The sequence below is a fragment of the Callorhinus ursinus genome, unplaced genomic scaffold (genome assembly GCF_003265705.2).
Source record: "Callorhinus ursinus isolate GAN/ISIS: 27379988/994484 unplaced genomic scaffold, GSC_fseal_2.0 scaffold53, whole genome shotgun sequence".
Lineage (NCBI taxonomy): Eukaryota > Metazoa > Chordata > Mammalia > Carnivora > Otariidae > Callorhinus > Callorhinus ursinus.
The window spans coordinates 6,864,416-7,008,594 of record NW_027397115.1 but is presented as its reverse complement, the minus strand read 5'-3'; the positions used below and the strand labels follow the sequence as shown (position 1 = coordinate 7,008,594).

The 144,179-nt window shown below is 44.1% G+C and overlaps 2 protein-coding genes across 4 annotated transcripts; one reads left to right on the top strand and one right to left on the bottom strand.

Moving 5' to 3' along the window:
* Window positions 1-40,838: 40,838 nt before the first annotated feature.
* On the bottom strand, window positions 40,839-121,161 carry ZFP64 (ZFP64 zinc finger protein). Of its 3 annotated transcripts, XM_025853373.2 has the most exons (9): window positions 120,563-121,161; window positions 116,925-117,164; window positions 104,393-104,554; window positions 103,138-103,200; window positions 98,936-99,187; window positions 54,442-54,591; window positions 54,146-54,208; window positions 45,158-45,409; window positions 40,839-42,371 (listed from the first exon to the last, which is right to left on the bottom strand). In XM_025853373.2, the coding sequence occupies exons 1-9, from the start codon at window positions 120,606-120,608 to the stop codon at window positions 41,662-41,664; spliced, it is 1,938 nt and encodes a 645-aa protein (XP_025709158.1). In that variant the 5' UTR covers window positions 120,609-121,161; the 3' UTR covers window positions 40,839-41,661. The 3 variants fall into 3 exon arrangements, with proteins under 3 accessions (XP_025709158.1, XP_025709157.1, XP_025709156.1); XM_025853372.2 differs by lacking the exons at window positions 40,839-42,371; window positions 45,158-45,409; window positions 54,146-54,208; window positions 54,442-54,591 and adding an exon at window positions 92,564-93,993 and having other exon boundaries at window positions 116,925-117,158; window positions 120,563-121,151; XM_025853371.2 differs by lacking the exons at window positions 40,839-42,371; window positions 45,158-45,409; window positions 54,146-54,208; window positions 54,442-54,591 and adding an exon at window positions 92,564-93,993 and having other exon boundaries at window positions 120,563-121,150.
* A 9,065-nt stretch (window positions 121,162-130,226) lies between these two features.
* Window positions 130,227-131,032, top strand: LOC112809922 (protein BEX1-like). The gene has a single exon (XM_025853332.2). It carries the CDS (start codon window positions 130,396-130,398, stop codon window positions 130,780-130,782), a length of 387 nt encoding a protein of 128 aa, XP_025709117.1. The 5' UTR covers window positions 130,227-130,395; the 3' UTR covers window positions 130,783-131,032.
* The last annotated feature ends 13,147 nt before the right edge of the window (window positions 131,033-144,179 follow it).

The window sequence follows — 144,179 nt, the reverse complement described above, 5'->3', positions numbered from 1 at the left end:
CAGGACAGAAAACCAAAAGTAACAGTGGTTTAAACCAAGAGACTCAGGGCAGAGTTTCTCTCAAGCACACATAGGCAGTGGAGTGCCAGCATGGTGGTTCCATGATTATCAGGAACTAAGGCTCATTCTATCTAGCTGTTCTACTACTCTCAAACTGGTTCCTACTGTGGTCCAATATGGGACCATGAGCCCCAGATATCATGTCAACGTTTACCTAAAAGCAAAGAGGAAGAAGACAGACCACATACCTTCCCTGAGGCCATTACTGGGAAGTTGCATGTGACACTTTCATTTACATCTCATGGTCACATGACCATACTTAGCTGCAAGGGAGGCTGGGAAATGTGGTCTTTATTCTGGACAGCAGTGCAGTGTGTCTTGCCATCAATCAAGGTCTTTCTTTTTTTTTTTTTTAAGGTATTTAAATTTTTTTTTTCTGTAGGTTCCACACATAGCGTGGAGGCCAATGCGGGGCCTGAACTCCACAACCCTGAGACCAAGACCTGAGCTGAGATCGAGTCTGATGCTTAACTGACTGAGCCACCCAGGCACCCCCCGTTTTTTCATGATAAGAAACAACAAGTATTGGTGAAAATGTGGAAAAAGGAATCCTCATGCACTGTTGGTAGGAATGCAAACGGGTGCAACCATTCTGGAAGACAGTATGGAGCTTCCTTGAAAAATTAAAAATACAATCCAGTAATTGCACTACTGGGCATTTACCCAAAGAATATGAAAACACTAATTGAAAGGAAATACACACCTCTATGTGTATTGCAGCACTCTTTACAACAGCCAAATTTGAAGCAGCCCAAATGTCCACTGACCGTTGAATGGATAAAGAAGAGGTGGTGTGTGTGTGTGTGTGTGTGTGTGTGTGTATACCCCCCAACACACTGGAATATTACTCAGCCATAAAAAAAGAATACATGGATCTTGAGGGTATGATGCTAAGTGACATAAATCAGAGGAAGACAAACACCATATGATTTCAGTCACATGTAGAATTTAAGAAACAAAACAAATGAACAAAGAAAAAATAGAGACAAACCAAAAAACAGACTCTTAACTATCGAGAATACACTGATGGTCACCAGAGGGGAGGTGGGTGGGGGGGTGGGGGAAACAGGTGATGCGGATGAGGAGACACTTATCTTGATGAGCACTGAGTCACGATAGAATTGTTGAATCACTGTATTGTACATCTGAAACCAATATAACACTGCATGTTAACTATGCTGGAATTAAAATAAAAAAAACGGTTTTTGGTTTTACAGAAGAAGAGGAGAATGGCTATTTGGAAACAAGAGAAATCTCTGCCACAGAGATTTATGAAACACTAATGGCCCAGTATTGATGCATCAGCTTAATATACTTAATATACTTTCATTCATTTATATATTCATTTATTCAATGACTTATTACGTGAGGGCTATTTGTACAGCCTATGAGATACGAGACACTCTGGTGATAGAAAAACAAAGCAGAAGAAATTGTTACCCAGTGAGAGAAGTGTCCTGGTTTGGGAGAGAAGTTTATGCTCAAGAAGTAAATAAAAAGCCATCACAAACACTTTTTCCTTAAAGGAATAATTAAGGGTATGCGCAAAGTTCAAGCTATAAGGAAGTTCACTGTACTTTCCTGTATAATCCCATGAAAAATGGAAAGCAACGAAATATCCAGGTATTGTTAAAATGAGTTACGGCACGCAGTTAACACCAATGCCATGAAACAGTAATCAAAGTTAGCATTTGGTTATCATCTATGCCAGACCCTGCACCAGCTCTTTACATGTGTTAACTAAGGTAATCCTCACAACGGTCCTATGAGATGAGTATTCCCCCATTTTACAGATGAAGAAACAGGCACAGAAAAGTAACTTGCTCCAGGTCGCACAGCTGATTAGGGGCAGATCTGGGATTCACACACAGAATCCACGTCTTAATCACTACTCATTTAATCACTGATAAATGTTTTATTGAGCACCTATTATGTACCAGTGTGTTCTAGGTGCTTGGGATACCTCCTTATGAAACTTACATCATAACTGGGGGGCAGGTGTTCAGACACTGAATAATAGATATAATAATTGATAATAATCATTTATTGATAATAATTGATAACAATTGATAATAATCATATATAATCAGAAGATTATATATGCTATGGAAAAAATAGAGCAGTGTAAGGGAAATCCAGGATCTAGGGTCATGGAGGGTATTATTTAAAATAGTGGGGTTGGGGTGCCTGGGTGGCTCAGGTGGTTGGGAATCTGACTCTTGATTTCAGCTCAGATCACGATCTCATGGGTTGTGAGATCAAGTCCCACGTCTGGCTCCACACTCAATGGGAAGTCTGCTTGAGACTCTTCCTCTCTCTCAAATAAATAAATAAATAAATCTTAAAAAAAAATAAAATAAAATAGAGGGGTCAGAACTATCATTGAGGAAGTGTCATCTGAGCAAAGATGTGCAGGTGAGGCCGTACAAATGATGCCCGTAGGAAGAGCATGGGGCAGAGGGAATTGCCAGCACAAAGTCCCTGGGGCAGGACCTTGAAGATGCTGGAAGAGTAGCAAGGATGACTGTGTAGCTGGAGCAGGGGGTTTCGGGAGTGGTGGTGATAAGTGACCAGAGGTTTAAGGAGGGGCAGGGGCAGGGGGTAGGACCCATTCCTGGGGGCTTCCAGTTGACCGTGAAGACTTTGGCTTTGACCTTGAGCAAGATGGGAGCGCCTTGGGGGTTTTTAATGAAGGAGGGCTGTAATCTGCCTTAAGTTTTAACCAAATCCCTCTGGTTTCTCTGTAAAATCTAGACGGCAGGGGGCAAGTGCGGCAGCCTGACCACCAGAAACATACACGGAAAGATGTTCATGTTAGAGTAAGAATTCTTTCAAAAGTTATTGTACCACAGTCATGGGGGCTGTGAGCACTGGGGGAGGGGACCTCTGTGCTCTTTGCAATGTCTTGTCGTCTGTAATTATTTCCAAATAAAAAGTTTAAAAAAAAGTTTAGGATGACCCCTTTTCTTTAAAAATATCTATGCAGGGGCACCTGGGTGGCTCAGTCGGTTAAATGACTCAGGTCATGATCCCAGAGTCTCAGGATCAAGCCCCACGTTGGGCTCCCTGCTCGGCGAGGAGTCTGCTTCTCCCTCTAACCCTCCCCCTTCTTGTGCTCTCTCTCTCTCTCTCTCTCTCTCTCTCTCTTAGTCTCTCTCAATAAAATCTTAAAAAAAATAAAAAAACAAAAATGTCTATGCAAAAAGGACATGAAATCTTAACAGTGAGATAATAGGTACTTTCTTTTTCTTATATGTTTTTTGCAAGTTTTTATACACTTTTAACATATTTTATAAGTTGTTTGCAATGCTCACTTACTACTTTTGTAATTTAAAGAAGCCTCCATAAAACCATTTGGACTAATCCAAACCTGAGGGATCACGTACAAGACAGTAAGGAGATGAAGTCTGAGGGGAATTGAGAAAAACGACTCTTTCTACAAAGGCTGACCCGGGGCCAAGAGTAAGTGGTTTGACAGATCTGGGAGACCGCCTGACTTAGTGATGGCACATTTGAACATCATCCGATTTATGGCTAAGGCTTTAACATGCTGCATCCAGCCTCCAGTCATCACATGTCATGCTTGCTTTGGAGGAGGCTGTCACCCCCCTGGTGGTTCCATTTGTCACCGGAAACTGACATGTTTGGATAACACGCTAGCCCTCACCATGTTGTCTGGCACTCCTGGGCTCTGGGCCCAGTCCCTCCCTGACATCTAACACGAAGCTCAGGAATTACCTGTCTCTGAGTCTGACTGGCCCTCCAGCAGGTGAGCCCCTTGAGGGCAGGAAGGGGGTCTCACTGGCCTAGACTAGGAGCTGTCATGCACTCTATCAAAAGAATGACTTGAACCTTTGCTTGTACAGAAAGTGACAGCTCACTCTTGCCGATTCTGCTTGTTACAGGCAGCACCAGTTTTCAAAACTTCCCCTCAAGGTGATAAATAATAAACATACAAACCAGCAACAAATGAGAGGCAACGCTTTACAATGAACCTGAAAGGTGTCCCTCCAAACCCCAGATGAAGCCTCAATGTATTATTTAATACTTTTTCAAATAAACTACACTCTGGACATAATTTTTTTCCTTTCTCCCTCCCTCTGTCCTTTCTTCTTTAGCAAATATACACGGATCAGCTCCTGTGTTCTAGAACACATGCCAAGCAATGTGGTTATGGGGAGGAATAAGAAAAACAGGGTCCTTGCTCCCAGGAAGCTTTGCAAGGCAGGGGCAATCAGATGTGAAACAAATGTGCAGATGAAACAATGTAACTGCTTTAACCCCGGTTCCAAGGAGTATGGGGTGGGCACTGAAGGCTTCCCAGAAGTGACTTTTTGTTTTCTAGATGAAAATATTCCATATGCAAAAGCCTGGGGCTACGATGGTAGAAGATATTGGAAAGAAGTCTGACGATAACTCTCACCAATGATGGACAAGTTTGGATTTAGGAAACAGGAAAAAGAAAGAGCAAGGGCATGCCTGGACGTAATTAACAAGAATGAACAGTCCAGACGGACTTGTATCAGATACAATGCAAATTGACCTTAATCGGCATTGGGGTAGCAGGCCAAGGCAAATTACAGAGTACAGCAGAGGACAAATGAGCCTCGAGTGGTATTCTCACAGATGAGCTCCAGGGCCTACATCAACACTCCTAAGGCATCAGAACGTTGTGCAGGGCACAGGATATCTCTTTGGCAGTGTGATAGTGTCCCACATACCGAGGACATCTGTCATCCCTGGCTCTGCCCACTAAATGCCAGGGGCAATTCCTATTTGGTGTGACAGCGAAAACACCTCGCAAACCTTTAAAAGGCCCCTGCTTCCTGCCTAAAGTCCAGGGATTAGCTTAACAGTCACTTTGTTACTCCTTCAGGAGACCAGGGCCAGGTAGTGGCCCAAGGGTGGGGTAGAGAGAGAATGGGCTTAGGGGGAGGGGAATGGCTGCAAGGAGGTACAAGGCCTTGCTAAGTAAGGGGTGGTTGCATTCTGTGTGCGGGACGGCAAGCACATCGCACAGTGGGGATCCCATGGGACAAGCTCCTCCTGTAAATGCATGCCACACCCTCCCTTCCTGGGACCCCAAGTCTGCAGAGGGAGGACCTGAAGGCAGCAGTCCATGAAGGGGGAAGGGTGCACGGTCTGAAAGACTAGTCAGTAAGTCAATACAAAGAGGGAGGAGGTCCCTTCCGAAAAGGGCCTCCATTTCCTTGGGTGAGATCTCTCAGTCTTGGCACTATGGATGTTTGAGGCTGGATCATTCTCGGTTGGGGGGGGGGCACTCCTAGGCATTATAGGATGTTTAACAGCATCCCTGACTTCTACCCACTAGATGCCAGACCACCACCGAAGCATGATAATCAAAAATGTCTCCAGACATTGCCGAATGTCCCCTGGGGGGCAAAATTGCCCCAGGTGAGAGCCACCGTCCTAGAGCAAATGGCTGTAGGCTCAAAGATGAGTACGAGTCTGTCTTCCACATGGCAGAGTAGCTTAGAGGCAGTGGACCCACAAAGTGATGCCATCCTGTCCTGTCTTCAGCCCGCAGAAGACCGTTCAGGACCCAGGCTGTTCCAATCCCCATTTCACCGATCTGCAGGATGAAAAGGCTCCTGGCGCGTCTGGTGAGGGGCGGGCTGGGGGAGGGTGTCAGGAAATGGGCTTGGAGCCGCAAGCTGGGCCCAGCTCAATGGACTTTATTCAAGGGGAAGGGGTGAAGGTTTTATTCCGTGTGTGTGTGTGTGTGTGTGTGTGTGTTTAAAGATTTTTATTTATTTATTTGAGAGAGAGAGAGAGAGAGCACGAGCGGGGAGAGGGGCAGAGGGAGAAGCAGGCTCCCTGCTGAGCAGGGACACGGGGCTCCATCGGACCCTGGGATCATGACCTGAGCCGAAGGCAGACGCTCACCTGACGGAGCCACCCAGGTGCCCCTATTCTGTGTTTTATTGATGAGCATCCTTAGAGGCTGATGGGCATGGAGGAGCACGGTTCCGCATGTGGTGGAGAGTGGAGCGCGGGAATCCGCAGCAGAAGCAGAGGCTGTGAGGGGCCAGTGACAGGCAGCAGGGAGAGGACTGTGATCTGGGTGTGGGTGTAGCCGTAGTGGCAGCCGTGGAGAGAGGCAGACGGTTCAAGCCCAGGATGATGGCTGTGCTGTTGGGTCGGTTGGGGGGCAAAGGGGTAGGAGGGCGCAAGGAAAAGGGAAGAACCATTGCTAGCAGCTTGGTTTGGGCCTGGATTGGAGCTGTCTCTACATGAGATCAGGAGCTTTGAGAGGAACAGGCAAGGCTGGAGTTGGGGAGGCAGCGTGGACACCAATAGTTAGGACCATTTTTTGTCATTTATTCCTTTAAACTTTGTTCTCAGCCAGAACCTTCATCTCTCTGAGCCTCAGCTTCCTTGTCTGTGAAATGGAAATAAGAAAGCCAATCTCAGAGGGATGCTGTGACCATGAGAATCTCTTCAGTGGCACATAACCATGGTTTAAATATTAAGGATATTTCACAATCTCATGTGACAAGAGGTCTTGGTGGTAGGTGGCCTCAGGTGGGTTTGGTGGCTCAGTAAAGCCGCCAGGGTTCAGGTGCCTCCATCATGTTCCGGGTCCCAGGGAGTATGGGGTGGGCACTGAAGGCTTCCCAGGCTCTCCGTTCTCCGTGCTCTGGCTTTCCAGCCTCAGACTTGTCACCACACGGTGGCAAGGAGTGGCCACCGCCATCATACCCCCACTCTATCCAAGCTAGGAACAAAGGGAGTGGACAGAGAGGCTCTTTTCCAGTATTGAAACTCCCTGGCCACAGAGACTGGATCAAAGGTAGGCTCAGGACCCATAACAGGCCAATCAGACAAAACACAATGGAATTCTTGTTCAGAACCCCTGATGCAACCCTTAGAAAAGATACATAATCTTGGTGTTGGATTATAAACTGGGGGGACATAAGCCTGGCACTCCTGAGGATCCTGCACAAAGAGGCTGCCTAAGAAAAAGCAGGACCCGTGGGACAGTATCTGTGTTCCTAGATGCAGCCATGCCTGAAGCCAGGCCAGATACCAGTTGCCTTCTTGGTTATATAATCCGGTACATTTCCTGTTTTAAGTGTATGTGAGCTGGGTTTCTTCTGAGTTGAAGAAGTGTTGATGGATGTGGCTTGCAATAAAAGTGTTTCCTCCAATACCATGACCTCTAGAGATAAATCTATGACTCTCTTAGTCAACTCAGGCTGCTACAACAAAAATACTATAGTCTGGGTGGCTAGCACAGCAAACATGTATTTCTCACAGTTCTAGAGACTGGAAGTCCAAGATGCAGGTGCCAACAGATGTGGTGAGGCCAGCTTTCTGGCTTGCATGGCTCACGGTCTTCTCTGTATCCTCCCGTGCTCTCTCTGGAGTAGAGGGAGAGGAAGCAAGCTCTCTCCAAGTCTCTTCTTCTAAACCCATCATGAGGCTTCCACTCTGGGGCCATAATCACCTCCCCCAAAGCCCTTCTTCCTAATGCCATCACACGGGGGGAGGGCGGGTAGGATTTCAACATATAAATTTTGGGAAGACATAAATATTCAGTAAGTCACAATGACTTATCTTAGGAAATCCCAAGCCTTTTGGTTGAAATTTTTATTTTATTTTATTTTATTTGTTTTTAAGTTAGCTCCATGGCCAATGTAGAGTCCAACACAGGGCTTGAACTCACCACCCTGAGATCGAGACCTGAGCTGAAATCAAAAGTCTCATGGTCAACTGACTGAGCTACCCAGGTGCCCCAGAAAGATTAGCTAAGAATTTTGCTCAGACTTTAGTCACGCTAGGGAATCAGGCCTTCCTAATTCCTAAGAATCACTTACAGGTTATAACATCTTCTACAGATTTGGTGTTGGCCTTAATGTTCCTGGATCAATTCTGAGCTCTGTTCTGAGTTCTCCTTATAAAGACATGCAGTAGATGGGCACATTGCAATGTCTCCGTGGTGTTCCCTGCAAGTGTTGATGCTCATAATGATTCGTTTGGATTCTCTGTACCTTTTATTTTAATTTTCAAAGATTTTTACGCTGCGTAGATGTTTGGTAATCATGGTTGGAAAAATGAACCTTATTTAACATTAATGTGATGACCACTAGATCTCCCTAAGAAAACACACACGAAAGTCTTTAAAAAGATCTTCTGTCTGGGGGTTGAGAATGTAAGGTGTCTTTTCTCTCTTAGAAATATTAAGCTCCCAACAAGTAGATTAAAAACTTTACCCTCCATTAAATCCTGAAACAGTGAAAGTGAATGATCCATCTCCCCAGTGTCATATTTCCAGAGCGGACAATGATTATGACTGTCTCTTGGATCTGTACGCTCCATTAAGCACCGTTAGGAGGAATACTTTCAAGCTCCAAGAGACAATTAATATCTTACTGGCAATAACATTCCTGAAGGGACGAGGATTTTGACTACACTGGAGCAGAAAGTGATACTTTCTGGGGCTTGGTAAAAACATACTTCGGGAGTAAAGTTGGGAGGGTCATAAAGACTGGGGATTACTTGGGCTGGGCATTTGTAACAGGTAAATGGTTGTATTTTAACTTCCCAGAGTGAAGACCCAAGAAGCAGAAGGGGATAGTTTAGGATGGTCCACTTGAGGGCAGGGAAAGTCTTCATGAATTTTTCCAGGGTTCTGATTCATAAATAACAACAGTATTAGTATAAAGAGGGCACAACTTCAGAATTAACCTTTCTATGAATTTGTAAGTAGCTGTCACATGTTGCTTACTCAGTGCACTGTGACTCCAGGAAATGCCAACAACTCTCCAAATGTTGGAAGGAAAAACTGGAAGACGGTCACCAAATCCTCAGGTGACTTGCATGTTCTTGTCCAGAGGTTTGTTTGTAAGCAGCAGGGATTTTTCTCCCACTTGGGACATTCGGCACCGTCCACAGACATTTTTGGTTTTCACAACTGGGGATGCTGCTAAATATCCTTCAACGCGCAGAACAACCCCCATGACAACGAATTATCCAGCTCAAAATGCCAGTAGTGCTGAGTGGTGTACGGGAGGGGCTCTTCTCTCACGATTCAGTGTAACATAAAGTCAGGGCCCTAATTCCTTTTTAGGATGGTGTCTAGCCCAGGACACATCATTTTATTTGGGGAATTATTCAGATCCCGGGAGGCCTTGCCAGGAACCACAGACACAGCGTGTGTCACCTGGAGAGCAAGGCTACATCATTTTCCTCAAAACAACATCAGAAGAAATAACTTAAGAAGTAACTAAAAAGGTAAGACATTCAGTTCTATCCTTTGGTAGAGAGGTGTAGGGAAAATCAGAACACGAGCTGAAAGAAGAGATTCGGCTGTGTGGTTATCTAATTGGAGTAGTGTTCTTTAAAAGACTCACTTTGCACAGACCCCCTTGAAATTAAATGCAGAATATAGTTTGTATGTGTGAGGGGCTGCAGATTTCATCAGATTCTTGGTGGGATTCATAACCGCCAAAAGATTAAGAACCGCAATGGCAAAGGGTTCCAAATACCACTTATGGCTCCCCCCCCCCATTTTTTACTATAAACCATACTTGTGTGCAGGGAAAATCAAATTAAACAGTACAAAAGGTAGCCACAGTGGAGGCTACGGTGAGGACATCTTCATTCATTCATCCTGGGCACAAAATTTAAAGAGGGTGTCCCAAACCTCAGTAATCGAGATAAATATTATTTTAATGCACTTCAAAAAACCTCAAAATTAATGGAAATGAAAAAATGGAAAAAATCCATGATGAACAAAATATGAAAATTTTGAATTAAAATAAGGTCAGTGTTACTGATTTTTCTTTTTGCCTCAAGCTCTACTATGACTCAGAAGGCCACTGTTACCCATCACGGCTGTTGTAAGTTTATTGTTTCTTCCAGAGATTCTATGCAAATGCAAGCAAGTATGTATAGATCTGCCACCTATATGCATACTTTCTGTTACATTACATATACCACTCTATATCTTGCTTTTTAAAAAAATAATTTAAAAAAATTTATTTATTTGACAGAGAGAGAGAGAGAGAGAGAGAACAAGCAGGGGGAGGAGCAGAGAGAGGAGGAGGTTCCCCACTGAGCAAGGAGCCCAACTGGGATCTGACCCGAACTGCAGGCAGACGCTTAACCAACTGAGCCACCCAGGTACCTCTCTATATTTTGCTTTCTTCATTTATTATATCTTCAAGATTGTTCCATATCAGAATGGAACAAAATATATTACATATATATTTCATATATTAAAATTATGCAAGAAAACTCACTTATTGTCTTATTTATTTTTATTTTTTAAGATTTATTTATTCATTTTAGAGAAAGACAGCGTGGGGGGGAGGGGCACAGAGAGAGAGAAAGAGAGACTCTTAAGCTGCCTCTATGCCCAGCACAAGCCTGATGCGGGGCTCGATCTCATGACCCCAAGATCACTACCTGAGTTGGAACCAAGAGTCGGATGCTCAACCCACTGAGCCACCCAGGTGCCCCATCTTCTCATTTTAAAAGTGTTTGTTTTTTGTTTTTTTTTAATTTTTAAAGACTTTATTTTTAAGTAATCTCTATACCCAGTGTGGGGCTCGAACCTACAACCCCGAGATCAAGAGTCACCCGCTCTACTGATGGAGCCAGCCAGGTACGCCTGATTTATATAATTAAACTTCCTTCTGCAAAGCATAATCTTTTCCTTTAAAATCCATTTCTCTAATACAGGATGCTACATTTGTTTGCCAAGTCACATTACACACACACACACACACACACACACACACACACACACAATCTCTAGAGAACAATACTTAATTAGTTCTCTATTTTAAAAAAAAATGCATGCCTCCATTCCTCTCTTATTGGGGTGGGTAAAGTTCTAGAAGTGGCTGGATTGACTTGGCAAGACTCCCAGGTAAATGGAGTGTCCTGGAGGGCACGTTGGCCTCCTCAAGTTACTGGTCACTGCTAATTAGTTTAGAGAGTATAAACCTTTCATATTCTCAGATTCCGTTTTCAAAGAAACAGGAGGTTTAAGTCGCCACAGATGTGAGTGATGTCACCAAGAGGGACCTCGTGAGCTGTAGCTGAAAATCATCTGAAACTGGCAAGGCAACATAAACCCATCCCATGCTGCCGAACTCCGCTAATATAATTCAGCCAACTCAGGACCCACAACAGCTCATCCCTTCAGGAGCTCCGTGGCCTCTGACAAATTCCAAAGAATATACGCTTCTTGTTGTTTCAGTTCATGATTAAGAAAGAAGAAAGTAAATAATAAAGTTGGGACTCCGTCTTTGTTGGAAATTTGACCGGCATATTGTCCCAGGGTAGCTTCCTTATGCCAATAAGGACAGTGATTTAGTAAAACTTCCTTTATGTAATTCCCTTTATTGCTTTTCTGGTTACACATTTACTATGCACAATAATTCAACAAATATTTATGGAGGGTCTACTTTGTGCCTGGTATTGCTTCTGGGACTGGTGATAGAGGACAAAGAAGGCAAAAATGAACCAAAAAATAGAATGTTACAGAATCTAGTCCACAGGAAGGAGACTCTGGGTCCACCCACTCCAGGGACAATGGATTTCTCCCAACTTTTTTCCTTCCATGCACATGCTAACATATAATATTTTACAACAATGGGGATTTCTTGTGAGTATATGCACACATTTCTACAGGTACATAGATATGCTCAGTAACATCTGTGAGGGGACTAAGAATCTCTCAAGTGACTTAAAAAATATCTCTTCTTTAAAAAATATTTGTTTATCTTTAATCTTTACACAGAATTGTCTTTAAAATTGCTGCGACTTTGAACCATATTCTGTATTTAAAAGAATTTTCTGCCTTTGATCATGGGTCCAATGTTCTCACATTTGTGTAAATAACAATGGCAGCATTGACAATAATCATAGAAACAAAAATATTCCATTGCTGAGATCTGGCTGTTGGACAGATAACCTACAAAGCATGTTGCTTAGGCTGGCTTGTGAAATCACATAGCAACCCTGGGGGTGGGGTGGTACCCCCCCCTCCCCGCCCCCATTGGAGAAGAGCAAGGGAGGCTCAGAGCAAGTACTTAGCAGCTTCTGTTATAGATCTGCTTGGCTCCCAAGTACAGCATTTTCCACAATAATTCCATTTAAGCAAAGAAAAGCATTCACAAAAGCTATAAATCTAGAAATCCAGGTGTCATTTGTAAGCTGCTGTTATTTATTTGATGGGACAAGCGCCACTAGAGAAACGTGGTCAAGATCAGGATTTCTAAGTCTCTAGTCCTACATTGTCACTAGAGGGTGGTGGATGAGTCGGGCCAGTCTTGGCACTACAAAATGAGTATTCAAAATATGGACCCCGAAGAGGTCCTATCTTACAAGGATTAAGTCATATAGTGTATGCTGAAAAAAAAAAAAGGTTTGTAAATTTTATTTATTTATTTTAAAGCTTTTATTTTAAGTTATTTCTATAACCAATGTGGGGCTCGAACCCACAACCTCAAGATCAACAGTTGCATGCTCCACCGACTGAGCCAGCCAGGTGCTCCTGTAAATTTTTTAAAATATAAAATTATCTTATTGTCTTACTGGTGTTTGTATTATTTTATCTTATTATTTTAAGATCGTTTCTTTTTTTTTTTTTGAAGTGAAATTCACATAACATAGAATTAAGCATTTTGAACTGTACCATTAAGAAGCTCTTAGTTGCATTCATGATGTCGTGCAACCACCAAAGTGTATTATCTTTATGAACATATATATACTGCCTGTGACAACTCTGGGCATGAGAGGCTTCGTTATTATTATGTCTTTTAGTAATTTAGTGCCCCTCAAGGACACTAGGCTCCTGCAAGAATCTTCCAGCCCTTAGGACTCTAGCTCACACAGGGATTCCTGCTACTTCTCCAATCTTCTCATTGAATTTCAAAGCCTTACAACTGCACCCAACAAATTGCTATGGGTATTTGTGGTGTGTGGCTGTTTTACAAAGCAAATGAACGTCTGGGTCTCTGATTGGCTACAAAGCCAAAAATAATCCAGGTTGACAAGAGGAAATTTTAATTATAACCATACTTGGCTTTACAGACACTCAAATACTTGATATTTGTACACAAACCGAACCCCCCCCCCCCCACCACCCAGTTTGTCAGGTTGCTTGGTTTAGGATTGACTCAATGTTTACTGTTGGAAATTTCTGAAAATAAAAGGCTCAACAACATTTACGACTTTAAAATGCCCTTAAATGAGGAAGCCAGCCCGACGTCTTTTCCGTATCTGATAGCTGGAGCTATCATTTCTTTTTAAATGCAAATAAGGTCTTCTGAGTATTAGAAAAAAAAAATTAAGCTAGATTTCTTGTGGCACTGGGCAGGATTTTACTTTTGGAAATAATGAATGTTTCCACAGGGACCAGTCCTGTTTTAATTCTAGACAGGTAGTTTTATAGATTCACACATAAAGAGAGACCCTGGCTTTTTCTCTGAAGCCACAAAGAAGCTCTGCCTTTCTATTGGGTTCTTAGGATATGTTCTGGGTCAGGCAGTTTGCTTGTGGTCACACCAGTAGCAGCATCCAGTTCAAAGGAGGGGAAAAACAATCTTAACAATGCAAGAATTTCCAAAAGTCCAAACATCCTTGGCCACGGCGCTCCCACAAATGGAAATGGTGTCAGATCTGCATCATAATTGATCCTCCAGATTTCCATCCGCAAAAGAAGGATGTGGTCAATGAGAACAAACAACACCAGGGGCAACAGAGAAGCCTTTTTGCAAACTTTCCCCTGCCTCCGCCCACAAGAGTTTAGCAACTGACATCAATTTCAGCATAATCGCTCAAGATACAATCACCCTGAGGTTTACGAAATGTTACCAAAGAAGAGCAGTGGACAAGCACATCTGCGCGATTTTTCCTCTGGGAGATGTGAACTGCTGATAAATATCCACGGTCGTGTTTTCTTTTTTCCTGTAATTTTTTGATTTTTCAAAAAAAGCCAAACCATTTGAGGAGTCACAGCTTTTTGCCCCTCCCCTCCACAAACACAAGTGGGGGGGGTGGGGCGGAGGGGGGAAGGAGAAAAAGAGAGTGAAAATGAAAGAGAAGAAAGAAAAAAATTTGATACAGATAAAAGAAATTAAGGGAGCCATAAAGTCTGCTTTATTTTAACTGGGTTGGTGGGTCCCTGCTGTGCTGCGTAAAATCCAGCTGGAAGAGGGGTTCCTGCTGGGTGGCTAATTAAAACAATTATAAATACAAAGAAGGTATCAATGGCATTCCAAGACTCAAACAAAGAGATAAAGCATTGAAGATTTAAGTTGTCAATGGCCAGTCCCTCTTTAAGGAGGTTGTGAAGGAGCGTCAGTGTCCCTGAGACTCCATTCTGGACTGACTTATGTTTGGTTACGTGGGAGGCTTCCTTCTAGTAGGTTTATAGACATCAAAAGATATAAATGATGGAATTAGGGGAAATAAATTCATAGGCTGGAAAAAAATGAGTTGTCCTGGCATGTCAGGATAGATCTGAATTTACAAATACAATCCTGTGTGGGGGGGAGGGGAAGGGGAAGGCCCCTTGACCCTCCTTTTGCAATCGATATTTTCAAAAACAAAACAGAAAAGTTCTTGAGACCTTTTTACCCCAATTCAAAGTGATAAAAAGAGTCAGTGTAAAGTGTGATCAGTGTTTTAAAAGCGTTTTAAAAGGACAGTTTAAGGATTTGTTAACCACGTAGCAAGGGTGCTCGGATCCTTCCTGAATGTGTTTTAGAAAAGTGATTTGAAGAATTAAATTTATTCCTCAACAAAAATGGAAATCTTTCTCAATGTATTCGCCCGTTCCCTCCCCAAGCCCTGGCTTTTGTAGATTGAACCTTTAAAGGAACACGCACAACTATGATAATCTGGCACTACGTAAATTTGTTCCTCGATTATGGTCAAGATTCTCAAAAGGCATGAAACAGAGAGGCGCAGGCAAGGCTGTACCTAGGCAAAACCAATGCACATTCTAGAAACCATCCAGCATACTCCCTAAGGAATGGGATTCCAGATAGTGTTCTGCACTTGCCTCGCAACTTCTTTTCAACCTGTCCTTGCTTAGAGCTTGCTGTCGTTTCAGGAACGTCTCAGAACCGCAATCAAGAGTGGGCACAATGGATCACAGTCGTTTCCAGGTGAGTCTCTGGGGAAGCGTGGTCCGTCTGCTCTCAGGAGGGGGATGGGACCAGCGTGCCCCCCCCAACCCCCCGCCCCAAGACTGGGGCCTGTCAGCTGGGCTTCAGGACTAACAGCCCAAAAGCTCCAAGGCACCAAGGCTGACCCTTAAAAGGAGCAACTCTTGTCTGCACCCAGAAAGTAACTGGTGTCACAGGTGAAAGCCGAGCGGGAGGAAGGTGGTGGAGGTGGAGGAGGCTGGGCGGGAGCCCCAGAAGCATTCCTTCCTTCCCGTCCTCCTTTCCATCTGCTTTCTCAGCTCCCCCCCCCCCGCTCCCTCTCCATCCTCTCCCCCACCCCCTGCTCCCCCTTGTCCCTCATTTTGTTTCCAGTTGCAAAGGGATTGAGTCTCTCTTCTTTGGGAGTATCAAGGGCTTCCCACTCTTTGCTTCTGGGTTATTTTCCCCACCAAGTCACTAGAAGCTAGGTCTTATTCCTGGTGGCGAAATGGTATGACAATTATCCTTAACAAGGTCGAAAGGACCTTGGCCCTCTACCTTTGCAACACGGGATGGTGATTAGTAAAAAGAAAGATACGATTTGACCAGATGACTTTTTTGGGGGAGGGGTTGGGGATTTAAAAAATGTCTCCTAAAGCACCTTTGTTGCTTTACGTGTTTTTAAATGATTATGTAACCAGAGCAGTAATACACAGCACAGAAACTCCTCTAGTTATGAAGGTTCAGTTCAGACCTTTTCTTGATTTGAACAAATTCCAAAGCCGGAGCAAAAGTGTGACAACTCTACCTGACGCCAACAGAGGGCGATACATTCAGGCTCTGTCTCTTGAGTCTGGTCAAAATTTTTAGGTGAAGGCAACACTGAACCTCAAATGCACTCAAGGATTAGAGCCCAACAGACCAGCAAGATCTCAGCCATGGCCGACAAGATCATAAATCAACCTAGACAAATTTTAAATAAATCATCGAATCCTCCGACGTTGACAAGTATGTTCCTAAGGACAAAGATAAAGCCTGTGTAAAGCTACTGAGAGTCAGAAAACTATCAACAATGAGAATTTCCTTATGACTGCACATGACTGGGTGTTCTGTGGTTGGGCCTGTGATATTATTCAAATGAGTAACAAACATAACTCATGGGTGCCTGGGTGGCTCAGTCTTTAAGCGTCTGCCTTCAGCTCAGGTCATGATCCCGGGGTCCTGGGATCGAGTACCACATCGGGCTCCCAGTTCCGCAGGACACCTGCTTCTCCCTCTCCCACTCCCCCTGCTTGTGTTCCTGCTCTCGCTATCTCTCTCTGTCAAATAAATACATAAAATCTTAAAAAAAAACCAAAAAAAAATAACTGATAATTATTTATCCGAGGATAGTGTCTGATGATTATTATATATGCCATTTCTTTTTGTTGCTTCCATTTCGGTAAAATTATGAAATATGTAGTTACAGCCAAGGGTTCTTTTTTTTAAAAATTTTTTTTAAAGATTTATTTATTTATTTGAGAGAGAGAGAGAGAGAGCACGAGAGGGAGGGGCAGAAGGAGAGAGACTCTCAAGCCGACTCCTTGTTGAGTGCAGAGCTCAGGACCCTGAGATCACGACCTGAGCTGAAACCAAAAGTTGGATGCTTTACTGCCTGAGCCACCCACGCACACCCTTTTTAAACATTTTTAAGTAATCTCTCCACCCAATGTGGGGCTTGAACTCACAACCCTGAGATCAAGAGTCACATGCTCTTCGGACTGAGCCAGCCAGGAGCCCCTGTAGTCAAGGTTTTACATAATTTATATTCTATTGACCAAGGGTTGGCAAAATGTTTGTAAAGAGCCAGAGAGTGTTTTGTTTTGTTTATTTATTTATAAAGATCTTATTTATTTGAGAGAGAGAGCAAGCGAGTGAGCCAGCACAAGCAGGGAGAGTGGCCGAGGGAGAGGGAGAAGCAGACTCCCCACTGAGCAGGGAGCCCCACGTGGGGCTTGATCCCACGACCCCGAGATCATGACCTGAGCCAAAGGCAGACACTTAACCGACTGAGCCACCCAGGCACCCCTGAGAGTGTTTTAAGCTTTGTGGTCTATACAAGGTCTCTCTCATATATATTTTTAAAATTTTATTTAAATTCAATTAATTAACATATAGTGTATTATTAGTTTCAGAGGTAGAGTTCACTGGTTCATCAGTTGCATATAACACCCAGTGCTCATCACATCACGTGCCCTCCTCAATGCCCATCACCCAATTACCCCATCCCTCTACCCACCTCCCCTCCAGCAACCCTCAGTTTATTTCCTAGAGTTAAGCGTCTCTTATGGTTTGTCTCCCTCTCTGATTTCATCTTATTTTATTTTTCCCTCCCTTCCCCTATGTTCCTCTGTTTTGTTTCGTAAGTTCTACACATGAGTGAAATCATAGAATTGTCTTTCTCTGATTAACTTATTTCGCTTAGCGTAATACCCTCTAGTTCCATCCACGTCCTTGCAAATGGTATCATATATTCTTTTTTGTTTGCAAATCTTTAACATATTGTTTTTAGCTGTTATGGACAGAATATAGGTAAATAGAGCCGTTAGGCTTTTAGAAGTAAAATCCTGTCATTTGGGGCGCCTGGGGGGCTTAGTTGGTTAAGCGTCTGCCTTTGGCTCAGGTCATGATCCTGGGGTCCTGGGATCGAGCCCCACATCAGGCTCCCTGCTCAGCGGGGAGCCTGCTTCTCCCTCTCCCTCTGCCTGCTCCCCTGCTTGTGCTTGGTCTCTCTCTGTCAAATAAAATCTTTAAAAAAAAAAAAAAATCCTGTCATTTGTTGACTCCTGCTATTGACAATAATGATCTAAAAGATGAAAAAAATCAAATACAACTATATTTAAAGGATAAAAAATTTGAGCATATGTTCATGGAAACATTAAATGTTAAAAAATAAATACTTCATAAATATTTAAAAATACTTTTTGCCTAAGATATCCAAAATTATTGAAAGACGGAAAGGTAAAATACAAATGATAATTGGTATCAAGCTTCACATCAAAATTACTTAAACAAAACTGAAATGTACATATATAAAAGTTTTAGCTAAATCCCCTTAAATACGTTATAAAAATAAAACTTTCAAGTCCAGCATTCACTTTTCATCTAGATGCCAATATCAAGAAACTAAGGGGCACCTGGGTGGCTCAGTATGTTAAGCATCTGCCTTTGGCTCAGGTCATGATCCCAGGGTCCTGGGCTCAAGCCCCACGTCTGGCTCCCTGCTCAGCGGGGAGCCTGCTTCTCCCTCTCACTCTGCCTGCTGCTCCCCCTGCTTGTGCTCTCCCTCTCTCTGTGGCAAATAAATAAATAAAACCTTTAAAAAAAAAAAAGAATCTAAGCATGTTCATCAAGACCAATATCTAAGCAAACTGAAGAGTGATATGAATTGTTTAATATTGTGGAATGCTCCTTACCCAGTCCCGTGCCCTGGGGAAGCCCATGGCACCATGTCTTGAGACCATGAGAAGTTGGAAAGGGATGCCCTGGGGCTGCTGGGGAGACCGGCTTCCCCTGTATCCGCGGTGTTTATGGAGACGCCATAGTTAGTTCTCTTTTTTCTTTCCTCGTCGCTCCTGGTGCTCAGGTCCCCCCTGCACTACGGGGCAGGGTCGGTCGGTCTTACGTCGGCGGCCGCGCAAGGACGTGTCTTCAAGCGTGCAGCAGCAAGTGCCTTTTGTTTTGCAGACATGGGACCAAAGATGTGCAGAAGTGCTTCCCTGAGGTCTGAAGAGTGTTAGCCACAAGAGTGGATGTGTGGTGCCACCCCTGGGGACCGATGCTGGGGGGCAGATTGGCCCATGAGGTTTAACAAATGTTTTGCGTGTGTAGTTTATAGTCAGAGCCACCACGGCAAGGCATCCAGGGCAGGGGCCCCTCTTGCTCAAGTCTAACGGGAGACCAAAGGCTGGATTCAACATACAATGCAAGTGGGAAGACATAGGGCTGCTGACACTTGGTGGCAGAATCCAGGTGATGACAGGAAGTGGACTGTGGCCATCTGGGAAGCCCACGCCCTGTCTTGAGAGAACTGCCGACATTCTGCCCCTTCCAATTACTGACCTGGGGGAAAGGGGACCTGGGGTTGCTGGGCTGTCCGATTTCTCAAGAGAATGCCAAATTTGGGGTTTTCATGTGAAAGAACTGATATTGATAAGTAATCCAAAAAAAAAGAACAAAAAAGAATTGATGGGGAGGGGGGGGGCGGGGGGAAGCACACCTTTGAGCTGGATTTGTTCCCGAAGCCACAGTGATCAGCCCTCTGGTCTATTGTACTTTGCTATGGTTTGTGCTTATTTTCGAAGCATTGATGGTCATTAATTCCTCATTTTGGATAAATACTAAAGCAATGACAGAGTCAAAAGCGTGGAGGAAGAGAAGAGACAGGATGAGGTCAGGAAAGAATGTGATGGGCAGGGCGCCTGGGTGGCTCAGTTGGTTGGGCGACTGCCTTCGGCTCCGGTCAGGATCCTGGAGTCCCGGGATCGAGTCCCGCATCGGGCTCCCTGCTCGGCGGGGAGTCTGCTTCTCCCTCTGACCCTCCTCGCTCTCATTCTCTCTCTGTCATTCTCTCTCTCTCTCAAAAATAAAAAAAAAAAAAAATTAAAAAAAAAAAAAGAACGTGATGGGCACATGCGGTCGAATGTGTTTTGTCACTTAGACTCGGCAGCACATGGACCCAGCAATACCCTGCTTCTAAGTAGAGAAGCCGCCACAACCCAAAGAGTTCATCTGTTTTTGGCTCTAACACTAAGTTCAGAGAACTTTTTTTAAAGAGAGCTTCACTATACTTCCAACGTATTTTCAGTAATAGGAGAGTGGTGCCAAATGTGAGCCTGGAGTGTGGAAGAGAAGTCAGAGATCTGAGAAGAGTATTTTCAGGAGGTGTGAAGATTCAGGACATGGGGTTGCATCCTGGGGCTCTGGAAGGGCAAACAGAAGACACCCGGCATGGGAGTTGGGGAGGGAGAGGGGAAAGGGGAAGGTAGCAAATTATGTTTCAGGCATTTTGGAGCACAGGTGAGATGCTTAGCATGGTGATTAAGAGGTCAGACTGTCCCAAGTTCAAACCCCAGCTTTAGTACTTGTAAGATGAAAAAGTTGCTTTTCCCTCTGAGCTTCTCTTTCATCGTTGGTAAGAGGGTGATAATGATGACCTACCTCAAAGGTCTCTGGGCAATAAATGAGTGAATCAAAGTCAAGGTCTAGCACACATTCCACAGCAAGTACTCAATACGTGCTGGTTGTTGCTCATGGGCGAATGGTCAGGGTTAGTGATGAGAATTCGGGAGTTAGCTGCAGAAAGGTGGAGGGTTGACATCTGAAGAGGACACCTTGGAAGAGACAGGACATATGCATTTGGGGAGCGTATTTGGTGGAGTAGAGGAAGGATGTGGAGCCCTCAGGGGTCAGAGAAGGAACAGTCAGGTAGGACAAAGGCCAAGAGAGGGTTAAGGGCAGGTCCCTGTGTGAAAATAAACTAGAGACCTTATTTCACATCAGTGCTGAGTGAGAATACCGTTGGGTTAGAAGCGCCATAAGCTTTAGGTTGCCTAAGAATCACCTGCGACAGGGGACATGTTTTGAATGCAGATTCCCAGAAAGACTGGCTCAGTAGTTTTGGGCCGGGGCCCAGGGACCTACAGGGATTGCAACTGCAGACAGGCGGCTGTAAGGGTACGATGTGAAGACTAAGCATGCAGCCAGGGAAAGGAGCAGAGTGGCCACCATCCTTTCGAGGCAGTTAGGGCACACGTGAGTCTCACCCTCCTCCACTCATGCATTGAACAAAGTACAACCTCCAAGGAAAAATGGGTTGCTTTCAACAGGTTACTTGGCGAGTAAAGGAAGGGATGGTGGCTGGCAGTGTTTATTTCTCCTGTACATGTATAATGGCCAAGGGGACTTGAACATCTGTGGCCCTGGGTTGTCGCGGGTGAATTAAATTGGTTGATCTTCATGTATTAAACCAACCTTGCATTCCTGGAATGATCCAGCTCAGTCATAAGGGATGGGGGGGAAAGAGACGCATCAATCAGACCTCAGGCTCAGGTTCCATGCTCCCTTTCCTCTCTCCAGACTTCAGGCACACAGGACCTTTTAGCCAAACAACCCAACAGCTCCCTAAGACTTGGAAATAAATACCAGGTCTTCTGGAACAGGGATCTTCAAATTATTTTTCTCTTACACCATCTAGAATAATTTTTAAAAAGTACATACTCCCATAAATGTTGTAAAGTTGATCTCTAAAATGTTTTCACATATTTAAGTAGCTTAAAAGGATTCTGGGGCATTGTAATTATTTGTTACATGATTTATTTAAATATATTTAAAGTAGTCTGAATTTCATGTATCCTGGATCTCCATGGTCCATCCATTTAAATAGTATACGAGTAAGCTGTCTTTAAAAGTTGAGATTTTATGTCATTACTGAAGGAGTTTTTCTCCTAAAACTTATATTTCAATTCTACTTCCCTATGGGATTTTATAGTCATGCAATAATTATTTTTTGGCTTAGAAGTCTTGTATTGATCATCCCGTCAATCTTCTTAGCAAGAAAATTTATACATAAATTTAAAAAACCTTTTTAACTTCCTTTGATCAGATCTGAGTTACTATTACAATGACTGTTTCAATGTAATTGATGAAAACAAGGTGATGGTATTATAAATCAGAACGACAGAAGGTTGCTAATTGTGAAAGCTGGGTCATGGGTAAAGAGAGGAGCATTATGATCCTCACTCCTCTGTATATGTTTGAAATTTTTCATAATAAAATGTTTAAAAACATGTTGGAGAGTAAGTATGTCATAAATTCTTAAAGCTTTTTGGCAATAGTATTTTAACAGGATGGCTATCGCTTGAATGGTTTCTTTGGTTCCAGTCTAGTAGCAATTGCTATTACGAGGTTTTTGTGTATCTTTCCAGTGATACTGGATGAACACATGAATAAATACTCACATATACTCCTTTGATACGTAAATGGTAGCATAGTGTATGCAGTTATGTGCTTTATTTTTTTTCTACTTATGTATCTTTGCATATGACCATGTCATAGCAATATATAAGGATACACACACATTCTTGCTCTCTATTTTTAAACGTCTTCAGAGAATTCCATGGCATGGATGAACCGTAGTTACTTAGCGAGACTCCCTATGTGGGGGCATTGAACTGGTTTCCAATCTTTTGCCTTTACAATCAGTGCTGCCATGAATAACCTCCACAAAATGTTGTTCTGCTCATCTCTGAGTTTATCTTAGAAAAAAAAAAACACACAAGTTTTTAAGACTAGTCTTAACTGAAAAATGCCTCCTTTTGATAGCCTTCAAAATACCTTTCATAGATTTAAAAACAGATCAAAAGTGATTCTCTTGGCTTTCAGATGAGATCCTTTTTTTTAAAGATTTTATTTATTTATTTGAGAGAGAGAGAGAGAGAGAGAGAGAGAGAGAGAGAGAGAGAGCACATGAGAGGGGGGAGGGCCAGAGGGAGAAGCAGACTCCCCGCTGAGCAGGGAGCCCGATCGATGTGGGACTCGATCCTGGGACTCCAGGATCATGACCTGAACCGAAGGCAGTCGCTTAACCAACTGAGCCACCCAGGCGCGCCCCAGATGAGATCCTTATACCCCCTTCCTGCTTTTCTAATTCAAGTGAGCCAACTTCAGTGACCTAAAACAAATCTCACTTCTCATTATTTATTTGCCAAATATAAAAGTACAGCTGATTGCTCCTTTTTCTGAAATGACAGAGAAAGGGAAGATAGCATTTATTGAGCATTTACGATGCGCGGGTACCATGCTAGGAGATGTGTTACATGAGATACATCATGGAGCCTTCACAACAACCCCACGATGGGGACACTGTTTAAATATAAGAAAACTGGGGCGCCTGGGTGACTCAGTCAGTTAAGCCTCTGACTCTTGGTTTCAGCTCAGGTCATGGTCTCAGGGTCATGAGATAGAGCCCTGCGCCCATCCAGAGCTCTGTGCTCAGCAGGGAGTCTGCTTAAGATTCTCTGTCTCGATGGACTCTGAAAAACAAACTGAGGGTTCTAGAGGGGAGGAGGGCGGGGGGATGGGTTAGCCTGGTGATGGGTATTAAAGAGGGCACGTTCTGCGTGGAGCACTGGGTGTTATGCACAAACAATGAATCATGGAACACTACATCAAGAACTAATGATGTAATGTATGGTGATTAACATAACAAAAAATTAAAAAAAAGATTCTGTCTCCCTCTGCCTCCTGCCCAGCCCCACCCCCACCTCCCAGGCTCTCTCAAAAAAAGAAAAAGAAAAATAAGGCTCTGAGAGGTTAAGTCACTTGCCCAAGGTCACACAGCTGATAAATTGGTGAGGGGAGGGGAAGGGAGAAAGAGATTCATTCTGGGTATATGTGATTTCAGGAATTCCTCTGCTGCCTCGGGAGTCCTACAAAATATATATCCATGCCATCCAAGCCAACACTTACACACTTTTTTTCTTTTGAAGTGTAGTTGGCGTTATATTAATTTCAGGGGTGCAACATAGTGATTCAATGCTTATATACATTATGAGGTCATCTCATCTTATCTGCCATGTGTTGCCACACAAGGTTATTACAATATTATTTATTTTTTAAAGATATTTGAGAGGGATCATGAGCAGTGTGGGGGGGAGGGGCAGAGGGAGAAGCAGACTCCCTGCTGAGCAGGGAGCCCCACGTGGGGCTCGATCCCAGGACCCCAGGATCATGACCTGAGCCAAAGGCAGATGCTTAACCGACTGAGCCACCCAGATGCCCCTACACTGTTAGCTATGTTCCCTATGCTATACATTGCATTCTTGTGTCTTATAACTGGAAGTCTGTACCTTTTAATTGTCTTACACACTTAAAAAAAAAAAACTACTTTTAGATTTACGGGAAATTGCAAAGATAGTACTGAGAGTTGTATGTCTGGTTCACCTAGCTTCTCCTAGTTAACAAACCAAGAAATTAACATTGCTATGACCCTACTAACTAAACTAGATATTTTATTTGTATCTTACCAGTTTTCCTACTAATATCCCCTTTCTTGTTTTGGGATCTAGAACACAACACCGCCTATAGGATTTTCTGTTACTTGGAGTTGCGTTCTTGTATGTCTCAGCTCCTCCAGTACTTCTTAAGAAGAGACATATTACTGAACATTTAAGTCCATCCCAGTGGACTCACAACATGGAGTCGATCACGACGTGACATGATTTATCGGGTTCGGACTGATTTATTAAGGTTCTGGCTGTAGAAGAAAACAGATTCCAGGGCTCCAGAATATCAGGTGTGCTAATGAACATCCTCTAATGCTGGGGGAGCACATCAGTACCTTGTCACCTTGTCTGCCGGGCACTGGCGGAAGTGGGAGATTTGTTTATAACACCAGGTCATTTCCTCCCTTCCAGTTCTGACCTGCCGGCACTTCCCACACCAGCTCCACAGACGCCATGAGCCAAGTCACTTAGTGACATCTTAAGGTGAGGCAAAGAACTGACAGGGTGTGCTGTCCTTAAACTCAGACGGGAACGCTCCAAATCCAAAGACCGCTTCCTTGGATGGCTTGCCATGTGGAAATATGACGAGTCCAGATGTTAAATGGATACACTTAATAAAGAAAAAAATTTGCTATGCAATTTTACCTGATCCCCATGATTATCTAGTACTTACTATCCATAATAAGGTTTTATAAATGTGTGGGGTTCATTCATTTATTCATTTAACAAATGTTTACTGAATACCTACTATGTTCTGTGCACTATTTTAGGGGTTAGGTATAAGGAATAAATGATAGAGTCCTAACCCCTTCCCTGAAAGCGTGTATATGGATATAGGAAGATCAATAATCAATCAACAGTCAATAGGCAAGTGAGATGTTTGTCAATTGTGCTAAGTGCAGTATTTGAGCACCTTTGTGTGATAGGCACAGTTCTAAATCCTGAAGATGTGACAGGGAAAAAGAGAGCCCCATAGCTTTGAGAAGACAGATTCTAATAAAAGCAGAGGGGACTTTAAAGAAAGGGATTGGGGAAGGCATCTCTAAGAGCGTGCCCTTTAATCTAGGATCCAATAGATAGAAAGAGCTAGACTTGGGCAAAGCGGGGAAAGAGCATTCCAAGCAAATGGGGCAGCATGTGCAAAGGTCCTGAGGTAGAAAAGAAGGTTGGCAGATTTGAAGAACTGACAGAAACATAGTGGAGTGTGTAGTGAGCAAGGGGAGGAGAAGGCAGCCATGGTTGTGGAGTGAATTTTAGCCCATAGGATATTGGAAGCCACTAGGCTAAACTGTCTGTTGCCCTTTGGATATTTCCCAGAATCCTCTTCCCTGCGGGTTCCAGGTTAGAGACTGCCAGTGCAAGGCATTGTAAGCAACCTGGCCTGCAGAGGAAGGCAGGCCAGCTGGAGGCAGCTGCATGCATGGGGTTGGGGTGAGGGTGGGGTGGGGAGGTTGAGGCAGCTTCCTGGAGAATTTTGTATTAACTGTGGTACTACCTACTGAGAGCTTTCTAAGAGTTCATAGTACCTTTGGATAAGGTTTTGAACCTACCTGCTAATGCAGGCTAAATCCAGCTCATTACCCATTTTGCAAATAAAGTTTTATTGGAACACAGCCATGTTCATTTATTTGTACTGTTTATGTCTGCTTTTGTGCTATAATGGCAGGATAGAATGGTCTGCAAAATAAAAAATATTGACCTTCTGGTCCTTTACAAAAAAAGTCCATCAACCCTGCACCAAGATGTGGCAGGCCAATATTGCTGGTGGCTGGCCGTGGGCAAGGCTTCAGTTCCCCATGCTCAAACATGTAGTGATTTCTGTTATCTCAACCTAACCTTGACACCCATCAAGGTTTTATGCAAAGGGATGATACGGTCCAAATAATGTTCAAAGATTATGCTCAGTACCCCGTGGAGGGTAAATGGGAGGAAGGCAAGGCTGTAAGTAAGGGACCCAGAAAGAGGGGGTTATCCAGATGAAATGTGATGGCTTACCAGGGAGATAGCAGTGGGGGAGGGGGGGCAGGGTAAGTGGTGGGAGGGATGGAGGGAAGATGCATGATACAGTTTGGAGACACCCAGCAGCAATAGGCACACCTAGTGCCCAGACTGATTTCAAATACACTTCTCCTAAAAGAAACCTGCGTTCCTTTGACAAATGTCTGATTCCACAGCTGGGGCAGGAAATGTACAAGATGAGCCCGGAACACCTTGTGAGGCCAGGAAGTAAGTGCTTAAAAAATGATGGGGGCCTTTTGAAAGGACACAGGAGCCAACATGAAGACCTCCCAATGGCCAAATCTAGACCAAATGAGCAACCAAATAAGTCATGAAAGTAGTAACTGATTCAAGTCAACAACTGAATAAATAAATGGGGGAGAAAGGACAGTGCTTCCTTACAGAAATTCCATATAATAAATGTGAAAGTAATGACAGAATTTGAAAAATTGTCATTTGGCAAACAACACAGAGCATCGATGGATGCTAAAGTGTGGGGCAGGTTGGTGGCGGGGTTGGGGGGGATGAGGAGAAACTGGATGGTGGCAAAGAATCTCGCCACAAGGTATTTATTAAGGACAAAGGGGAAGAAGGGAACCTTAGAGTGGACAAACCCTACAGACACAGCCTTGAGACTGCAACGTAGCAAGTTTGTAGATTATGGGGCTTGGATCCTCAAATCTCATATACTTTAGCCCTTGTCAACACGTAGTATCACCAGCTGTAAAAGGTTTGCCAGTCTGATGGTTATAAACTGTCTCACCATTCCATTTTCCTGAGTCAGGCTCCGTCCAGCCTCTTGCCTATAGTACTGACCACACGTCTGTTCCCGTTGGTCGTCCGTCCACAGCCTTTGCCACATTTTTCCCTATTGGGTTGCCTTTTTCTTACTGATTTGAATCCTGGTGGGAAATATTTCACCCAGGATCCAGCTTGTCTTTTAACTTTGCTATGTGCCCTATTATTACTACTACTTGGTATTTCAAATCTGGAGATGTCCAATGGCTCTGATGGCTTTTGTGTCTTTTAAATATAAATATATTTTTTAGGCTTTGTTATGTAATTAATATTTTTAGGAGAGGGGAGGGGCGGAGGAAGAAGGAGAGCGAGAATCTTAAGCAAGCTCCACACTCTGCACGGAGACGAACGGGGGGTGGGGGGTTCGATCTCACAACCCTGAGATCATGACCTGAGTTGAAGGCAAGAGTCAGATGTTTAACTGACTGAGCCACCCAGGCGCCCCTCTTCATGCCCTCCTATGTCCTTTTTCACTGATGGATTATTCATAAAACACATTTTCAGCTATTCTTAAACTAAGCTACTTTGCAACGATCTTGACTCTTTCCCCAAATAATTAAATGAAGTTATAGAAATGACTGCATGAATCAAAAACTGATGATGTGATATATGGTGATTAACATAACAATAAAAAAATTAAAAAAAAAAAGAAATGACTGCATGAGTAGCCCCTAAGAGATACTAGATAAGTATTTCTCCTTCCTTCTTTTTAAAGATGCTGACTTGAAGGACTCACTGAGGGTAGAGTCCCTCCTCCTCCTTGAAGGCTCCCATTCATTTTCTGATGTAAGGAGCTTTGTCAACTGCTGCACATTTCCAATTTTTAAGTTGCCCTCAGAGTTACTGAAAATCCGGCAAAGCTGTACGTTTATTTTATTGTGGCCCCCACCCTCACCCCCTTTCCTTGATCAGTGCTTTGTTCAGCTATCAAGAGTTGCATTTAAATATAGGAGTAGAAACCGCCTTTGAGGCTATTAGCAATGAGAGATAATCAATTGGAAATGGCTCCCTGCTGGACAATTTTCGAGCCGAGTCATCACCAAAACCCAACTGTGCTGGCAGCTTTTGGTCATCATGGACATCACTGTCCAATTAGAAGTTACAGTCCTATGACTTATATACAAGCAATATTTCATATTGATTAAGCAAATCAAGACACATGGGATAAATTCCCAACATGGGGGCAAAGAGTCTGGATTCTTAATAATTTCCCTTTTTGCTGGTGACTAGAATCATTATGTGCTAAATAAAGTGGTGAAATTGCAAATGATTTTATGTCTCTACAGTGCTTATTCTGCTGTTGGATTAAGGGATTGATAAATTTTCTATTTGTGTATTGATACCTGGTCATCAAGATACTCAGAATCCTTGATTTTTTTTTTTTGCCATTTATTTACTATATATACTACATATCACTTAAACTACGTGAAGATATGACCATGTATGGATTTTTACAAAATCCTCTATTAATGCCATTAAGAGTTACTAATGCAATAATGATAATCGGCGTATATAAATTAGTCTGGCACTTAGCAAAATAATATCCAATTTTGGAGCAGGGGAAGTAAACGTGGCCTCTCGGTATTGCTGATGAGTATAAACTGGTCCAACCTTTGTGGAAAGCAATTTGGCAACATGTAGCAAGCGTCTTAAAATGTTAATAACCTTTGACCCAGTAATTCAATTTCTGGGAACCTATCTGAAGAAAATAATCCTATATCGGAAAGAGCTTTATGCGTTAAGATGATAAATACGGTATTATTTTCAATTATAAAAAACTGGAAGAAGCCTGAATTGTTCACTAAGGAAGTAATGGAAAGTAACTTATATTTATAAGCAGTATATGATAACATGGGGAAATGTCTTGTTAGTTTTAAAGAAGGGAAAAGAAACATTTCAAATTGTGGATATGGTAATACGATAGACGATGATGTAAAAACGTACCAAGCACAGCGAAAGACTAGAGCAAAAATGTTAGGAACTGTTGCCTGTGAATTTAGGACTAGAGTAAAGGTAATTTTACTTTGCTGTATTATTTTGCATTTTCTGCATTTTCTACGAGCATGCATTTAACCTAGATAATGAAAATGATCATACTGCAAGAGGTTAAAAATTAACACTTTAAAATTTAAATATTTAAAATTTAACATTTAAATATTTAAATTTAACATTTCCTTCTAGTGTGAAATATCAGTAATAAATCGTGTTGTTCCCTAGTACAATATTCCCTGTTCTTAAGAGATGGGTAACATTCTTGAGAAGTATTTGATCAGAGGAAAGCACAAGACTGGGAGGTAAGTTATAGACAGAATCAGTGAACAGACCCACTCTGTGACTGAAAATCTTTCTTTGCTTTTTTTTTTTTTTCTTTTTGGACAGAATCAAGGCCAGCTGCTGAAATGACCACTGTACGGAATAAACTCCTATTTTATCCTAAAATCAGACTCTCAGAGAATAACAAAGAAACCCACGAAGGTGATCGATTCTTCCAGGCTCATATGTGGAGAGATGAGATTCTGTGCCATTCACAAACTGCCTTATAAAGAACTTAGTTTCTGTTTGTTGTCCAAGATTTTTCTAGAGACTGGCAGGAAAGGAGGTTAAAAATGTCCAAAAGTGGGTGGCGAGCGGTGGGGAACATAGGTGCAGAGACACCGCAGAAAAGCAAAATACAAGAAGGGAGATGTTCATAGAACTTTTAAATTCCAAAGGATTTTTACGTGTTTAAAATAATGTATCGTATATATTTACAACGTGGACATCAAAGTGAACAAGTGAAAATGTGGGAGATAAACTTAAAAGCTATTTTTATTATTTATGTAGTCCTTGCTTGTTGTAAAAAGCCTAACAGAAGGCTATTAAAGTAATAAAAGCTCCTCTCTCCTCACACCTGCTTCACTTACCAGAGACAACCACCATTAAAGTTATTTCGTATCCTTTGAGACAATAGGCATGCACATAACTTCTTTTTTGAAGGCCAATGGGGACTATATTTCCCAGAGAGCTCTGCAACTTGCTTCTTGTTCACTTAATAATCGACCTTTAACCATTATCCACATCAACACGCATGAGTCAACCACACCTTTTAAAAAGGAAAAAAACCCACAAAGGTTTGTGTGGTCATTCACTGTATGACTGTATTATAATTTTGCCTGTGCTCATGGAAATTTGGGCTGTATCCTGCTAACTGGGGCCCACGGACAATGTTGCTCTGAACACCTTCATACACGTTGACTTGCATATGTAATCAAATTCACTCCATGGGAGAAACTCCTTCAAGGAGCATCGCTGGGTGAAGGACAGTCGCATTTTCTATTTGGATAAATATGGCTAAATTCCTCTTCCGGTGAGTCTCCCCCTCACAGAGCACAAGAATCTCTTTCCCCATCTTTGGCTGTGGAATTAAGTTTTGTCTGTAATAAATAGATGATTTCTATTCAGTTGTGTCCACGTATTTGCAAGGCATGGGCATTTTTTATTTGGCCAAAGAGAAGATGATAAAGGGCAAGATGTGCATAGGTTTATTAAAGTATGAGCACTGGAAATTACTACTAACAAAATAAATCCAATACAAATGTTATAGAATTAATTCCAAAGTCACACATAAATGATTTGATTAAGGAAACTCTTGCACAGCCCTAGTAGACATGGGCAAAGAGCTATCTGCAGTTATTAACGACTCATTTACAAATACAAATTATAATTAGCTAGCTCACGATCTGGTGCTTATTATTATATGCCAGACACTATTCCAGCTCTTTACACAAATTTATTTAATCTTTGTGACATTTCTGTGAGGTCGGCACTACGATTATCTTCACTTCATAGATTAAAAAAAGGAGGTACAGAGGTCTCAAGTGATATGACCAAGGTCATGCAACTAATACAATGACAGAGCCAGAATCCAAAGGAGGCATCCTGACTACTGCCTCTGGGCTCTTAACCACCATGTTATATTTGAAGCTCACGTTCAGGAAATAAGGATGCACTTTACAGTTCTCCACAAAGCTTTTCATCGTAGCATTTCCAACAGGGAAAGTTCCTTACCTGCCTTTGGGATGCAGGTGCCCCAATATCAAGATACAGCAATGGCTGGACTATAGGTTTTTCATTTTTGTTTTGCTTTTCAACATTTTCTCTGATGACCACATATGGCTTGGGTCATAAGAAAATGAAGTTGCTTAAAAATATCGACAGTTCTTGAGGACAGAACACTTTCCGTATCAGAAAGTGGCTCATCTTTCGAATGCCTCATCCACCCTCCCTACCAATGGCCACTCGGCATCAGGAGGGTTTCATGACACCAAACCACAAAACCTCAGAGGCACCAGAGGCAGAGTTTCAAAATTCCTCATTATAACATGTCACGTTGGTGTTTCCCATACTTGGCATACAAATCTGGAAGATACTGTGCACCCAGAGAATTTAGTATTGACTGGAGTACCCTAGTGTCTGTATCCCCGGTTGAGGAGTATGACGTGGGCAAAACAACCTTACACACAAACCCTAAAAGCAGAATCTGACAAGCCCTATTGTCTGCTTTGGGAAGGGAAAAGGAGGAGAAAGTCCTTTCAGTCGGGCAGGATTAGGGGGTGGCATTTGAAACAGGATTCAAAGGATGGAAAGAATTCCAATAGAGAACGTGAAGACCCTGCTAAGTGCTGCTCAGGGGTTGCTGGTACTCTCCTCGGATGCTTTTTTTGTTTTCATTCATCTGCTCAGCAGGACAGAGCACCTAAAATCCATCCTTCCCACTGCCACTGGGATGGAGCAGGAAGACCCGGAACAGCTGGGTGGTTCATGCTGCGGGACTGCAGGTTGGGTTGTGTGGGGTTGAATGCCGGCTCTGCCACTCAGAACCTATGTGTCCTCAGGCAAGTTCTGCAGCTCCAATTGACTCATGTGTAAAATGGGGATAAAAGGTCTTCTCTCCCACCCCCATACAGTTCTTGTGCTGATTCCATGACATCAGGTAGGCAAAGCTTATGAGAACACCGGGCACATAGGAATCCCAAAACAAAGGCAGGCTACTGCCAGTACAGTGAGTACCTACTGCTTTGGGCTAGGGCAGGGTGGTAAGCCCTTTGTGTAAAGACCACAGTCTTAGTTTAGGCTTTGCAGGACACCCGGTCCCTGCTTCTACTGGGCCACTGGAGCTCAAAAGCAGCCATAGACAAGGTAAATGAACAGATGTGCTGTGTTCTTTACAGACACACATTTGAATTTCATGTAGTTTTCCCATATCACAATTCCTTTTTTCTTTCAACCATTAAAAAAAAAAAAATCTGAAAACCATTTCTTAGCTCAAGGGTTGTACAAAAAACAAGTGGTGGGTTGCCATTGGGGGAAACTGGGTGAATTGTCCAAGGACTTGCTCTGTATTCTTTCTCACAATGGCAGGTGAATCTATAATGATCTCACCCGTACACTGAGATTCCAGTAAAACTATTTACAAAAATAGGTGGCTGGCCAGATTTAGCCCATGGACTGGAGAATGCTGATCCCTGGATTAGCTTCTAGGTCCCCTACTCATCTCTAACAGGATTATACACTCACATCCTCGGCCAGAGAATGCTGCAGTCCCCCCAGTGCATGGGAAATGTATCTCCCCACCCCTCCGGTATTGGGCTTGCCATAACCAATGGGATATTAGCCGACGTGATGTGAGCAATGGCTTTATCCAGTCCTGCCACTTTTGCTTTGCCTTGCGCCTTGCTCCTGTGATCGGCCATGAGAAGATGAGGACCATCACTGACCTAAGGAGAATGTGGAGATTCACGGAATAGACCAGAACCCAGCCTGAAACCTGGAGCCTGGTCCAGTTAACCTAAAATTGAGCTGCCAAGAAAACCATAGGTGAGAAAGTAAGTCTGCTGAAAGCCTCTGTGTTTTGGGGGTGGTAGTTTGTTATGCAACATTATCTCAGCAATGGTTAATACACCACCTAATGCTCTGAGCTAAAGCACCAGGGCATTGCTTTCTGGTTGGAGTGGCCCTTGTCAGGGTGTAGGTTTTGTCCACTTCACTGTAGTCTCTGTTTTCCAGATGAAGGACTACGGATTTGTAGCTTAGTCTGACTAAACACACGTGGGCTTCTTTTAATGGTTGACCATGCCCACTGGATATAAATATGCAAGAAAGGTCAGCAGGGGATGTGTGTCCTGTTAGTCTTTGCCTATTCAAGACTAATTTTTTAAAACTTGAATACTTGTAGAGAAGAGGAGCTGACGTTTGGTCCATAGATCCTTATTGGAATGGTCACAGGTAATGTGCCATGACTTGCAGGGAATGCATCTCCAAGGTGACCAGATGGCCCTTTGCAGTAGCCTAGTAGTGCATATCTGTCGCAGAGGAGGCCCCCACGTAGATGGGGGAAGTAGAAAAGGAAAAGAGAATGGCAAGAGGTCATTCACAAGGTGGGAGGCAAGGATCACCACGGCTCAGTGTGTGAGGGTAGACAGAGGGCCTTTGGTGCCATGCCCAGGCGCTTCCTGTGCAGGCAATGGGGAGAATCAGAAGGAAAATGTCTGGGACCACTATGTGCTAGTGATTGAGGACTTTTCCAGGGGCTCGATCTGTGAAGTGGGGCCAGTAAAAAGTTGCTGTATGGAGGAGAGGTGTTTGAGGTTCAGAGCACCAGTTGGCTCTGGTAGCTACTAGAATTACCATTGGCAGCTAACCCAACACAAAAACAGCATGATGACAAGTCTGAAATCAAAACTTTCATGGATATGAAGACACGGCTAATGATGACCGCCTCTTGGAAGGGTCGAAGAGGGACCTAGATGAGAGACTTCTCACAGCACATCCTGATAAAGTCCCCCCTCCAACCAATCATGCATATGTATTACTATTTTAAAATATAAACAAGACATTAAGAATGCCAAGACTTTTTTTTTTATAAATGACTTTCCTAATTAGAAAACTCGACACATCATCTTTCCTAAATAAGTGAACACTTGACAACATAAACGCACTTCATCTATCCCTTAAATGCTTGAGAAACACTAGTGTCTTTAATTACACTGACCCCTATACGGCAAAGGCTTTTGTATTTGAATTGTAATATAAAGGCAATGTTTGGGAACAGGATACATCAGAAGAAATCATATTCAAGCATGCTTTTTGTGTAAAAAACAATCTAAGAAATGAGAGTTTGACATCAAATACTGTATTTTTATAAGTGTTTCTGACTGGCAGGGGTTGTAAACTACAGCTCAGGGGCCAAATCCAGCCATCTACTGGTTATTTCATAAAAAACAAACAAACAAAAACCATTTCTATTGAGAATTGTAGGTCCATATGCAGTTGTACAAAGTAACAGAGAGATCTCTTGTATACTCTGCTCAGGCTTTTCCATGGTAACCCCCCACCTGTTTTGCACAATCCATGAGCTAAGAGTAGTTTTTTAGATTTTTAAATGCTTGGAAAAAAAAATCAAAGTATTTTGTGACATGAAAAATTACATGAAACTCATTTCACTGTCCATTAAGATTAACTGGAACACAACTATGCATTCCTTTATGTATTGTCTACAGCTGCCTTTCTGCTTTGAGGTCAGAGTTGAGTTGTTGCAACAGAGACGGAATGGCCCACAAAGCCGAAGATACTTACTACCTGCTTTACAAAAAAGTTTACCGACCCCTGGGCTAGAGACTGGGCTACGGGCAGGGAAGAAATGAGTACCTGGAATAAAGATTTTTCTTTCAAAGGCTAAACATTTCTAAAGGACATCTGCACCATGGCTGCCCTCAGATACTGGTATTAGAAAGGTCTTCTTCAACTGGGGATGGGCTGACAATTGAAGAGGCAAATGTACCTAGTTTTTCTCAAAATCCAGAGATGTCTTTTTTTTAAATATTTTATTTATTTGAGAGACAGAGTGAGAGAGAGAGTGCACGAGGGGGGTGAGGGGCAGAGGCAACAGACTCCCTGCTGAGCAGCGAGCCCGATGCAGGACTCGATCCCAGGACCCCAGGATCATGACCTGAGCTGAAGGCAGATGCTTAACTGGCTGAGCCACCCAGGCGCCCCCAGAGATATGTTTTAAAAGAACTCTACACAGGGAATCAATTTCTCTTACCCATAAAGGGATCATTTATCAAAACTAAAAGAAACAAAGGTAGGTTGTTTCAAATCCATAAGTAACCACCAATACAAATGAGACACCATTCCCCTCCCGGGGCTCTTATAACTAACAAGTGCAAAGGACACTAGGCTGAACACTAGAATTAACTGCTGTTATTCACCTGTTACCCGCCTGGCAATGGGCAAAAGCCTACCCTTAGCGAAAAGGCTGAAGCCAGTCTTTTGCAAACTTTCAAGAAATATATGGTACAATATTAGTGGGGACAGTGGCTTGAGAACTTCAGGATTGTTGGCCAAACCTTCAATGTCTGCTTTCTGTGGGTCAAAGTTCAGGATTGAGCCATCTGAAAGAGCAGCTCATCGGAGAAAGATTGTACACCATGCTACAAAGAGCTCATTTGGTGAAGCCCTCCTACTGCAAGGTGTTTTGGGCAGGGCTGGTGGGGGTAAGTTTTTTTTTTTTTTTTAAGATTTATTTTATAGAGAGAGAGCACTAGCAGGAGGGGGGGAGGGAGAGAGAGAGAATCTCAGTCCCCTCGCAGAGCCTGATGTGGGGCTTCACCCCAGGACCCTGAGATCATGACCTGCACTGAAACCAAGAGTGAGACGTCCAACCAACTGCGCCACCCAGGCGCCCCGGGGGTTAAGTTTTCAAATGTTGGTGCCACTAGATCTGTGTTATGATGGAAGCAAGTGCAAATTCAAAGTTTGCCACAGACACCAGATCCCAGAAACTCCATTAGCACTGAAGGTTTTCATATAGGGTCAAGGGGGCCATAGATGGAATTGAGAGGGTCCAAGGACTTAGGAAAGAAGAGGAACTTCCTGCACTAGCCTTCAACTGAAATTGAACATTCCTGTCAATTCTGGATATAGGTACCAAACCACAGTGGCATGAGCAAGCCAAAGGAAATCAGGTATGTGCATAGGACATGTGAAATACAATTCAGGCTCTAGTTATCTTGAAATATCATCACTGTTTCAAAATAAGAGTTACTAGATCTGCTGCTAGAACATATTTAATGCACTATTAAGTGTATATAATTCAAAAAATATTTTGATAACTATTTCAATATAACTGTTTCCCTTGCAAACAGATGCATTGTTTTCTTCTTTTACACATCACTCAGGGCGCCTGGGTGGCTCGGTCAGTTAAGCGTCTGCCTTCGGCTCAGGTCATGGTCCCAGGGTCCTGGGATTGAGCCCCGCATCGGGCTCCCTGCTCGGCGGGGAGCCTGCTTCTCCCTCTCCCTGCTCTTGTGTTCTCGCTTGCTCTATTCCCCCCCCTCAAATAAATACAATCTTTAAACATCACTCAGAAGGGAATCATAGATTTCATTGGACTGAAAGAGGTCCAGGCCTCAAAAAAATGAGCTCAGGCCTTAGGCAGATCGCCCAAGCAGGCAGTATTGGGTATTAGAAGGACTTCCACCTGCAAGCCTCAGACATGGGTTCAAATCCTAACACTCTCGACTTCAGTCAGACACTACAATTATGCAGTGTATGTTGGGAGAAAGTCACGTCGGTCATTCCTGCAATACTTAAGTCACGTCGGTCATTCCTGCAGTACTCGCCCCAGCATGTGGTCGGACAGCCTAGGGACATTTCTGCAACCATCCGCTACCCACAACTGCAGTTTTTTTTCTTTTTCCAATCCCACCATAGACCTTGCCATTCTTGCAGAAAGAGCTTATCCTTTTTTCTGCCTTAACATTTGGAACGCAAATGGTTCCACCCGATTCCCTCACCTCTGCCAGGGGAAGACACCCTATACGTGAGTGGAGAACCGGACTGCAGATCCCATGTGGGAATGTGAGCCCGGTACACCGGGGCTTGCCTATCCTGCACCAGCTGTATTAACCTTTCTGAAGATTGGTTCCCTCATTAGGACAAATGCAAATGCCATTCCTCATGAGGTCTGAATGGAATCGTGCAGAGGAACGCTCGAACATCATGGTTCCCCGTGCTCATTCCTCCCATGCGGAGCCCTGGCCGGCCAACCATGGTTATGACAGCTTCTGGACCAGCAACACAGGCAGGTTTCCTTCTTAGGCAGATTCTTTTTCTTCCTTCACAGGACCGGCTACATAATTTGCAGGGTCTGATGCCAAATGAAAACACAGGGCTCTTTGTTTAAAAATCAATTTCAGGATGGCAAGAGCAGAGCACGCAATTAAGTGTAGGGCCCTTTGTGACAGCACAGGTGGCAGGTCGAGGACAGCCCTGCTCCTTCAATGGGAGCATCTGTCCCCCTGTTGCACATTAGAATCACCTGCAGAATTCCAGAAAATACCAGTCCACCCCCCGCCCCGGGAGGTCCCCCAAGATAGATTCCATATACCTAAGAGCTTCCCAGGCGGCTGGGGCCACTGTTGAGCCCACTGGACTAGAGGGGCAGAAAACCTTAGACAAATGCCATGGACCAACATCCATCAAGCACAGGCAAAGACAGCCCCAGTAAAGCCCTGATAAAAGCAAAGTGTTCGTGTATAGAACACCCCGGGTGTTCAGGATCTGAGCCAGGTGTTTCCTAGGGAAGTCATCTCCCAACTTTTAGGAGGCTGCATTGCTGCTCAGGGGCAGAGAACACTCATGACCTAGCATCTCCTTCCAGGTTTTAACTTGGCACAGGCTACTCCAGAGCCACCATCTCCCAGCCCCCTTCACAATAGCAATGCTGTGGGACCAGCCAGGTAGCCAGGGGAGGTGAGCAAGAGTTTACATACAACTTCCTGGCAGTGTTAAGGGGAAGGGGCATGGTCTTTTCCACCTGGTTGGAGCTTAAGGTGGCACTATCTTGGACCACATGTGGAAGATCTAGAGTTGGGGAGAAGACAGAAGCCATGTTCCCCAACATCAGAAGGTCACAGTACTAGTTCTTGGTTATTTTCCAATCTGCCCCCCCCCCCCCCAAAGAAACAAGAAACGGGCAAACAGGTAAGCCAACCTTAGTTTCGTTTTACACCAGTTGATTTTAGCATTAAGCCAAATGCCTGAAGCGGCACATTTAGAGGAGCAAACGGAGAATCCGAGTCTCTGGTTGGATGCCAGCCAGATAGTACTGCCAGAGGCTGGGGCTTCCTCACACCCTCCTCCTCAACCCCATTAACTTTCATCAAAAGGCTTCTTCGGGATTGTCCACATCACCCTGCTCAATTTACTACTCTAATAAAATTCTTCTCTGAGACCCAGCCTAGCATTTTGTTAACATGGACTCTGGAGCTACCCTGTCAGGAGCTGAAACCTAAATCTGTTCTAGAATTTCTTCACCTCTACGCTTCCGGTTTTTGCATTTGGACCAGAGGCAAGGATCAGGGTGGGGAGGGTGAGGCCGTCCCCTCAGGTGCCAAAAGAAAGTGGTACACAAGTCTCACTGATCAAGGTCAATATTTTAATGCAATTTTACGTGAAACTAGGATCCAACTCTGCCCCTGCATAGCTGGCCTCAATTCCCAGGTTGACTTCTAATGCTACTTCACAACAACAAAGTGGCTGACCTGGGGGCCATAGTTTGCCAATTAAAATATTTCTTGGTTATGGAGTTTTTGGTGCCCTAGACAAAGGGCTCCCTTCCCTTGCCCTAGTCCCAGCTCCGGACGGCACTGGGAGAAATCAGTGAACACAGATAAAGTTCTTAGCACAATGTCTGGCTCAGAGTATGGACTCATGTTGCCATGGCAACAGAAACAGGTTCATCCTTTTTTTTTTTTTTTTTTAATTTATTTGACAGACACAGTGAGAGAGGGAACACAAGCCGGGGGAGGGGGGCGCGAGAGGGAGAAGCAGGCTTCCCGCGGAGCAGGGAGCCCGATGCGGGGCTTGATCCCAGGATCCTGGGATCATGACCCGAGCTGAAGGCAGACGCCCAACGACTGAGCCACCCAGGCGCCCCGGGTTCATCCTTTTTAAGAAAAACTAAATGGGACAAAAAAATTCATGTACTGTAGTGCTTAGAAGGCAGCAAGAAACCATACGCAGAAAAGAACATGAGGTCATCTTGATTTCCGGACTCTTTCCTGGAGATTTTATAGCCAATCTGAATAAGGATCAGAAGGACCCCGTTTTTCCCAATGCCTAAACTTGAACTCATCTGTTGCATGAAGTAGCCCCCTCCTTGAAAGGACCCCAGGACATTTAGCATTCTCAGTATCTCTTTCCCATGTTTTTAACCCATGATCATTTACCCCGTTGCTTGTACTCATCAATAGTCCAGCTCAGGGGTCAGCAAACTAGGCCTTCCAAATCATGGCCTTTTTTTGTCAATAAAGTTTTATCGGCACATGGCTATGCCCATATGCTTACCTATTATTTCCGGCTACTTTAGTTACAGTGGCAGAGTTGAGTAATTGTGCTAAAACAGCAGAGATGAACAGTTGAATAGACAAAGGCCAGCAAAGCCCAGAATATCATCTTGCCCTTGCCTGAAAAAGTCCACCAACTCCTGGTCTGGGTGAAGTCAGACCGCAAACATACTCAGTTTCCCCTTTCAGACCCATATTGACCTTGCAAACAGAGGCACAGAAATTTGGCCTTTCTGGTCTGCACCAGGTCAGCAGCCCCTTAGCCATCATGGCTCTTTCCCACAGTTCTGTCCTTATCTATATATTTGAAGTCTCATCCCAGAAGGGTTTACTCTTGTACTTCCTGAATTGTTTTATAAAGTTTTATTGGAACACAGACATGTTCTTTCTCTTAGCCTATGGCCGCTTTTGTGCTAAAGCCAGAGTTTCCTCACAAGAGAGACCTTATGGCCCTACAATGCCTCCAATATTTACAATGTGGTCTGGCACTCTTCTTGAACCTCTGCTCTATGGGGAATCCAAATTCACGGGTTATACCCAGGGTGGACCTCAGACCCCCGAAGACCATACAACTGGGGGAAAAAAAAAAAACCTTCTAAAAAGACTTTCCTGTTTATCTGAAGAGCTGTGATACGAAAAGTTCAAGGAACGTTTATATGATTTCGATCTATGGGTTCCCACTTGAAAGGTCAACAGCCCTCTTGCTACTAGAACAGAAACACAGATAAGACTCAAGACAAACAGAGGTGACAACGGAATCTGCACAATGCATGGGCATTCAGTCGCCACTCTCCCGGACAATCGAAAAGCAAAGCAATCTAAAGCAAAGCAAAGATTAATTCTCTCGCGGGTCTCAGACATCATTTTCTCCTTAAAACAAAGAGATCCAACAGTGTATCATCATCCACCTGCGGCCGCACTTAAATCAGGTATGTTCGAACAACAGAATTTATAATGAAATAAGCTACATACCTTCCATAAGTGAACTATTTATTCCCTCGTGTACAACCTATAAAAGCTTTCACGTCCCTTTTCTCCCAGTTTACCAAAAACAATGGATCTATTTAATCGGTTTTAAAAGCACAGATGTTTAACTTGATGAGGGTACATAAGAATTTGTATTAAACAAAAACTGTACTTGAAGAAAAGATGCCAAACAACGAAACAACTCTGGATAAGTTATAGATCCATTGGCATTCCAGAGCCTCCTAAGATTTGGCCAAAGTAAAATGTCCATCTGCAAGAAGTTTGGATTTTCATTCGTTGGTTCGGCGAACACCAAGTACTTATTGGGATGAAAGACCCTAAGCTCCGCCTGCCGCATGCATCACATGTCCCAGAACCAAGCCCGGGACCCAAGTCTTGTTTTTTTTTTTTTAATTTTTATTGTTATGTTAATCACCATACATTACATCATTAGTTTTTGATGTAGTGCCCCAAGTCTTTTCTATATGAAGTCTGTAAATGCAGTTTCACAATGCACACGTGCGGGCTAAGCTAGTGTTAGCTTGATCTCTGGCGCCACCTAGAGGTCAAGCTGCATTTCACGTCTCTGCAGCACTCATAACCTGGAGAAATCTGTGTGCGCCGCGAACGCATTACTGAATGGGGCGGGGATGGAGAACCCCACACCCTAGTCTAATGGAAGCATGTAAAGAAAAACGGAGCGTTCCTCTTATGTCATTCTACAGCTGAGTCTGCCTTTTTATTATAAGACAATGATAAAAGGAACCACACGAATGCATAAGGCAAACACTCATAACCACCACCCAGGTTAAGAAACAGAACTTTCCCAGATGTCCCCAGGTCCTCCACGGAACGCACCCCCGCCATCTTAGCCTTCCCCACTATACACATCAGTTTAGTTCTCCACGTGGTCTAAATAGTTTCATAATTCCATCGGAGGTGGATCAGTTTTAGGATTGGAATCCATCACAAAACTATCCCTGTGGGATAGAGCAGTGCGCAGTGGACACCCCCCCCCCCCCACCTTGGAGCGACTGGGTCGACTTGCGGAGCCGATGTTTGGAGGGAAGACAGCAACGTGGAGGGGTGTCTCCACGGTGTTGCTTTGGCGTCGGTTCTCACGCCAGTAACCCGCAGCCATGGCCTTGAGGGCCTATAAAGTTGGAGCATCCGTCCCCAGAGCTGGTGACAAGTCTGGTTCGGCGGCCTCCACTCAGAGGGCTGGACCGCAGCATCTGTCTGGCGTTCGGACAGCGACCGCCGTCTGTGGCTCAACTAGAGGCACTGGCTGGGTTCCAGGGACGTCTCCAGCTGCCCCGCGGAGACCAGGGTGCCCAGCTGCCCCGGGGCACTGCTTTCGGGCGGGAAGGTGACCAAGTCTGAGTTCTTGTTCTCGCTCTGGTCGTTGTGCTGCTTCTTGTGGCATCTCAGAGAGTCGTCCCTGACGAAGGAGGCACCGCAGGTGTCGCAGCGGAAGGCCCGCTGGGTCACTATTTTGGCCACGTGCTGGGAGCTGCTCCCTCGGGGCCCTTCCTTGCCATGCGGGGCCTGGTTCTCCGTTTTGGCCTCGTCCCTGTGCACCTTGTCAATGTGCTTGGCCAGGCTGCTGGGCCGCTTGGTGTCGAAGCTGCAGAAGTCACACTTGAACGGGCGGTCGGTGCAGTGCACTCGGCTGTGCACGCGCAGGGCCGCCGTGCTGGAGCAGGAGTAGCTACACTCGGGACACTTCTCGGGGTGGTCGGCCTGGTGCAGCCGGCTGTGCTCCAGGAGGTCGGCCCGGTCCCGGCCCTGGAAGGAGCAGTGCAGGCACTTGAACGTGTGCTTGATGCGGATGTGCGACTTGAGGTTCGCCTTCATGGTGCAGCGGACATCACAAAACTCGCACTTGAAAGGCTTCTCCCCCGAGTGCACGATCATGTGCCTTTTCAAGTCCGAGCTGATTTTGAACTTGGCGCTACAGAGCCAGCACTGGAAGGGGGTGTCCCCTAACAACGGAAGGTGTTTCCATTAGAGCAAGCAGGCAAAAGAATTCCCTCCTCCCCGCTCCGAACATGCATCAGAACACGTGGTGCAGAGAGAGTTGGGTCTTTGAACTCCAACAGACAGGTAACTCCCTGACACCACCACTTACCATGTACCTTAACTTCTTTTATCCTCACAACAATCTTATGAGTGGGTACTATTGCCCCCATTGAACAGATGGGATAATGGAGGCTTCGAGGTCAAATAGCAGGGATTTGAACTAAGGCACCAGGGCGTGCAAGTCCACACTCTTCATGAGGCCACTTTACTTTCCAATCTAGCTCTTCATTTAATCTAACACCCCAAAACTGGGCATGGGAGAGGTGCAATTTATGTTACAACTGCTCCAAATCAAACTGACTTATTGCTGACTCTCATGTTTAAGCTGTATTACATCAATCGATTGGCTTGTATTACTTAAAGTCTCATAGTTACACAATGAGACTGAATTTTATTTATAAAATTAATACAGGAATATGGCAGCAGGGGACAAATTCCTGAAAATCCATAGCCTCCTTTGTACTCTGGAGGCACTGCTAAGGATTTTTAGTGCTTCTGGAGGTTGCTACTTTAACGGTTATCATCAGTTGAACATAAGCAGAGATGAGGATCTCACTTACCCTACACGTCCATCCTTCCCCCCCAGCCTCTCCTCCATTGTTGGGTGTGTATTTTACCCCTCTGGCATTATCTTCTACATTGGGTAATAGCATCCTAACTTTTAGTCCATCAGCTTGAGAGGTTTCTTGAGGATTCCCCTGTCTTCACCATACTACCTCTTCCTACTTGTCAGGATTTTCACATTTAAGTTCAAGAACATTTGCATTCTGGCCAGTGAAGTCCCATGCTTTAACTAGTCGTTTTCAGTGTTCGAATCAAACTGTAATTTATGACTGGGTATATATCATTCACCGGAGCCAAATACTGCACCAGAATTCCGCTCACCTCCTTAGAGGGTCACTGTCACACCTGGGCCATTTGACAGTGTTGTTAGCATTAAGGTCACACTGACTCTCTTTTCTTACATGCTCATTTTGGGTCACAGTTTAGCTTAATCCTGGACTGGACTATGCATTCAGGAAAAAAGAATCTTGCCATAATCTCAAAAGTCACCCGGTCCTTTAATTATGGAACATTTTTGATAAAATTTCTTGTGGATTTTGAGTTTGATTTATTGAATTTTCTTTTAAACACTCAACAGAGGAATCATCCTAATATTTCCCTTTACTGCAACCTCTGTTAGCTATGTTCAAATATACATCAAATATGCCAAATTTTGTTTTCTACCTGGAGAAAAGTTTATCTTCCAGTAACTTCCACCAGCATGATGGCTGGAAGTTTGATTTCTTGCCTAATTTTGTCTACTTTCTACTTGTATACTTCAGATAGTTTAGCTGGGTATAGAATTCTTCATTCAAAATCACTTCCCAACTTTCAGGGCATTATTCCACTATCCCCCTAGAAGCTAATACTACTGAGAAGTCTTTCTAGGTTTGACTCTGCCCATCCACTCTGTACTGCTTGGCATCCTGTGAATCCTTTCCATGCTCATGGCTCCTTAGAATTGGGAAATTCTTTCTCATTTGATTTTCTCACTTCTATTTTTTTTTCCTAGACCTAGTCAGTAACCAAACTTCCAATTTCTTATTCTTTCTCAGTTATCCAAACCAGGTTTTTTTTTTTTTCTTCTTCTAATGTCTGGGGAATTTCTTTGCCCCTGCAGCCAACAATTCCAGTTTTAATTCTTACTTTGTTCTCACCACATTTTCATAGAACTCTTCTTGGATGCAACATTTCTGCTAGTGGGTAGATACCAATTAGAATTGAAGAATTCTTGTCTGTGACCCAAGTACTCTGTTAACTCCAGGATTTGTTAGATTTGGGGCATTTTAGATCACTCATCTCCTGCCAATGATTCCTAATCCATAGTTGACATTTAGTTTAGGAAGAACAGATTGGTTTAAGGATTAGATATAGGTGGCCATTGGTTTTACCTGCTACTGGGCAGTATGGACCATGTTGCCAATAGTCTTTAGCTTCTCCTCTGAGCTCTGTGGCCTTGGCAGTCTACATGCCAGTTCCAAGTCCAGAGCGCTCAGGGCAGTAAAACACTGGTTAGAAAGACTGGGAGGCAGACATAGTGTTGGGAGCCATTTGTCTGCTGGAAGATTTTTTTTTTAAACTTAGTTTCAGTTGTCAGCATATTCTATCTGCTTGCCATCTTCCATGAATTCATTGAAAAGCCTCATTTTCTGAGCCTTCTTATGAGCCCCCCAGTCCCCCCCTTTTCTGTGCCATGATGAACTGGTTGATTCTATTGTTATTCAATGGGGTCTCACAAAGGGAAGATAAAGCTCTTTGCCAAGTCAAATTTCCAGCACTAGAAGTCTGTGATTTGCAGTTCCAGTCAATGAATTTTGTGACGCTTCTGAATTCAGCCATGCGATCGGTTTATGTGAAATGACTGAAAACACCTAGTTTATACGCCAGACTTTTGAGAGACATCCCTTGCTTCCCTGCTGTAGTGGGTACTCATTCCCAGCTGTGGCCTCTGTAATGGAGTTAGAAAAAACCCAGCTGTCAGACTTCCACGTTTTACTGAAAATTGCCGTCTGGGTGGAAAAACCACAGAAATTCCAATTCCTCTACTTTTGACCACCAAGTCCTCTTGGTTGCTTGTGTTTTGGTGAGATGAAGCTTAAGAAACTGGACAACAGGTAAGGCACAGGTCTCCGGGCCAGGCACCTACCTGTGTGGGACCGCAGGTGGACGGTGAGCTGGCTCGAGTTGCGGCTGGCGTACGGGCAGAGCTGACATTTGTAGGGCCGCTCGTCCGAGTGGATCCGCAGGTGCTTCTTGAGGCTGCTGCTGTCCACGGCGGCGTAGTCACACAGGTGACACTTGTGGGGCTTTACACTGGTGTGGCAGCGCATGTGCATGGTCAGGTTGTCCTTCCGGCTGAAGCACTTGTCACAGAACTCACACTTGTGGGGTTTGTCTCCTTCAAACACATAAGGAAGATTTGAGGGTTTAAGGGTTTCTCTATTAAGGTGACTGCAAAGAGATCTGACCAAGATGGTAGCCTGGGCCTAGGAGTCTGCCTCTTCCTTCTGTCCCAGTGCTCAGACAGGAAGACAATGAAGTATGTAGTTCAGCATGCTGGGAAACGAGAAGGTGTGCTAGGCATGGGTGGCTCACAAATTTTAAAGAACCCTAACAAGAGGTAAGATCAGATTGAAGGAGAAAAATCATAGACCAAACTCTGTTTGGGAAAAAGGGAGTGGTCATAGAAGTATTCAAGATCAGGTGTAGGGACCTTGGAACAGCTGTCATGGCTCATATCGAATGGTCGGCTTGCCTCCTCCATTACTTGTGCCAAACCACAGCAGCAATGGTGTCTACCCCAGGCTGTTAGAAAATGAGGGCGCTTACACCACAGAAACAGTGCAAAGGCCTCAAGTAGTTAGAGATAATCTGGAGAACAGAACCCCATGGCCAGAGCGTTTCCTCCAGTGTTCCATCCCTCCCCTGCAACCACTCCAGACTGATCATTTACAAATAAAAAAATCTACCCAATAACCAAATGCTTGGGGGAAAGCCAGAACCCAGGAAGACACACCCAACTCAAGAAGTTGAGGTTCTAAAAGCAAATAGGTTTCATTTCCATAATAATTCTGATTCTCCTAGATCTCTCAAGACTCCAAGTTCACGAGTGGAAAAGATGTTAAAAAAAAAAAAAAAAGGGACTTCGAAGATGGAGCTCAAGAAATCTCCCAGAAGGCTGCCCGAAAGGACAAGAGGAAAAGTACAAGACATGAAAGCCAGTTCTAGATGGTCCAGGACAAAACAAATAGTTATTTCTCAACACTAATGACAGTCCCAGGTCTTAAGATGGCTTATCTGGAGGCAGGGTGATAGTTGCAGAAGCCCAAGGAGCTCTTACAGCTTTCAGAAAGAAATGCTCAGACCAGCATGTAACTCCTCAGACAATGGGAGCAGTGTCTGCAAAGTTCTAGGGAAATTGTTTAAATAGAGTCCTACACTTGAACTAGCATTCAGGAGGAAGAGAAGATAAAGCCAGCTGATGACTCAGAGCATCACACTTGAACTGTGCACATAAGAAAAAAGGAAGTGGATAAGATGTGGGATATAATAAAATGGAAAGTATTGCTTCCAAACCACAAGGGAACCATACAAAAAGGCAACAGAACACAAGTCAAACTACGTGTAAGTAAAAACAGGTTAAGTTCCCCTGTTAAAAGTTTTAACACATTTTAAAAATCAGCTTAATGCTCCTAAGGTACATAAGTATCTTAGGAAAATGCTAGAAGATAGGAGTATCAAATATTGGGCAAAACAGAAATCTGGGTGAAAGCCGCTAAAAAAAATTCATACTGAAAAGATAAAACCAAATAGATGTGACTCAAACTTATGAACCTGATATGGTTTCCCAGAAGGTTTTTCAAAAGTCAGGGCATATTTTAAAATAATTTTTAAGAATCAAAATCAGATTACAAAGTCCCTAGAGACAGGCAGGGAGAGCTCTGTCAAAACCTATAGCCTAGCCCTGTTTTCAGAAGGATGTTTATAGACTTAAGTTCATTTTTAACAAAGAGCTGGAAGTGAACCATGCAATTTGATGAACTAGAAGAAATCAAGATATACAGCAGTTAATCCATATAAACAAAATGGTCAAGAAGGGAGGTCTGCTCAAGATACCAACACCCCAGGGTCTTCAAGCTCAGCATTATTGTCTTTTTGGCCAAGTAATCCTTTGTAGCATCTCTCACCACTTCCCACTAGATGCCAGTAGCACCTCCATCCCTAGTTTTAAGAGTCAAAAAGGTCTTCCGATTGTCCAATGTCCCCAGGGCTGGAGGGCGGGCGAGACTACCTGGTTGAGAACTATTCCAACAGACGCGGGAAGAGAGAAAGGGGACTGCAGATCAGGTCCATCATGGCTTACGTAGAACTTTACCCTAATAAGTTAAGACTTGATAAAACAGATGATGATTTAGGAATATATCAAATTACAAAGTCTGAACCAGGGGAAAACTGATCAACGACAGGGTTGTTAGGTCAGAGATGAACCCCAAGGTGAACTATGTACTGTTTGACTATTCACTAGTGGTCCCTTGCCCAGGAGAATTCCACCTCCTAGTTCGTGATCACAGGCTTGGGCCTGTGACTCGTTCTGCCCGGAGAGAGAGGGATCGAAATGGTGGGATCACTCTCAGGCAAATGCTTTTAAGAGCCAGTGTGGTTCACCACGTTTCTCTTGCTCAGATGACCTGTAACGTTACAGATCAGGGTTTTTTTTTTTTTTTTTTTTTTTAAAGATTTATTTTTATTTGACAGAGTGAGTGTGTGGGTGCAAAAGCAGGGGGGAGTGGCAGGCAGGAAAGGGAGAAGCAGGCTCCCAACTGAGCAGGGAGCCCAATGTGGGGTTCGATCTCAGGACCCTAGGATCATGACCTGAGCCCAAGGAAGACGCTTAACAGTTGAACCACCCAGGCACACCCACCCTTTTTTATAAAAGATTTTGAGAGTGTGTGATCATGGGGGGTGGTGGGGGAGAAGGGCAGAGGGAGAAGCAGGCTCCTGGGTGAGCAGGATCCTTGATGCTGGCCCGATCCCAGGACCCTAAGATCATGACCTGAGCCAAAGGCACAGATGCTTAACCGACTGAGCCACCCAAGCACCAGCCGCCGCCAGATTAGGGGGTTAATTTAGGGCTTGTGGATAAGATTTAGGAGGTCCAAGACCTTGTATGAGAAACTATTACATTTTTATTTCTACTACCTGTAACTGGAATTTAGCATTTCTACCCATTATGCAATCAACAAACCCAATAATGGTACCAGAGACCCTGGTCAATAGACAGGAGCCATGCTCATACTGTATTATATTTGTTGCATTTCTGAAGGATTATTTATGCTCATCACTACTTCACAATTAAGATAGGATCTGGTAGCTGGTCTGCTAACAAACTCAGGGTTTTCTTAGTGTTCCTGCACATACTAATCATCTGGGGGCTGAGGAGGGGCTCATTAAAGTGGGTTTTCCCCCCAGCTTTGGGATGTAACTGATGTGACATTAAGGTATACAGTGTGATGATTTAATACAAGTGTATATTGAAAAAGGAACACCACCATAAGGTTAACACCTTCACCTCAGAAAATTACCGTTTCTTTGTGGCAAGAACATTTAAAGTCTACTCTTAATAGACTTAAAAGTTGCTAACTGAACAGTCACCACGCTGTACGTTAGCTTCCTAGAACTCCATCTTAGAACTGGAAGTTGGTACCCTTTAACCAGCATTTCCCATTTCTCAAGTTAAACTCACAGAAACAGAGTAAAATGTAGTTTGTGTCAGTGTGCCTGGGTTGGTCCAGAGATTCGGGGTTTCTAACAAGCTCCCAGGTGAGGCTGACACACCTGGTCTTTACCACACGTAAGAGGGGGGCTATGTATTAAAACACCACACTTTTAACACTGATCGAACTTGTACAGAAATAGTGAAATTTAATTTAAAAACCTTCTGGGAAGGGTCCATAAGCTTCACAAAATTGCGAGGTGTCCATGGCAGAAAAAAAGGTCAAGACTGCCTTTATCTGGCATGTTCCAGACAGAGGCCAGGCAGCTCCACAGGCCGGGTCCCAGACAAGACAGCACAAGGCACAGAGGGGTGACTGACTCTGGGGGACACTGGGAGGGACTGAGTGGTCTTCATTTGTCCTGGAGATGGACACTGTCCTCACAACCTAATCTACACTCTCTCCATCCGCTGAGAAAGTCAGAAGCAGAGAGCACTGGGGGCATGTTCTATCAAGTCTTCCAGGAACAGTGTTTCCACGGTCTATAGCACAGGGAAAGAAAACGCCCCCACTCATTTCATGACCAATTAACCCTGATTCCAGTACTAAACGAGGAAATAGGATAAAAAAATAGAAATACTATAAGTCAATCTCCTTTACTAAGCTAAATGCTGCATGAGCATCTTAAAACATTTACAATTCAACTATTATTTCTGATTAAAAATTTTTATCCAGGATAAACTGGCATTTGGGGTATAAAGAGGAAATGTAACTTTAGAATGAAGTTGAAAAAAAAAAACCCCAAGTCAAGGCCTTGTTCTCCAGGAGGTCTCTAATGTGAGCACACCCAGCTTTCTAGTTCACTCTCCCCGGGATAAGCCTGCAGCAAGCCCCCGTTCCAGGCACAGAGGCCCTGCTCTGAGCCGCTCCTCTGTCCGCCGTGTCTCCCTCCCCTGCATTAGCCTGTCCTGTCAAACTCTACCTCCACGGTTCTCAGAGTGCAGTGCCTGGGGGTCCCCGAGTCTCTTCTAGTCGAATCTGTAGCCAGAAGTATCTTCATCCTACTATGAAGACGGGACTTTTCCTTTTTCATGGTTGACATTCACTCCGCTGTGGGAGCACCTGGGCAGAACTGCAGGTGCCTGAGCGTGGACTGCAGGCCGCCGCACCCCCCCGCAGCAGGAAGGTGATTCCTCCCAGCCGTGCCCTCCCAGGGAACCCAATGCCAGTTTCACTTAGGAATAGCTTTCCCAGCAGCAAAACCCATTATATTAAATCTCTCCCTGCTGACGACTTTTTAACACCATGTAATGAAATGGGAAGTATGCAGACCAAAGTACACGGTCTTGAGAACATGCTCCTGTTGGGGGGGTAGGAGGGGGCTGCATTGTGAGGTGCAGACATCAGTTTCACTTGAAAGAACAGACCCACTGTGGCTTTTTCAAATTTGGGATCTGACGAATATGTTCTTCAGAATGAACTATGTGAGCCTGTCATTTCAAGGAAGATTATCAACAATGCTGCAGTGGTAACATCCCAGTTCTAAACTCAAAGTTAGGATTTCGGAACGTCTATCCCCTACCCTGGGCATGCAGCTTCCTGGTTCTTAGATTTTTCTGAGATTGGGAATATTAACAAGTGATTTTTTTTCTATTATAAAATGGGTCAACGTTTGGAAGGATTATGAAAGTTGATAAACCAGTATTTTCCAAGTGGCCAATGCAGGATAGGTCAAAAAAAAAACAAACAAAAAAACCCAAGCACGAGTAAGAGATATTCAAAAAGTAAATAGAACAATGGATTTTATCAGTTTGAGAAGTTTATGGATATGGCTCCAGGTTCTATACAGCAACTGATCCTTAAGAAACCCTTGGGGCACCTGGGTGGCTCAGTTTGTGAAGAATCCGATTCTTGGTTTCAGCTCAGGTTGTTTCCTCATGGTTCATGGAAAGGAGTCCTGCATCCGGCTCTGCGCTCAGTGGGGTGTCTGCCTGAAGATTCTCTCCCTCTGCCCCTCCCCCTACTTGCACACTCAATCTAAAATAAACCTTTAAAAAACAGTTAAGGAAACTTCCCTCTGATGTGTTTTGGTAGAATATTAAAGATTATCGGAAAAGGCTATCAACAAAATATTCCATTTCCAACCACATGTGAGGCACCAGATTTTCTTCAGATACTTCAAAACACGGCAATAGACTACATGCAGGTGTGAGAATCCAGCTGACTTGAGATTTATGAAGGTATAGATAATACCACTGGTCACATTTTTGGGGGAAAATAGTTATTTCTCATAAAAGTGTCACTATAAGGAGCTTAGTTTTGTTTTTTAATTTTAAGTAATCTCTCCACCCAATGTGGGGCTCAAACTCACAATCCCGAGATTAAGAGCGGCACACTCTACCACCCAAGCCTGCCGGCCACCCTGGCTTACTTTTAAGTGGATAAATATTTTAAAGTTTGGTTTTAATTTTTAGAGCAGTAACTATAAAAACACAAACTTGGGGTGGGGGAAAGCTTCAATTCTTAGATGTAAAAAGATCACAACAGTGTTTTGAGAACCACTGTTGAATCCATTTGGCAAAGGTCCAGCCTAAGCCTTTAAAAGATCACCTGCACATAGCACCCTCCCCGCCTCTCACAGCTTGGTCAGGGATGCCCTTCAGCGCACACGTCCGTTTTAAGTAGAACCTTTGCTCTGTAAGCTGGGCATGTGGCCAGAGTCAAGACTTTTCTCCCAGCCTTCATTTCCACAGCCTGGAGTGACCCATGTGACTACGTTCTAGCCCAACAGGAATGAACCCAAGTGACTGGAAGCTTCTAATATATACCTTAAATGGGTATGTTTCGGGGGGGGGGGTGTCAGCCAGCTCAGACCATGCCAACATGGGCTACACACTCGGGATGTTAAAGCAACAACCTAAGAGCCTGAGTCCCCGAAACCATGGAGCTGTCTACCATACTTAACTTGGACTGTTGTAAGACAGAAATAGCTTGGTTTTAAGCCACCATTAATTGGGTCTCGCTATTAATCACAAGGGATCCTACTTCTGGGTCATGCCCTGAGAGATGCTGTAAGTCCCCCAGACTCCTCTCTTTTTCACCAAGATATTCAGAGAACTAGAGCATTTGCTTTGAACACAGAAATAGCCTAAGAATCTGCTAGAGAAGCCATCTATATTGCTCCCACTTCTGTTATCAAGGAGTCTGTCTGAACCCCACCAAGGACAGGGCCTTGCCTACTTTCTGTATCCCCATCATGCTCTGTATTATTCCAATAAAACATTATTAATCCACCCCCTGTCTTTCTAGGTCTACCTTGGCACACTGTTCACATTTGGGGGCCTGACCTGTGGTCCTAGGAATTTGGGGGCACTTCTGGCCCCGCCCACTAGGTGGCAGTAGCACTGCCCCAGCTGTGAGCGACCAACCAGCTTTGAAGTTGCCTTAGCCAGTCATGTTGGTGGGGTCTCCTTTGTTCAGATGGCGTCCGCACTCTGCATGCTCCTGACCTCATCCTGGCAGCCTGGTCTTTCAAGGAGGATCAACATTCCCTTCACTAACAGGCCTTTCATGACCTACCCTTTCCTGGCAAAAAGGACCCTTCGTTTTCTTATTTGCACAGCACGATGCCCATTTCTAGCTGAGACTACTAATTGTCCAGAAAGTGGTCCTATTAGAGCTCCTGAGTTTAGTGGTTTCTGGAAACGACTTCCCAGCCCCCCTTGATGCCGGAGGTGGGTCATACCCCACCAGTCACCAGGGATGTTGCTGGGGGGTGGGGCAGGGCACGGCCCAAGGGAAGGATGCTGTGAGCCCCTCCCCCGCTTCTGCTTGCCACTAGTTAGCAGAGCAGTTGCCTTGTACCTGGAAATGAAGCTATAGGTTAAGGATGACAGAGCCATTCAACCAGCTGTGGAGTACTCCTTTAGTTGTACTTGAGAGAAACTTGATTACGTTTAAGCCACTTGGTTTGGTTTCTGTAAGAGCTAACAGACCAATATCTTAATTTTTAATTATTTTTTTTTAAAGATTTTATTTGACAGAGCATAAGCAGAGGGAGCTGCAAGAAGAGGGAGAAGCAGGCTCCTGCTGAGCAGAGAGCCTGACGTGGGGCTCGATCCCAGGACCCTGGGATCATGACCTGAGCCGAAGGCAGAGGCTTAACCAACTGAGCCACCCAGGCACCCCCCCCTTTTTTTTTTTTTTTTTTCACAGATTTTTATTTTAGAGAGGAAGAGCATGTGCGCCTGAGGTGGGGGGGGGGAGGGAGAGGGAGAAGCAGACTCCCTGCTGAGCACAGGGTTCCACGCAAGGCTCTATCCCAGGACCCCAACATCACAACCTGAGCCGAAGGCAGACACTTAACCAACTGAGCTACCCAGGTGCCCCTTAATTTCTTTTTAAATTTGTAGTCCTCTTTAACACCCAATGTAGGGCCCAAACTCAACCCCAAGATCAAGAGTCGCACCCTCTCCTGACTAAACCAGCCAGGCGCCCCACAGACCACTATCTTAACTTCCAGAGGCTCATATAGGGTCTACACCAGAGACCAAAAGGTGGGTAAAGTTTTTGTAAACAGCCAGATAGTAAATGCCTTCAGCTTTGTGCGTCATGCAGTTTTTCTGGCAACGACTCAATAATGCCACTGTAGGGGCCAAAGCAGCCACAGCCAGCTTCACAGGCTGGATTTGGCCCATAGGACATAGTGTGCTGACCCTCATTATAGAGCATGGAAGTTCCTTTGCTCCAGCATATCTTATTTCTCTATTCTCAGTAGCTGGCTGCTCTCAAGAAGGAACCATTAAGAAGCAACCTTAATTTGTGTGTGTGTGTGTGTGTGTGTGTGTGTGTGTGCGCGCGCGCTAGCGAGCAAACACGCACAAATGGGGGTAGGGAGCTAAGGGAGAGGGAGAACCAGACTCCCCAATGAGCAGGGAGCCCAACTCACAGCTTGATCCCAGGACCCTGGGATCATGACCTGAGTCAAGGCAGACGCTTAACCAACGGAGCCACCCAGGCGGCCACGACCTTATCTGAGGTTTACTAGGGCCACAAGGCCTCTTTGTAGCCCGTCCTCACCAACCTCTCCAACTAGCTCACCTCTTCCAAGCCTTTGCACCTGCACCTGCTGTTCCCTCTGCTGGAATGTTCCTGGGCTTGTCTGGTTACTTAGCCACTTTTTATAGTTTAAGGCAAGAGTCTCCTTCAGAAAGCCTTTCAGAAATAGCCTTGATCCCATCTACGACCGGTTCTCCCAGGACAGCCCCGCTCCCATGCCTTTTTAGGTCCCAGCCCGCCCCACCAGACCATTTCATGAGGCAGAGACCGTTTCTGTCCTGCCCACCACTACGTGTCGGCACTTAAATTCTTATCCATTTCCTTCTTTTCAACATTAAAGTTTCGCACAAACGGACACCTACCCGTGTGGATTCTCAGATGGCGGTCCAAATCTTTCATGCCGTGAACAGTTTTGAAGTGGCAACCTAGAAGAAAAAAATCCAGCTTTTCTTAAAATAGCTCCTCAAAAAGGTAGCTCCTATAAACCTGAAGTTCTGGGAAGATCGGCCGAGCTCTGACGCCACAGGATGCTTAGAACGCACGGAATGCGCCTGCGCGGTGACTGCGCGGAGCGGGGCCAGGACTCAGCAGGTGAAGAGCTTGCCCGCCAGCGCCCGGTACAGAGAAGGGGCTCCGCGCGATCAAGTTCATGTTTCACCTGGATAGCAACAGTTGAAGGTCCTTTCTCCCAGCGTCACCGTTTGTTCCTTGGACGCTGAGGGAAGCGCCAAGGCAGGGGCTTTCTGGGCATCACTGCTGTCCGTGGAGGGACACGTTGGTTTGGGAACATTATCTTCTAATCCTGAAGCTGAAATGGAGGCAAAAAGAAGTGTTAATTTCTCAAAAACCACCACCATGGTAAGTCTTACAATATAAGCAGGATTGTTTTATCTCCATCACCTCTCCAAAAAAAACAACAAAAAAACAACCCCACACACAAAAAACAAAAACATTAAAAATGGAAAGCCACATACACTCTGGCCTTACAGAAGTCCTTTCTTGAACTACCAACTTCCAGAAAATACAGGGTACAAGGGACATGGAAACAGGACAGACTCAACTGGCAAGATCCAGGCTGCAAAACTTTGCAACTGGGGCTTCTCAAATGACCTACTGAAAACTTAGTTTGTAAAAGATGTTCCGATCCATCACAGGCTGCTATTTTTATAAAATATAATGCAAATTACAAATGAAATACAGGGAAAAAAAAAAAAAAGACCCAACATTAGAGATGAAAGAAGGCTGGCCCAGCAATGTCAAGCTCTTTTTCAAAGCTTACTCGATTTCTGAATTTGTTTTGTCTCCATTCAGTAGGTCACAGACCACACTTCAAGCACCACTGGTCTCCTGGACAAAATGCCACTGTTTCAGCAAATCACTTAAAGATGAAGAGGGGAAAAAAACAGACTCAAAGATACGACTTGTGGTATCAGGAGGTTACTTGGATCCCGATTTAAACATATCATAAGCCATTTAAGACCATGACAAGCATGAACACTAAAGTGTTTTTTTTTGGGGGGGTGTGTGTGTGAAGATGAAATTAAGAGTTTTTAAAGAGCATTCTCATAGTTTAGGGATGGATATTTACAAGTTGTATAGATATCGGATGCTTCAAAATACCTCAGGGCAGGGGAATAGCTGGAAGAAGAAACAAGCCTGGCCCCAGGTACATGGGAGTTCGTGGCTCATGTTCTATTACTAGGGTAGAATCATGTGAAACTGATGTTTTTGTGGGCCAAAATGGTCAGATAGTTTCATGTGGTCCAATCTAATGTGGAGGTTTAAACATTTCTGTAACAAAACCAAAGCATTCCCGAAAATTATAAAGTGATTTCTCTCCAAACAGATTTAAATCCAAGGAATAAAGAGGTGCTGTCAATGCCTGAAGTCTTAAAAAGATACTGATAAATTATGGGCCAAAGGCTGGGACTGTTTTCGCTCCAGGTAGAGAAGGTGGATTCCGTTTTCAGTGAGAGGTTTGTCAGGGTAAACCTCTTACCATGAGCAGCTAGTGAACACATTGGTGTGGGCTTTAGCTCTTAGGCACAGGGCTTGCTTAGCTACTTGCTAACTGAAACTTAACCTTTCTGAGCCTCAGTTTACTCCTCTGAAAAAGGATAATGGACCTGCCGCAGAGCTGCAGGGTTAAGAGAACAATGTAAATTCTCAGTGCATCACCCAGCCTGTGCTTGTAAACACAATTCAGGAATAAAGGATTGCAGAGGTCCCATCTGAATAGTGGTGGTGCTCAAAGCCCCTTAACAGGGTCTGAACAAGTGACTGAATCTTGTGGCTCTCCCCTAAGGGTCATTTTGCCCCCAGGGGTTATCTGGGAATGCTTGGGGATATTTTTGGTGGTCATATATGCACACACATAGGCGACTGTGGCATCTAGCAGGTAGAGGCCAGGGATGTTGCTAAACATCCTACAACGTACAGGAGAGCCCTCACGCCTGTATCCGAGTCACATGAATTGTGGGTTTTAAATGTAGCTTCCCAGGGCTCACCCCAGATAACTTGGGGTGAGGGTGGTTACAGGTAAATCCCAGGAACCTGCACTTTTGAAGCCCTGCCCAGTGATTCCATCATATACTTCAAGCCCTTGCTACTTGAAGGGTGGTCCCCAGAGCTAACATCAGCATAACATGGAAGCTTGTTAGAAATGCAGAACCTCAGGTACCAGCCAACAGAATCAATCTGCACTTTAACAAGATCCCCAGGTGATTCCTGTGCACATTAAAAATAGGAGTAGCCCACCACTAAGGCACTGCTTCTCAAACAGGTGCATCAGCATTACCTGGAGGGCTTGTTAAGGCTCAGGTGGCTTGGGCTCCACCTTTAGAAATCCTGATTCAGTGGATCTGGGGTAGAGCTGGTCATTTTTCATTTCTAACAAGTTCCAGCTGATGATGATCTGGCAACCACACTTTTGAAAACTTCTCTGTGAGAAGGGAAACTGGTTCAGAGATGCTGAAGGTTGCAGGGCTAGAAGTGTTCAGCTGACCAGAACCCACACTGGCCAGATGTGAATGAAGCCCATCATTATGCTCCTCAGAGAAAAACCCAAAACCTTGCACTACTTAGCAATTCGTATTAAAGAAAACCATCAAACTCTTAAGGATTTTTAATCCCAGAGAAACCAAGAAAGATTGAAAAGTGAAATCTAAGTGAGAAGTTGTAAGGCACAGTGGTTTAGAGAGCTGACTGGAAAGCCAGGGCTAAGTTTCAAATTTCAGTTCTATCATTTATTAGCTGTGTGACCCTGGAGAAGTTACTCAACTTCCCTGTTCCTCAATTTCCACATCTAAAATGGGGATCATGGCTCTTCTCTCCTAGGTTAGGTGAAGATTAAATCCTTTAGTATATGTAAGAGGACCTGGTACATAAGTTAACACCATATAAACATTGATTTTGTTCATTGATGGGTAGACGTGAGCCACCAGATTCTGCAAGGGAGGGAAATGTATTGTGCCATGAAAACTTGGGAACAGGCAGAAGAAATTGATGTGTTAAAGCCAAAAAAAAAAAAAAAAAAAAAAGGCTATCCAGGGGCACCTGGGTGACTCAGTTGGTTAAGCATCTGCCTTCAGCTCAGGTCATGATCTCCCTGCTCAGGGGGGAATCTGCTTCTTCCTCTCCCTCTGCCCCCCACTGTCGCTCTCAAAGTCTTAAAACAAAACTAATGCTAGAAAGGGTCACCCAGGTAGAATGTGGAGTGGCATGAAGGGCCTCCCAAGGAGACTTCCTTCCTTTTAAACATCCAGGAAACCAAGCCAGTCTGGAAGCCCACTCTCTCCTGAAAATGGTACAGCTGGGACAGAGACCCTCTAGTCTGAAAGTGGGGGTGAGCCACATGATAGAACCCAGTTTAGTACAGTGGGCGTTTTTTAATCTTATGAAAAACCACTTCCTTTCATAAGGTTACCCTCAGGTGGTTTTTTTTTTAACTGGTCATGACTGAAGTCTACCAATTGACTGGTTCCATTTTATTTCTTCCAAAACCTATTTGAGTAGCAAAGCCATTTGCAAATTAATGGTGGCCCACCCCTGCTAACTGTGGGGTGGGGGAAGCCTAAACAAACCTCAAAAAGAAGGTGGGCCTTTGTTCAGCTGGACAGACCCAAAATGCAGGAGGAAAAACCACATCAGTTGGAACGTTGCTTTTTCTCTACAGAGTGGCTGGAGCTTAATTCTGATTGTGCCCTGCTCCCACAGGGGGCACCCCGAGTACCTCACAATGCAGAACACCCTAAGCCTTCTAAACAGAGGGCGTCTCCAAAGGAGCCATCTTCACAGCAGCTATGCGAGAACAAAAGGAGCCCAGGGCCCCCACACAACAGCCAGGGGTCATTCAGGTTATTGTCTTTTATAATTGCTTCCCCCCAAGATTCAACACTCCCAATAACACTCTCCAGTTCCTCCTTTATGGAGGATCAGCGGGGGACCACCCTCCAGGGAGACCCTCCCTTTGCAACCTGTGTCCATTATAGTCTTTGGGCACAAAGGTAGTTATGGTCTTTTGGTTAAAAGGTAGTTCCATCCAGCCCAATTTTAGTTTTATGTACTATTATTTCCAAAGTAGCTTCATTACACTTCTCCCCTCCACTACTCTCCTTGGGCCTGTGGTCACCAAAGCCCTGCAGACTGACTTGGCACTGCTGGAAGTCTGAGGCTTATCCTTAGAAGAGACCTGAGATCCCCCAGCTTCCTTTCTGGGCCGAAGGAACGCAAGGGAGAGGGAGAAAAAAGTTCACTCGGAACTAGGAGGTTATCAGTTAACCGCGGGGGTGGAGAGGAGATCGAGTGGGAATTTAAGTTATCTGAGGGCAAGATAATCAGAAGGGAAGCGCCTTAGAGATGCAGATTCCCCAACCCCACCTCGCCCCAGAGATTCCAATGGGGGCGGTGCCTAAGGGTAGACTGAGGAATTTAGCGAGTTAGCAAAGCTGCCCACCTGCAGGCTCTTCAGAAACAGAGGCTCCACTGACCACAAGGTGAGAAATACTGCCCTGAGGACTTAGGGTAGTCCGGGGCCTCTGCGCGTCACCCGGACCCCCTCCACCAGCCACTTGGCGGCCAAGTCAGTCCGCAAAGTCCGACCATGGCAGTGGTTTGCTCGACACAACCGTCCCTCCAAAGCCTCATTTAAAGTAAAAGGGTCCTAAAGTAAAAGGCAAAGTCCTTGCTGGAGTGCCTAGGGCACCCATCATCTGTCCGACCCCATGTGCCTCCCCCCAACCCCCCGCCAATGCTGCAACCTTGCTGACGTCCTCGACCTCCGCACTTGCTGTTCGCTCTGCTTGGAACGCTCTCCCCCCAGACATCTCCAAGCCTCTCACAACCTTCGGGTTTTTTTTTTACTCGATGATACCCACCTCCGCGAGGCCCTCCCTGGACAACGCATGTGAAATGCCCCCTCGCCCTCACATCTCTCCCTTCCCAGCTCCGTGAGGTCTGCTTCCGCCGCTCACCCCTAACGCACCTTACGCCTCCCCATTCTGTCTCGAGGGCCGTCTTTCTCGAGCCCACTCGGCCATAAACTCGAGAAGGACTGGAATCCTGTATGCTTGTTCATCGCCGTTGCCCTCGACAGCACCTAGCTCCAGGGCCGGGCGGAAACTCAGACATCCCCCCCTAGTCCCGGACGCGGGTCTCAGAACGCCCACCTTCCAGGCGCGCCACCGCAGGCCAGCACCAAGGAGGTCAGGGACCCGGGCGCCGGCGCGCCCCGAAGAGGGCCCCCCGAAGGGGTCTCGGAGCATCTTCCCAGCGTGTTTGGGAGAGGAACCGCGATTTACTAGCGCTCGGGGCAGCCGCATAGCTTACCCGCAGAGAGGGAATTTACAAGGAGGTGTAACTTACAAAGGCGCAGGGCTGGGGCGCCGAGGTCCCAGCCCCAGCCCTAGAGTTGGAGGCTTCACCCCGCCCTTCCACGCCCGGAGCCCCGCACCCGCGCAGGTCCCGGGACCGTTCGAGAAACTGCCGGCAGCCCCCAGACTGTGCGTCCGCAGCGCTACTCACCCGGGCCCCCCGCCGCCCCCGGGCCAGCCTCCGCGAACTCGCGGCGCCCGGGCGGCGGCTCCTTGGAGTTGAGGTGCTGAGGTTTAGCCTGCTTGCGCCGCGACATGGCGAGAGGAGCGCGGGCCCCGACGAATCGCGGCGAGTGGCCTGCCTCCCACAACCGCTTCCCGGAGTTCAGAAATTACCCCTCCGCTTCCCCGGCTGGAGCGCGCATGTCCTGGCAATTCTGCTCCTCAGCCGAGCAGGACGATTTATCAAGAACCCTGACGGCTGATTGGCCCGGAGCCAAGACCTCGGGGGTCGGGGGGAAGCGTAGTCAGCGCCCCTGCAGCCCACACCACCTGAGAGCTCGTTAGAAATGCAGACTCTCGGGCTCCACCCCAGACCCGCTGAATCAGAATCTGCATTTTAACAAGCTCCCCAGGTGATTCGCATGCACATTAAAGTTTGAGAAACGGTGTCTGCATTTTAACGAGATCCCCAGGTGATTCGTTTGCCCATTAAAATTTCAGAAGCACAGCTCTCCTCCAACTTTCATGTAAGCTCGAATCACTGGGGATCTCGTTAAAATGCAGATTCTGACTCAGTGGGTCTGGGGTGGGGCCTGAGCTTCGGTATTTCTAACGAGCTCCCAGGTGATTCCGCTGCTGCCGCACAAGCCGTGTTTTTAGAATCTGACTTAATTAGTCTGGGCGGAAACCTGGGCATTGGTTTTTTTTTTAAGCTCCCCAGGTTATTCTGATGTGCAGCCAAAGTTGAGAAGCACGACCTCCAGCATCTTCGCATTTAAAATTTAAATGAGCCCAGAGAGTCTCCAACTGCAGATGAACCACTTTACTGAGGAGCCCATTAAAAATGCAGATTCCGAAAGTTTTGGCTTCAGGCGGCAGAGCCCAGTAATCTGTATTTCTATACGGCTCCCCCAAGCCCCACCCCATCCCTCGCGCGGTGACTCGAGCGCTCCAGGTCTAAGACCACACGCGCGAGAAGCCTCAGGGCCAACAGGGGCGTGGGCCCGCCCAGCAGGTGACTGGGGCGTGGTGTGTGGGGGGGTTAGCTAATTGGCTTTCATGCTCAGACTGGCTGGAACCTTGATGAGACCCAAGGCGGGGGGAAAACCCCTCCTTGCACCAGGTGAACGACATCCAACAGGGAGCAAGGAAGCCACCTACATCCCTCTGGTGTTTACTTTCTACAAATTGGGGAGTTGCTTAAGGCGGGGCTATGCCCAAAGCTTGCCCAAACCTGCGAATCACGTGGGGGCCCTTGCTAGAAAAGACCCAGGTTCGGCTCTGAATCCTTGGGGACAGAGGCCTGGGAGTCGGTGTATTTAACAGCGCCCCCTGCTGACAGTTGGCGCTGTGGCTTGGGCCGCCCCTTGGGGTTCAACAGCCGCCTGTAACTCGCCTTTTGTGGGGTTACCGTTAGCAAATCCTAGGGCAGGGCCTGCAAGAAGACGATTTTTACATTTCTCAAAAACTGAGTTGTTTTTCTCCAACTTCCCGCTGATTTTCACATGGTGAATGGATTTTAGGGATGGCTGTGTAATGCCAGGTGATGTCACTCAAGGTTAAATTATTTATTTATATATTTATGTATTTACTTACAACTTTTTAGAAAAGTAATTCCTACCCCCAACGTGGGGCTTGAACTCACCGCCCGGGGATCAAGAGTTGCAGGCTCTACCCACTGAACCAGCCAAGCGATCCAAGGTTAAAGCTTAGAGCCTCCCCCCCCTTTTTTAAAGCAACTTTTAAACTTTTCTCCAGGAGGTAGCTACACACATACAGTGGTTGCCTCGGGAAGCAAACCCAGCCAGAAGGATGGGAGATATCTGATACCCCTTTATACTGCGTGAGGTGTGTACAGGTGTTTATATAATTAATATTTAGACAACATTTTGTCAGCTCAGGTGCACACAATTGGATTAATCCTTGGTACATGACACCTGGTCATTACTGATCCTTTGCTGGCTTATGTTTGTTTGGCTGCTTGTTTGTTCCCAGGCTTCTTAGGATATAATAAATACCAGGGAACCCACCACCCAAAACTGGGAGCATAACCATAACCTACATCTCTCTGATACAGCCATCAACCTAAACCCCACATACTTCATTCCTTTGCTTTATCTTTGCAGCAAGCTCTTTTGCATCTACGTGTAATCTTAAAAAACACAATTTTAATTTTTAAAGAACTTAAAAAGGGTATGTAATTTTCTAGGAATCTCCCCTCATTTACTATATTGCTAAAATCATCCAAATCGCTGTCACTTGTCATTCACCTGACTGATGTGTAATATTCTATGGTGTGCAAATAGCACAGTTTATACATCTGCCCTCCTGTTGATGGGCACTTGGGTTGTATCCCAGTCTTTCTGAATTGTGTGGGTATGATCTATGACCCTTCTAAAAAGTGTCAGAGGTTAAGTGAATGTACACATTTTTGGATTGTAGGTGACTGTTTAAGAGATTACGCCAAAGTGGTAGCACCAATTGACACTTCCGCCAACAAAGTAAGAAATACTGTGGAGCCACATCCTTTCCTATACTCAGTATTACCAGATGTCGAATTAATATACAATGATATTTCACTATGGTCTTGATTTGCATTTTCCCTGCATGTATGGTTTCAACAAAAAACAAAGCAAAATTTGTTTTTCACAAAAGGACAGCAACTGATTAAATTTGTTTCATTTTTCGAAGGCATTGTTGTAATACTTTTTAATGTATCTATTCAAAGTTATGGCTGTAAATTAAATTCATTACCATGTTTGGTTTTAATGGCTTGACTTCAAGGGTCATAACTGAAAAATTGAAAAAAAAATATAGGGGCGCCTGGCTGGCTCCGTCGATAGAGCATGCACCTCTTGATCTAGGGGCTGTCAGTTCAAGCCCCACGTTGGGCATAGAGCTTACTTAAAAAAAAAATCACATATATAACTCTTAGATTAGAGATCTAAGTGAAAGCAGGGTATCATTCATTGGCTATGATAAGTCACAATTCTCCTCCAATCCCATTCACCAATTATACAAGTTGACTATTTGTTTTTTGAAATCCAGCTTGTAAATTTTCATCTTCCCTGATAATCAACTTGGGGCTTTTGCCAATTAAACTGAAGAGGGCGCATCACTACATCTTTACCAGATGGATTTCAAACCCACCGTTTGAACAAGGTTTAAACAGATCAGAAAATTCTGTTGCTAAGTTTAAACACGCAGAATGAGGTTTTTCCAGGTGACACCTTTTCATCTTCCTTCAGCAACAAAATCACAGAACAAGGAAACCGTGGCCAAACATGCATTTCAAAATATTTTCACCACAGGATGTTTCTCTAGAAATGAGCTACTTTCTCATTCTTTATATATCATCTTCATCCTGATTTTTTTTTTTTTAATGATTGTTAGGTAGTCCCCTTCAAGAGAAAGTCAAATTTTCAACGCTTGTCACTTTTTAAAGGAAAGATGGAAAATCTCTGTAATTTTGATAACTTAAGTCTTTTGCCAAGAGATAAACAGTGCACCTCTAAATTATACAAGATTCTCCTCATCCCTCTAGATCTCTTTATAAAGCATTATAAAGATTTAGAAGCAGTAAAATGTAAATAACATTACTCTAGAGCCAATGTGAGTTGGAATCCTGGCTTTGTGACCGTGTGGCCTTGGGAAAGCTGCTGTGCACTCCAGTTTTCTCATCAATAAAATGGCAATGCTAATATAACTGGGCCGGTTACAGGGATGAATAGATTTCTCTATGCAAAGGACAAAGAATAATGTCTAGTGGCGAGCCGTACTCCCTACGTGTTAACCATGACTATAATAACAGAGTAAATGTATTAGTTTACTACAATAGTTATCATGTATAATAATAGCTCACACTAATCCAGAATTGGTGGTTCCAATTAACTAGGCACAGATATTGTTGTCCATGGAAATAAACTGGAAGCAAACACATCTGTGTTGACTTCACCCAACCCTTCTGAGTTGCAGATTTTCTATGCTTTCATACCAGTTTCAATGTATGTGTATTATTTTTTTAGAGAGAGAGAGAGAGAGCACGAGGTGGGGGGGTTGGGGAGGGGCGAGGTAGAGCAAGAATCTTAGGCAGGCTCCACGCTCAGCACAGAGCCCAACATGGGGCTCGGTCTCACAACCCTGAGCTCATGACCTGAGCAGAACTCAAGAGTTGGATCCTTAACTGATTGAGCCACCCAGGCACCCCAATATATGAATATTAAATGAGGAATTCAAAGGGACTCATTTAATACTGCTCAAGTAATTGCTTTCCTAAGAGAAAAAGGCATTGCTCATCTGACTTCTGTCCTTTCCACTACCTTTCTCCACTATGGATATAGGAATGAATGAATGAATAAATGTTTATCCAAGTATAAATGATTCCCAAAGAGGGTGTAAAGGCAGACAGGAGCAAATCTGACTTCTTTCTCTGCCAGGAATTTATTTGTTCAACCGGTAATTTTTTGAGCTCACACTATTGCCTGGCTCTGTTCCAGGTGTGGGGTACAGAGTGATATGCAAGACAAACAAGACCCAGCAGGGCAGCCAGAGAATGAATGAATGAATGAGTGCATGAGGTCATTTCAGATAAGGATGAGCGCCATGATCAAGATGACGTGGGGTGGCATGAACCAAGAGTGACTGAGTGGTACGGGGGAGGGTAGCTGAGTTTGGCTAGAAGTGACCTTTGGGCTAAAACCTGATGTAATAGGCAGCCATGGAAAGAACCAGAGAGAGAGCATTTCTGAGGGAGGTAACAAGCAAAGGCTCTGAGAAGATCAGCTTTGGCGTGTTTGAAGCAAAGTAAGAAGCATCAGTGACTAGTTGGTTCCCAGAAAAAAAAATATGTCTTGTAAAAAGTTGAAAAAAAAAGTCCAAGCTCACTTATGATGAAAGAAATGCAAGTTAAAATAAATTGAAATACCATTTTTATCTTGTCTGAACAGGGAAGATTAAATGCACACATATTAGCAAAGGTGCACACATGTTATGATCCAGCTATTCCTCCCCCACGCTGCACTTCTCACACTTACTGCTCATGAGAATCACTTGGGGACCTTGTTAAATGCAGATTCTGACTCCAGTGTGTCTCAAAATCTAACATGAGTGCAGATCACCTGGGGACCTTGTTAAGGAGCAGATTGTGATTTCAGTGCTTCTCAGACCTTAATGTGCAGAAGAATGATCTGGTGATGTTGTTAAAAGCAGATTCTGGGCAACCAACCTATGAAGAGGTATTCAGCCTCACTAATTATGATGGGATGAATATTAAATAACCATAAATTCCTCTCTTTTTTCTCCCTATCAGATCAATAAAAATTAAGAATGCTGGTAACATCTACCGTTAGCAAGAGCACAGGGAGTTTGGTCTTCTAATGCATTGCTGGTGGGAGCGTGAATGTTTATCGCTGCTTCAGAGAGCAATTTGGCAATACCTTTTTAAAGTGCCAGTGATCTATCAATTCTGCTTTCCATCTATTCTCCAGAGAAATGTCTGCTCATGCACACAAGGGAGCGTGTCCAAGGATGTTTGTGGCAACACCACCGTCATAGTAAAAAAAAAAAAAAAAAAAAAGCCATTGAGAAATAACCTAACTGCCCAACAACAGGGGACTGGCTAGGTTAAACTAAGGTTTAGCCATACCATGGACTACCAGGCAGCAAATAAAAGTAATCACCAGATTTATGAACACACGCATGGCTAGAGTTCCAGATACACTGCACTGAAGAAAAAGCAAGTTCCACAGAGATAGAATTAAACATCTATTCAAATCCATATATGCTTTCAATGGAAAGTAAAAGGTACTGGAAGGCTACACACTGGCTATGTGTTAAGCAAGATGGTGGCCGGGTAGTAGCTTGAGGGAGGAAGGACTGGAGAGCCTGTGTTCCGTGTCTGTTTAAGAAGACATGATCCTTAGTATTATCTCCTTTTAAAAAAAATAGGGAATGGATTCCCACACTGCTTGACCGTTAAAAAGTTAAATAGTTAAAAAGCAATAGTTAAAATAATTAACTAAATTATGGTTCTGTCATACAATGGAATACATTCTGTATGACCATAATGGAGAATGATGTATTTCCTTGTGCACTGATATGGAATATTCTTCAACATATGTTAAGTGAAATATTCAAAGGACAGAACAGTATACAAATTATGCTACTGTGTGTGTATATATGTGTTTTACATACATACATACATATATACATACACACAATTGCATAGTAAAAACATAAGATATAGCAGCATCTCTCAATTAACTTTAACACACGGACATACAGACACACGTGAGTGCAGATGAGACGGGAACTGGTAACATGAATTATTCCTGGAGACAGAACAGCAGTTGTCTGAATGACATAGTGATATACACTTTTTGGCAATCTCTTAAGTTAAAAATCTCAAGTTAAAAAATTTTAAATCATAAAATCTGGCACACCCACAAGAGTGTATAAAACACAAATGTACAATTTATGGACTAAAACAAACACCCTTGTAGCCACCAGCAACTTAAGGTCTAGAACATTCCTAGTACCAAAGCAACTCTTTACATGTTCCCATCCATTAGCTTCTCCTGCCTTCTGCCACCTTCTTCCACTAGCTCCAATTTTGTGTAATTCTTATTTAAAAATAGTTTTGTCACTGTGCATCAATGATACTTCAATAAAAAAAAAAACAGTAGTTTTGTCACCTAAATAATGTTGTTTAGTTTTCAGGCTTTTGGAACTGCATGGCTAATATTTCTTCCATTGCTTCTTTAAGTTTGTCAGATGCGACATGGTGTTGCAGGCAGCTGCACTGGATTTTCTTTTCTTTTTTTTTTAAAGGTCCAACTTCTATTTATTTATTTATTTATTTATTTATTTATTTATTTAAGACTTTGTCAGAGAGAGAGCGTGCACACACGTGCGTAGGAGTTGGGGGGAGGGGCAGAGGGAGAAGCAGGCTCCACACTGAGCAAAGAGCCTGACGTGGGACTCGATCCCAGGACTCTGGGATCATGACCTGAGCCGAAGGCAGAGGCTTAACTGACTGAGCCACCCAGGTGTCCCTGCACCGGATTTTCACTCTCACATAAGCTCCACATGAATTTACCACATTTTACACCTTCGCTGCCAAAGGGTGGTTTCCGCTTTGGTAATTATGAGCAACGTCGCTGGGAACATTCTTACACAGCTTTCGTGGTTCTTGTGTGTAAGCTGCTCCACGCCCAGAATCTGCATTTTTAACAAGATCCCCCGGGACCCTCATGTGCGGTAAGGGTGAGACGTGCAGCGTGGGGGAGGACTAGCTGGATGGTATCACAGGTTCACCCTCAACATTCTGAGGAGCTGCCGAACTTTTTCCGACGTGACCGTATCAATTTACATTCCCGTCAGCATATGTGACTTTTAAAATGAAAATGAAAAAAAAAAAAGGGGGAACTCGTTAAAAAGTCACTAGGGCACGGTTTTCGTTGAAGATGTTAATAACCACTACCCCGATCCTCACTTCCTCTTCTTTCCTTTCTGCTCCCACACCCAGCCCCTCCCCTTCACGGATTAGAATATGAACCAATGAGATGAATTCCTGGAGGAGGGTACCCTGTGGGTGACACAGTGGATCAGGGCCCTTTATTTATAGAGAAAACAGCCTCCAGTCCACCTGCTGGCTCCTACAGGTTTGGTAGTTCCCGAACTCTAAAGGAATGTGGTCCCAGACGAAGAATCTAAGCTTTTAGACCTGGGGCAGGGTGTGGCAGACCAGGGCTTGTCAGTTGCCTTACCTGCTCCTGAAAAACGTGAATTTCCGATCCCTTTCTGGCAACACTGGAATCACCCGGACCAAGGGTCACCCGCAGATCCTTTGAGTGTTTCCGTGTCTTGGACCGCAGTCTCCCTGACTCTGACACTGTCTACTAGGGCTCTTGCTCCGGAGCCATTCATCTGTTTAGCAAACATTAATTGGGTTCCACCTGGTTGTGAGGTTGCTCACCTCGAGGAATGCAACGGCAAGCCTAGAAGGAAGTCGCAGGGTAATGAGGAGGGAATCTAAGTCAACAGGCAGGTACAATACGCCGTGTGAGAAAGGTTCGCACGGTGGTCGGGGAAAGCCTGCAACAGGCGGGTTCGTAACCCCGGGTGTATAGGATGAGTCAGTCTTGGGCAGGTGGAGAAGTGAGGTGGAGAGGCTTAAGAGGCTTTCAGGCAGAAGGAACAGCTTGTGCCAAGACCAGGAGGTAAAGGGATGGCCCTTTTGAGGAACCTCCGTCTGGCTGGAGGTGGGCAGAATACTGGCAGGGAGGCAGAGGAGGAGGGTGGGAAGGAGACGCAAGGGCCGCGTATGGCAGCAAGGACACATTCAGAGGCAGATTCCAGGCTCCGTTTGACGAAGGTGAGGGTTACTTACTGCACCTCTCCTCACCTGAGAGGCAGCAATGCTGGAAAGGTACTGACTCTGACAACGATAACAGTGAACACTCACAGACGCTCACTGCGTGCTAGGTAGGGGCTGGGTTCGGGCACATTCCACATGGAGTATCTCACCCGAGTCCAGCTCTCCGCAGATGTGTGCTTTGAGCAAGTCTCTTAACCTCTTGAGCCTCAGACTCATCTGTAAAATGAGGATAATAAATCTACCGACCTCAAATGGTTTTCCTGAGTATTAAAAGGGACTGTGGGGCACCTGGGTGGCTCAGTTGGTTAAGTGACCGACTCTTGGTTTTGGCTCAGGTCTTGATCTCAGGGTTGTGAGATCGAGCCCTGTGTGGGACTCTGTGCTGAGTGTGGAGCCTGATTAAGATTCTCCCTCCCTCACCCGAAGGGGTACGTGCACCCCAATGTTTATAGCAGCAATGTCCACAATAGCCAAACTGTGGAAAGAGCCAAGATGTCCATCGACAGATGAATGGATAAAGAAGAAGTGGTATATATACACAATGGAATATTATGCAGCCATCAAAAGGAATGAGATCTTGCCATTTGCAACGACGTGGATGGAACTGGAGGGTGTTATGCTGAGTGAAATAAGTCAATCAGAGAAAGACATGTATCCTATGACCTCACTGATATGAGGAATTCTTAATCTCAGGAAACAAACTGAGGGTTGCTGGAGTGGTGGGGGGTGGGAGGGATGGGGTGGCTGGGTGATAGACATTGGGGAGGGTATGAGCTATGGTGAGCACTGTGAGTTGTGCAAGACTGTTGAATCACAGATCTGTACCTCTGAAACAAATAACGCAACATATTTTAAGAAAAAAGAAAAAGAAGAAGATAGCAGGAGAGGAAGAATGAAGGGGAGTAAGTCAGAGGTGGAGACGAACCAGGAGCAATGATGGACTCTGAAAAACAAACTGAGGGTTCTAGAGGGGAGGGGGTAGGGGGATGGGTTGGCCTGGTGATGGGTATTAAAGAGGGCACATTCTGCATGGAGCACTGGGTGTTATGCACAAACAATGAATCATGGAACACTACACCAAAACAAATGATGTAATATATGGTGATTAACATAACAATAAAAAATTAAAAAAAAACTAATGACGTATTGTAAAAAAAAAAAAAGATTCTCCCTCCCTCTCCCTCTGCCCCTCCACCCACTGCTCGCAAGCAACTTCTCTCGATAAAATAAAAATAAAATAAAATGAAATGAAATAAAATAAAATAAAATAAAATAAAACGACCGGCCTACAAGTCTATTCACTGCAGCACTCTCTGACGTGTTTGTCTACAGGTCACTTGCTGAATAAACTGTGGTAAAGCCACACAATGGTATACTTCGCCTCCGTTAAAAAAAAAAAAAGAATGAGGAATCTATGTACTCATTTGGTAAGATTTTCTGAATATATTAAATGAAAAAAGCAAGGGAAGCAAAAGGGAAGGGGAAAATGGAAGAGTATATTCGTATTTGCTTATGCTTATATAAAGAGACACTGGAAGCCTATAGAGTGTGGCAGTTGCTGTGGGCGCCCACCCATATCCCCTCGCCCTTGTCACCTTGGTGCACGCCGGACTGACTTCCAGCGGTCAGTACTTGCGCTATTTTACCTGAGGGTTTTCTCTGTTTGCCAGCGTCCCCTTTGCCCACCTGTGCAGCAGTCTGAAAGACGTGGGCTATTCATCTCTTCTTGCCACCTCAGGAGTGGCTCTCAATCAGCAAGTGCTGGGAGTTGGTGGATAAATACCTCAGCGCCCTTGCCCCACAAATGGGTAACTCTGAGGCGTCAGTTCCTTCCTGCCTCCCAGGGGTTCCCAGCAGGAGTAAGTGCCCGATGCCCGAAGTGGCAACCCTGCTGGTAACACACTCTGTTTCAGCTCCTTCCCTCCTCTGGCTCACTTCTCCACCCATCCCGCTGTCGGTGTTTCCTGGGATCACCTGCAAATAAGCTACTTGTTCTCTAATCCTTGTCTCGGGGCCTGCTTTTGGGGAAACCCTAATAAGACCAAAAGAAAACAAAAAAGAAAGAAGAAAAAGAAAGAAAGAAAGAAAGAAGAAAGAAAGAAAGAAAGAAAGAAAGAAAGAAAGAAAGAAAGAAAGAAAGAAAGAAAGAAAGGAAGAAAGGAAGGAAGAAAGGAAAAAAGAAAGAAAGAAAGAAAAAGAAAGAAAGAAAGAAAAGCAGTTATCCGTACGGACCAGGAAGGGAACACAGGCTGGGAAAGAGACATCTCAGTGTATAGCATCCTATATTGTTTTGTTTTGCTATGTGGACATTGTGAATGTATGAATTATTCATGAAAGAGCTCACAAAAACACCGGTGATTCTAGTCCTAAAAAGAACACATTGGCTGTTGGGGTACAGTGAACAGTTTTTGACAGAGCCCTATTCCTGCTATGCTCATTTCTGCTTGATGCCAAACCAATTGCCATATGGCAAAGGTGTGAGTCCCCCCAACTCCTCTCTCCCTGTTCTGTTAGGGGCATAAGTCCTAGGCTGCAAATGGAATGGGGAAGTTGAATGTGATGGTGAATCTTGGCATCACCTGTCTGGCAGTGTGCATTGTGGATTGGGGGTGAATCCACAACTTTTGGGCCTCAGTTTTATCACCTGAGAAGTGGACACAATAAATATCCATGCTACCTTTCTCTCAAAGTTGTAAGGAAAGTCCTGGACCTACAAGAAGTGTGCATGCCTGACAAGCTTACGGACTGCTAAATCAATCAATCAATCAATCAAGCAATCAGTATGGTAAATGTATTTAATTTGAGGTGCTGGGCTTATAAAGAATCTACAAGAAACTAAAATGTATGATCTTTTCACCAGAGACACTCATGAGGAATGATGTAGCCTAAAGAATATTCAAAAATATAAACTTCTATATAAGACAGAACTGGCCAAGTCATAGCTCTATAGCTTGGAACAAATGGCTTAATATATATTTACATATTTTTGTTTTTTGGAATTTTTTTTAGATTTTATTTATATGAGAGAGAGAGAGAGCATGTACACAAGTCGGGGGAGGGGCAGAGGGACAAGCAGACTCCCCACTGAGTGGGGAGCCCCACACGAGGCTTGATTCCAGGACCCCAAGATCATCACCTGAGCTGAAGTCAGATGCTTAACTGATTGAGCCACTGAGGTGCCCCCAAGTGATTTAATGTTTCTGGGCCTTGGTTTTCTTAAAAGAGCATTATTGCATTGTCTACTGTTTAGGCTGCCATAAGGGTTGACAAGACATTAGTTGTAGCATGCTCAGGGCATTACTTGGCAGAGTGGGAGCAGTCGATGAAAAATGACTTTTTCTATCAATTACTAGAGATACCCAAGGCTTCCTTTGACTCAGTTTCTGTAATGGAGGGTCTATTCATCAGGACTGTATGCTTGCAAGTAAGAAAACACCCTTCCTTTTTTTTCCTTAGGAAAAAAACAATAATTTGTGCCAAAGAACTGAAGGTTGGGAGTACATTTTTATTTCAGCTCTGGCTTCATCCAGGGGCTCAAATATCATGCCGGCTTGGTCTTCCTCTGCTCCTCTCAGCACATCTTTGCTGTGTGCTGGTTTGCTCTCAGGCACTTCTCTCATGGGCTTCTGACATGGCTCCTAAAAAGTCCCACCTCCCAGTGTGCTTGCTCTTGGCTAATCCCCTCCCCTTGGCTGGACCTGGAGACTCACTTCTGCCCTGGTTAGGTGTGGTTGGCTTGTCTTGGATCATACGCCCATCTTTTCCACCAGGAGGTGACAAACTATGGTCTACGGGCCAAATCGGGCCACTGCCTGTTTCTGTAAATAGGATTTGTGGGAACACAGGTTCATTTGTTGATGTTTATAAGTCTAGGGCTGTTTTTGTGCTAGAACTATAACAGACACTGGATGACCCCCTACATCTGAAATATTTACTCTCAAAGATTTCTGTTGAAATTAACAACCATTTCTGTTGCTTTAGAAAGAATTTGCTGACCCTTGCTTTAGCCCAGTCTCTTTGACCAAGGTCATGGAGTACTTTGATTGGCCAAGCATGGGACCGTGCTCTCCCCTATGAAGGGAGTGTGTCAGCCCCATTTGGAGCATATGGGCTGGAGTGGATCCCCAAGGATCATCTAGAAAATGCTCAGGGAAGGAGGTAGTTAGCAGAGGGAGCAGTGAACCTTCATGGTTTTGTATAACCACACTACCCTCCTTCCTTTGGGGAGCTAGTTGTGGTGGGACTGGCAGTGTTGGGGGAGGTCATTGAGAGGATGTGACCACTGGTTGACCTGTGAGCTGGACCCCAGCAATTGGAAGCTCCTCGCTCTCTCCCCAACCCTTAAAATATGGGTTCTGCTTGCCTTTCCGGCTCCCAGAAGCTGCCCCAAGGACATAGTCTTGAGATAGTGATCTGGTGCTTAGACCATCTGGATGGTACATGACTGAACCAGTTAAGGCCTCCATGTAGATGTTTAAGGGGCACTCGGATGGTGCAGTTGGTTAAGTGTCTGATTCTTGGTTTCATCTCAGGTTGTGATCTCGGGGTCAGGAGATCAAGTCCCGCGGCAGGCTCCATGCTAAGTTCGGAGTCGGCTTAAGACTGTCCTCTCCCTCTGCCCCTCCCCACCTCTAATAAATAAATAAATCTTTAAAAAAATTTAAAAATTAAGCTTTTAAGATTTGGTGGGAGGGTGCGGAGATCTATTCATCTTGTAGCTGCCCAAGACAAGTGTCATGTGTAAGTTCCCTTGCTTATGAAACCTACCACCTACCAATCTGGAGTGGCCTGACTCTTTCTTCCAGTATGGAGCCGGTTTCAGATGACTCCCAGGAAGTTCCCCAAGAGGTCTTGAACTGACAGCTAGTTCTAGAAAGCTACCGATGGCCAGTGGGCAGGATGGACTCGTCCTAGCTCACTGTACCCCCCAGACCACAGAGCTGCTCTAGCACTGGGCATGTGCCTCGGTGGAGAACCATTCCTGGGCTATTTATACAAAGCAAAGAGAAGGACTGCCCTCTGGGTTGGCTGAATTGGGATGGCGTTAAGCTGGAGTTGCCTGTGACCATATCCTTCTGCCATGTACAGAAAACCCATCTGCAGGAGGAAAGAATAAAGCCAAGCAAAGGCCTGCCGTGATGGGCATGATTGTGGAAGAAGACACACACACAAGACCACATCCCTGGTGTAGGTCCCCAGGTCCCCAGGTCCCCAGGTCCCTGGAGCGGCTCTGACCCCTGTGTTTCTTTCTCAGATTCTGGAAACTACCTAGTGTCTGTTCAGGAAGTGTTCTTACTTCTGCTAGTTTTTATGTGTTTCCTATTACTTGTAACCAAAAGAGTGTTGACAATATCTGATTGAGCTGTAGAGAAAGACCAGAGAGGGGTTCCCCTCACCTGAAATCAGGAAAAAGCAAAAACCCTAGGTAGACGCCATGGTGTATGTGAAACATATAGAATAGAGGGCGAGGTGCAGAGTCTCGAAAAGACAGTGAAACAAACAGATAAATGTGGAATATCTGAGTCTCGTCTATGGCAGAGAAAATACCTAAGAATTCCCAGACCTAATAAACTGCAGTTCCAGCTTCTGATCTCCTGATGTCTGGTGACCTAGCTTTCACTGCACATACCTTCCCACATTTTTGTTGTCACCTGGGTCTTACAAGCATTTAAGCCTTGGATTAAAAGTCCCTCTAAGAAGGAACTAGTTTTGGGGTGCCTGGGTGGCTCAGTTAGTTAAGCGTCTGCCTTCGGCTCAGGTCATGATCTCAGGGTCCTGGGATCGAGCCCTGTGTCAGGCTCGGTGCAGAGTCTGCTTGAGATTCTCTCTCTCTCCCTCTCTCTCTGCGCCTTCCCCTACTTGCAAAAAAAAAAAAAAATTATTGGGACATGTTTACTTTAAAAAGTTCCCCTTCTATGATGAAATCAAGGGCCAGCCCTGAAGCTGGTTCCCCTGCAGCTCTCAGAAGGGAGGAGAGTTCCCATGGCAATGGTGGGGGGGGGCCTCTTTCTGCATAAAAGTGCCAGGGTTTACACTGTTAGAGTGAAAACATCTGAGCTGGCTTAGTGTAAGACTTCTATGTTGGTATGGCCTCAAATTCTGTCCACTGGAGCCCTTAGTTTTGGTCAGTGATAAGGGATCCAATCAAAGCTTCTCTCTTTGGGAATGTATCAATTGGGGTTTGTTGATGATACGTAAGAGAAACTGTTGGCCATTTGAATCAGGACAGAAACTTATGGGCATCATGTGAGTCAGCCAAGTGCCTTGGGGGCTCGGAGAGCCCGGCTCAGGTGACGGGCAGAGAGGGAGGCCGGCCAGACAGGTGTAACCATGAAGGACATACCCTGTGGGGGACTATCTGCTTTGGATGCTGCAGGGAGACAACTCTGGTACTGATGCTGGGAACCCCTAAGCTGCAGCCCACTGCCCCCAGAGTGAGCCCCTGCTGCAACCATCATGCACTGTTCAGGCCTCTGCTGAAATGCTGTCACTGTGAATGAACTTGGATCCGTCCCTGTGGTTTGTGCTCCTTGTCCGGTCTTGGGCCGGAGCATCTGACTGGCCAAGCCTAGGTCACGTGCTTGTCCTCCAGCTGCAAGGAAGTGGTGAAGTGGTGGGAGTAGCTGATGTTCACCAGCTAGTAAAATGGCAGGTAGGGCACTGCCTTCCACTCAGGAGAGCACAATGACATGCCCTCCGCCCAGGAAGGAGTTGGCTGCTGAGCAGCCCTACTAATGATGAGTGCGAGCTCTTGATGGCTTCACCAAGGTTACAGACGCACTGAGAGAGCAGATCATTGGTGTTGCCATTGGATACGGCTACATCAATTGACTGCCTACTATGTGCCAGGTACTTCCCATGTATTATTTTATCTAATCCTACTTTATAAGACTCTAGGTTAGGTACTGTTATTGTTCTCACTATACAGAAAAAGAAACAGGTTCAGAGAGGTGAGGTCAACCTGTTGGGTCTTATCTCTGAGAAGATGCGGAACTGGGATTTGAACCCAATTCTTTCTGACTCCAGGGCCCTTGTTCTTAACCAGTACCCTCTACTGCCAACTGCTGCAGTGCTCCATGGGCCTGCTGTGCAAGCCAGGCAGGAGAGGTCTCTGTATGACTTCCTGACTCACTTATAGGTAATTTGCTTATAGGTAATTTGGGTGTGTCCATGCTTTTCACACCGGATTAGGTAGAAAGGCACTCTCTGTGAAGATGATTGCAGGTTTGCTAACTTGTAAGAAATTTAATACTAAAAAAAATTTAAATTCTCATTGAGCCTCCAACATACCCATCTTTTAAATTAATCTGAACTCTGTCTTTCTGAAGACACTGGTAATTGAGAGTTAGCTCAAAATGAATAGATGTTCTGTGGGAAGGTCTAAAGTCTCATAAAAGTGGAGACCACTCCAGCATTCATTCCTTTCGTGTATCTTCTCCTGGGAGGCGCCGAGTCTCAGAGCCACCTGGGAAAGTGCTGCCTCTAACAAAAGATGTCCTATGGAGATCAACAGATGCTATGTAGATTGGGTGGGGAGTCCTATGGGCAGGTTGTCTTTTCCCATGAAAGGAAACTGACCAGAAATTAAAAAAAAAAAAAAAAAAAGGAAGGAAGGGAGGGAGGGAGGAAAAAAGAGGCAAGACAAGATGGGAGGAGAGACCTGCTGTATTTGCATCCGAATTGTACTTTCTCATCACACTTGTGTTGAAAGTGATTTTTAAGTAGTATTGTAGGGAAAACATCATTTCATTCATTCAAATAGACACCGAATACTGGATATGGCAATTCCATAGGCAATCGCAAGCTGAAGGTTTCCCTCATAGTCTCCTGTGTTAGTCAGCTTTTGCTGTGTAACAAGCAACCTCAAAATCTCAGTGGCTTTCTACAAGGAATATTTATTTTCTTTTTTATAGGTCTGTGAGTTCATTGGGGCTCTGCTGGGTTTGGCTCTAGGCTGAGGGTTGGCTTGAGGTCAGTTCCATTGGTCTGCTCATTTCTCCTTGGGCCATCAGCCACATGGGGCATTGTTCTTCTCATGACAGGTCCCTTGAGAACAAGAGCATAAGCTACATCATACAGGCACACTGAAAGCCCCTTTTCCCATCAGGTCCATGAGTATTCAATTAGCCAAAGCAATCACATGGCTTTGCCCAGAATCAGTGGGGTAGGGAAGCACATTCCACCCACCATGACGCCAATGGGCAAGGGTGGGTACCTACAATTCTGTTAACGTTGAAAACAGGAATACAGTCACAAGGTGAAGTATAAGCAGACTGATAAAGACTGTTTCTTGGAAAACTAACGGGTGGAATGTGGCCCTCTCTCATCTTTGCCTTGGGTTGTAACGCTGCATTCCACCGCTAGGGTGAAGCTCTAGTCATTATTTTACAGCTTCTGGCTCCCATCCATCAGTAATCACAGCAGGTTGGAAGCTGATTCACACCTGCTCTCCCAGCATTATTATCACTAGTGCCTCTTTACTCCCAGAGGTGTCCCAGTTTGGATGAGGAACAAGATGATCATATCTATATCTATATAGATATAGATATAGATATAGATATATAGATAGATAGTATAAATGGGGCACTTTTTTCTCCCGAAATAAACAACCTTCCCAGGAGCCTTACATACCATGAGGAACACCAATCTTTTTTCTCTTTTTTCCCCCCTTTTTCCTTCTGGAAAAATGCTCCAATTACAAATGACCTCTCTCTTTCCAGACCTTTATATGTTCCTGTCCACCTTAGAACACTCACCCCCATTTCTTGGTTCCTGCTTTTCAGCTGTGATGCCTATTCATCACTTTGACTTTCCACAGGCAGCCTCACCTGGCGGTCCAAATCTGGGTCACACGGCTTCCTTGTCGTGCTTCCATGTCCCCTGCTAGAGCACTGATGTGCTGTGGCAAATGTGTATTTGCTTATCTGCCTTACTAGACCGTGAACTCCCAGAGGGCAAGGATCCTGCCTGCATCGCGACACCAACATCTTATGTATGCCCCTGTGGCAACTGGTATTTGCTGAATGAATGCAACTGCTACTATTGTTTTAATGAGTATTAAAATATACATCAGATATGCATAAAACATAGAGAATAATTCTCTCATCAACCTCATGGTCTACCTGCTCCTCTTTCCTGCTCTCTCTTCTCCAGCCACATCAACCTCAAAAACCAAAGGCACATTTCTCATTTAGGGTTTTTCCACTGGCTTTTCCCTTTGGAATTCTCTTCCTCTTAATATCCACATGGCTCCCTCCCTCCCTCATTCCAGTCTTTGTTCAATCTTAACTTCTCGGGAGGCTTTCCCTGATCATCTATTTAAAACCTCAAGCTCTGGTATCTAAGATCTATAAAGAACTTATCAAACTCAACACCCAAAAACCAAAAAATCCAGTCAAGAAATGGGCAGAAGACATGAATAGACATTTCTCCCAAGAAGACATACAAATGGCCAACAGACACATGGAAAAATGTTCAACATCACTCAGCGTCAGGGAAATACAAGTGAAAACCACAATGAGAGACCACCTGACACCAGTCAGGATGGCTAAAATTAGCAACTCAGGAAACAACAGATGTTGCCAGGATGCGGAGAAAGGGGAACCCCCTTACACTGTTGGTGGGAATGCAAGCTGGTGCAGCCACTCTGTAAAACAGTATGGAGGTTTCTCAAAAAGTTAAAAATAGAGCTACCATATGACCCAGCAACTGCACTACTAGGTATTTATCTAAAAGATACAAACATAGTGATTTGAAGGGGCACCTGCACCCCAATGTTTATAGCAGCAATGTCCACAGTAGCCAAACTATGGAAAGAGCCCAGATGTCCACCAACAGATGAATGGATAAAAAAGAAGTAAAATGGAATATTATTATATATATTATATATAAGAAGTGATATATATATAATGGAATATTACTCAGCCATCAAAAAGAATGAAATCTTGCCATTTGCAAGGATGTGGATGGAACTAGAGGGTATCATGCCAAGTAAAATAAGTCAGTCAGAGAAAGACAAATACCATATGATTTCACTCGTATGTGGAATTTAAGAAACAAAACAGACGGATATAGGTAAAGGGAAGGAAAAATAAAATAAGATGAAATCAGAGAGGGAGACAAAGCATAAGAGGCTCCTAAGTGTAGGAAACAAACTGAGGGTTGCTGGAGGGGATGTAGGTGGGGGGAGGGGTAGCTGGGTGATGGGCATTGAGGAGGGCACTTGATATAATGAGCACTGGGTGTTTTATACAACTGACGAATTACTGAATTCTACCTCTGAAGCTAATAATACAGTATATGTTAACTAAATTTAATTAATTTATTTTTATTTACTTATTTATTTGTTTAAAAGATTTTATTTATTTATTTGAAAGAGAGAGAGAGTGAGCATGAGCAGTGGGGAGGGAGGGGCAGAGGGAGAGGGAGAAGCAGGCTCCCCGCTGAGTAGGGAGTCCAAAGCAGGGCTTGACCCTAGGACTTTGGGATCATGACCTGAGCTGAAGGCAGAGGCCTAATCGACTGAGCCACCCAGGTGCCCTAAACTGAATTTAAATAAAGAATAAAAAAATAAAAAAAGGAAAGTTTTTGGAAAAAAATAAACTAGGGCAAAACAAAGATAAGTAAATATCTGTCTGCCCAACCTATCTCTTCTCCCTGTAGAATGAATCTTCTCTTGCACATCTCATGTTGATTATAATCTCCCAGCCCCATTTTCCATTAGGCTCAGTGGGCATCATGCTCAGAGTCCAGGAAAGTGCTTTCATTTCTTTTGAAATCAAAAGAAAAAAAATTTAATATGATCCAGCCTGGATTACCCATCTTTGTACCCACATGGTTGTAAAATATAATTTTAAGTGTGTGTATGTGTGTGTGTGTGTGTGTGTGTGTGTGTGTGTAGGAAGGGGGGCTTATGCAGGGAAAAGTACCCACAGCCCAGGACAACAGCAATGTGACCCTGTTGGCTCCCAATAATTTAATATTAAACTGTAACCTTCCTTGAAGCTTATGTTCTCTCATTTGGGGACTTATTGGGGGGGCCCTGTTTTGCTTTCATGACAGGATGAAGTCAGAGGCACCAAGCAAAATTAGAAAGCTAAACCAGAGTGCAAAAGGTATTCTTGCCTCTGTGCGTTACCCACTAGTGAGACACTCAATGCTGGGGAAGGAAGTAACAAGGTATGGACGGAGCTGGCTGGGCTCAAGTGCCAGTCACCAGCAGAGTGACCGTGCATAGGTCCCATGACCCCTGTCTCTCCAGCCTGCTGAAAGCACAGAACTAGGTAGTGAAGGAGCATTTTAAAGAGTGAAGGGTCAGTTTAAACAAGAGTCCACCCTCTGCAGCCTGAGCTCCTTGAACCTGCAGTTCACGTGTAAGATCAGGAAGTCCCCTGGTGGACAGATCCAGGGGGCTGAATCTGGTTCATCAGACTGCCTCAGATAACCTCTGACCTAGAGAAAGGTGAAAGAACCAGGAGTGGTGGAGGAGAAAATGACTATAGTTTTTATTGCAGTTTTTATTCTCTACTGAAATCTTTCCAGAAGATCCAATGCCGGCTAATGAATCGAAGAGAAATTTCAGTTGCAAGTATTTCGTTTTATGGCTCAGAGGAGAATTCTTCTGAAGCCCAAACAAAAAAGGATGAATTAAAAAAAAAAAAAGCATTAGTAGCTAGGATTCCGGCAGTGACCATGTTTCAGGACACAACCCCTGGGTTCTTGGGTCTTCTCAAAAGAACCCATGTAAAAGTAAATGCTAACCGCCTTGTGCACACCAGCTCTGCTGGATTGAGCATGGCGGAATAATGGTGAACACAAAACGGAAGCATTTTGGGGTGCCCAGGCTCATAAAAAGATACTTTGAATTCCCAAGGTTATACCGTAAGCTAAGGTGCCACAAAATTAGATCTGTCATTCACATGTGGGGGTGGGTTCGGCAGGCACCCCAGGAAAGCCTACCCAGTCCCGCTTAGTAGCCCACAAAGATTCGTGGGCAGAAGGGAAATGAATTCCTGCAAACAAGCCCTTTATCAAGTTGGCCGAAAGTCACGACTCATGAAAACATGCTGGTTAGAACAAGGTGGCTCAGTTGGTTAAGCATCTGCCTTTGGTTCAGGTCATGATCCCAGGGTCTTGGGATCAAGTCCCTTATCGGGCTCCCTGTTCTGCGGGGAGTCTGCTTCTCCCTCTCCCTCCCCCCTCTTCCCTCCTTCTCCCCCCTCGTGCTCTCTGTCTCTATCAAATAAATAAATAAACTCTTAAAAAAAAAAAGAACAAGGGCAGGTGATTTGATGCTGGCTGTAGGTTTAAACCTCTTATGGCTAACAGCTGTGTGACCTTGGGCAGGTCTCTTACCTTCTCTGAGCCTCTGGTTCTATACCTTGGTATTTCTTAACTTACTAGGGCACCTGGGTGGCTCAGTCGGTTAAGCATCTGCCTTGGGCTGAGGTCATGATCCTGGAGTTCTGGGATCGATTCCTGCATCGGGCTCTCTGCTCGGTGGGGAGTCTGCTTCTCCCTCTGACCCTCCCCCGTCTTGTGCTTTCTCTCTCTCAGTCTCCCTCTCAAATAAATAAATAAATAAATAAATAAATAAATAAATAAATAAAATCTTTAAAAAAAAATTTCTTAACTGACTGGATCAGAAAAATCCCCAGAGGTGTTAGATTTCAAATACAAATTATCAGGCCCCCGCCCAGATGCACTGTATTGGAATTTCTAGAGCTGAGCTGTGGCTGTGGGCATTTTAACACATTTTCAAGGTGATTCTTACACCAGGCAAGTTGGGAAACACATCCTTCTCAGCACAATGTGAGTGATAATAGTACCTCCCTCATGGGCTGTTGGGGGCATTAAATGAGATTACTGTAGTGTACATGGTACATAGTACTGTACATTCAGCACTATGTTGGCACATTGCGAGTCAATAAATATCAGCTTTTATCACTGAAAATCATTACTGCCATTTATTTAGTAAATACTTATTGTGCACCTACTATGTGCAGGGTCCAGATCAAGTGTTGGCAAACTATGGCCCAGCAGCTGTTTTTATACGATCTGTGAGCTAAGAATGGTTTTCCCATTTTTTTTTTGAATGGTTGAAAAAAAAAAAGAAAAATAATATTTCCTGACATGTGAACATTTTATGAGATGCAGATTTTGATGCCCATAAATAAAGTTTTATTGGAACACAGCCACACCCACTCCTTTACATACTCTCTAGGGCTTCCATGCTCCATAGTAGAGTGGCGTAGTTGCAACAAAGACCATGTGGCCCGCAGAGCTGAACGAATTTACTATCTGGCTCTTTACACTGAAAGCTTAACCACTGCTCTAAGGCAAGGGTCTTCAATTAGAGTTCTTGTATTTTGGCCATATACAAAGATTTTTCAAGCGCATGATTAAAGAATCAGTTCTCAGATTTTCAATTTTTGTGTGTACCTTTTCCTAAAATCGATCATTTAAGAACACACCAGAAGGTGCGTCCCCTTGAATAATCTGCACCGAATCAATGCATGGAGCTATACAATCTCTGGGACACCAAAAGAAAAAAAAAAAAGGACAAAATGTTGGAAATCATGGCATCAATACTGAGAAAGCATTCCCTGCCTGGGAGAGAAATCCCAGGCAGTTTTCGGTTCTTTGCTTTTAACAAAATTGACCCACTTAGTTATGATTGATCATTACATGATTTTCTAGCATATAATTGAGAAGGAATTAATATAATTGAGAAGCATCATTAAAACCACACTAATTTCTCTTTCCATATCCTTATTTATATGAAAGACACGTCTCAGAGTTTATATCAATAAAAAAATAACTGAAAATTACCTGTATCTTATTCTAGCAGTTGGTAAAAAAAATTTGTTTTTAGAAAGGTAATATCTATCAAGGATATATAAGCTGACTAAAAAGTAGGCCTGTCTATCTCATCAAGATATATATTGCCAGTAGAATTTTCCTTATATTTAATAATTATCAAAATGCATAATATATTTATGTTACTTATAGCATACCAACAAAAAATTTTGTTTCCTTTTTGTTGTTTTGGTTTTTTTATTATTATTTTATTTTATTTTGTTTTGTTTCCTTCTTTTTTAAAAAGTTTATTTATTTAACCAATCTCTACACCCAACGTGGGGCTCAAACTCATGATCCTGAGATCAAGAGTCACATGCTTCTCTGACTGAGCCAGCCAGGCGCCCCTAGAAAAAGTGTTTAAAGTTTGGAGCTCTATATAAATTCTTGCAGCCACTATGGAAAACACTGCGGAGTTTCCTTAAAAAAAACTGAAAACAGAACTACCATATGATCTAGCAATTCCACTTCTGGGTATTTACCCAAAGAAAATGAACACACTAGTTCAAAAAGACATTGGCATCCCTGTGTTCACTACAGCATTATTTACAACAGCCAAGATACAGAAGCAACCTAAGTGTCCATCAATAGATGAATGGATAAAGATCTGGTATAATATATATGTAATATATATATATTACTCAGCCATAAAAAAATGAAATCTTGCTTTTTGTGACAACATGGATGGACCTAGAGGGTATTATGCTAAATGAAATGAATCAGAGAGGGAAAGGCAAATATCATATGATCTCACTTACATATGAAGTCTGAAAATTTCAGCAAAACAAATGAACAAACAAAATAGACTCATAAATACAGACAACAAACTGATGGTTTCCAGATGGGAGCGGCATGAGGGGCTGGACAAACTAGGTGGAGGGGATTAAGAGGTACCCCCTTCTGGTGTACCTTCTGGTTATAAAATAACTAAGACATGGGGAATCTAATGTGCAGCACAGAGAATATAGTCAATAATATTGTAAAAGCTTTGTACAGTGACAGATGGTAATTAAACTTATGGTGGTAACCGTTTTGTAATATATATACGTAATGAATCACTATGTTGTACACCTGAAACTAATATAATATTCTATGTCAATTATACTTTAATTAGAAAAAAAAAAGTTTGGAGCTTTTTAAGGAATAAAAAATGTAAATTTCAAATTACAGAACCATAATTTTTTGCTGAGAAGTAGGAGGAGATGAGCAACAAAAAATTTTCTATATTAAAACATTTAAGCCCCACATTCCAGACCCTCCCCCTATTCTGGAAGCTTCAGAGTCTGGTTCTCTCAATCTGGCTGAGGTGAGGTGAGTCCCCGCCTATTTTCTAGCAACACTGACATTTTGTCTCAACTTGGCTGGTCACTGGATCTAAGGCATCTGAGAATTGGATGAGATTATTTTTTTTTAAAAGATTTTATTTATTTATTTGACAGAGAAAGACACAGCGAGAGAGGGAACTCAAGCAGGGGGAATGGGAGAGGGAGAAGCAGGCTCCTCCCTGAGCAAGGAGCCTGACGTGGGACTCGATCCCAGGACCCTGGGATCATGACCTGAGCCAAAGGCAGATGCTTAACGACTGAGCCACCCAGGCATCCCTGGATGAGATTATGTTTTACACCTTTCATCTCCACTAGAACAGAATTTGAAGATTACTGAAGAGAAAAGGATCCTATGTCCAAAGGTATCATTCATCTGCCAGGACAAAAGAAATGCCAACCGAGGTGCCCATTCTAAGGGGGTATACTCAAGAACACAGTCTAACGGAATAAAGGTCAGACCAGAGTAAAGATGTGAACTAGGGAAGAAGACGAATATATAAGAAACAATGGCAAAAATGACCATTGTCATCTTTGGCCAGATCTAAGTGGGTGAAGGTAACACAGGAATTATGAGACCAACCACAGGGCAAAACTTAGCAAAAGCTTGGAAATAAGCTCGTGAACTGTCTCAGCAAAATTTGGGATTTGGGGAGGGGGAGTTGCAGGAAGAGATGAAGTCCAAAGGCCTCCTGCCATGGGGGAGGAGATTATTAGTGGGAGGTGGGGGCAAGGTTAATATTTATATTCGAGACAACAATAGAGAAATGTAAATTTAAAAATAATTGGTAAAGCTTTGAAAGTAACTGTTAGCAGAATGGAGACATAGGCAAGAACTTTCAAGAGAAGAGGGAAAAGCTAGAAAGGAAAAGGGAGAAAAAAATCACAAAGTTTAATAAACAGTAAATATTCAATAAGACAGAAGTGACCGTACGAAGTCTATGTGACTATGATAAATGCAAACAGTGTGAATTCTCCTATCAGAGACAAAGGGAAGCTGCTAAAAGAAAGATCTTAAATTACAGAGTAGGCAAAGGTAAGCCAGGCACATGTAAATAAATATTAAATAGGGCTTAAAATATTATTGAGATAAAGTATAATTTAAGGTCAAAAGCTACTGAATGGAAAGAACAGGTGGAGACAAAAGGAAAAAAGGTAAAATAGATGAAGAACATATAACAACCACGAACTCTTATGCCTCAAACAACATAGGGCAAGGTATAATAAAATAAAACACCCTAGTAGTTATAAGAAAAGCTTAGTTAAAAAAATAATCATGCTGAGAGGTTTACAAATACTTCTTTCAGTTTATCAAATAGACAAAAACAGAGAAGATTAGAAGAACTGAATAATTAAGTCAATGTGCTGCTTCTTTTTTTTTTTTTTAAGATTTTATTTATTTATTTGAGAGAGAGAGAGTACATGCACATGAGTGGTGGGGGGAAAGAACAGAGGGAGAAGGAGAAGCAGACTCCCCACAGAGCAGGGAGACCGATGGGTGATGGATGATGCTAATGCTGGGCTCAGTCCCAGAACCCTGAGATCATGACCTAAGCTGAAGATGGACGCTTAACTGACTGAGCCACCCAGGCGCCCCTGTAATTTATTAGTTCTTTTTATGGCCATGCATGTTACCAGTTTTTGCTATGATTGGCAGGTATCTATGAAATAAGTATGTTGAAAAAGAAATTAACATCCTAAATAAAATCTTGAAGGGCACCTGAGTGGCTCAGTCGGTTAAGCTCAGGTCATGATCCCAGGGTCCTGGGATGGAGCCCCACATTGGACTTCCCTGCTCAGTGGGAGTCTGCTTCTCCCTCTCCCTCTGCCCCTCCTCTGCTCGTTCTCTCTCTCTCAAATAGATAAATAAAATCTTTTTAAAAAACTAATAAATTACAAAAAGCATGTATCTTCACAGATCACGTTCTCAGGCCCATGAATATCAGAAACTATAATCCCAAATACAGTTTCCCAAATTCTAACTACTTGAAAAACAAGAAACGTTCCTTTCTATAACCCTTGGATTCTGTCCTGACAACCCACCAAACCAAGCAACCCACCCTGAAACTGAAATAACAAAGCATCTAGAAACTTATAAAATAAGGATACTTCATATAAAAATCTACAGGGATATGGATATCACGAACATTTTTGAAAGACCCCAAAACAGGCAAAAAAGATAAACTGGGTGTCCTGTCTCTGCTCTGGGCTATCCAATTCTCTGGACGTTCGTGCCTTTCATTGTTTTTGAGATATTTTACAACCTTGTGAGGCACAGAAACATATAATAATGGAAACAACTCATCCACAGGAATGTGAACGCACTTTATCTGGCAGAGGGCAGCGGATGTTGCCATAGAGACACTGAGCCATTCTGCATGTGTGTGAATTCAGTGTAGCATTTCTGATTACCTGTGTAACTTATACATGCACTGAATTCTGCTTTGAGCTTGTTGGAGCCTGTTGAAACCAATGCCCTCACTAATATTTTCATTACAGTTTACCCATTGATATTTTACATTTGTATGTCAGTCATGATTTTAACTTTAAAAAAAAATGATCTTTTAACATGGGTGAGGTTGCAATGGAAAATACACAGCTTCAAATGCTTTCATTATGAAAGGCTGAAAATAAGTGAACTTACAGGAAATTAAAATAACAAAACAAACAGAAAGAAAAGCAGGAAAAATAATTAATAAAAAGAGAAAAGCCGAAATGAATCAAATGGAGGAGGGCAAAGAAAGTAACTAACAGCAAAAGCTTTCACACTAATATTTTTACTTTTACTTTAATACAAATGAAAAATAGATAAACTCTTTGGCAGACAAAGGAGAAGACTGAAAATACAAAAAAACAAAAGCAGAAACCCTCCCCTCCTCTAAAACCAACAGCAATAGGAAAGCTGAGAAACTCCCCAAGATGCCAAAGATTTAAAAATCATTTTAAGAGGATGGTAAATGGAATGTGAAATCCAGAGCAAAGTGAATAATTTTTTATTCTGCAAAACATAAATGACCAAAACTGAGCCACACGGGCTGTAAAACCCATACTTGTCACTGTGGAAAAAGCAGGGAAGTTTTGTTAAGGATGTGCCACGAGAAAGGGCAGCAGCCTACGTCATTAGCGGATCACTCCCGACATAGCAAAGCTATTGCTAAATCGCTGAAAAAGAAGGAAAGAGCCCCAATTTATTTCCAGAGTAGCATCACCTACAACAAACAAGCAAAAATCAGACAGACCACAAAAAAGAATCCCAGAGATCAACTACACTTATGGATAGAGTTGGACAACTTTCAAGCTAAATGACATAATTGCAACCCAAGCAATGTGTTTGTTAGAAGAATAAGCCAACATGACCCAGGGCTTATTCAGGAATACCAGGCTATACGAATTCACTACATCAACAGACCTTAGTGCAAAACCCAAGGAATTATGTCAAAAAACGGTGAAAAGATATTTGCTAAAATTCAGCAATCTACCCTGATAACAAACTCTAAGTGAAAACTGCAGTAGAAGAAAATGACCCAAGTACTAGAAAAACCACCCCTCAGAGGAACAGAGTATATTATATTAACCGGGAAAATTCTGAAGCCATTCACATTAAAACTGGAGACACAAAAGGATGTCAGCTGTTTCAGCTTTGTTTGGAGGCTGAGGCTAATTGCAATGGGACAAGGAAACAAATAAAGCAGTATACCAGGGTGGCTCAGTTGTTGAGCGTCTGCCTTCGGCTCAGGTCATGATCCCGGGGTCCTGGGATCGAGCCCCGCATCGGGCTCCCTGCTCCACGGGAAGCCTGCTTCTCCCTCTCCCACTCCCCCTGCTTGTGTTCCCTCTCTTGCTATGCCTCTGTCAAATAAATAAATAAAATCTTTAAAAAAAAATAAAGTAGTATAAATATTACAAGATAAAACCACCTGGAAATGAGATGACTGTGTTATAACCATTATAAGTTATATTTATCAGAGACCAAGACTTTCTAATAAATACTTATCGTCAATTAATAAGAATTGTTTTAAAAGATTTTGTTTTTATTTTATATTATTTTTTAAAAAAATATTTTATTTTTCAACAGAGAGAGATACAGCAAGAGAGGGAACACAAGCAGGGGGAGTGGGAGAGGGAGAAGCAGGCTTCCCGCTGAGCAGGGAGCCCGATGTGGGACTCGATCCCAGGACCCTGGGATCATGACCCGAGCCGAAGGCAGACGCTTAACGACTGAGCCACCCAGGCGCCCAAAAGATTTTGTTTTTAAATAATCGCTCCACCTGACATGGGGCTCGAACTTAAAACCGCAAGATCAAGGGTCTCACGCTCTACCAACTGAGCCAGCCAGGTGCCCCAATTAGTAAGAATTTTTGCTAAGGGAGCTCAATATAGACAAATATACCAAATGTAGCTATTCTTTATATGTTTGCAACAGTTATTTTAGCAAGGAAAAATCCTATTTATAATTATAATAAAATTATACAATAATAAGGAAATATAGGCCTCGTATCATAAGAACTGATTGTATATGAAGAAAACCATATGAATAATGGTTAACCCAGGAGCTGAATAAAGGTTTTTGGGTGTAAGATTTAACATATTTTAATAAGTCATTCTTTGTATAAGTTCAACATCACATGGATCCATTTCTAATAAAAATTCTCAAAAGGATTTTTTTGGGGGGGGCTTGAGAAGTACTGGATAAAATGATAGTTCATTTGGAAGAATGAATATCTAGGAATTGCTAAGAAAATTTTGGAAAAGAATAGCTAGAGGGAGGCTTTGTGATCCTAAAAGACAGTAAGGCTCACCTTAATGCTACTATAATAAAATGTGTGTTGCTGGCAAACCAGAGAAGATATAAAGATCAGTGAGACAAAGCAGAGCTTCCAGAAACAGATCCAAGTGTATTCGAGAACTTCCATTTTACAGGTGAAATTAGGATTTCAGTAGCAAGGAAAATAATATTGTATTTAACAAATGGTCCTGGCATATGTGGGCTGCCAAATTTCCATGTCAAATGTGTATAAATAGGAATTTTTGCTGCAGTAAGTTGCTAACTAAAAACAAACAACAAATATATTAAAGGAAAAAACAAACCAATCAACCCTTTTCTCATCTCAGGGGAAGAGATGACGGTCCTAGAAAAAACAGAAGCCCCAAGTGAAGCAATAGAAGGCTGACTATAGGAAAAGAGAGTTCTTTTTGTAAGGTGTCAGAAGACAAAGGACAGGAGGGGAGAAAATGTGACAGACATGGGGTTCGTGTCCCCAGTGCCCAACAACTCAAGGAGAAACATGAGGGAGAATGTGTTTTAGGTTCACAGACAAGAAAAAGGCCAATGATCAACAAGTCTATATAGAGATGTCACAGAAATGCAGATCAAAACACCAGCTGGGGAGGGGCGCCTGGGTGGTTCAGTCATTAAGTGTCTGCCTTCGGCTCAGGTCATGATCCCGGGGTTCTGGGATCGAGCCCCACATCGGGCTCTCTGCTCAGCGGGAAGCCTGCTTCTTCCTCTCCCACTCCCCTGCTTGTGTTCCTTCTCTTGCTGCCTGTCTCTCTGTCAGACAAATAAAAATCTTAAAAACAAAAAAACAAAAAAACACCAGCTGGGGAAACGCAGAGTCCAGATGGCTCATTTCACTCATCAGACTGACAAAACTTTGAAAGATTGCTAATAGCCAGGATTGGTGATCATTGGGGCCTTCACCACGGATGAGGCTACCATTTCGAAAAAAGCAATCTGAATCTATATGCAAGTACAAACTACAGACACTCGTTGTAACTCCAAAAGCACAACCAAATGTGAGCAATTGTGCAGGAGGTTGATTGCTACTGTTTTTAATGGCAAATGAAAACAAAACAACCAGAATATCCATGAGTAGGGAGATGGCTGAATAATGCATGGTATGTTCACACTACCTTTTGCTTAAAAAAAAACAGTAGAGATAGCCGTATTCACCTGCAGTCCTGTTCATACATGGAATAGTACGAGCAAATGCAGAGAAATATACATAGTATGATACAATTACTAGAAAAATAGGAGAAAACCTTTCCTACATTGTTTTGAGTCTGTGTATGTCAGTATGAACACAGAGAAAACATTACTAACCTTCATAGGAGGAGAATAGGAAGGGCGCTGGAGATGATTGGCTTGGTTTTTGTACAATTCTGTATATAGTTTATTACAAGGAACAAGTTTTGCTGTTGTGGTTTGTTAAAAGAAAATCCAATTATGCGTGTGTGTGTGTGTGTGTGTGTATGCATGTATAGGTGTGTATGGGGGAAGCAGATAGCTGGAGATATAAATATATAAAAGGAAATATATAAACAGAAAATAGTATGCTTGATTCAAACCCAACTCTATAACTAGAGTGGAAACCATACATACATAAACATAGAAACAAAGGAAGTCCATCAAAAAAGGAAGTCCATCAAAATGGCCACAGTTTTTATGTCTGGGTAGAAGATTACCAGTAACTTTGATTTTAATTTTTTTAAATTTTTATTTTTAAAAAAAATTTATTTATTTATTTTGAGTGTGCACAAGCAGGGGGTGGGGGCAAAGGGCGAGGGGGAGAGAGAATCTCAAGCAGACTCGACGCTGAGTGCAGAGCCTGAGGTTGGCTTGATTGCATGACCCTAAGATCCTGACCTGAGCAGAAACCAAGAGTCAGATGCTTAACCGACTAAGCACCCAAGTGCCCCAACGTTAATTTTTAAAAATAATATAATGTGGGGCGCCTGGGTGGCTCAGTCGTTAAGCGTCTGCCTTCGGCTCGGGTCGTGATCCCGGGGTCCTGGGATCGGGCCCCGCGTCGGGCTCCCTGCTCTGCGGGAAGCCTGCTTCGCTTCTCCCTCTCCCACTCCTCCTGCTTGTGTTCCCTCTCTCACTGTGTCTCTCTCTGTCAAATAAATAAATTAAAAAAAAATAAAAATAATATAATGTGTTTTGTATCTTTTCTACCTTGAATGCACATTACATGTCTAATCAGGGGAAAAAATACTTTAAAAGTTGAAGAGAGGGGCATTCTGGGAAAGAAAGATGTGGAAAACAGGTTCATGACAAAAGGAATTTGCCGGCTAAAACTGAATAGTTAAATAGTTTCTTAAAGAGCTGTAGGCGGGACACCTGGGTGGCGCAGTCAGTTAAGCATCTGACTCTTGATTTAGGCTCAGGTCATGATCTCAGGGTCCTGAAATAGAGCCTCGAGTCAGGCTCTGCGCTGGTGGTGGAGCCTGCTTAAGCTTCTCTCTCCCCCTCACCCTCTGCCCCTCCATACCTCCCCCACCTAGTGCTCTCCCTCTCAGTTAAGAAAAAAAAAAAAAGCTATAAGCAGTAATTCTAAAGCAGTGAAATCATTAAAATATTAACAGAGTGCGCTGCAAGCTTTTTCATTTCCTTGCCAAACCACAGTTAATGACTCATTACCACCATTGCTTATATGAAAATAAATTGTGGCACTCCCCCCCCCCCCCGAATTTTCAGAATTGTGTTCAAATATTAAGGATCAAAGAAAGGAGACAACTCAAACTTTATAGCTATTTCCTAAGGGAAGTTGATTTTCCTATTCCAACAGGCAAACCCCGAAGTTTCTGCATCACCATTTTGTGTATTTCCTTAGTTTATTACCAAAGAAAAAGGGAGGGGGGGATGGGTAATATCTTTATGTAAAAGTGAGCTGATCTGCGTGAGAATTTTAATAAGTTTGTGTGCTACGAAAGTGAAAGTGATGAGGGCTCTGGTAAAAATGTAAGGGTTCTTGGGGTTCCTGGATGGTTCAATCAGTTAAGCGACTGCCTTCGGCTCAGGTCATGATCCCAGGGTACTGGGATCAAGCCCCACACTGGGGCTCCTGGCTCATTGGGAGTCTGCTTTTCCCTCTCCCCCTGCCTGCCGCTCCCTCTGCTTGTGCTCTCTCCTCCTGTGTCAAATAAATAAAATCTTTTAAAAAATGTAAGGGTTCTCGTAACATTTTAAATACTTTCCTCACCAATCCTTGCTGACACTCTGTGAGAGCATGTTTCAGTCATTCAACATGTATTAAGAACCCATGAGGAGGGTGCCTGGGTGGCTCCGTCGTTAAGCGTCTGCCTTCGGCCCAGGTCATGATCCCAGGGTCCTAGGATCGAGCCCCCACATCGGGCTCCCCGCTCGGCGGGAAGCCTGCTTCTCCCTCTCCCACTCCCCCTGCTTGTGCTCCCTCTCTCGCTGTGTCTGTCTCTGTCAAATAAATAAATAAAATCTTAAAAAAAAAAAAAAAAGAACCCATGATGAGTTGAAGATAGCCCTCGAGGCTGGAAATTACGGCCTTGGTTACAAGCATGGGTAATTCTAGCTTGCTCTCTGGCGCCACCTACTGATAAAACAGCATTTTAATTCTAAAACAGTAACATTTGAATTTCCCTTTCCTCAATAGAGCCTACCCTTCTGAAAAATGTAGGTGCTTTTCCAATCCCACTCGTCTGGTCCCCGAGATTGCACAATAGTGATATTTTCAAACAATGGTACCTAGAAAACCATTCTAAATGTTAGTAGGAACTCACATCATATTTGCATTTAAACAGAAATGTCAGGTTTGTCAACCTCGTTCCAAAATGGAAATGGTATCATTGGGTCATTTTAGGCATCAGTAATACTTAAGTTGACTGTGAAGGTTGTAAGACATCTGTATAATATTGATCGGAGGACTAAAATCCTTTGCTTCTTCAAATTCTCTTTAGTTATAGGATAATTCACACCCCATTATGCCCCAGTCATACTGTGACTCTAAAGAATCATTAACATTCAGTATATTTTACTCACGTATCAATTTATTAGGAAACCATTTCTTTTTTCTCATTAGCACTAAACATTTTTTTGGGGGGGTCAAGTATCCATGTAACATTATGTAGAAAATGGTCCTCATGCCAATAGATTTGTATCCATGTACTAAAACAGTAATAGCCCAGGGTTGGAGGGGGGGGGTATTTCAGAATGGTGACTTCAGAGAGGTTGGGAAGTCTCCCATCTCCCACACAAATTTAATAAGATTGGAAAAAAACCCTAATCAGAATCGGGAAATCAAGCTGGACAAAACAAAATGTATTCACTACTCACTGCATTGAATTCCAAGCCCTAATTGGAATCATCTTGGCAACATTCTACAACAGTTAGAACACGGCGATTCTGAGGTGGTCACAAGCATTAAAAAATTATAGTAAGCAGTATAAAATTACGATTTATTACGAGGGGAGGGGTTTCACAACAATCCTTAAAAACATTAAGAGCAAACCTCTTACAGAAATCTTTTTAGGATTTCTTGTTTTTGTTACTCCTTTTCCCCCCTTTCTTTTGGTTTTTAGGTACTAATCTGGTATGGAATCCGCGGGACAGAGCAAGGCTGGGTGGGCTCCCCCTTGAATGATGGAGTAAGTCTGCTTGGGCAATTCTTGTTGGGAGGAGGAGGAGAATATAGGCGGGGCCGTGGTGGCCACAGCGATGTTCTGACCTCCGTCGCTCACCACTGTGACTTCAGCTGTCCCCTCCTGAATCAAAGCATTAAGGCCTTCAAAGTCCGTGCATGTAATACCCGAACTGGTGATGAAAGTCTGGTTGCCGGAGCCTTCCTGGGGGCTGCCGGGCGTCGTGGGGATGAGAGTCTGGTGCAGAGTGGCCCCATCGGCCTGGTCGTGAGTGGTCAGCAGGACAGCGGGCTGGGTCATCGCGCCCGCCTCGCTCGGACACCCTGAGGGCTGAGGGGGGGCGATCAGATTGACCTGGCGCAAAATCTGCAGCCGGCTGTTCCCAGGGAGTTCCTCTGGGTTCTGCGCCACCAAGGCGGGGGGTACGATGTTCACGGCGGCGGCCGCCGCCTGGATGATGGTGTTGGCCTGTGGCACTTGATGCCCAACGATGATTTTGACTCGCCCCTCGCTGAACTGGGGCACTTGGCTGGGCTGGAGGGGCACCTGCAGGTGGCCCACGGTGAGGGGCGCGGCCGGCTGCTTGCTGGGGTCTATCTGGAACTGCAGGACCGTCACATCCGAGTTCTTACTCTCACTGTACTCACTGTGCTGCCTTTTGTGGCTGCGGAGCGAGTCCTCGCGCATGAACGAGGCGTCGCATGTATCACAGTGGAAAGTCTTCTTGGCGTCCAGCTTGGCCACCTGCCGGCTGCTCTGTCGGCCTGCGTCTTTCCTCTCCAAGGCCTCGGTCTTCACCATGTCCCCGTGGAACTTCTTCATGTGCTTGCTTAGGTTGCTGGGCTGCTTGGTGTCGAAGCTGCAGTAATGACACTTGAAGGGGCGGTCGGTGCAGTGGATGCGCTCGTGGATGCGCAGCGCCGCCTTGCTGGAGCACGAGTAGCTGCACTCGGAGCACTTCTCCGGGTGCTCCGACTGGTGCACCCGGCTGTGCTTACGGAGGGTGGCTTTGCTGTCACCCAGGAAGTCGCAATGCGGACACTTGAAGTTATTCCCGCTGTGCTTGATGCGGATGTGCGACTTGAGGTTGCCCTTCATGGTGCAGCGGACATTGCAGAACTCACACTTGAAAGGCTTCTCCCCCGAGTGCACGCGCATGTGCCTTTTCAAGTCCGAGCTGATTTTGAACTTGGCGCTACAGAGCCAGCACTGGAAGGGGGCGTCCCCTGTCAACACAAGGTGAGTTTCGATAAGAACAGGCAGGCAACAACCACAGCGGATCCCCCCGAAGCACACACCAGAAAATCGCTTATACCAAGGCAGGCGGATGGAGACCTTCCTACGGCAGCTGCTAGCAGCCCCTGGGTGGGGGTTGGGGGGGGGGAGAAAGGGAATGGGGGTGGGGGGCTTCTTTTCTTTCCCCAAACCTAAACCACCAGCACCGTTAAAAAAAAAAAAAAAAACCCACAAAAAAACGGGAGACTGAAAAGAGCTATTCAATTGTCCCAAATAAAATCGAATTTGTGAATATACTTATGTTCTTTAAAACGATCAAGCTATGGTTCATTTTGCTCATGTGCCCACTCTGCTAGTTAATGGTTCACAGTTGTGTAAATTTTGCATAATCCGTTGATTTTGATTGAGTTACGTGTCGTAACAGATTCGAGGACACATTTTGGAATCAGTCAGCTCCATGCTCACTCATCAGAATAGTCTTTATAAAGCGATTGAAATGCCCAGCTTACGCTTCATGCAGATTTTTATTAATAAAGACGTGTTTATTGCGCAAAATTTATTTATCCCACATTGCCAGCTGCGTTCTTTACTCGTGAAGTTACGAAATCCAGCTGCTTGTTTTTTTTTTTTTTAAATTCATGGTCGCTGAAAGATGAGCGGGGAAAGTGAAATTGCAAACATCTGAATGCACATGGTACTCCAAATTTGTTTCCTCAATGAATGGCAAGTCCGAATTATCTAAGGCACAGATAGTTCAAGCAAATTGGTGACCCCGCCCATTTCAATATTGTTGAAGCAAGCCAAGTAGCAGCTAACATTCTTCGGTTGCTTCCAAGATGGCAGGCACTCTGCTGAGCACTCCACAAGAATGGTCTCATTTGATGCTCCCAACATTCCCACGAGGTGGGTACTATTATCAATATTATTCTTAACACTACTGTACAAATGAGGCCTAGATAGACTAAAATAACTTGTTCACGGTCACCCAGTAGTACGTAGCAGGCTTGGATTCCAACCCAGGCTGGCTCCAAAGCTGGTATTCTTAGATGCTGGGTAATTATCTGTGCATGGGGCTCGAACTCATGACCCCAAGATCAAGAGTTGTATGCTCCATCAACTGAGCCAGCCAGGTGCCCCATGTGTGCTTTATTAATGCATTAAATAAGAAGATCTAGTGGCGGATCTGTAACTATAATTTCTAAATAGAAAAGAGCATAAATGATAGATTGATCGAGCTCCAACAACTGTTATGAAAAGATCTGTGATTTCCACTGGCGGCAATATGCACTATTCTCAGATCAGCTGCCAATTTTCAAATGGAAGGACACGCCCAATTTCAATACAGTTTGGTTAGTGAAAATGAAGATGTAATTTTTTTTCCATCCAAATTCATGGACCATCTAAAGTCTATTCATGGATCTCTGAGTGGAGGTATCTGTGGATCCAGAAGGAAGAATCCCTGCTCCAGAATTTTCTACTAGGTTTTCCTGTTACATCCCTCCTCAAATTAGTTAGTCTTTTTGCCTTTTTTTTTTTTTAAAGCTGTCAGCAGACGTGAAACCCAGAAATACCAGATAACCAAATCTCACAGCTGAGTTGCAGAGTTAACAACACTTTTTGATCTGAAAGCAAAGGTTTCCAATCCCTTTGTCATTTTTTTTTTTTTTTTAACCATAGATTTCTCAACTGAGGCGTACTGGTCAGTCATAGTTCCATGGGGCCATGAGCTCTCCAAAGCTAATGACTACGTTTGTTCTTGCCCCCCACGTGATCCTCACAGCGTCTAGCACCTCGCGGGGACTTAATGAATGTTGTTGAATGAACAAGCAGCTGATATATTTAAGCTGACAGATCTTTCTTGAGTTTAGCTTGCTATGAAAACCACTGATGATGAATGAAGTCAATCTAAGCGATGAAAGGATACAAACAAAATCCTATTAGTTTTACAATTTGTAAAATCTTCTAAATGCCACGGATTTATAAAAGGGAAATGAACAGTCCATGGAGACATTGCATAAACAGCACACATTTACAGTTTTAGAAAATTCACCTTTCCTAGACCAACTTGAAGATGCTACTATCAATGGTAAGTTTATCCTTATAAGTCAAAATGATTCAGAACCACTTTCATAAACGAGTCCTTCAGGTCCTCTAACATAGGTGTGGGAGATTTCTGAAGAAAATCAGTTGGCCATTGGTTATGCCTATGTCTGGAACTTGCTTTAGTAGATCACAAAAACGTTCTCAAATCTTACCACCTCTCCTCCCTTCCCGTAGCCATGGCCTCTGCCATGTGTGCAATTATGCATGGTCTCCAGACAGGGGCAGGATGACCTGCCATGTCCCTCGACAATCATGTGACTAGATTTGGCTGATGGTATCTTCAGTAGACTTGATATAAGGAATGGCTTGAAATGGGCTTGTACACTGGGGTTTGCTTGCTTGCACCTCTGTCAGCCATCGCCATGAGATGATCAAGGCTGGCTTGGCGTGCTGGTCCCAGGAGGAGGGTGACAGAAATGTGGAGAAGCGCTGGATTCCCACCGCCAAGACCAGTGGACAGACAGCTCACAGCCAGCAGATTCTCAGACATGTGAGTCCAGCCAAGATCGGAACTGCCGAGGTGACCCCCAGCTGATCCCCACCATGCCACCAGAAAAGGTATGTTGTTGTGTCCAATGAGGTTTTGTGGGAGTATTTGTTACACTGCATTAAGTGTGACGACAGATAACCAATACAGAGATTGATATCTGGAAACAAGAAAATTAATTAATTAATTAATTAATTAATACCAGAAAATTAAAATATGTAGCATTGGCTTTGGGGACTGGATGGCAAGAAAAGACTGGAGAAGTGGCAGGGCACACTATTTAATGGCAAACATTTGGTCCAACTGTCACCTGCAGTAAGTTAGAAGACAGAGAATATAATATACCTGTTGGATTTGGGACTTGAGCAAAGAGATTAATTCTGGGCAGAAAGTGAAAGTGCCTTACGGGCTGCATATGATGAGGTCCTATAAGGAAGAGACAAACTCACACAAGAACTGGCCATTTTCTAAATGGAACTTCGAGAGAATAGAGCAAACCAAAGATGTGCTGGGTTAGATAACATTTCTCACCTCCAACCAGCAAAGGGTTTTCAAAGTAAGACAGAAGCCGGGGGACAAAGGTCATATCCAGGGATGCGATCTCAGGGGGAGGGCTGAATGAGAAATGAGGGGTGTGAATGTAGGGCTCTTCGTTAAAATCTCCAAAAGAATTGTTGGCGCCACGTAGGTTCTCCAGCGGGACAAGGATTCCTAGGGACGTCAAGGGATTCAGCCACAGAAGGTTATATGCCAAAAGTGCCTACAATGGGGTTCAGAGGAAAGGAGAGTCTCTGAAAGAATTGTGGGTGTGGCTTTCGGCACACAGACACAAAATTTTGCACACGGCTCTACCAGCAAACCTGTCATCCCCCTCGGCTAAAAGGAGCCCTGCTTTTGGTAGGCAGGAAGCAGGCTGAGAAAGTTTTGCAAAGGTACTTTTTCCACTACTTTTTGGAAGGGGCTCAGGCAGCTGATGGGAAGGATGCTGCAGCGGGCAGAGTCAGGAACCAGGAAGCTGAGCCGAGCCCTCATCAGGGAACGTTCTCTGTCCCCAGAGTGAAGGGACCTGGGGACATGTGCCCAGAGGGATTCTGGAAACCCGTGGAGCTGTGAATGCCAAGTGCCTCCCATTCTCCTCTTTTCAAACAGCAGGATGACTGGAAATACCCTGGCTCCATGTCACTGCTGTACATTGGGAATGTAGGAACAGACGACTTGTCTTTTTACTTCAAAGGAACTCCAGGTCAAGAGAAGCCATATCCAGACCCGGGGGAGATCACGGGATCCTGGTGTTTGAGCCTGATCCTATGATAGGGTGTGACTTATGTGGGTCTTAGGAAGGCATGATTAAATCCTTGTGCACTGACAGCGTGGTGGACTGTGGTGGTTTGCAAAAATGGTCCCAATTCTTTCCCCTTCCTCCTATCTCTGGCCTTTGTCTTGTAACCTCGTGGTGACCTCCCACCGTGGGTGAGCCCAGCCCCATCCCTGATGCCAGGCCCCACCACATAGCCTGCTTCAACCAAAGGGATGCAAGCAAAGGCTTGAAATGGGCTTACGCACTGGGATGTGCTTGCTTGTACCCCGGCCACTGTCACGAGAAGGACAAACCTGGGGTAGCCCACTGGTCCAAAAGGAGGATGAGAGGCACGTGGAGCAGAGCCAGACCAGCCCCAGCTAAGGCAAGTGGACAGCCAGCTAACCCCCCCAGGCAGCCGATCCCCAGCCAAGGTCAGTGGACACCCAGCCTTTCCCCGCCACAGGTGATTGAGCCCAGTCAAGATCAACAGAGTGTCTAGCCAACTGGCTAGTCCTTAAGTATGTGAGCAGTAATCGATTATAATCTGCCACTGAGCTTTTGTAGGGCTTGTTACACAGCATCACTGCATCCACAGCTAACTGATACACTTGCCAAAAGGAAACGTCCATGCTTTGTTAAGTGACCTACCCTGCCGAGTTTTTCCATGAAGCTATCCCATGCTGACCTAATCTGAGTATACTTTAAAAATGACCAGAATGCAGAAACTATGCGGACATTTATTAAAAACACATTGTTTATATTTATATCTCGATTTCATTTAGCTCACCTCCTCATTCAACACTTTACTAGTGACTAAGTTATAAAGTTGCATACAGATAGAGATGAGGTTATAAGCGCCATGTTTTTTTTCTCCCTCATTGACCGAGAAAGGCTCTTCTGGGTGGACGCAAAGCAAACCTGCCCACCGTGCGATGAGCAGACGTCCCCTGTTCGTTTACTTGGATTGTGACTCAGTGCCTTAAGGTGCTTCTCAGTAGCTGGTGGTGAGGAGCCCAGTGCGAGGGCAGCAGGAGGGACCTACCTGTGTGGGACCGCAGGTGGACGGTGAGCTGGCTCGAGTTGCGGCTGGCGTACGGGCAGATCTGACATTTGAAGGGCCGCTCGTCCGAGTGGATCCGCAGGTGCTTGTTAAGGCTGCTGCTGTCGGCCGCGGCATAGTCACACGTCTTACACTTGTACGGCTTCACGCCCGTGTGGCAGCGCATGTGCGTCTTCAGCTTATCCTTCCGGCTGAAGCACTTGCCACAGACCTCACACTTGTGGGGCTTGTCTCCTTCAAACACACACACAGATGGCATCAGAAAACAACCCTGAAGGAGAAAGAGGCTTACTCCCCACCGCCCCCACACCTTGCCTTATGATAAGAGGAATACTGGTCACCCAAGGATATGCAGGAAACCCCGAAAGCTAGATAGAAAAATCTGCCAAGAGCTAAGCTCTTGGGGGAGGGGGGAGTTTCTTCTATTCTGCCTCTTGCCATTTTCTAGTTTTTCCTACATCGAATGGGAATTCCTTATTAATTAAAAATAGAAGGCGACTCAAATGTCTCAAGGAGAACCGAGGAAAATAAGGAACTGTTCATTGTCTCCTTCCGTTCTCTCCTTTTCCCGTTTTTTTTTTTTCCCACAGACACACCCTAAAGCTCAGAGGCTCTAAGTTTTCGGAGAGCTCTCGGCCGAGCAGCTCAAAGCTTCCTTCCCCAGCCCGGCCTGCAGCCAAGAGTCATCCTGTGGCAGCGCGGTCCCCGCCAATGAAATGGCAGAGAGGGTCAGTGTGTCCCTTTTGCAAAGTGACATTGCTTGCCTTTTACTTTCCTCTTTCCACCCTTCCTGCCAGCCGTCTCCAAGACATGGGGTGTTCGAACTGGCAGGTGAGGGCAGCTTGCCTGCAGATGGGGGAGCCCGTGCCATGATGCGCTTTAAGGACACAGAAGGAACTTAAGTCCCTGGCTGATCTCGTAGGACAGAGCCGCCGACCTGCTCTAGACCACCTGCTTAGCTCCGGACAGTTATGTGAGAGACATAAACCCCTACCGCGTGTGAGCTGGGCTGGGGGGTCTCTTTGTCACAGCAGCTTCATCTATATTCACTCGTGTACTTACTGCCCGCAAATGACTGCTGAGTTTTTGATGGATATCTCTCCAATTATTTGTGCACGTGTATTTTTGGTACAAAAAAACTTCTTGGCTAACATCAATTTAAATACTTTCTGAAAGGCACTGTGCCTCTCAATGATTCTCCTTAATCCCCTCAACAACTGGGATTAGAACCCACGACTGTCTTGCTTTCTGAGCCAAATGCAACAATGCCTCCCCATTGACCACTTTCTTGCACATAAAATAATTCCAATCGTCTTGTCACATCATTAAATCTCTACAGCATGGTTTTTTTTTTTTTAAATTTTTTTATTGTTATGTTAATCACCATATATTACATCATTAGTTTTTGATGCAGTGTTCCATGATTCATTGTTTGTTCATAACACCCAGTGCTCCATGCAGAACGTGCCCTCCTCAATACCCATCACCAGGCTAACCCATCCCCCCACCCCCCTACCCTCTAGAACCCTCAGTTTTTCAGAGTCCATCATCTCTCATGGTTCGTCTCCCCCTCTGACATACTCCCCTTTTCTTCCTCTCCTGTTATCTTCTTCTTTTCCTTTTTTCTTAAAATATGTTGCGTTATTTGTTTCAGAAGTACAGATCTGTGATTCAACAGTCTTGCACAATTCACAGCACTCACCATAGCACATACCCTCCCCAATGTCTATCACCCAGCCATCCCATCCCTCCCACCCCCAACCACTCCAGTAACACTCAGTTTGTTTCCTGAGATTAAGAATTCCTCGTATCAGTGAGGTCATGTGATACATGTCTTTCTGTGATTGACTTATTTCACTCAGCATAACACCCTCCAGTTCCATCCACGTCGTTGCAAATGGCAAGATCTCATTCCTTTTGATGGCTGCATAATATTCCATTGTCTACAGCATGGTTTTTAAAGCTGAAGTATTTCACTGGATAAATAATTGAACCAGTTCCCTACTGGGCCACAGAAAAGAATGAAGCAGACATGTACTACTGATGTGGAAAGATGACCAATATTAAGTGGAAAGCAGCAATTTGCAGTGACAGTATATATAATATTAATTTAGTAAGAGATGGAAAAAGTAGATTCTGTGTGTTTTTCGGCCCAGGATAGGTATGCTGAAATTTCAGAATGAGACACAGTAGACTATTAGGACTGGTGACTTTGGGCTTATATTGAATAAGGAAGGGGGCTCTGAATCAGGATTTCCCCTTTTTACTTTATATATTAAATATGTCCTTTGGCTAAATCCTAAACAGCCAAGTGCTAAAATCAATTGTCAGCCAAAGCTGATCACTACCGTTGTAGAGCAAACGTCTGGGATTTAGGAATACACCTAAAAGTGTATGAAAGATTATGATTTTATTAATAAAAAAAATGTTAGTCAAATTTAAAAATCCACGAACAAGAATTTCTCCTGACTGTCAGTGGCTGATTAGCTCCTGTGGTTGCCGGGCTGTGTATCTGCCCCCCCCCGGGAAGCCACTGGATGCTGGGGAAGAAGGATGGTTTCTGGCTAGCTCTGCGGGTGAAGAGCCCCCTAGGGCTCCTCCTGGCCATGGCCTCCTCTCCGAAGGTAACTAAGGTGAGGACACCTTATCAACTCTCCACCTTGACATTATTGGAGTTGCTGCAGTCACGTAGAAACTACCCTACGACCCTAAGCTGGGACACCAGCATGTATAAGGTGCTTCCTGAAGATTTGCAGAAACGGACTTAAGGTCACTGCTTCACTTATGTATTTAGAGTGTTTCCTTAATCCTCGTGAATAATGACAGCACTTTACTCTGGCAAGGATGAATATGCTGTGCTTGACTCAAATGACGGGATTCATGTTGAACCCCATTGGAGAGATTCACTCTTACGTCGAGAATGCTTACCAATACTTGAAACTTAATATTCTGATAATTGGAATAAATCCAAATGACGTGACACGGTGAGGTTGGTTAGAACAGGATGGTGACCCCAGTACGGCAAGGCAATCACTAGCCATGGCCAACAAATTTCAGAAATCACTGCTGGAGATTTCATCTTCCAAAGGTGGAGGCAGACTTTGGGCAATTAGTCACACCCCCGCCAAATGTCAGTGGACCCCTAACCCCTACCTTGTACACATTTATACACTCTGCAGTCACTCTCTCTCATTTGAATTATGGGTATCTAACACTTTGTTAAAAATAATCTAAATGCACTTCCTTCTCCATTCAGAAAATCTGGGACACATAGAAATAATATAATAAAGAAAATTAAAATCACCAGAAATAAGTACATTTTTCTTTTCCATGCATCAATCTTTTCCTCTCCTTTTACTTTTTTTTTTTTAAGTAATCTCTACACCCCACCTGGGGCTTGAACCTATGACCCCAAGATCAAGAGTCACACGCTCCACCACCTGAGCCACCCAGGCGCCTCATCAATCTTTCCCTCCCCTTTTAGTATTTATTTATTTATTTTTAAAGGCTTTATTTATTTATTTGAGAGAGAGAGAGAGCAGGAGCAGGGGGGAAGGGAAGAGGGAGAGGGAGAAGCAGCCTCCCCGCTGAGCAGGGAGCCCGACGTGGGGCTCATTCCCAGGACCCTGAGATCATGACCTGAGCTGAAGGCCGACGCTTAACTGACTGAGCCACCCCGGCGCCCCTTTCCCTCTCCTTTAAAAAAAATATTTATTTACTAAATTTCACCTTCAAAATGGCAAAAATAACACACACACACACACTCTGTATCCAGTGATACAGTACAGATACATAAAAAAAATTTACTATTCTTCACCCTTATTCCTTTCTTTATCAATCATTACAAACATACACATTTATAGGACCATTGCTTCAAAATAAGAATATGTACATTTAAATGTTAATTAATTCTGGCAGATTAATTGTCAAAACGGTTGGAGTCATTCACACTTCCACTAGCTAAATTTGCTCATATCTGCTCCAGCACTGGATTTTATTGCTTTACACAGTTTCTGCCAAAATCATGTACGGAAACAGCATCTTATTTTTATTGAATTTGTGTTTGTATTCCTGTGACAACCAGCGAGATTCCATGTCCTATCACATGTCTGACTTGTCCAGATCCTTGGCTCCTAGCACAGAGCACATGCTCTGGGCTTATATGCCACAGAAATGTCACTTACCAGTGTGAATTTTTAAATGACGTTCCATGTCCTTCATGCCATAGGCAGTCTTGAATTGGCAACCTTAAAAAGGCAAGAAAAGATCAATTACAAAGGGAAACATAGTAACCTAAGGGTGGAGAAACCTGGCAGAAACTTCCTTAACCAAGTGATGAGCGTAAACCCCACGGTAAGCAGGACAAATGGGTATCACGTGCCTCCTGATATGATGCACCAAGAAGGACATACATCACGTCTGTGCTTCCTGCCCAAACTGCAGAGCCTAAATCTCATCGTGAGGAAACATGAGACAAATCCAAACTGAGGAACATTTTACAAAGTAACTGGCCTGTACTTTGCAAAAATGTCTAGGTCATGAAAGACAAAAGTTGGATTCAAGGAAACTAAAGAGATTGGAAAAGTCAAAGCAAATGTGTGATCATGAATTGGATCCCAAACCAGGGGAAAATGTTCTTCTTTTGATATTGAGAACATGAGTGAGAAGTTAATAAAATCTTAATAAGGTCAGTGGTTTGATAATAGTGTGTATAAATGCAAATTTCCCCTTTTTTTTTTTAAAGTAAACTCTCTGCCCAACGTGGGGCTCGAACTCACGACCCCGAGACTAAGTCACATGCTCCTCCAACTGAGCCAGCCAGGCGCCCCTAAATGTTAATTTCCTGATTTTGATGATTGTGCTGTGGTTTATAAAAGAATTTCCTTGGTTCTAGGAAATATACATTGAGGTATTTAGGGGTAAAGGGACATCAGGTCTGCAACTTACTCTAAAATGGCTTTGGGGGAAAGGGATGTATATATAGAAAGAATGATAAAGCAAATACAGTATGTTAACTTTTGGGAAATCTAGAAGAAGGGCATACATAAATTTCTGTGCTATTTTCACAGCTTTTCTGTGAGTCTGAAATTATTTCCAAATAAAAAGTTATTACTATTTTTTAAAGGAAACAACAATCTTTCTGGATGTCTTCCTAAGCTATAGCACAGAAAGAAAAATTCACAGTAACCTGGATCCTCATGAATCCCATTTCAAAGGCCTGCGTCTGTAAAAGTCTTAGAGTCCACGTGCACGGTGACCAGGGACAGCGAGAGACAGGTCATATGTAATGATGTAAATGCTGGGGGGGGAGGCTCTGCTTTTTAAGCCAGGCAGTTTAGAACACGTCTATATCCAGTTGTCAGGAATTCACGAGCTAGAGCCCTGGAATCTGTTACATGTCACACCCTCTATATAAGCAGGACATAATGCTGCCTTTACCTGGATAGCAACAGTTCAGCCTTTTCTGAGCAGGTGGTGCTGTGGGCTTTTTGGCACGGGACTTGGCAGAGAGAGAGATGACAGTGGCTGTCTGGTTTTCATTGCTTTCCGTGGGCAGATAAGTTTGATAGCCATGTTCAAAAACAAATTCTGGAGCTGAAACTAGAAGACAGGATGATTATTAGATTTCATAATATGAATACCCAATAGCTATTCCCTTTGCCTACCTTCCTTTCTAGAGAACGAAGAGGCTAAACTGCTTCCCCAGTCTCCTTTGCTGCTTAAGGGTAATCCTGTGACCCTATTCTAGTCAGTGAGACACTAGAGAACATCTTGGGCGGCTTCTGGAAAAGATTTTCTCCCTGATTAAAAAAAAAAAAAAAAAGAGGCAGTTGAAGAAAAGCTCATTCTTGCTGTCCTGGTTGCCCAATTTCCTATCTTTGCTGGAGTGATGACATGATGCTTAGATCTGTGGCAGCCATTCTGTAACCCTAAGGGGAGAGAAAGAAACTCTGATGTTGAGCCAGAGTTCTGAAACTATCCAAATCTAGACTTATTAAATAAACAAGAAAGGCCCCTGTCATTTATACCAGGCAAGCTTTCTACTACTCCAGCCAAATGCATTTGGTACTTTCATAAGCTTTATCACAAAATCCTAACAAACAGCTGGAAAAAAACTGATCAAAGGAATTCTGGCCCAAACTACAAGCACTCTCTAAAAACACAAATATTCCCAAAAGAAATCCTTGTATTCTTACTGAAGTTTTCAGAGGGACAAAAAGACCAACATCTTTATCATCTTTATCTTTATATTTATCATCATAAGAGATAAAAGAGGCAGTCTCAAATTTCTTTTTCTGCTTATAGATTTTTGTGACCAGTTTGTTAACTAAATTTATGGTTTTGGGTTTGGAAATGTTTTCTTCCTTTATTATATATAATTTGTCCCATGAAGATCTGGTTTCACAGGAGGAGTCAATATGACCGGGGGGGTTCTGTCTGTTGGGTGAGTTTGTCAGGCTGAGAGGCCCTAACGATGACTTTGAAAGCCACTGTCATATTCTGTTTCCCAAACTTCAGGCACTGAGTCTCCAGCTACGGCATCCCTGCCACTTTATTTACAGAATATCCTTATTGAAATCGGCACAGGCTTAATATCATTACCTATTTCGACTTTGCCTCGAGCAGTAATATCCATGTCACAGGTCTGCGGTATTAGTTATATTTTCTCTTAAGACAAACATCACCTTTCTTTGAATCTTAGATCGTATAGATTGTAAGATGCACCATTATTTTATGTACAATAAATTAAAAAGCTGATTATTATGAAGCAATGCTTTCATATTCCTTATTTTATATTTAATGAAATTCCTTAGAAATTGTGTGTTTATGCAACAAATTATTTTCAATTTCTTTGGGCATCTGTCAGGAAACCCAGGTTCCTTATCTCCCCCTCTTGAGGACCTCCGGCCATGATAGCATCACTGATGTGGGTCCAAGAGCACCTGGGTTCTACCAGCATTTTCTATTGGAGTAAATGGTTTCAGGGTTGCAACTGCAATGTGCACGGGGAAGTTAAGTGGCTTTTGTTTAAAGTTGGCCAGAAGATTCTGACAAAGGGATGTTCTGTCTTCACGCCAAGTCCCTTGGATGCCTGGATGAACCACACCTCCCTCTTGTTGAAATGTTTCATCTACTCTGTGGGGTTTGGCTTTTGTTCCTGCTTCCACTGCTCTGCTCAGTTCTCAGAATGGGGTTCCTAGCCAGCAGCACTGGACCTATGGAGGAACCTGCTACAAAGGCAGATCCTCAGGCCCCGCCCCAGCGCACTGAATCGGAACCTCTGGGGTGGATCCAGCCCAGCAACCCTGTGTTCTAACAAGCCACGCAGGTTGATCTGACATGTAATCAAGTTTGAGAACCACCGGTGTACACCGTCCTTTTCCATGTACCTCATCGGTGAAACTTAACCCAACTTTGTCTAATGGAGGGAATCCTTCTTTCCCAGTTGCTGCTTTGCAAGAAGTGCAGCTGTTTCTCCAACAACCACCATTTGCTTCATTAATATCAAGTGGACCCCCCGCTACTGTTTGCAAGTATTTCTAGGTACACGGTTACTTCCCATCCGTAACCACAATCATCACCCAATGTCTTAGAAGCTGTTTCAACGATGAAGCTCAATATACAGAGTTCTAAAAAATGCACACCGCTCTGCTGAAGTGACAACGTGTTCAATTATGTTCAAGTTTGTTCAGGGGCTCCCAAAGACATGTTTCCTTTTTTCTTTTGGTCACTGCCTCTTGGTTGACAGCAATCTCATTGATTCTGATGTGCACTTCCATTTCAGATATGCTAAAATCTATCTTTGAATTGATATGAGTCCAGGTCTGGCCACTTACTGGGTGTGTGACCTTAGGCCAGGTACATACCTCTCTCTTTAAAAAAAAAAAAAAAAGAGAGAGAGAGAGAGAGAGAGAGATTTATTTATTTATTTTAGAAAGAGAGCAAGAGAGAAGGCACTAGTGGGCAGGGGAGGAAAGGGGGGAGAGAGAGAGAGAGAGAGAAAATCTCAAGCAGATTCTGAACTGTGCAGGGAGCCCAACGCGGGGCTTGATCTCACGACCCTGAGACCACGACCTGAGCCGAAACCAAGAGTCAGATGCCTAACAGACTGAGCCACTAAGGTGTCCCTACATAATCTTTTTGAGCCTCACTTTCCTCGCCTGGGGAATGGGGACAATTTCTATCCCTACCTCTTAGGGCTGTTGTGAAGATTAAAAATCAGGCACATAACACTGCTGGTGCTGTTGTCATTGTTCACAGACTTATCCAGCAAATGTTGATGAAGCACCTGCTGTGTGCCAGGCACTGTTCTAGGTACTAGAAACACACCAGTGAGCCAAAGGGACAACAATCTCTGCCTTCATGGAGTTGACGCTCTAGCTGGGAGTGGTGCAAGCAATAGATAATTTAAACATTCGCTATATAGCTTATATGGATATAGAGCTAAATGCTATGGAGATAAATAAAGCAGAGAAGGGGTACAGGGAGTGCTGGGGGGCATGCAATTTTAAGTAGGGTGATCCATGAAGGCCTCAGTGAGAAGGTGACATTTTGGAATGTGGAAGCACCTAATTACTAATCATTTCTGTTGCAGGTGGCTGGAGATCAACAGCCAACAAAGGGGCCTTGGGGCATCTGGTTACCAAGTCTTGCTGGAGCCTCTTGGCTGGCTTTGTAGAGGGTCATCCCCTCCCATATATCTCCCACACTTGGCTTCTTTCCAGGATGCCCTGGGAACAGCAGAGCCTACAGATACCCCAGGGAAAGGCTTTAAGTGGCCTTGGTCACTAGGGGGCTGCCTCAGGCCCTTTAGGTGTGATCTGAGGTTAGAGTCCCACTCACTCCCAGATGTGTACAGTCCCACTGACCTGAGGCCAATTCTTTGCAAGAGCTCAGAGCCTCATCTCCTCTGGCTTGGCTATTAAAGTCAAGTCCAACGTTTACTGAGATCAGCCCCCCATGCCCTCCATTAGCTCACGGCCTCACACATCTGCTGCGGGCTTTCGCTTTGTTCTTTTTGCCTCCCGGGGATTTCCCTTGCTGTGCTGTGTGTCCGGGTATGCACCCGAGAGCCTGTTTTTGCAGTTAGTCCTGGTCTGTAGCAGGAGCCCCTAAGGTGTCCAGTGATGCAGTTATGATGCTGCTTAAAATGTAAGACTGTTAGGGGCGCCTGGGTGGCTCAGACGTTAAGCGTCTGCCTTCGGCTCAGGCCATGATCCCAGGGTCCTGGGATCGAGCCCCACATCAGGCTCCCTGCTCAGCGGGAAGCCTGCCTCTCCCTCTCCCACTCCCCCTGCTTGTGTTCCCTCTCTCGCTGCCTCTCTCTCTGTCAAATAAAATAAATAAAATCTCTGAGCTCTTGCAAATAAATAAATAAAATCTTACAAAAAAAACCAAAATGTAAGACTGTTATATGAATGTCACAGAGAACCAAAATCTTTCTCTCTGAGGTCATACCCACTGGTGTCTGAACCCGCTGGGCTCATGTGGACCAGTGGTATGGCTCCTTTTCCAAAAAGCTGCCCTTCAGATAGTTGAAGACAGTTTTCACATCTTTCAGCCCATTTTGCTTCTACCTTCTCTTCTTCAATTTAAAAAACTCCACTTTTTCTTTTCTTTTTAAATTAAAAACTGTATATATACTTTTTAAGATTTTATCTTTAGGTCATCTCTACACCCAACGTGGGGCTTGAAATTACAACCCCGAGATCAAGAATCGCATGCTCTATCGACTGAGTCAGCCAGGCACCCCTGTATTTTTTTTTTTTAATAAAAGTAAACACTAACTGTAGAAAATCTAGGGAGTACAGAATAAGTGTAGAGAAGAAAATAAAAGCTGCCCAAAGCAGCCATGGCAATATATCACATGACTATATACACCGCTTCACTGTACGCTCATTATATACTGTACTTTTTCTCTAAAGCACTTATCTCTCCTGTGATTAAATAATTACTTGGGAAATTATTTAATGGCCACCCTCCTCCCTTTGGTTGGATGAACCACTTGAGGACATGCCTGTCCTCTCCATCACTGTTTCCGGGCACCCAACGCAGAACTTGACAAAGGACAGGGGCTTAAAGGACATTTGTGAATTAATGACCAACCTAATGGCTAAGACATTCTTTGTATAGAGACTTTAAAAGTATAAAACTGGCATCATGGCTTAAATCATTTATAGTCTCCTTTTTTGTTAAAAAATTTTGCCATGTGAAGCTGTTTGGCACGCTATCGTCCATCCAAAACACGATTTCAAATGGCTACATACTATTCCTTCATTTTGGTTGTGGCATGGCTACATGATCTATTCCCCTGTCTTTGACACTGAGTTGGTTTCTAGGTATTATTTTTATAAATAACACCTGCCCCTAATTTTTAATTGACCTCCAGATTCTTTGGCTACATTCCTCTAAAAGTTGAAGAATTGGTCAGAATGGTATGGTCATTTAATTGCTTGCTGACACTTAATTAAATTAAGATCCTTCCCAAAAATCTAAATCAATTTACATTCTCCCTTTACTTTCACTAGCTCTCGCCGGCTATTTGATAGGACAAAATGAGATCAGTTTAGTGTCATGCGCATTTCCTTTATAATTGGTGAGGATGAATCCCTTTCAACATTTTTTATCCATCCTCATACCTTCTATACTGAACTCCCTGTTTATGCTATTAGCTTTTTTTTCCTATTGAATTTCACTTTTTTTCTCATTGACTTGTACATGAACATTACAGATGAAGGATATTACTACATTGTCATCTATTCAAATCTATTGCTCTTTTCTTCCTATGTTGTCCGGGCCTACGATTCACATTTAGGGTTCTGGATCCAACTGCAAACTCAGAATTTATCTCCTGAGGGAAAAGGGTTTTCACCCACGGGGTGCACAGAGACCCCACCAGCTAAGAGCCCCCAGGTGAGCCCTCCTTCAGCTCCCATCCCTGATTCCACCCCCTCTCTCTGCCGCAGCTGATTGGTCCAGCAGCAGATACCTGACAGGAGCCGAGCCAATCAGATCCACTTGCTCGGAAGGAAGGAATGTGGACCAAGATACGGTGGTTTGGTGTGAACTTTCTTCTGGGGCGGGGGGTGGGGGTGGGAGACGGCCTTAAGCTTGGGGACAATCAGGCAGACGAGCTTCTTGGGATCTGGGGATCTGTTTATAACGCAGATTCGATTCAGTTCTGTAAACCAAGCCCTCACTGGCCTGTTTAAATTCCAGACCCTGCTCAGAGCCACGGACATGTTACCCCGAGGGGCGGGGGGTGTGAGTATCTGCACGGTTCACCAGAGCTTCGGGGGGTTCTGAGGCACGAACAAGTCTGAGAAACACTGTCATGAGGACTCTTCCACGGCGTGGTCAAGAGCGCAGATTCTGCAGCCAGTTAGCTTGGATTTGCCACTTTCTGGCTCTGTCATCTTGGACAAGCTTTTCACCCTTTTGTGCCCGAGTTGGTTATTGGTAAAATGGGGATAATAATTCTTAGTACCTGATTTGTGGTTCATATGGAGTGCTTAGAAAAGAGACAGCAAATAAGCACTACATCAGAATCGGCTGTTATTATTGTCAGATCCTCCTAGCAAATCATTAGTTTGTTTTACTAAATTGCTCACCTGCTCAACAACTTTCAGTGGCTCCCCAGCTCCTTCAGAACGAAGGCCAGAGCTGAAGCATGGCTCCTACCACATACACTCTTTGTCATTTTTGTCATCTCTAGCCACTGTTACCAGATCTTGCCTTGAGCTTCCCCACTTCTCAATCACCATTAGGAAATGTCCCCTTCCCACCGTCTTCCTCCCAAAGGCCAGGGAGTCTTTCAAGGCCTATTATACCTTTAATCTCACAATTTTCCCTCTGGTTTTCCCCACTGGGGCCAATCTACTCCACTAACTCTCTGCACAAGACTATGCTTGTCACAGACGGCTGGGCTTGTATGTTACGACTAAATTCTCCCCCATGCGCTTGGAATTCTCCAAGGGCAAGCATCTCCACTATCTTGGCTCCAGCATCTGGCACACAACAGTCTCAATGCTGCCCTCGCTGGACCCTCCCGAGGGGTCAGACACCATGCCACAGGCCACATGCACGCTCATTTAATGCTCACAGCTGCCCTTTCCTGTGCTCATTCCATTAACTGGTCTACTGAATGCCTACGGTGTCCCAGGCCTGGTGCTGGGGGGGCAGGAAAACAAGAACGGATTAGGTCCCTCCTGGCAGGGAGATTTACAGTCCAGTAGACTAGAAATTAAACCATTCATTTGGGGCCCACAGGCCAAACTAAGCCTTCAGATTCTCTTTCAAGGTTTTCAAAAATCAACTAGGTGGGCTGGGTGTTCCCCATGTCAATGTCCTCTGACCAGAGACCACCAGGGACACGGCTGTGGTTGAAGTTTGTCATTCAGTGCGCAAGGGAAACCTCAAACCATGGAAGTCATGGGGTACCTCAGCAACAGGGCTGCTACGAAGGACTCATTCCTGGTTGGGGGCTCACGTTAGGTGAGCTGCGGGGAGGCTGGAGGAAGCCTACCTGGGAGCTGTCAGGAAGTGGGGGAAAGCCTAGGGTTGGGTATCAAGAATCCTGAGCAGAGAAGGCTCATCTGGCATAGGCAAAGAAGCAACCGCCCCTCAGATTAGTAGGGAGGGGATGTTTGGTATCTTGTGCCTTAGACAGGGAAGGGAGGGGTCTCGTTTGGTCTTGTTCCACCATAGTCCCAGAGTGGCCCAGCTCATGCTGATGTTCTGTGAACTGTTCGTGTTCACCAGGAGAACAGCACGGCCTAAGCTGCGAGACCCAGCCCAGCTCCTAGTCCCACCAAGACGTAGCTGCTGATGGTTCCTGGCTGTCGGGCTGCTTTCCTTTCCCAGCTGGTTGTCCACAGGTCCTCCCACTCCCTATCGCGGCATATCTGTTGCTGCCTGGCCTCTGACAGCACCTGAATCCACTTCTCTAGCGAACTAAAGATTTCGTGTCACCAAATTACTAGTTAGTTACAACTGAGGTAAATAAGTGCTGGGTGGGGAAACAGTGAAACACCTAACCTGGGGGGGCGGCGCAGAGAAATCATGGCTAGCTTCTAGGTGGAGGTGACTTCTAGCCTGGGACCAAAAGAGTGGGAATTAGCCAGAAGGGGAGAGAAAGACCCTTCTAGGTCAAGAGAGCAATTCACCTACTATTGGTTGGGGGCTTGTCATGAGCCAGGTTCTGCACCAACATTTTCCATGTGCTGTCTCCTTTCATTTACACAGCCCTCTGATTTGGTAAGTCAGGAGAGCTAACCCTGACAGCTCTAAGTGTCTTGCATTTAGGAGCCCTGGCTAGAACCCTCTGAGGTGAGTACTGTCATGTTACAGTTGGGGCAACAGACACTGAGATCCTGTTATGTGCCCAAGGTTACCTGGTCAGCAAGTGCTGTCGCTGGGAACTGAGCTCAGGCAACCTGGCCCAGACCCTTTAACTACCAAGCCCTGTGGTCTCTCTCTTTATTCTTGTCCCCACTTGAAAAACGAGACTCCAGGAGCTCTTGTAACTGGCCACAGTCATGAGGCTCCTAAGTCCCTATGTGGCCAAGACGCCAACTCAGGGGCCTAACTCCTAAACCCCAAGATTTTCAGAACTTAGAAAATGCAAGTGGGATGCTGATTGTTTCCACCAGCATCAACATTGAATGTTACCGCACCTGTAGGAAAGTTCTTAAACCAAATGCCAAACAAAAGGCAGCTTTCAAAGCTAGCAGGCAGAGAATACATTTTACTTTACATCCAACTGTTACTGGACAGAGAAGGGACAGAGATGGGACAGAGATGAGCTGAGTGAGGAAGGGTCTGGCTTTAGTCACGGCCTGAGAGGCACAAACGAGTTTGGGCAATGTCTGGGTGAGAATATCTGGAGAAATCTGCCCAAGTCGGGGGTCAGACTCTGGCCTTGGGCAGTGAGTGACTCTCCACAGTGGCTGGGACCTGGAATCCCCCAGGAGCTTGTTAGAAATACAGATGCCGGAGCCTCAGCCCCCGAGCTTCGAATTCAGGAGGCGAAGCCCGGGCACCAGTATCTTTAATAAGCTCCCCGGGGATTCGGGTCCATAGGCAGCTGGGGAACAGCCACTAAGTGGAGCATGGAAGCCTGTGCAGGTGGGGAGTTGGGCCCAGAAAACCAAATGGAACAGTGTGAAAGGAGGGGAAAAAAGCAGGCTTCTGCTTGTTTTGTGGCAGAGAAGCCAGAACGATGAGGAAGAGCCGCTGAGTCAGCCAGAGACAGAACATACTGCAAATCTTGCCACCTGTTCATTAATCTCGACGTTAATAAAAGCAGTTGTTTACTGAGCCCAATTATTCTATCCCAGACCGTTTATGTGGATTATTACAGAGTCCTCCAATAACACAATGATTACTAGGTAATAGGCACCTAATTCTATTACCTAATAGTATTAGGTGCCACTCGAACCCCTTTTTACAGATGAGAACTATTAAGGAGAGCAGAGGGCGACTTGCCCGCAGTCTCAGGCTGGTGGGTGGCAGACAGGGTTGCAAGCCCAGCCGTCTGTCTCTGAAACGTGCAGCTCCCCGCAGCACCGTGCGGTGGGTGCCACGGTGAGCTGGGCGCACCGAGGTCTCCAGGCTCGGCCCGAGTGTACAGGGCGGCCAGCAAGCCCCAGGCATGCCCCCCAGTGAGTGGTCCCAGGGCAGTGGAAATGCCAAGGGGAGGGTGAACATCTTTGAGCAAAGACCTAGGACAGAAGAAGGAGCAGGTATGTGGGTGTGGGGTCAGCTTTACTGATGGATGGGAGATTGGGGCAGCCGCTCATTCCCTCAACAAAGACCGGTGCTGGGGATCCAGTGGTGGACAGGAGGAGTGCAGCCCCTGGCCTCCTGGTGCTTACAGCTCAGGGATGGTTTAATGACAGGGACCTGACCTGGGCCGGGCGAACAGTGTGTGCGTGGTGTCAGGGAAGGGGTCTCTGAGGAGATGCTTTTAAGCTCAGCTCGGATGTACGCCTAGAAGTCAGGTCCAGGCAGATGGTACAAACTCAGGCTCTGAGGCAAAGAAACGTGGCTCATTTGGAAGAGAGAGGACTTCATCTTGGCTGTTGCCATACAGAGTGAAGGGGAGTGTCCTGAGATGAAACAAGGTCCTCTGCTGGGAAAAGTATTTCAGGCAGAGGGAACAGCACAAGCAGAGCCTCAGAACCCGGAAAGGTGCCATGGCCAAAAATAAAGTGCGGGCCTTGAAGCCTCCTGACGTTTTACAGGTTTCACACCCAGTGTGCGGGGTTACTGGGAGCTTGATTTTGAGGATGGTGAACAGGGAGAAGACCACTAGGGTAAAGGCCAAAATGCCTAAGTCCCAGGACTGTCTTGAACTCGTGGTGGCCCGTTGGCTGTGTCTTCCCCCCACTTGCAGCTCCCCTTTGTCCAGTGGGAAAGTGGGGAGGTTGTACCCAGGCCCACTGCTAAGGTGGTTTTTAGTTTTAACACTTTCTTGGTGACTTCCTCTGGGACGATTATTAAGATAAACTCAGAAGAAAGTGGGAGAACCTCCAGGTGCTTTTTTTTAAGGCTTGTGAGGTGATCAGGTAATTATATTTCAGTGTTTTAAGAACTCAGCAGATATTATTTGGGACACATTAAGGAGACAATCCCAAAACTTTGCTTACTGCCAAAAAAATTCGAACACCACACCAATACAAAATCAAGGAGGTGAAAGTCGGTGCCCCCCTTTAGAGGTTCTTTCCATCCCTCAGCTCCAGGTTAACTATCTGCTACACACTGTCGGAGAAAAGTCTAGAAAAAGCCTGTGGGCTCAGTCAGGCTTATCAATGTATTTCATTTGGCTGACAAAGTTTTAAAATTTGGGAAATTTTACATTTTTCAGCTTCTCTGAAAAACCTAAACATCTAACTGATCGGATCCAAAGGGCAGCTGTCCCTTCGGACGGGTCACGTATACTTACTCTACTTAACCAAGTCCCCACGAGTCCCCATTACCCTCCGCATAGCTTGCTTCTTTCATTAACATCACCTGCCTCATTCCTGTTCTAGAAGCTTGCCTTGAATATAATACTATGTAAGCATGCACATGTGTGTTTTTTTACACTTCCCCTGAGAACCTTTCTGTATCTCTACAAAGCTGTAGCTCCCCTTTTCAAGGTTAAGTCATATTTCATTGTCTGAATCTCTGATGCTTATCTAATTTGTTTTCTTGATGTATATGTACAAAGGTTCCACTTTCTTTATAGCATATACTGTAAATGAATACTCTTATACATCTGTTTATAAAATTTTACGGATAAAAGGGTAAGTGGACTTGCTAGGTCAATGTGTTTATGTACATTTTAAAATTTGAAAGATTTTAAATTTAAGATGTTAAATTTAAAAGATATCACGAAATTGCCCAGGTTATATGAATTTACATCCCCAGAAAATGAAAGCAGTAGACCGTCCCAGGCCTTCTTCTGACTGGCATTAATTTAATTACTAAGGTGATGGAGCAGCCTTCTATGTTCAGTGGTCTCTTGTACATCATCTGTTGCCCTTTGCTGACTTTTTCATTGGTTCTTTTTCTCTACCTTTATTGATTTTTAGGAGTTCTTTTTTTAAAGATTTTATTTATTTATTTGAGAGAGAGAATGAGAGAGAGAGCACATGAGAGGGGGGAGGGTCCGAGGGAGAAGCAGACTCCCCACTGAGCGGGGAGCCCGACGCAGGACTCGATCCTGGGACCCCGGGATCATGACCTGAGCTGAAGGCAGTCGCTTAACCGACTGAGCCACCCAGGCGCCCTAGGAGTTCTTTATATATGAAGGACATTAAGCCTTGGTCATCTGTGTTGCAGTTTTTTTTTTTCCCCCAGCTGTTGGTCTTCAGTTTTATACATTGTTTTTACTTTGGGAAATTTGTAACTTTATTTGTAGCCACATACACGATGGTTTTTCTTTTGCCAGAGGGGGCCAGCCTGTCTTCTTTGGTAGGCATAGTATTGGTATATCTATTATATATATTTTATTATCATATTTATAATGACATATATATTATATATATGTAATTATTTTTTTAAAGACTTTATTTTTAAATAATTTCTACACCCAATGTGGGGCTCAAACTCACAACCCCAAGATCAAGAGTCACATATTCCACCAAATGAGTCAGCCAGGAGCCCCATATATTTTAATTTTAAAAATCTGAATGCCTTTAGCTAAGGAATACACTGTCTGTTTCTCCACAGGACCCAGAAGTGCCTGCACTATCTATTTCATAAATGGGTGACTTCACATTTTTAAAGTTGTCTGTCTAGTCCCTTGAGACAGATCATAGAAGTGTAAGTAAAGGTACATGTTAGTGTGAGTGTGTGTCTGTGTGTGTATATTTACTCTAGAACTTTTATGGTTTCACTGTGCACATTTAAATTCTGGATCCATCTGCAATTTATTTTTGGTGGAGTAAGTGAACACAACCAAGAACTAGGATGAACTTTTCTATTTTCCTAGCTGGCAACATGGGGGTGGGGTGGGGTGGTGGGGAGGCATCAAAGCCCATTGGTAAATTAAAACAAAAACAAAAACAACTCCCCCCCCCATGTTTTTGGTCCCTTTATAAAAATAATGCAAATTCTGGGATCATACCCATACCCATACTCCCACCACCCAAAATAACTACTTTCTTTTTTCATGCAATGTATTTCCTGCAAGTCTTTTTTTCCCTTAGTGTATACAGGTTTTTGTTTTAGAAATCTGCTTTTTGTCTGTTTTAACATGTGACAACACCTATAACAGCTAACAGTTAATGTTTCCACCCAGCAGTTCTCAAACCTGGCTGGGAAGCTGGCTTCCCAGTGGAGCTTGTTAAAAATAATGAATCAGCAACTCTACAGGGTGGACCCTGGGAATCTATATTTTTAATAAGTTCCACGGAGGTGTTTGGGACATAACCAGGCCAACTCTAACAGTCCCCCCCGGCCCCCCCGCCCCCCCCGGCTGTACCTGTGATCGTCTGGGTCTCGGAAGTGATGGTTCTGGTGGTGGTCTGAGTTTGGGTGGCAGGCACTGTTTCTTCAGATACAAACTGGACCGTGCTGGGGGCTGCCCCGGACGTGCTGGTCAGCTGGCAGCCACTTTGCTTGTGAGCCACAAAGGCGTCCAGGTTGTTAAACTGCTGCTTGCAGATGCCACAGATGTGGATGTCCGGAGTGAGCTCAACCAGCACCGTTGTGCCACCTGGAACTCCACGGGACAAAGGGAAAGCCACAGGTTAATTAATTGATTTCAAACAGCTTGAAATTAGAGCACAAACCCAGATTCATGGTAGAAAAAAGGACACAGTGGCAGAGATGGCTAGTGGCTGGCCTGATGTCCATTCTACTCCCCTCTTCTCCCTTAGCAGCAATGTTCCCAAACCCCAGGGATTGCTGCCTGCAGGGGCACTAGTGGCATTTTATGCAAGAAAGTTCTTTGAGGGACGCCTGGGTGGCTCAGTCAGTTAAGCAACTACCTTCGGCTCAGGTCATGATCCCAGGGTCCTGGGATCGAGTCCGACATCGGGCTCCTTGCTCAGCGGGGAGCCTGCTTTCCCCTCTGCCTGCTGCTCCCCCTGCCTGTGCGTGCGTGCTCTCTCTCTCTGACAAATAAATAAAATCTTAAAAAAAAAAAAAAAGTTCTTTGATGTGCAGGGCTGCTTGCACTTTGAAGGACCAGTAGCCATGTCCTAGCCCAGTGAAAGGTAGTTTTACTCCCCAATCATTATGAAAACCAATCCCTCCACTTTTATACCCCCCTCCCCCGACCCTGCCATGAGAACTACTAAATAATCTTGGTTCCTTACATGCATGAGAACTTCTGGGAAGTTTGGCTTTCATAATAAAAAGGGATAAGACATGAATGGCACTGGTTCCCTCTTTTGGCCTTGAACACAGATGTGATGCCAGGAGCTTCTGCAACCATATTGTTATTATGAGGAAAATGCTAAGATCCCTACATCTGCTGATCTCTACTTCTTAGATTCCCTGAATCAACTAATTCATGACTTCTCATTAGGCTGGTATAGTTCAGTTTGTTACCTGTAGCTAAAATTCATTCCTAACTGATAGGGACATTGTCTTTCAATAGTAGTGATGCCAAGTGTTAATACTGTGTTAACATTTGCAAAGAACTTACCATAATACCTGGCACTATTTTAGAAAGTGCTATGTAAATGTTGGTTAAATGAAGAAATACAATCAATTAATGTCTCTAATATGACTACCTTCATTCTTATTTTTTAAAATTTTCTTTGTCTTATTATAAGGAAACTCATGTTTATAACAGAAAATTTGGAAGAGAAGAAGCAGGGGGAAAATCACTCACAATCTTTCCACCTATGTGTACCATGAACATTACAAAATATTTTCTTCCATTTATTTTCTTTATGCTTAAAAGTTAAGATCATAATGTACTGTAAAATTAGTCTTTTCCCCACATAACATTGCATAAGCATTGTGGCTAGATCACTAAAATTTTTATAAGTATAATTATTTAAAGGGTGCCTAGGTGACTCAGTAGGTTAAGCACCCGACTTTCGGTTTCGGCTCAGATCATGATGTCATGGGTGGTGAGACGGAGCCCTACAGCGGGCTCCGTGCTCAGTGGGGAGTCTGCTTTGAGATTCTCTCCCTCTGCCCCTCTCCCCACTCTCTCTCTCTCTCCCCTTCTCTCAAATAAATCAATCTTTAAAAATATATATAATTATCTAATAATACACTATTCTGTTATCTATGCATCATCTCAGTACTTAGAAGGTCTTTATATTATTTCTAATTTTCCTCAAATCTAAATCATATGAGAACTACCTTTGTGCATATATGGTTGGTATATATGAATCATAACTTTCTGAAAATTTATAAATATTTATATTATGTTCAATTTCCCCCAAGTCAAGCTAAGACAAAAAAAGCTCTGTGTGGTAATACAATTTGGTTGACCTGCTAAGGAGAGCTAGTGTGGGCTGTATTGTAATGTTTTATAAGCCATTTTGCAGAGCGCCCTGTGCATTTAAGTACATCGAAATCAATGGATGGAAGGAATGAAGCTTTTTCTATTTCTCTGGAACACTACCTCCCTGCAGCCGAGGTGCCTATGAGACTAACAGGAAAACAAGGAACCGGAAGATGAGGTGACCATATTGATGAGGATTCCTTAATGCTCCAACAAGAATGATACCCGGTATGAAAGGGTTTTAATGACAGTGTCTCCAGTATGTGGCAAGTGCATACGCAATGACCTAGACTTTCCTTAGAATCCCGACACTACAGTTGACAAACAGTGACTTGGGCTTGGTCTCTCTCATCTGTAAAATGGGTAGAAGTTTCTGTTCCGTAGGACGGTTAAGAGGATTAAATAAGATGGTGCTTGTAAAGGGCCAGCACAGGGGTCTCCGTGCCCTGGCAGGACACCTGGTGGGGTTATTACTGAGATACCCTATTTGAATGCGACAGTATCCCCCTCTGAAAATTTGGAATGATAAAATATACCTAACCTCCTGCATTTGTAGTGAGAATTAATAGACCAAACAGAAAACACTGGGTACAGGTGCGAGCTCAACAGCAACAAGAAAGAATTCCTTTATCTTCACTATGTTCTCCAAACCTGTACCGGCATCAGAACAATTGGGGTGTGTGTGTGTTAAACATGGACATATCGGAGATACTGAGTCCTAACGGAGGTAGGGTGCAGGAGGGGCTGGTGTTTTGAGAAATCTGTGCTTTTCCACAAGTTATGCAAAGAATACCCAGCCAAGTTTGGGAGGCAATGTCTCCACAACAGCTAACAAGCTAAGCGCTTACTATGTGCTAGGTGTCTGCAAACCCCTGTGCCACGGGGTCGTTTTCAAACTGTGTGTAACCGAACCGCTCAGCGTCTGGCCACAGATCCCCTCCCCCACGTCCCCCATCTAATGGGTGGGGCCCAAGGAGCTTTTTTCTTTTTTTAAATAAGCGCTCGCGCTCCCAGGTGGCCGGTTTGCGCTCAGTCTCTGGACCACACTTTGGGAAACAATGCAGCGGGTGAAATCAGGTACTTGAATAAGGCTGCTGTCCTCATCAGGAAAATTAAAATGAATCCCAAACTCAAAGAAAGCGACCACCGCCCCATTCCCCATTCAGATCTCCACCTTTAATGTGTAAAAGGCTTTCCAGTGCGCCGTCAAGCCCAGCCCGCCAGACATCATGCAACCCTCAGATCCCCAGACTTCAAGGATTTTAAGCCACCGAGGCAGAAGTTTTCCCATCAGCGTAATCGCAGTTACCCCCAAATCCCCCCAAACTCCGCCTGGGGGGGGGAACGGGGAATGCCCCGAGGGGGTGGCGATTGTCTGAACGGCATGCCCTCCCCCACCGTTCCCTTACAAGGGGTCTTGCGAGGCTGGAGAGCGCCCCCCGCCTTGCACTGGGTTGGGTGCCCCCATCCTAAGCCCACTCCGGCGCCCCCTGCACGGCGCGCCCGCCGCGGTGCCCGAGACGCCGGCTCGGGGCCGTCACCCCGATTTCGGGGCCCCGGGCCTGCTCGCTGCGTCGCAGACGTGCTTGGGCCCGGGCCCCGGAGCGCGCACTGGGCCCCGGAGCGCGCACTGAGCCCGGAAAAGCACTTACTTTGCACCGAGCCCGGGAAGCTCTCGCCCTCGCTGCTCGCGTTCATGGCCACAGACTGGGAGGTCCCCGGCCGGCCGGGGTGCCAGGGTGGGGGGCGCTGATCTACATGGTGCAAGGACTTTTCCTTTTATTTTTCCACACCCCCCCAGCCTTCCTTCTTCCAACTCCGCCAGGCGGGGAGGACGGATGTAAAGCAAGCTCCACTTCCGCTGCCTAGAGGGCGCTGGCCGGGCCCGGCCGCCCCAGCCTGGCTTTGCATCAGCGGCTCCCCGGGGAAGCTGCGGGCCGATCCCGATGCCCGGGCCGCGCGGCCCCGGACCGCGGAATCCCCCGGGATCTGGACCACGCACAAACGTCCCGGCGGGTTGGGCAAGCCCTGGCGGCTCGGGATGCGCCCCCACCTCCGGCCGCTGCAGCCGCCGCCCGGCCCGCACCCCTGCAGTCGTGGCCGACGCGTTTGGCCTCCCCGGCTCGGGCGCCTTTGCACCTGCCGCTCTGGGCGTCTGGTCCCCAAGGCGGCGCTCCCGGGTCGCCGGGATGCTCTGCGGAGGGGGACCGCGTCGAGCTGCGGTTGGGGGGGGTGGGTGTGCCGGGCGCCGCAGGCTTGGGAGAAACCCCAGCTGAGCGTCAGTGGCGGGCAAATCAGCAGAGCGCTGGGCGGGTCCCCTGCCCAGCTATGAAATAAAGAGGACAGTGATCACGTGGATCCTTAGATTAACAACTAGGATCAATCGCCAAAGGCGCCCTGCTCCAGCGTTCTGCCCACTTTATCGTGCACTGTCACCTGGAGGGCTCGCTAGAACACAGACTGCTAGATCCGTCCCAGAGGTTCTGACTCAGTAAGTCTGGGGCGAGGCCCGAGAACGAGCGTTTCCAAGTTGCCAGCAGTTGAAATCCCAGCTGATGATTGACACTGTCCTCTCTGATCTGTGTCCGCTTGGCCAACCTCATCTCCTACAACTCTCTCCTTTACTCAGACTTCAGCGCCAAGCACTCTCCAGCCTCAAGTCTCCTACGCTACTGTTCCCATCTGCCAAGCTCCCTACTATCTTTGGGTCTTGATTCAAACTCCCATTCTTGGAGAGCCCAGGCTTGGCTAGCCCATTTTAATATTGAAGCTCCCTCTTCCCGCACCCAACCGTTCCCTGTCTTTTTCTGGTCTGCCTTTTCTTTCTTCTTAGAACTTATTACATTTAACATTATGTATCTGGAGTATATCTATCGACAGGTGTTTTACCTGTCCCCCCTTACAAATTCAAAAGTTCCCAAGAAAGTGGGATTAAAAAAAAAAAAAGAAAAATCTCTGCTTCACTGATCTGTCTATCCCCAGCGACTTGGCCTAATGCCTGGCACATAGTAGGCTCTCACTAAATATGACTGTATAACTAATGGAATTTTCCCTGCTGCTTCCTTTAAGGGTTTGTTCATTCCTCCACCAATTATTTTTATATATAAGTGTTGCAATAGACCAGACACTGCCCTAGTCCCTGGAGGTACAAGGGTGATCCAGATGATTTGGTGCCTGCTCTAATAGAACTTGGCTAGTGGCTAGTGATTCCGTCGACATCAAATAGTCAAATCAGCAGTGTGATTTCTTTCTTTTTCTTTTTTTTAAAAGATTTTATTTATTTATTTGAGAGAGAGAGAGAGAGAGAGTGAGAGTGTGTGCACAGGCAGGAGGGGGGCAGAGGAAGAGAGATAAGCAGACTCCCTGCTGAGCGGGGAGCCCGATGAGGGACTCGGTCCCAGGACTCTGAGATCATGACCTGAGCCAAAGGCAGATGCTTAACTGCCTGAACCATCCAAGTGCCCCGCAGTGTGATTTCTTAATAATGATAAGGTCTCAGAAGACGTAAAACAAGGTCATGATAATGACCACAGGAATAGTCAAGGAAGGCCTGTGAGGAGGTAATAATCGAGAGCGGGCAATATTTGAAGGTGGGGGGTGGGGGTGGCAATTCCAACCTGAGGGATTGGCAGGAATGAGCTAGATGTGAACTGGCCATTACCCACCAGTCCCACTGCACATCTACTGCTCTCCTCTTGCTTTGCTCAGGCCAGCACGACCTGCCTTCTTGCCGTCACGCCAGGGGCTCTGCATCTGCTCCTCCCTCTGCCTGGATTGCTTTTCCCTGGTCTTCTGCAGGCCTGGCTTCTTTCTCACCCAAGGCCAAATGGAATGTCACTTTCCCGGGGCAATTTTTCCTGTCCCATATCTAAAGCACCTACTCCTCTTGGCACTCTACCACATCACCTTCATTATACCTATCCCTAGCTAACACGATCCAGAAAGGCACTGCAGCTTAGGGCCATGTTTATTTTTGAATGCTTGATAAATGTTCACATATGTGCACACCTGGGTAAGTCCCACCTGGATCAAGGTACAGAACGTTTCCAGCCTCATGACCCTTCCCAGTCAGTGCTACTCCAGCTCCCCAAGCCCAGAGAGGTAAGCCCCACTCTGACTTCCTTGTGCTGAGAGCAGTATTCTTCATATCAGCCTGAAGAGAAGAAACATCTAGAGGGCTTGGGAGCAACCAAACTCTCAAGTCCCAATCTAGACCTACTGCAGAATTTCCTAGGGCAAGACCTGGTAATTTACATATATTTCCCAAGTGCCTCAGGTAATTCTTGTTGAGTATAAGCCTGGAGTTTACCAATTGGTTCTTGAGTCAGCTTGTCCACCACCATATAAATCCTTGAGCTACGTGGGTGACTTTGGGCAACTGCTCTATGTCTCAATTTTCTGTAAGTTGAGTTAAGTTCATCAAATTTTTTTTCAGAGGAAATCAGTCAATATGTATAATGTGCTTACAATAGTGCCTAGCTCATATAACTAGGCAACAAATCCCTGCTCTTCTTCTTATTTATTTATTTTTTATTTAACTTACTTGGTTATTTTCTATTTTCCTACCTGACTGTGAGCTCCAGGAGAGCATAGATCTGGCTTGTTTTATTAACCTTGTATACCCAGAGCCTAGGACAGGGTCTGGTACACAGGGGCCTCAATACAGTTTTTGTTGTTGAATGAATTTATGTATGTTTCCATCAGCTCCATTTTGAACATTTGCTACTATGCCCAGCCATACTTTCTCTTGTATGTGTAGATCATTGCACTGGTTTTTTTTTTTTTTCTTTTTTTTGGCTTCAAAATTTCCTCTTTTCTTATTTTTTTTTTCTTCCTATATTTGCTTTTCTTATTGTACAAGTATTACAAGTTCACTGTTAGAAATTTGGAAAAAATACAGAAAAATATAAGAAAGAAAATAAGACCCATTTATAAACCCCTACCCAGAAATAACATTAAAAAAAATAAGCTCTACCCCCAATGTGCAACTTGAACTTATAACCCCAAGATCAAGAATTGCCTACTCTACTGACTGAGCCAGCCACGCACCCCCAGAAATAATATTTTGATTGATATATATACTGAAACTCTTTTTTTCTCTGTGTCTGTGTATATATATATATTCATAGATAAACCCACAAGTTGTGTTCATATATTTTATAAAAATATGATTTTAATTTACATGCTGTTTTTAATCTCCCTTTTTGTGTACATATTATGATCCTTATTTTTAAAGATTACACAAATAATACATGGCTACCTGAGATCCCACCGTCCAGAGACAACCAGTATTCACATATGTACTATATATCTTCTTAGATTTTTCCATAGAAATACAATAGAATGACTCAAATGAATTGCTGATATTTGTCTATTTTAACTTAAAAATGTTAATTTCATATGGTTCAAATCAATATGACTCACCATATAAATATTATACTTCTGGTAGAGATTGCTGTTCATGTACCCAACATTGGTTGCCTCAAATTCTCTTAGTAGCAGAATTTCTGATTTGCAGCTGAGTGCATGGCCTCCTGGAAGAAGGCTTTTTCCAGCCTCCTTTGTTGCTAGCCATAGCTATATGATTACATTCTTGCAATGTAAATGAAATGCTGTGATGTAACTTCTGGGACATCTCCTAAGCATAACAGGGGACATAGCCATTTGCCACTTTTTCATTCCCTGCCTCCCTTGCTTAGAAAGAAGATGTGTTGGGTGGAGCTCCAGTTGCCATTTTGGACTATGAGAATGAAGTTTTACTCTAGGTATGGTCAGGTGGTGAGTTGGAAGCAGCCCAGGTCCCTAACTTCTTTGTGGACCTGTCAACTGGACTTCCTACTTCTGGGCTTCATTTACATGAGAAATGCACTTTTATTTTGTTTCAGCTACTGTTACTTGTATGTGTGTTCGTGCATGGGGGTGGGGTGTTTCTTTCACATGCAGTGGAGTCGAATCCTCATCAAACACAATACTATGCATACTGTTTCATAATTGGCTTTGATTTTGAAGAGTTTTCCCAGTTTGGTTGGTGATTAGAATCACCTGGGATGTTGTCCCAACTCCATGTGTGGAAGCTCTGCTTCAGATGCACTGGTATGAAGCCTAGGCATCTGAACATTTGATAAACTCCCTGGGTGACTGTGATGCTCTTGGTGTTTGCAAGCTTCTGCTCCTAACTGTTACTTTTAATGGTTGCATAGTATTTTATTATAGGATTGCATCATAATTTATTTGATATGCTATTGGATGTTAATTTTTTTTTAGATATCATAAGTAATATACCCTTGGCTTTTTTTATTGGCCCATATGAACCCATTATCTCTCTATGCCAGCTGTCCTGAACAGAGCTCCTAGGATAACGTGTTTCAACACCATTTGGAAGGGTTTTTCCTCTCCTTTTCTTTTCAGACCATTTTCTCAATATGGGCTCCTTCCAGATGAAGTTCTCAGTAAGAATTACGTTTCTTAAAAAGCCTTTGCCTGCTCATGGTTCCTTCTGTTCTTAAAGTTTTGACTACTTCTCAATTAATAGAATACAATTTAGCAAAGGCCAACTTCCCGTAGGTTGTAGATATAATCCTGCTACGTGTTGGAAATCTAGACTGTAGAATAAATATAAATCTGTTGCCAATGCCTAAAAAATGGCAAATTTCTTGTAAAAATTGGGATTTTTAAAAAATTTTAATACTTTTTTATGTATTCTATATATCCAAATTATTAACATTTCAACATGTAATCAATATTAAAACATTATCAATATTTTATTTTATTTATTTTTTAAAGATTTTATTTATTTATTTGAGAGAGAACGAGAGAGAGAGAGAGAGAGAGCACGAGCAGGGGGGAGGGGTAGAGAGAGAGGGAGAAGCAGGCTCCCCGCTGAGCAGGGGGCCCGACACGGGGCTCAATCCCAGGGCCCTGGGATTATGACCTGAGCCGAAGGCAGACACTTAATTGACTGAGCCACCTAGACGCCTCTAAAAAATGATCAATATTTTAATATTATTATTAACAGTTTACAATCCAAAGCTAAGTCTTCAGATCTGGTGTGTATCTGGTAGAAGACATCTTCCCTGAGACCCAGGCACATTTCAGGGGCTCAGAAGCCACATGTTAATTAGTCACTACTGTCTTGGGCAGCACAGTTTTATACCAGTGTTGGGACATTATTCCAGAAAAGCTCTTCAGTGAGTAACCCACTTCTACATTTCTATATTTGATAAAAATTGGGATTTAAAGCCTTTTTTTTTTTTTAATGGAAAGATCTGGCAAATCCAGGCCTGGATTATCATATGTGTATGGTAACACTTGCCTGGATCTGAGAAACTTCTTCAGATCTGATGAAACTTCTCTTAGCCTCTCTAGTTTACCCTAATCCCCACTCCTCCCTGTTGCTTCTTGGTATCAAGATTGAGTTTTGGGGCACCTGGGTGGCTCCATCAGTTAAGCATCTGCCTTCAGCTCAGGTCACGATCCTGGGGTCATGGGATCAAGCCCCACATCAGGCTCCCTGCTCAGTGCGGAGTCTGCTTCTTCCTCTCCTTCTGCCTGCTGCTCTGCCTACTTGTGCTCTTTCTTAAATAAATAAAATCTTAGGGAAAAAAAAAAGATTGAGTCAGTTCCCTAGATCATTGCCCTTGTGCTGCATGTGTTTGAATGTATCCACATTTCCCATGTTTCTTTTTTTTTTTTTAAGATTTTATTTATTTATTCAGGAGAGAGAGAGAGGAGAGAGAGCATGAGCACCCCTCCAATATGTTTCTAATAGAAAAAGGGATTTGTCCTTTCCTATGGTTTAAATATTTCTTTTTTTAAAAGATTTTATTTATTTATTTGAGAGAGAGAATGAGATAGAGAGAGAGAGCATGAGAGGGGGGAGGGTCAGAGGGAGAAGCAGACTCCCTGCTGAGCAGGGAGCCCGATGTGGGACTCGATCCCAGGACTCCAGGATCATGACCTGAGCCGAAGGCAGTTGCTTAACCAACTGAGTCACCCAGGCGCCCCAGTTTAAATATTTCTTTTGACTAAAAATCTCTGCCAAGGAATTACCGGCCTTACCTGTAGTTTGCCATTCAATCCCCAGAACAACAGAAGGATAGACACTATTATCACTATTTTATAGATGTAGGAACTGAGTCTCATAAAAGTTAAATAGATTTCCTCCGGTCAGAAGGCCAGTAAAAGATGATCTCAGGTAAGAATCTTTGAGGGCAGGTAACATAAACTGTAGAAGAACAGAGATTTGCATAGCGCTTCAAAATCAATCTATCAGAATTCTTTTCTTACTTAAATAATTTCTGGAAGGAGATTTTCAGATACTTTCTTAAATTATTAAGAGAATACACATCTTTAAATTCTGGTAATATAAATCATAACAAGAATCACAAGGTCATAATCACTGGATTCATTGTCGCAAGTTTTGTGAGCAAAGATGCCCTTCTCTTAACAAGATAGTTCATAATTTCAAGTAATCAATTTTTTTCCCATAGTAAACTTTTTTTTTTTTTTTTTTATGTAGGCCCCATGCCCAGGGTGGAGCCCAATGTGGGGCTCGAACTCACGACCCTGGGATCAAGACCTGAGCCAAAATCAAGAGTCAGACGCTTAATCGACTGAGACACCCAGGTGCCCCTTCCATAGTAAACATTTTAACAAATGTAGTTTCCTATAGCGATCATGCATAGGGCACTAAAAAGTAAGTTCTCAGGGCAGGAACTTTTGTTTATTTTCTTCCTTGTTGTAACCAGCATCTATAATGGGGCCTGATTTATAAAAAGTGACGGATAGATAGATAGTATCAAAGTTCCTTTGGAAGACCACTGTTAAAGCAAACCTTTGGGAAGCATTTTCCCCTTTTTAGTTAAACATACAGACAGAAGTGTGATATGATGACCAAATCCAGAAAAATTGTGCCTTCCATTGAAATTGTATGGTAACTGGTGAGCAAATATTTTTAGACCTCTCTCAGTTTTCAGACAAAGGCTAACAGGGATGGCTAACCCAGAGCTTTGCACTTCCAAAGGCACTCATATCAACGACCTCTCCACTCAAAGTTTGTCAAAATTACCCAGAAAATTGCGGCGCAAGTTTTCCACCGTGTATTTAACCAAAGCAGGGGGTCCGGGCCCTGAGTCTGTTGGTCTCTGATCCATTCCCTGCCTCCCCTGCTCAGCTCTCCTTGGCAGGGCAGCTGACCCCTATCTGTGTTTCCAGGCTTTGGGAGCTTTTGGCTTCCTGCCAGGTTTGGTTAACGGGAGGAAGGGAAAAGCCAGCCTGTTTCTTCCCTTCCCTCTCTGCCGTGGTGGCTGTGGCTGTCTGCTCTATGGCCCCAGATCCCAGCCGGACCACTGTGGCCTCATCTCGGCCAGGTGACACCAGTCCCTTGTCTCTGAAAACACCCCTTTGGTCCCAGCCTCATCCCTGGGGAGAAGGGGGGGGTGGGTAGTGCCTTCTAGCTGTTATTAATCTCTTGGTTGCTTAACCACTCCCATTTGGCTTTTCAACCCTCTTATCCCGCGTGTATCAAATTCCCTGCATTAAATTTACACTTAAATCCTCAGAGTTGCTTCTCTTTTTCTCTGATTGGGCCATGACTGACATAGTTGCAGTAAGTTTTGTGGGGCTTACAGTTTTATTCTCACTTTTCTGGATGCCGCAGGTGATTCTTAACTGGAGAGCACCTCGGACTCTCCACGGGCACTGGCTGGGAAAACACATGCTCGGGCACCACCCAGATGTACTGGAACAGAATATCAGGGCGTGTGGTCCCAGCAGGCAGCATGGAGACACGCCTTGGGTAACTCTAGCGGGCACCTCCTGGCTTCATCAGTGAAAGCTGATCCAGAATCTTTGAAGGGGACCGGGGAAAAATTTATTCCAAAATTGATTCACTAACAATATTCAAAAACTACCTGCAATCCTTATATAAACATTAAAGTCGACAAAGAAAAACTTGAAAGCTAAAAGAAGCGCAAAACCCCTCTGTAAAAGGATATGATCAAGACTCAACCCGTTGTGCATTAAGTGGTGATTACACAACCAATTATTTTGATGAGACTTGGCTTTGAGTCTTGCCTGGCACCTAACTGAGGGTGGCACACCTGTGTTTTAATAGTTACATTGACTTAGGTGATTTCATAGGAGCAAGCAGACACAGGCCTTGCTTTTTTTCACTCTTTTATATAGTTAATGCAGGAACATGAAAATACTCCAACAGTATAAAAAGGGTATACAGGGAAAAGCTGGTATCCTTCAACTTCCCCCAGGTCCCCCAGTTTCCTTTTTAGGAAGCAACTGCTATATTACCAGTTTCTTGGGCGTTCTTTTTTTTTTTTTTTTTAAGATTTTATTTATTTATTTGACAGAGAGAGACACAGTGAGAGAGGGAACACAAGCAGGAGGAGTGGGAGAGGGAGAAGCGAAGCAGGCTTCCAGCTGAGCAGGGAGCCCGATGTGGGGCTCGATCCCAAGACCCTGGGATCATGACCTGAGCCGAAGGCAGACGCTTAATGACTGAGCCACCCAGGCGCCCCTCTTGGGCGTTCTTCAGAGGTTTCCTACGTCTGTAAAAAAAGGCTATGTATACTCATCCATTTCTTTTGTCCAAATTACACTATAATGCAAACAACATTCTATACCCCACTTTTTGGGCATGACAATGTATCTTGGAAAATATTGTTTAGAGGTGGTCTAGTTCTGCCTCTTTGCTTTAGGAAGGGTTCAATTTTCCATTGTACACATACATATACTAAAACGTACTTATACACAATTCCTGTTAATGGACATTTAGTTTGTTTCCAGTTCTTTGTTACTACAAACAAAGCTGCAACAAATATCTATGTCTGTTTTATACCTGTAAGGGAGAGAGTATATCTGTAGAATAACTTCCAAAAATAGAACTGCTGGGTCAAAGGACATTTAAAGGTTTGATGCATTCCAGTGGGGTTGTACCACTTAGAGCTCCCATCAGTAACTTGTTAGAGCACGGGTTTCATACTCACTCCCACAGTGTTATCACATTTCTGATCTTTGTCAATCTGATTGGTAAAAAATGCTAAGTTGTAGACTTAATTTGCATTTTTCTAATTATGATACAGGCCTAATTTGAGCAAACTAAAGCAAATTCTTAGTGCCCATCTCCAAGAAACCAAAACAATGTAGTTACAATCTATGTAATTATTGACTCAGAGGAGGTTCAAATATAATGCATAGATGGTAAAGGAGACACTTTGTTCCAAAGTTTGAGCGTCAAAGAGGGAATCTGAAAGTGAATCTCCTGGGGTCCTCAGTGTGTTAAAAGTTAGCGTGTAGACTCGCTTGCTTCTCGGTGCCTGCTCCCGGTGTCCCTGAGGGCGTGCGGGCCAGAGGCGGCCCCAAAGAGTCGGAGGCGGAGGGGAAGCAGGTGTGCAGGTCTAAGTGTCGCGGCGGCGCACTCTTCGGCGAGAATCGGGAGGAGGAGGAGACTGCAAGGATAGGCCCAGGAGCAATGGCGTCCAAAGAGGAACAAGCAGTAAAAAATCTCAACGTGGAGAATGCCAAACAGAAAAATGAGAAAAAGGATGAAAAGGAGCAAGTTGCTAATAAAGGAGAGCCGTTGGCCCTCCCTTTGGAAGCTGGTGAATATTGTGTGCCTAGAGTAAATCGTAGGCGGTTCCGTGTTAGGCAGCCCATCCTGCAGTATAGGTGGGACCTGATTCAGAGGCTTGGAGAACCACAGGCAAGGATGAGAGAGGAGAATATGGAAAGGATTGGGGACGAGATGAGACAGCTGATGGAAAAGCTGAGGGAAAAGCACTTCAGTCATAGTCTGCGGGCAGTTAGCACTGACCCTCCTCACCATGACCATCTTGATGAGTTTTGCCTTATGCCTTGAATCTTGATGTTTTCCCTGAAGTTAATAGGAAGACACACCTGCTTCCTAAACTTAATGTTCTCAACGTACATTTGTTGTAAACCTTTTGGTGTTACATGTCTCTTGTGGGTCTCCTATGACCAGCTTCTAATTGAATGTTGTATTTTGACCCAAAATGTAAGATTCTGTCAGCAGGGGAGTTTTACCCTATTGCATGGCAAGGTGTTCATTATATATTGTGACGTTAATAAAGCAGTTTAAAAGACAAAAAAAAAAAAAAAAAAAAGTTAGCGTGTAAACACTTTTGGGTGTGTATTTTCAAATGGTATTAATTATATGTTAAAGATGAAATTCAAATCAGATATTTGCTGAGCTGTTGGAACACTGTTAGTGACACTATGCTTTGAACACTACTGATCTAGTTCTCTTTTTACAGAAGGGGAAACTGAGACCCTTCCCTTCTTGTGGGAATCCAGAGCTGTTGGCGAAAGTTTGAAAAAAAATATTTTTTTAACCTTTTTTGGATATCCTTTATTTTGGATACCCTTTTATTTTGATATAGTTTGACCCACAAGAAGTTGCAAAAATAGTACAGAGAATTCTCATGTGCCCTTCACCCAGATCCCGCCAAAGATAACATCATACTCTTTCTGAGTTGCAAAAAATCTTGAAATGTGGACTACTTTTAAATGCTCTTTACCCATCCGCATTCAGGGCCAATGCAAAAGGTAGTCATATCACAATTGTATTGATAATCCAGATTTCATTATAATGTCCTGGAAAGTATTTTAGTTAGGGCCACATTTGCTCCTGAAATCAATAATCCCCCAAATACAAAGCTTCGAAGCCATAGAACCTGACTGCTTATTCTCAGGTCTGAGATGGAAGGTGTCCATCAAGGGCCTGAAAGCCCTCCATCTTGTGACTCCGTCATCCCCCACAGCTGCACCCGGAGAAGTTCCACTCATGTCCTAAAAGACACACACCTACTTCCGACTAATGTGCCCTTGGCAGAGCCTAGTCACACGGTCTCGAGTGGCTACTGGGAGGCCAGCCTGGGAAGTGTAGTCCCCAGATGGGCAACCCCTTGTAAACTACAACCCTAGGCTGGAGGTGGAGCAAGTTTTGATGGACAGACAGCTGTCTGCCACAGAAAGTTCTGTACTTTGGCTCAGATGATACATCACCAAGGAGATCTAGGAACCTAGGCTTTACTTGAGCTTATTATTATTTAGCTAATTCTAGTGGACGTTGGTGGTTTTGTTTTGGAGTCCGCCTGGTATCCCCTTCTTACTTCTGATAACAGGATGACTTCTTTCCACGTCTTCCTTTTGGCAAAGGTTCTCCCTATTGCACATAATGTTAATCACAGCCCCCAATCCCAGGGGTCACAAAGGTGTCCTGGGACCCAGACGCAGCCAATATCTTCTACCGTGCCGACTTAACTGCAGCTCCTCCAAGCTTCTGTACCAGGTGCATTCTGTTCTTTTTCCCACTTGAAATTCTGTTTCCCACCGTTATGTTCAGGAGTGGACCTGGTTTGCGGAGCTACGGTAGCCGCCTTGTGGACCTCAGCTGGCGAGCCTGGGTGTGGAAGCCGGGGTGCTAAGAGCAAAAACAAAAGGAGCCTGGGTTCTTGCTGATGTTACTGAGCCATTGAAACTGCTTTGACGCTGCCTTCCTTCTGATTTTTTGTTACTATAATAATAAATGTCCTTCTGATTTCAGCCAGTTCTTCCCAACATTTTTTGCATCAGAGTACATGATTGAAACGCTAATAATTATCCAGCACACTGGGGTAAACTGGTAGAAATTTTGAGGCATTGGTATGGAAGCTGGGGGAAAATGAATCATATTTCTTTTTTTTAAAGATTTTATTTATTTATTTGAGATAAAGAGAGAGAAAGCATGCACACAAGCGGGGGTGGGGAGGGGCAGAGGGAGAGGGAGAAGCAAGTTTCCCGCTAAGCAGGAAGCCCGATGTGGGGCTCGATCCTAGGACTTCAGGATCATGACCTGAGCCGAAGGCAAATGTTTAACCAACTGAGCCACCTAGGTGCCCCTGAAAATGAATCTTATTTCTTTATGTTATTTCCTTAAAATGTAAAAAATAAAACAGGAAATTTTTGGAAGTAATCAAGTATTAGAATTTTACGGAAGTTCTTGTTGTAAAGTATCAGATTTTTATTTTTTATTTTTTAAAAAGGTTTTATTTATTTATTTGAGAGAGAGAGAGGGCATGAGCAGGGGAGATGCAGAGGGAAAGGGAGAAGCAGGCTTTCTGCTGAGCAAGGAGCCCAAAGCGTGACTCGATCCCAGGACCCTGGGATCATGACCTGAGCAAAGGCAGATGCTCAATGGACTGAGCCCACCAGGCGTCCCAAGTGTCCGATTTTTATACAAGAAACTTGAGTTTGTTCCACAGACACGATTTTTGCGTGTCAGACTTCATGATTCACGTGGGTATATGCAATTCCTGTTCCAATATTTTTAGTGATGATCTTGTCACATATTTGATAGGTACTATCAATGAAAAGCATTGTTAGCACAAGGTTTTATAAAAATAGAAGACTGTTTTTTAAAACAACCTTTCAGAAATTTCCAATGCTAATATATATTTTTTAAGGCTCTAATAGCAAACATCTTCTTTCCTCTCATTGATAAATGTTGTGATAATGCAAATGGCCTTCCAGTCCAATCAGACACATCGATGAAATATCCTGTTTCACAATAGTGGGGAAGATTCCACGTGCAGACCTCACAGGCATGGTTGGAGCAATCCCCTGCGGCTCGCCTAAATTCACCAAAAAGGAACAGCTGGGAAAGCAGAGCAGTAACCAAGTTATAAAAAGAGAGCGGAACCACTACTTGGAATTGGCCAACATGTTCCTTGGGCATCTGGAACACCAACTCCTCCAGGAGCTCCATGGCGCCTAGGCAGGCTGCTGGAGTGGATCTCCAGCTCGTGGACAACCTTCTCGGCCACCTTCAGCACGTCAAACACCATCAGCGCTGTTCAAGGGAGGACCTAAATGAAGACTGAAGGTGCTTTCTGGGGTGGAGGGTCCACAGCTTTGGTAGTTGTCAGTTTTCTTTTGGTTGCTAGCGACAGAGATCCAAATTTGAATTGGCTTTAAACAAAGAAGAGAATTTATGACTCTAGCTTCAAAGCTGATTTTATCAGAAAGGGCTGACTTTCTCTTTCTCTTGGCCCTGATTTAGAAAAAAAAAAAGATTTCTTCATGTGAGATTTTAAAATTTAGTTTTAATTTTTATCTATGTGATACAGGCATGCAGTTTAAAGAGTTAAGTTATTCTCCAAGGCTCGTTATGGAGAAGAGTGATCTCCCCGCCACTATTTCCCAGGCCCCAAAGGAATTACAGTGTAATTATTTTTAGACAAATATTCAATGTTTACATTGTGTAAATACTAGTTGCAGATGAGCCATAGTATGTTCTGATTACTTCCTATTCTGCACAACTTTTTGTTTTCATTAGAGTTAAAAAAAATGTCCTTTTCTGTTTGCTTACTTTTTGGTGCATTAACTCCTCTGAATTAGTCCCTACCCGTTGTGTAAATCTCTTCTCAAGGTATTCAAACCCATGCCCATTCTATGGATTTCATCTTTTAAAGAAGATTCTTCAATCTGGAGAAGAGCAGCTGAGCACCAATGGTCCTGAGATGGTGTCTTCCTCATCCTCCTGGGATTTCTTATGCTTCTTCCTCATGCCAGACCATCTTGTTCTGTATCTCTTCCATCTTCACCTTCTTGGTTTTTCCCCTTTTTTTGGTGTGCTAGATTCTTGTGATGAAGTACAAGGGAGGTACATTTTAAGATTTAACACGTATATCATTCTCCTTTATTGATGATTAGTGTTGAAAATTCCAGGCTAGGGAGAATATTACTCAGCAATAAAAAGAAATAAACTACCGATAGATGTAAAAACTTAGAAGAATCCCAAAGACATTGAGTTGAGTGAGAGAAACCAGTGTCAAAATGTTACATATTGTGACCCCATTTATGTGGCATTCTCTAAAAGACAAAATGATAGTGATGGAGAATAGATCAGTGCTTACCAGGGTTTAAAAGGAGAGGGGAGGGTTTGACTACATGGGGGCAACATGAGGGGATATTTTCGGGTGCTGGAAATGTTCTGTTTCCTGATTGTGCTGGTTGTCATCCAAATCTATACATGTGTTAAAATTCATAGAACTATACACTGCAAGAAAAAAAAAACTCACTATGTTGTACTATAAAAAAAACTATTCTAGGGGTGCCTGGGCAGCTCAGTTAAGCATCCTCCTCTGGATTTCGGCTCAGGTCATAATCTCAGAGTCCTGGGATTGAGCCCCAAGTCAGATTCCCCGCTTAGTGGAAGTCTGCTTGCCTTTCTCTCCCTCTGCTCCTCCCCTGCTCTCTCTCTCTGAAATAAATAAATCTTAAAAAATACCTCATTCTATGTTAAAATTATAGTTGCTTCTTATTATTTGCTACCTTTGTGTTCTACAGTTACCATGATGCTGAATTAGGGAACAGTGTTACTAGGCGAAATACAGACGTGGGTCCCTTTGAGCCTCTGGTCATGACATTTTCATCAATCTATCAGTGCATAACCTTATATGTGTTTCTGTTTAAAGATACTTTATTTAATATATATTGTTGATTCATTAGGACTGAACTCTGCCAATAGCACTGTTACTTATGCCTGAACAAACCTGATCTAACACACCAACATTTTCTGTAAGCACATCCAGCCTTCCTGGATGTAGGAGCTCTAGATAGCACTTCATCATTATGCTTGGGACCATTTCATTATTATTATTTTAATTAAGTAATCTCTACGCCCAACATGGGGGTCGAACTCACGACCCCAAGATTAAGAGTCACATGCTCCACTGACTGAGCCAGCCAGGTGCCCTGCTTGGGGCCGTTTTAAACACTTTGAAACAAAAAATCCACAAAAAATGCGTAAAATGTGGCACCAAGCAGACTGAAGAGAACTCTGGCTCAGCTGACATGAGGAGGCAGAACGTCACCTTGGTTGACCTCAGCTGGGTGTCCCTCTTGCCCCTCTCTGCACATGTCCCTGAACAACCAGGAAAACATCTCCATGATTGATTTCCGTGTTAAAAGAAATTTGAGCCAGTAGGTAAATTCCAAATACTGAATCTGGGCATAATGGGGATCAACTGGAATTGTCCCTGAGAAATTTGAAGGCTTTGTTCCATTGTTTCTGTGTTTCCCAAGTCCCAGATGTCCTAAGTCTGATGCCATTCTGACTGTTGGGTTTTTAGATGAAAACTTGTTTTTTCTTTTAGCTTTTAGCTTTTAGCTGCATTTCCTTGTCCCTTAGTAACCTGGAATTTCATGACGTTTACTGGTGGGGCTGATTTCCGCCCATTGCACAGGGACCCAGAGGAGCCCTGTCATCTAATAGTGTCCTCTGCTGTGAGTTCTGGGACATTGCATCGAGTTTTTTTTTTTTTTTTCCCCTGTTTTCTCTGTTCTCTTGCTAGAACTCCTGGCTTTTGGAAATGGAGCTCCTGCCCTGGTCCTATCATTATGTATCATTTCTCTCTAATTTCATGTCTTGGTTTTTTTGCTTTATCTTCTGGGATGTTTTCTCTACTGTATCTTTCAGGCTTTCTAGGTAGTTTTCTAGGTAGATAATAAGCCACTTAGTGTTTTAAGCCATGACATTTGTGGTAATTTGTTACAATAGTGGTAGGAAACTGCCCCACACCTCATTTTGCACGTACATTCCAATATTCTTGATCTGGGAATATGTCTGTTCTTTGGATTCTCCTTTGAATGGGTTCTAACACCTCCCAAAGGAAACCAGCCCTGCTAACACCTTGAATTTAGCCCAGCAAGGCTGAGTTTGGACTTCTGGGCACCTGGACTATAAGATATTGAATCTGTATTGTTTCAAGCCACGAAGTTTGTGGCAATGGGGTTGAGCAGAGGACACTGAGACACTTCCCTCTGCTGATTGATTTCAGGAGTGAGTGGACACTCAGCTTTGGCACACAGGGCCGTTTAGAACCAGTGCCCGAGACGAACATGTTGATGTACAGAAGTGCCTGAATGACTCACTAACTTAACAAATAACTCAAAAGGAAGCCTGCAGCCTAAAATAAAGTTGGCTTTTATTGTATCAGGATCACTTACATGGTTTTTGAAAGGCATGCAAGTCCCCAAACTCCTATTCATGTAGCAAAAATTGAACTAAAAGTGTGAGAAACAGAGATCATGTTGGGTCAGCATGAATTTCTGCCCGACCTCCCATCATCCTAGGAAAGAAAGTCGGTGTTAAAAAGCATGCCCAGGTGTCAAAGGTAGAGGAAGGTGTGCTGTGATGGTCAGTGACTTTAATCTCCTTGACCACATCGTAAAGAGGACTCCATGGTTGAAACATCACAGCTGACTTCCTTTTTGATTTTTACCAGAGCTTTTGCCGTTCTCTTCATTTTTTTTTTTTTTTTGCTGGCAGGTGTGTGACATATTTTTTTCCAAAAAAACTTACTCAGCACTTCAAAGTGTCATTACTCTTTAGTCCTGTGTCCTAGCATATTTGGCTCAAGTTAAAAAGAAAAAGAAAAAAGGTTGGCTTTGGTCTGTGCACTTGGCTGACCAGGCCTAGAATGAAGAAGAAGAAAAAAAAATGAACAGAATTGACTAAGAAGATTCAGGCAGGTCTCATAGCAGCTCATTTTTTACATAAGTTCCACATATTTATTCCTTGTTTTTTTTTTCTTAGTGGCCTCCTACCTGGGAACTGCTTAAAAGACACATGAATAATTTAGTTTAGGCCCTGGCTTCTCTTGTGGGTTGAATTGAATTCCCCCCCCAAAATGTGTTGAAGACTACCCCTCACCTTATTTGGAAACAGGGTCCTTGGGGATGTAAGTAAGGGTGAGATCCTGCTGGAGAAGTGTGGGCCCTTAATCCAATAGGACTGGCGTCCTCAGCAGAAGGGAAGAGACATGGACAGACAGACAGACACACAGGAGAATGTTGTGTGAGGACAGCATCAGAGACTGGAGAGATGCAGCTATAAGCCAAGGCATTCCAAGGATTGCCAGCAGCACCAGCCCCCAAGAAAAAGACATGGGACAGATTCTCCCCTATAGCCTTCAGAGAGAACATGGCCCAGCTGCCTTCTTGATTTTGGACTTCTGGCCTCCAGAGCCGTGAGAGATACATTTCTATTGTTTTAAGCCACCCAGTTGGTAGGGCTTTGTTACAGTAGCCACAGGAAATAAATATAGCTTATCAATCACGGCACTATTGACATCTGGAGAATTCTTTGTCATGGGGGCTGCCCTGTGTATCGTAGGATATTTAACAGAATCCCTGGCCTCCACCCACTAGATGCCAATAGGACCTGCCCACTTGTGACAAAGAAAAGTATCTGCAGATACCGTCAAATGTCCCCTGGGGACCAAATCACCCCTGTGATTGTGGTTAAGAGCCACTGGTTTATAGCTTAGGAATCTTCTGTCATTGAAATTATAGGGGTGTAGCCAGAAGCACTGATTAGAATGAACCTTGTTCATGCTTTTGACCAATAAACCACTTCTAGTTGCTGACTACCCTTGGTGGAGTGTTTCTTTCCCAAACAGCACCCTCAAGTTCTGCCCTCGCTCCTCGTGTGTTTCTCTTCTCTGGGCAGTTGGTGGACTTGGGTTTTCTGTGTTTCCCTCCCTGAGCCACGCTTGAATGCTTAGAACAACACCCACCTCTGCGCAGCGGCAGACCGCCAGCCTCATACCATCTCAGGGGGCACAGCTTGGTACAAGTGCAGATTTCTGGGCAGAGAATATTGACTCTGAATATATGAGGGTGGGAGCCCAGAACAGATATTTTCACCAGCCTCTGCACATGAGTGTTACGGGAACCAGACTAAGTTCGCCTTAGGAAACAGAAAACACCATGAATTGAAACGTGCTTGTTTCTGCCCTTCATGTACATTTAAGAGGAGCTTCTGGGTAACAATTATACTGTAAAGTCCCTTCAGACGGACTGTGTGTAGACGTTTGCTCAGGATTTATGTCCAGGGAGGCTCGGGGCTGGAGGGGAGGAATACTGAGGAGAGCAGTTGGTCCCTCTGAAAGGATTCAAAGCTGTGTGTTCCCTTGGATCGCAGGGGCTATGTGAGTCATGGTGGACGGAGTGAGAAGGTAGCTGTGGCTGATTACAAAGAAGCTGGGTGCAGGGAGCCTATTCCAGGCATCTGCTGCTTCCTGTGTCCCCAGAGACCAGGCTGGACCCATCCTTCTGGCCCAGCTCGCTCAGCGCATGGCTATTGTCTGTAGGTTTGACATAGCATTCTTCTCCAAATGGCCTGCGTTCCCCCTTCACTTGCTGGTAAGATTGTGTCCACAGATGAGAAGCAGAGAGGTGACTAAAGGGAAGGAGAGAAAGGTCCTAATGGGGCTCTCTGCTCTTACGTGGGAGATGGATGCCCTTTCTTAGAAATTTCTCAGCTGACTCCTCCTCATATCTTACTGCATGGGGGTCCCCTGGCCCCTCCCAGCTGGAGGGCAGGTGGGGGAACTATTTGGTCCCAGTCTCTTTGGTGGGAGGTGATCAGCGGAGGAGAGGAAAGGTAAGCACTGTGAGACCATTCAGCAAACCACAGCTCCCTGCTTCCCTCTTGCTCACTAACCACAGCATCCCTTCCAGGAGACAGCATGGTGCCGGAGGAGCTTCTCCTCTCCTCACATTTCCAGTGATGCCTGAGCTCCCATTACAGATGGGCACCCAGATCCTTGCTCCTCTAGCCAATCCCACTAGAAGTGTTTCTGGTGAAATACGAGATAAAAGAGATGTAAGTGCAAAAAAATAATTTTGAACTTCTTGGTGAAAAAAATTTTGGAAAAGCCTAGATTTTATGCCAGTGAAGACTTACCTACTATTTATTTTCCATCTTCCCATAGTATCTAACATTGTGTTCTGAGCTGAAACGGAATGGAAAATGGAGGCCTGACAGAAACAAGGCAAAACAAAGCAAAATCCACCAACTAGTACCCTTAAAGAGCGCATGAAAACTGCCCCAGTAACTAAGGACATAAACATGAGGACAACTACATAATGGTAAAGCTTAAAGGAACCTTAGGGATCCTTTAATTATTTTATTTACTTATTTTTAAAGATTTATTCATTTATTTTAGAGAGAGAGAGTGTGCACAAGTTGGGGGGGGAGGGGGAGAGGGAGAGGGAGAGGGAGAGAGAATCTCAAGGAGACTCTGCTCTGAGCATGGAGCCCCATTCCCAGCTCAATACAGGGCTGGATCTCATGCCCCTGAGATCATGGCCAGAGCTGAAATCAAGGGTCGGACGCTCAACTGACTGAGCCACCCAGGCGCTCCCTTAGGGATCTTTTATTTTGTTTTATTTTATTTTTTAAAGATTTTATTTATTTATTTGAGAGAGAGAGAGAGAATGAGAGCGAGAGAGTGCGAGCATATGAGAGAGGAGAAGGTCAGGGGGAGAAGCAGAGCAGGGAGCCCAATGCGAGCCTCGATCCTAGGACCCTGAGATCATGACCTGAGCCGAAGGCAGTTGCTTAACCAACTGAGCCACCGAGGCGCCCCTTTAGGGATCCTTTTAAAAAGGGATTTTTATAATTCTGTGTGTGTGTGTGCACTTTTGGGAAAGTTTTATCAATATATTGGAGAAGAAGGCATATATTGGTGGAGAATATTTATGATTTTCTTGCTGCCCAGAATATATTCTCATTTTAGTGGTATCAACATTCATTTTTCTTTTGGAGAAATTGGATCTCCCATGTTGCGGGAAGTCTTGGTATGATCATCAACGAAGATACCCTTTCCTCTCAAGCCGAGAGACGGATCAGATGACCATTTCCTTCCTGTCCTGGTGGAGACCAAAGATGGAACTCCTTCCTTCCAGCGATGGGACTCTCAGCAGTCTGTCGGGTGATTTCTGTGACCTAGCCTGTCAGTCAGGGGAGAGCCCTCTTCCTGGTGTGCAAACAGCTGCCTCTTGCTGTATTTTCACATGGCGCAAAGAGAAAGACAGAGAAAATGCCCCAGTAACTAGAGACATCCAGAGAAAGAGAGAAAGTGAGCCAGAAAGAGAGAGAGAGTGAGAATTTTTTTCTTGTGTCTCTTCCTGTGAGGGCAGTAATCCCATTCTTGAGAACCCCCCCTCATAACCTAATGACCTCCCGAAGACCCCACCTCCAAACACTATCATACTGGGGATTAGGATTTCAACATATCAGTTTTGGTGGTGGTGGTGGAGGGGGGAGACATGAACATTCAGTCCATAACAGCCGTCTAGAACTGCTGTGTTTAAGATGGCAGCCCCTAGCCATGTGTGGCCACTGAGACCTTGAAATGTGTTTAGTCCAAACTGAAATATTCTGTAAGTGTGAAATAACACACCAGGTTTTGAAAACTCAGTACCAAAAAAAAAAAAAGAATGTGAAAAAACTCATTAGTAATTTTTAATATTGATTACATGTCAAAATGGTATATTTTGACTGTAACGTGTTAAATGAAATGTATAATCAAACTATTTCATCTGTTTATTTTTGCTTTTGTAGAAATGTAGCTACTAGAAAACTTCAAATGACACAGATGGATGGCATTCCATTTCGATTGGACAGAACTGGTTTATACCCTTGCACTCATGAGTTAAGGACATCGGTTATAGCCTTTCCAGCTCTACCTGATCCCAGGCAAAACTGGCATCAGAAGCTTGAGGTGGACAAAGAACCCAAGTGCTTGGCTGGAGGGAGTAGAAGCATCCTGGGACTCTGTGTGCAGGTAAACGGGAAAGAGACCCACAAGGGTATGGTCGTATACTGATGTCTGCTCTAATCTGTGTAATACTTGTCTCAGGAGTTAGTTATATTCTCATTTATGTAAACTTTATTTACTTATTTACTTATGTATGTATGTATTTATGTATTTATTTATTTATTTAGTAGGCTCCACACCCAGTATGGAGCCCAACGCAGGGCTTGAACTCATGACCCTGAGATCAAGACCTGAGCCAAAATCGAGTCTGATGCTCAACTGACAGAGCCCCCAGACCCTTCTGTATAAGCTTCTTTCAAAACAAAAGTTCATTGTAAGCAATACTATTGTGGCATCTCAGGCTTGGAACATGAGTAATATTTATTTCTAAGACATTAAAATAAACACAAAACTATTAACATAGAATCATATTTATCTCCTGTCCCACCTATGGTGCACATTTTGGAACATTCTGGCAACAATCAATGTTTGTTAATCTTCGGCAAAGGAATTCTTTCAAAAGAATAGTCACTCATTCTCTGATATGTGTGATTATGACTTTCCTTCTCTTTGATTTTATGAAGCCATTTGAATTTCTCCAATGTGTTCCTTTGACACTTAATGCAATGTTTATGCAACAATCATAAAAATTAATTGTCTTCCTTCTTGAAACTATTTAAAATCCTCATCTTTGGCTTGCCTTATTGACATGGGCACGTTAAAGTATGACTATGTGACAATAATAATTTTACAACAATGAATAACTGTCAAATTAATTATGTTAAAATAGTAATTTGTCTGCTTCCTTTCAGATATATATAATTACTAATTTGGGGGAAGTGTGCAGAAAATGTTAAGTATATTAGAGCTGTGGTTCAATCTCAGAAGTGATGTTTATTTTTTCTTCTGGACTGTATTATTTGGGAGTTTCCTTTTTGTCAGAATCTGTTACTTGGTGGTCAGTGAGTTTTAGGGAAATTCCACACTTTTACTTTTCAAACCAGGGGCTAGGAGGTGTTAATGGCCATATCACCAGAACTTTCTGTTCATGAAAACTTTGTGGATTTTCTTTGGGAGGGGACAGTTTTTCCTTGTCAGGATAAGGATCATACCATCTTCTAGTTTTGTTTGTTTGCCAGAATATCTATGCCGCTAAAAATAGAAAGCATGTATGCTTCGTTTGGTTCTTCACATATTGTCTTAAATATACATCCGTGGAGAATCCTTCCCAATTTAGGAGTCGCATTTTTGGTAGTGTTCTCTGTCTTCATCTCAGATGGTGTAGAGAGATGAACTGAATCTCTATTTTTTATTTTTGTAATTATCCTTAGTTTATACCTTTTACACAAATACTGTTTCATGTATGTATTTTCACAGTACTCGGTAAATGGATTTGGTGAAAAGCATTGTGGATACTGTGGGGTTTGTGGACATAAAAGGGGGCTCTGGCAGGTTGAGGTTTAGCTCCCAAATGCCTCTCTACTGTAATATGGTCATATTGCAAAATTTCTTACCAGAAATGATAGGGTTCAGCATTCTGCATGATTTTCCTAAAGGCCTGGGAAACATGAGAGATAATTAGAGCAGTTAGATGTGGCTGTTGGCAGAAGCCTAGAGACACCAGCCTGTTCCTGGGGCCCCTCACTAATCCCTGGGTAGCTGGCAGCCTGCCTCTCTCCTGTGGGGCCAGCTCACCTCCAATCCTCTGGGTGTGTTTTGGGCAAACAGCTCCTCTCTCTCCTAGGCTAGGACTTGCCTCTGAGCAACGAGCTCTCCCTCTCTCTTTCCCCTTTCCCTTCTCTTCTTCTGCCCACATTTCCCCTTTTAGAAGGTGGGCTTGGGACTAGGGTGAGTCCTGCAAGGGGCAGGGGGAAGGGTCCTGTCCTTCCTTAAATTTTTGATAGGTGTTCATCACGATTTTTTGCATTGACTTTGATTTAAAAGATGTTGTGTTAAAATATTATTTATCTTGATGATGGAGCTTTTTGGTGCCACCTTAAATTTTGTACCTGAGAACAGGGCCTCACTTGCCTCAACTTAACCCCCTGCCCTGCCTCTGAACTCTTTCCTGAGAAACTGAAGTACTTGCCTCCCGAAAATCCTTGATAATTACTGAATCTGGGTAATGAGTATATGGGGCGTCATACTGTCTGTGTTTGTATTTTTCCAATAAAACCGACAACTTTACAAATACAATACAAATACATATATATTTATATATAGTAGAGAAAACTTTGTTGTATTGCTTTACATATATATTAAGTATAAATGTAAGTATTAATAATAACTTTTTTCTTATATTAAAAGTTTCATATTTATATTGTAAAAATTTGGAAAACGTTTTTTCAGGTATAATGAAAAAGATTAAAGTTACTCTTAAATCCCACATTCAGAGGATTATCGATAATATTTTTATATATCTGTCTTGTCTTTTGCTTGTGTGTGTCTTTGCATCTTCTTCTCCCACTCCCCCTGCTTGTGTTCTCTCTCTCACTGTCTCTCTCTCTGTCAAGTAAATAAATAAAAAATCTTAAAAAAAAAAAAAAGGAAAGGCCCATTGGCATGGTGATTTAGGACTCCAAAATTTGAGATCATTATTTTATAATATATGCAGCTGGCACCTTTCACTCTTGCTTACTATATT

Excerpts from the sequence above, each read along its gene's own strand:
- ZFP64 (XM_025853371.2), bottom strand. The coding sequence starts at position 120,608 with ATGAACGCGAGCAGCGAGGGCGAGAGCTTCCCGGGCTCGGTGCAAA. Across the intron at positions 117,165-120,562 it reads CTTCCCGGGCTCGGTGCAAA|TTCCAGGTGGCACAACGGTG; the intron begins GTAAGTGCTTTT and ends TGTCCCGTGGAG. Across the intron at positions 103,201-104,392 it reads GCTGAACTGTTGCTATCCAG|GTTGCCAATTCAAGACTGCC; the intron begins GTAAAGGCAGCA and ends TGCCTTTTTAAG.
- LOC112809922 (XM_025853332.2), top strand. The coding sequence starts at position 130,396 with ATGGCGTCCAAAGAGGAACAAGCAGTAAAAAATCTCAACGTGGAGAAT.